The sequence below is a fragment of the Pecten maximus genome, chromosome 7 (assembly GCF_902652985.1).
Source record: "Pecten maximus chromosome 7, xPecMax1.1, whole genome shotgun sequence".
Classification (NCBI taxonomy): Eukaryota; Metazoa; Mollusca; class Bivalvia; order Pectinida; family Pectinidae; genus Pecten; species Pecten maximus.
The window spans coordinates 22,691,534-22,811,047 of NC_047021.1; the positions used below are offsets into that span (position 1 = coordinate 22,691,534).

Here is a 119,514-nt window from a genome sequence, read left to right on the forward strand (position 1 = left end):
CATCACCTGATACAGTGTAAACGTACAGTACTCTACGACTGACATACCGCAGATGGATTGTTTCATTTAACACCATAAACAAACAACTGTCCTCTCGGGTGTCCAGTCTGACAATGCTCGGGGTATATACACGAGACACGATTGATGCTCATCTGTCAATCTCCCAGGTCATGAAAAGATCAATTTGATAACTGAAAGATTATGTGAGTTGCAGAAAATATTTTCTTCAATCCATGTGTAAAAAAACCCCAAAAATTCTATTGAAAACAATCATTAAAAACAAACATTAAAAAGAACTGTGTGTTTTCGGGGTACACCCCGCCCCCTGACGGATAGGGTTTGTTTACCGGGACTATAACTACCAGGTGTCCGGCCTCGGGTAATTAATTAGATCCTATCGGAGAGATCCGCCACTCGCATGGCCACTGATACAAGGGTATCCAATTGGGGCGGGGTTCAACCTAACACACTTGAGCTCTCTATCCGGCGGTATGGTTGAGGGTTTATGGGACGATAAACTCCTTTTGTAAATTGTTTGTCCCCAGCGTGATCAACATGACCTACCTTGCTGATAGAAATAACATCCTATATCTTCCTACCAGTACAATACGACCTTCATTCCAACAGAAATAAATCTCTGTCCGTCAGTATTGGCCTCGTTATATATCCCATAGATAATTACGTATACATTCTCAATGACCTGTCCAGCTGACAGAACTGTCCCATTCCTTGTCCTAAATCCCGTACAAACTAGTACCGTTTATAATATAGAAAAAGGTAGTTTGATTCAGTTTGCGAATTTTGCCTTTTTTACACAAACGGAGACTTCGTGATATTTGTTCATTGACGATGGAACTCAAACGGTCAATGTGAATTTATAACTCCTTGAAATGTCCTTACCTGTACATGGATGGTAGCATGATAGTTTAGCTCATCGTATTGAAATGACGTCAGACAGCCAGTCCTAAGTGTTACCCATTTATGCTTGAACGTAAATCTAGGGACAAGTACGATGTTACCTCATACATACTTTGATTTGTCTCTGTCAGGGGACAGAACTAACTTTGATTTGTCTCTGTCAGGGGACAGAACTAATAACCTTCCACGTTTGAGCAAACGTCCAACACCTAAGGACAAATGGGGATATTGTCAAGTAAGGTTTGTTTCTTTGTGGATCTATCCCCCATTAACAGCCAGGGTGATTTTGAGCCGGGACTCGTTGTAGTAGTTGGTGACTACCTCACTGAACAACATACGGGAGGACCGTCCGTCGCATGCCAACAAGAACAATTAAGGTAAAGTGTCATGCCCAATAACACAACCAGGGCAGCACAGAACGGTTCTTTTCTTGGCTTCCTGAGAAACACAAACCGGCACGGGTAGGGATCGTCGAACCACGCACCTCGGATCTTTACCTGACATTACGTGGCCACAGGACCGGAGAGAAAGCAGAATATTTATTTCGGCTATTTTCATATCAGCAAGCAGAAGCTACAAAATAAAATCTTCAACTGTTCAGGGGGAAGAGCGTTCACAAAGGTCGCCTCATATGGCAAACACTTGGTAAAATCTATCATATTTTCCAACCCAGATCCGCAGAGGCAATGACACAAATTTATCTGGTACTCGAACAGACCGAAAGCGATTTTTATCTTTTAAAAGTAATAACCATTAGCAAATCAGTTTGTTGTAGCGGAATGATATCAGCGGTCTTGGCACACACCCGGTTTCTGTTATTGAGAGCGGAACTCTTGCCACGAGAACCTATTTATTAATCGAACTTAGCGGCGTACACAATCTAAATAATAAAAACGCCGACAGAACTGATGAGACAAAACATAGCAATAGGCAGAGTAAGGAACCGGTAACTAAAACAAGTAAATCTCGGACATCAGGTCTGATTCATCGGCTCATTCAGAACCTGTTGATGCCTCATGCAAATATTTCCTGGAATGAAGTGAAAATGATAATACATCAATTATATTTTAAAAATATAGTTATAGTTCAAACGGTCTTAGTGTGCAAGGAACGGTAACATCCGATTTGGAACTAGCGCCATCCGGCTATCGTGATGATATCGCGTTGACCAAAGCGACTGAAATCCAGACTACAGTCTCGGATGTAATATCTCCGTCAGTGTTACCAACTCCAGATTAACTTTAGAATCGACATGTTTCTTTTCTGTAAACTACGATATGATTACTAGTATGCAAATCTCTATCAATCATGACAGTCGCATGTAAGTATTGGGCACGTGCCGCATTCAAGTCATATTCGCTCATAAAATATAATATCACAAACCAGGAATCAATACTTTTACAAAATGAATTGCCAGAATCCAATGACGTCGTAGCGATATAGCAGAGAAAAATGAAGGAGCTCCTTCCTGTGTAAGACGTACGTGCCACTGCGTGGTAGTGACGTCAATGTGACTGTGTAACGGGAAGTTTTCAACACCACTGTCACCAAATTATCAATTCCTGTTCAGCGACTTCCTGTGCTTGAAATGTTTTGTAACATTTGCAGAAAAACTCCCTTTTTTCTCTTATCGATCGTCAGTGTAGCTGTATTGTGTTTGGTACTGATATACAATTTGACTATTGTCTATGGTAGTCTATGGAGGGTAAAATGGATTTTCTTAATGGATAATGGGCAGAAAACAGTAATTAGGGAACGTGTCCAGATCAACAGATTGTCTATCGTTCCTGATCTTAATTAGTCTGTTCTATCGATATCTGAATTACTTGGAAATAAGCTATAGTGTCTCTAAGCTCTTCTGGCCTTACAAACAAGTACTGGTTCTGCTCCATTCTACAGCAGCTCGTAAGAGGTCGGAAGTCGTTAAGGCCTACTTTTCACCTACTTCCGATTAAAAGACGCCAACCCCAAGTGTTGTGTCTAATTTTGACAAGTAAATGTTTTACTGGTATATCAAACATTACAAGCGTTTCCTTCCAACGATAAACCTTCCTAACAATCGTTCGTTCAACTACATTATCTATATATACAAGGCATGCTAATTTTTCACTTCAATCTGGAACAAAAATAGAAAGTGGTCACGCCACAATCTGTCGTCCCACGGTGGTAAACAATAGTTATCTATGAGGTCCAACCTCAGTTTCTGAACTACAGCGGGGCAGACAACTCTTCTTATCCGGAAGTCCTAATTGCTGGCCCAGTCAGCAGGAAGCTGTTTTGACGGAGAATTTCTGCACGCGCTGCAGTTTACATAAATAATAAACAATCGAATGCCACACTGTATCAATGGATAATGCGGTAGATCGGTAAACAAACCCATTGATAAAAACGCGTAAATAACATGGATTAATTACACAGCCTGTTATATATGTTTTGTGTAACTTCCTGTTGACATGTTGACTTATTGAATATCATATTTTCATTTCGAACGAGTCATTCATAAACACAACGATCAAATAACATTTACGCACCGTGCATATTTGTGAGAAGTAACAAAGCAACGTGTATGTCTATGTGTTCAGTGGCGGTATTCACTCTAACTTGTATGTCTATGTGTTCAGTGGCGGTATCTACTCTAACTTGTATGCCCCCCCCCCCCCCCCCCCCCCATCCTCCATCTAATGTCGTTAGTTAAATTACACATTCATAACTTATCGCTAAATCACTAATTCGTGGAAATCTTGCTGACCATATGTATATGTCTATTTTTGTCACTTGACCAATCACGTGGATTACAATCGTTTGACCAGTGCACTCCTTATCTCCGCTGTTTTGATGTGATCAGTTTCCGGTGGCTGAATCGTCAAGACAACGGCACGTTCTGTAACGACGACAGTCGATTGTAGGATTATTGATATCCGGGAGTTTATCCCTAATACAACTTAATCCTCTGTGTCAGTCTGACCCGTGGTACCTATTGACACCGACGGGTCATCGAGTTCCTGGGATGCTTGATTACTAGATAGCAATGGACAGTTTAAACTATATTCCATATTTACGAATCAACTACAGTAAATATCGCATTTACATTTTCAGAGTAAGATAATTTCAAATGTCAAATAATTTCTTCCTAAAAATTGATTTATTAATTATTATTTAAAGATATAACATGTATTATATTGTTGATTCTTTAACGTCGTTTGTAATACGAAGGAATCAATTCAGAACCCAAAGCATTTTACTACCATCTGGGTTTGCTACCGGGGCAGCTTTATAGTTGGTTGGTGTATCAGTCATATCGGGGGTTTGTTCTTAAAATAGTCAGTCTACTTTGATTGGTACGCTAACATACTAACACTGTGATTGGTTACGTGCCGTCTTTGACGTCACCGTGCATAGAGGTGGAAATGGAGAAATAATTGCTAACAAAATGTGATTGAAAATGTCCGAGAGATCCGAATGCCCTTGCAGGATTTTTGGATATTGTTCTGCTCTTCAACGCACGGTGCTGTTTTTCGGTTATGGTTGGAAATCGATAAAATCGGAGAGACCTTGTTAACAACCTGCACGTGAGAGAAATTCTGCAATACCACCTCTCCAACAGGTTCACAGTTATCCGCTCGTTAACGCATTCAACACCGAATTACTATAACTGCTATACTTACTAATAAATAGTGTTGGTGGTGGAAAGCTAATAACTGTATAAGAAATAAATATTAAGCCACTATGATGGGTGTAACTGTGAAGTCTTCGGATTAATTTCTCATCTTTCGTGTGTTACGAATAGGATGAAATTCAAATGGTTTCAGTCCAGTCTAGCATATCAGGCAGTGTGTTCTATCACAGTAAGATTTTATCCTGGCCATTTCATGCACAGGACGTATCTTGCAGAAATGGGAGTTTGCTAAGACCGCTGAAGAGGACGCTCTTGTCAGAAGTAAGAGTTTGGAATACTAAAGCGGAAATGAAACGATTGAAATCACGTTTGTTATTTACTGTGATGACAGCTATAGAGGACGTTTACTTCAGAACTAAACATTGTATATGGCCGTTACAGAAGACACTAGCTATGAGAGACTTCCATATATCGCGTAAACTCGAGTACAAAAAATATTGCAAGACTCTTTTGTTTAAGCAATGCAAACACTTTCATAAGATGGACACATAACGGAACCGGATATGTACACTTGACCAAACGCGCGCGCAGTTACACAAAATCTGCTGCATCAAGTCACGTAAGAAGGGTCTTTGAGAAGGTTAAAATCAAAAGACAATCGCCTTAGTCAAGGATTGACTTGACAATTTTGATTGTTTCGTCGTGGTCACGAAAGCAACACCGTCCGATTTTGCCACCAGATTCCCATGCCGATGTACTCGATTAGTTTTATTAAACAAACGGTGGTTTGGTTTTGACATCTTTAGAACGTCCACGGTGTCTGATTCACCGACATGACAGATGTCAGTCCCCGGACTTAGTACAACATGTCCTTTAAATCAAGTCTGTACCGCTCTCCTTACGTAATGGTATATACTCCGGGCCAATACTGATCGAGTGTCACATTCTATCACAAAATCTACATTTTCTGCGTGTTTTAAATGGCGGATGTTATCAACAATACATATTTACTCAAGTGCATAAAGTACACTTGACTTTACAGAGTGTAGAGAGAATGGACGTTTGTTTGACACGTACCACGTCGTCATGGTCTATTGGAGGAGAGAACGGTCTCCCTGATACCCCTCCCCGCCCAAATCCTCGTCATATCGTATACCAAACTCTCCTCCCTGATACCCCCTCCCCGCCCCAATCCTCGTCTCTCCCTGATACCCCCCTCCCCACCCCAATACTCGTCATATCGTATACCAAACTCTCCTCCCTGATACCCCCTCCCCGCCCCAATCCTCGTCATATCGTATACCAAACTCTCCTCCCTGATACCCCCTCCCCGCCCCAATCCTCGTCATATAGTATACCAAACTCTCCTCCCTGATACCCCCTCCCCACCCCAATCCTCGTCATATCGTATACCAAACTCTCCTCCCTGATACCCCCTCCCCACCCCAATCCTCGTCATATAGTATACCAAACTCTCCTCCCTGATACCCCCTCCCCCCCCCCAATCCTCGTCATATCGTATACCAAACTCTCCTCCCTGATACCCCCTCCCCACCCCAATCCTCGTCATATCGTATACCAAACTCTCCTCCCTGATACCCCCTCCCCGCCCCAATCCTCGTCATATCGTATACCAAACTCTCCTCCCTGATACCCCCTCCCCGCCCCAATCCTCGTCATATCGTATACCAAACTCTCCTCCCTGATACCCCCTCCCCGCCCCAATCCTCGTCATATCGTATACCAAACTCTCCTCCCTGATACCCCCTCCCCCACCCCAATACTCGTCTCTCCCTGATACCCCCTCCCCACCCCAATCCTCGTCTCTCCCTGATACCCCCTCCCCACCCCAATCCTCGTCTCTCCCTGATACCCCCTCCCCACCCCAATACTCGCCATATCGTATACCAAAATCTCCTCCCTGATACCCCCTCCCCGCCCCATCCTCGTCATATCGTATACCAAACTCTCCTCCCTCATACCCCCTCCCCACCCCAATCCTCGTCTCTCCCTGATACCCCCTCCCCACCCCAATCCTCGTCATATAGTATACCAAACTCTCCTCCCTGATACCCCCTCCCCGCCCCAATCCTCGTCATATAGTATACCAAACTCTCCTCCCTGATACCCCCTCCCCGCCCCAATACTCGTCTCTCCCTGATACCCCCTCCCCACCCCAATCCTCGTCTCTCCCTGATACCCCCTCCCCACCCCAATACTCGCCATATCGTATACCAAAATCTCCTCCCTGATACCCCCTCCCCGCCCCAATCCTCGTCATATCGTATACCAAACTCTCCTCCCTCATACCCCCTCCCCACCCCAATCCTCGTCTCTCCCTGATACCCCCTCCCCACCCCAATACTCGCCATATCGTATACCAAAATCTCCTCCCTGATACCCCCTCCCCGCCCCAATCCTCGTCATATCGTATACCAAACTCTCCTCTCTGATACTCTCTCCCCGCCCCTATCCTCGTCATATCGGAAACCAAACTCTCCTCCCAGATACCCCCTCCCCGCCCCAATACTCGTCATATCGTATACCAAACTCTCCTCCCTGATACCCCCTCCCTACCCCAATACTCGTCATATCGTATACCAAACTCTCCTCCCTGATACTCTCTCCCCGCCCCAATACTCGTCATATCGTATACCAAACTCTCCTCCCTGATACCCCCTCCCCACCCCAATACTCGTCATATCGTATACCAAACTCTCCTCCCTGATACCCCCTCCCCGCCCCAATCCTCGTCTCTCCCTGATACCCCCTCCCCACCCCAATCCTCGTCATATCGTATACCAAACTCTCCTCCCTGATACCCCCTCCCCACCCCAATACTCGTCATATCGTATACCAAACTCTCCTCCCTGATACCCCCTCCCCGCCCCAATCCTCGTCTCTCCCTGATACCCCATCCCCACCCCAATCCTCGTCATATCGTATACCAAACTCTCCTCCCTGATACCCCCTCCCGGCCCCAATACTCGTCTCTCCCTGATACCCCATCCCCACCCCAATCCTCGTCATATCGTATACCAAACTCTCCTCCCTGATACCCCCTCCCGGCCCCAATACTCGTCTCTCCCTGATACCCCCTCCCCACCCCAATCCTCGTCATATCGTATACCAAACTCTCCTCCCTGATACCCCCTCCCCGCCCCAATCCTCGTCTCTCCCTGATACCCCCTCCCCGCCCCAATCCTCGTCATATCGTATACCAAACTCTCCTCCCTGATACCCCCTCCCCGCCCCAATCCTCGTCATATCGTATACCAAACTCTCCTCCCTGATACCCCCTCCCCGCCCCAATCCTCGTCATATCGTATACCAAACTCTCCTCCCTGATACCCCATCCCCACCCCAATCCTCGTCATATAGTATACCAAACTCTCCTCCCGGATACCCCCTCCCCGCCCCAATCCTCGTCATATCGTATACCAAACTCTCCTCCCTGATACCCCCTCCCGGCCCCAATACTCGTAATATAGTATACCAAACTCTCCTCCCTGATACCACCTCCCCACCCCAATACTCGTCATATCATATACCAAACTCTCATCCCTGATACCCCTCCCCGCCCCAATCCTCGTCATATCGTATACCAAACTCTCCTCCCTGATACCCCCTCCCGGCCCCAATACTCGTAATATAGTATACCAAACTCTCATCCCTGATACCCCTCCCCGCCCTAATACTCGTCATATCGTATACCAAACTCTCCTCCCTGATACCCCCTCCCCGACCCAATCCTCGTCATATCGTATACCAAACTCTCCTCCCTGATACCCCCTCCCCGCCCCAATCCTCGTCATATAGTATACCAAACTCTCCTCCCTGATACCCCCTCCCCGCCCCAATCCTCGTCATATCGTATACCAAACTCTCCTCCCTGATACCCCCTCCCCGCCCCAATACTCGTCATATCGTATACCAAACTCTCCTCCCTGATACCCCCTCCCTACCCCAATCCTCGTCATATCGTATACCAAACTCTCCTCCCTGATACCCCCTCCCCGCCCCAATACTCGTCATATCGTATACCAAACTCTCCTCCCTGATACCCCCTCCCCACCCCAATCCTCGTCTCTCCCTGATACCCCCTCCCCGCCCCAATCCTCGTCATATCGTATACCAAACTCTCCTCCCTGATACCCCCTCCCCGCCCCAATCCTCGTCATATCGTATACCAAACTCACCTCCCTGATACCCCCTCCCCGCCCCAATACTCGTCATATCGTATACCAAACTCACCTCCCTGATACCCCCTCCCGGCCCCAATCCTCGTCATATAGTATACCAAACTCTCCTCCCTGATACCCCCTCCCCACCCCAATCCTCGTCATATCGTATACCAAACTCTCCTCCCTGATACCCCCTCCCCGCCCCAATACTCGTCATATCGTATACCAAACTCTCCTCCCTGATACCCCCTCCCCGCCCCAATCCTCGTCATATCGTATACCAAACTCTCCTCCCTGATACCACCTCCCCACCCCAATCCTCGTCATATCGTATACCAAACTCTCCTCCCTGATACCCCCTCCCCGCCCCAATCCTCGTCATATCGTATACCAAACTCTCCTCCCTGATACCCCCTCCCCACCCCAATCCTCGTCATATCGTATACCAAACTCTCCTCCCTGATACCCCCTCCCCGCCCCAATACTCGTCATATCGTATACCAAACTCTCCTCCCTGATACCCCCTCCCCGCCCCAATCCTCGTCATATCGTATACCAAACTCTCCTCCCTGATACCCCCTCCCCACCCCAATACTCGTCATATCGTATACCAAACTCTCCTCCCTGATACCCCCTCCCCACCCCAATCCTCGTCATATCGTATACCAAACTCTCCTCCCTGATACCCCCTCCCCACCCCAATACTCGTCATATCGTATACCAAACTCTCCTCCCTGATACCCCCTCCCCGCCCCAATCCTCGTCATATCGTATACCAAACTCTCCTCCCTGATATCCTCTCCCCACCCCAATCCTCGTCTCTCCCCGATACCCCTCCCCGCCCCAAAACTCGTCATATCGTATACCAAACTCTCAGAACGCCATCGTACGGGCTCGATTAATATATTTCATAAATTGACAAGCCAGCATATACTATACATGTACATGGTTTACAAGTTAACAAAAATCGTTTGTCAATCACATTGCTAATAACACGTATATATTACAAGAAAACGGGATAGTATCTTTTTAATGGATGTTTTCTATACATACAGTTAAATATAAGTTATTGTTTTCTACATAGACTAATACCTCATTAAGCTAACCATACGTCTGTTATCTTTGGTACACAAAGTAATTGTTTCACTGCATGATGACCTCAATTATTATTTTTTGGGAAATAGTTTTCATTTCAACAAAAGTCCTTCTTATGTAAACAGAACTTCTGTGTTAAAAGTCTACTTGGGTTAAGTTTTACTAGCTAGGGTTGACACACGACCATGCACCATTCTAACAGTATAACTGTTGGTACCAATGCACAGGGATCTGATAATTTGTTTACAGTCAACGTGTATTTGGACCTACTGTAACAAATTCTCAGGTCCCTGTTTACAGTCAACGTGTATTTAGATCTACTGTAACAAATTCTCAGGTCCCTGTTTACAGTCAACGTGTATTTAGACCTACTGTAACAAATTCTCAGGTCCCTGTTTACAGTCAACGTGTATTTGGACCTACTGTAACAAATTCTCAGGTCCCTGTTTACAGTCAACGTGTATTTGGACCTACTGTAACAAATTCTCAGGTCCCTGTTTACAGTCAACGTGTATTTGGACCTACTGTAACAAATTCTCGGGTCCCTGTTTACAGTCAACGTGTATTTGGACCTACTGTAACAAATTCTCAGGTCCCTGTTTACAGTCAACGTGTATTTGGACCTACTGTAACAAGTTCTCAGGTCCCTGTTTACAGTCAACATGTATTTGGACCTAATGTAACAAATTCTCAGGTCCCTGTTTACAGTCAACATGTATTTGGACCTACTGTAACAAATTCTCAGGTCCCTGTTTACAGTCAGCATGTATTTGGACCTACTGTAACAAATTCTCAGGTCCCTGTTTACAGTCAACATGTATTTAGACCTACTGTAACAAATTCTCAGGTCCCTGTTTACAGTCAACATGTATTTGGACCTACTGTAACAAATGTTCTGGTCCCTGTTTACAGTCAACATGTATTTGGACCTACTGTAACAAATTCTCAGGTCCCTGTTTACAGTCAACATGTATTTGGACCTACTGTAACAAATTCTCAGGTCCCTGTTTACAGTCAACGTGTAGTTGGACCTACTGTAACAAATTCTCAGGTCCCTGTTTACAGTCAACGTGTAGTTGGACCTACTGTAACAAATTCTCAGGTCCCTGTTTACAGTCAACGTGTATTTGGACCTACTGTAACAAATTCTCAGGTCCCTGTTTACAGTCAACATGTATTTGGACCTACTGTAACAAATTCTCGGGACCCTGTTTACAGTCAACATGTATTTGGACCTACTGTAACAAATTCTCAGGTCCCTGTTTACAGTCAACATGTATTTGGACCTAATGTAACAAATTCTCATGTCCCTGTTTACAGTCAACATGTATTTGGACCTACTGTAACAAATTCTCATGTCCCTGTTTACAGTCAACATGTATTTGGACCTAATGTAACAAATTCTCATGTCCCTGTTTACAGTCAACATGTATTTGGACCTACTGTAACAAATTCTCATGTCCCTGTTTACAGTCAACATGTATTTGGACCTACTGTAACAAATTCTCATGTCCCTGTTTACAGTCAACATGTATTTGGATCTACTGTAACAAATTCTCAGGTCCCTGTTTACAGTCAACATGTATTTGGACCTACTGTAACAAATTCTCAGGTCCCTGTTTACAGTCAACATGTATTTGGACCTACTGTAACAAATTCTCAGGACCCTGTTTACAGTCAACATGTATTTGGACCTACTGTAACAAATTCTCAGGACCCTGTTTACAGTCAACATGTATTTGGACCTACTGTAACAAATTCTCAGGACCCTGTTTACAGTCAACATGTATTTGGACCTACTGTAACAAATTCTCAGGACCCTGTTTACAGTCAACATGTATTTGGACCTACTGTAACAAATTCTCAGGTCCCTGTTTACAGTCAACATGTATTTGGACCTAATGTAACAAATTCTCAGGTCCCTGTTTACAGTCAGCATGTATTTGGACCTACTGTAACAAATTCTCAGGTCCCTGTTTACAGTCAACATGTATTTAGACCTACTGTAACAAATTCTCAGGTCCCTGTTTACAGTCAACATGTATTTGGACCTACTGTAACAAATGTTCTGGTCCCTGTTTACAGTCAACATGTATTTGGACCTACTGTAACAAATTCTCAGGTCCCTGTTTACAGTCAACATGTATTTGGACCTACTGTAACAAATTCTCAGGTCCCTGTTTACAGTCAACGTGTAGTTGGACCTACTGTAACAAATTCTCAGGTCCCTGTTTACAGTCAACGTGTAGTTGGACCTACTGTAACAAATTCTCAGGTCCCTGTTTACAGTCAACATGTATTTGGACCTACTGTAACAAATTCTCAGGTCCCTGTTTACAGTCAACATGTATTTGGACCTACTGTAACAAATTCTCGGGACCCTGTTTACAGTCAACATGTATTTGGACCTACTGTAACAAATTCTCAGGTCCCTGTTTACAGTCAACATGTATTTGGACCTAATGTAACAAATTCTCATGTCCCTGTTTACAGTCAACATGTATTTGGACCTACTGTAACAAATTCTCATGTCCCTGTTTACAGTCAACATGTATTTGGACCTAATGTAACAAATTCTCATGTCCCTGTTTACAGTCAACATGTATTTGGACCTAATGTAACAAATTCTCATGTCCCTGTTTACAGTCAACATGTATTTGGACCTACTGTAACAAATTCTCAGGTCCCTGTTTACAGTCAACATGTATTTGGACCTACTGTAACAAATTCTCAGGTCCCTGTTTACAGTCAACATGTATTTGGACCTACTGTAACAAATTCTCAGGACCCTGTTTACAGTCAACATGTATTTGGACCTACTGTAACAAATTCTCAGGACCCTGTTTACAGTCAACATGTATTTGGACCTACTGTAACAAATTCTCAGGACCCTGTTTACAGTCAACATGTATTTGGACCTACTGTAACAAATTCTCAGGACCCTGTTTACAGTCAACATGTATTTGGACCTACTGTAACAAATTCTCAGGTCCCTGTTTACAGTCAACATGTATTTGGACCTAATGTAACAAATTCTCGGGTCCCTGTTTACAGTCAACATGTATTTGGACCTACTGTAACAAATTCTCAGGTCCCTGTTTACAGTCAACATGTCTTTGGACCTACTGTAACAAATTCTCAGGTCCCTGTTTACAGTCAACATGTATTTGGACCTAATGTAACAAATTCTCTGGACCCTGTGAACTATTGGTGTGCCCCGACCACTATGATAAAGGAAAGCCTTTTCCGTTTTAGAGAATGAGGAAAAATAACGGCATGAATGTGAATATTATAAATAATAAATCGTCATAATAAATATATTTCCGTCCTTGCTTAGTGTTGAGGTCCAATGTTTTAAACATGACTGTAAAAGGAAGCATGACATTGAAATAACTACAAATGTACATATTTTTATCCAGTTTATATCGTTTCGTTAATATGCTTTGAAGAACTTCAACGCGATAGATTTTTTCATTAAATATTTGGTATGATTGATTTTTGTTGACACCAGGATAAAATATACACGATCCGGTAGATTATACTTCTATCCGGTTTGTGTTACCGTATAGTGGCCATCAGTTTGTGGGACGCTGTTTTATAATTATGTATTTAGTGACAGCACTTACTGTCGCTTTCTCACTCTTACTTTTTCCAAATGATATCACTTAGAAGTTTTGAATGAGTTATATAACTGATATCACTTGGACGACTAAGTGATATTTCGTCAACTTTTGAATACCAGTTGACATGTTATTACGGATAAATCGTTGTTTTATAAGTTTGCTTGTTGAATTGTTTCTCAATAAAACAAACTAATAGTTAACTACTTGCTGTGTATTATTTAGCCGAATCGTTTGTTCGAAGATGCCAGAAATATGTGAATTTGTTATTTCAATTCAGAATGTCAAAAATTTACTGAGCCAATTTGCGTTGTAAACTATATAAAGGAAGATAACTCGTATTCGCTCACGCGCGGATCCAAACTTGTGGACAGGTTAACAGCAAATCAGATGCTACATTCCACATGTAATTTGTAATGCCACTACGTGACTTGTAATAATTATGAACTTTTAAAATTAAGCATCTGATTGCTCTATAACGAGTTATTCTTTTCTTACTCGCCATATTTATTGAAAAACCACAAGTACCTGTGCAGTGGGGTTGTAATTTTGTGTTGGCAGGCGGCATTGACAACCCTCATATAAAACACCGATATATATAAATGTATATACATATATATAAACTTGTTTTACTCCTATTCAAATAAAGGACAGCGACAGATACTGGCCTTTCACATTACTTTCTCACCTGTCTAATTACAATATGATAATTATTAATTGTGCAGGAGTGGAAAATGCAAATGTAAGACCGGCATTAAACTCCGGACCTCCAAATTTCCTACAGAGGCATCTAACAAATCGAGCCACCACATCGCTTGTCTGGTAAAACAGACCCCCTAAAACAGACCTCCTAAAACAGACCCCCTAAAACAGACCTCCTAAAACAGACCCCCCCCCCCCCCCCCTAAAACAGACCCCCCTCCCTAAAACAGACCCCTAAAACAGACCCCCTAAAACAGACCCCTAGATAGATTTGGAACATGCGATTGTGATCACCTTTACTAGCAAGGTACCCGGTCACTGGTGACCACAAGGACGTAGTTGCATTAATTCCTACATCTTATGCATATAATAAATATATGTGGTCCGCGTATTGTGAATTCGTGCCCATTTCCAGTGTTGGTGACGGACACTGCCCAGCTCCCTCTTTCACCAAAGTCATCGCCCCGAAGACACACGAGACCATACGCATACATTTTAAAAACAAAACAACAAAACAAAAATGATATATTTGTGGACTTATCAAGTTTTCCCACACAAGCTCGTATTTCCCTGTAAATTGTCGATGTTGAACGTGAGCCACGATGTCGCTCTATTTTACCCTGGACATAGAGCAAGTTGAGCCATTCAGCTAGTATAATCATATCAGTGATTGTCACAACTCGGTCAAAAGGGCACAAAGACAATTTACACCATACAACAGGATAGTATTGACCACATGGACTCGGTACAAATACATGTTATAAGGGCCGTAGTTATAGGAATGTGGGCCAAGTCCCTGTGATATTGACATGGACGATTGCTCACGAAACATTTTGTTTTTAGTACCGTTGATCAACAATGTCAAGTATTTTGAAGCAAACTTATTAATGTCATACTGATTTGAAATAAACTCCCTGAAAGGTACGTTTGTTTAAATTGCTTACAGGACAACATAAGAGTAAAATGACAAGAAATATAAAAAAAGTTGTAGTCGTACAATGAAACATTTATCTGATAAATTGTTGAAAATTTCAGTCTTATTTCAAGGTTATTTTGTATTTTTCGAAAATCAAAGCAAACAATGAGTGATTGTCACATAAAAAAATGTTAAGTATTTTATCATTTCCTGCTGTTACAGCTCACATAGCCCTGTGGACGTTTGCGCAAAAGTGTAAGCGGACTTACCGGGTTTCGAACCCGGAACTACCGATATCTCTTCATATGCGCGCTATCCAGCCGCCGGCGATCGACCTTGAATACGTTACACCGGATATTGGTACTCAAAGATAGCGAACGAACGTCACGCAAGGATTTACAGTATTTAACGCATTTACGCCGTATGTAGCTATTGTCCCTTTCAAACCTAGTTATATGAGATTCTTAGACTGTCTGTATTAAACGCTTTCATAAAACATGAGTTAAAACGGACACATGCTGCCTAGTACAACAATCGCATAGAAGAATCATGATAATGGAGGGTTGGAACTTCCCTGGTGATAAAACTCATTTCGACGATTTGCTGTTGGCATATACATACATCGATAGCCAATTGTGAGGTCAGGACGATATGAAAAAGGTCGTTATAATCTTGTGTGGTGTACTTTTGTTTTCTTGTTAATGGACATGGCCGTACATCGAATAATCATATCCTCGTACACCTGGCCATTTTTTTTGTTCCGATGAATCATTCATAACGACAACAAGTCATCGGACATAAAAACAAGCTTATATACCAATAAACATAAAAAAAAACATGAAAAATGTTGTCAGGGACATGTTGATCATCCATTATCATGATTCATCATCAACTGCCACGTGATTGCGGTATCAGGCTGCACGTGTGCTTTATTTATGCACATACCTAGAAGTCCAATATAATGGGTCTAAGAATCACACGCATATATATATATATTTAATAGGTTTGAAAGGGACATTAGCTTCATACGAAATAAATTGCTGCAAATCTTTGCTATCTGTGTGTCGTTCGATCGCCAGCTCCTTAGCACCCATTTCCGGTAAACGGGCATATACAGTAATTATACAGTGTATACAATATATTGTAACTCTGTCCAACTTAAAACTAAAAAGGATCGTTCGATTTAAAATAAGCCGCATAATTGAAATGAATATATATCACTCATGCACATTTACAAATCTAACAAAAAAATCCGTTTCATGGTCTTAGCAAGAAATCTTATCTTAAACTATCATGGCTATTGACCGATTTCTCGTGAATTTATATTACAGTAGTATTATATAATGTGTGATATACACAGAGAATGACTAGTTGGCAATAATATAAAAGATCGAAACTAACAACAATTCAAGTGTGCAACTTTTCTGTTTTCTTCAAGTTCTTTCTTTTTAAATCGATCATATTTTTTTTTTGTAATTATCTTTTTATTCAGGATTTTCATCAATATACATAAAATACATTTATTCCTTTACACACTCACACACAAACATACACAAAAACCTAATCTATATATATCATTTGCTTGCTCTCACGTACATCGACAAAATATTGCATATAAAATTCCCACGCATATTGCATACTGCATACATTTACACACATCCAATCTTATATCCAGAGATATATTAACATAGTACGGTATACGGTATATAGATATATACTGTATACATAATACATACACAAGCAAAGCGAGAAAAGCAAAACATCATATTGACACTAATAAATTACATGTAAACAAAGATCATGTTCATACAGACAGCACATGCACACAGAACAGCACACACACACAAACTTTCAAAACATACTCATACATACATAATCAATTTGTACATGAAAACAAAGACGGTATATAAATATATACTGTATACATACAACAACAAAGAGAGAAAAGCAAACATCATATTCACACTTATAAATTACTTGTAAACATCATGTTCATACAAACAGCACATGCGCACACACCATCACACGTACACACACTCACACACATACACACACAACAAACTTTCAAACTCGCATACACACATAATTAATTTATACATGAAAACAAAGAAGAAAAAAGGCAGAGAAAAGAAGGGAAAGAGAGAGGAGAGGGGGAGGGAGATTCAAAAATAAAGATGTATATATTAAAATGAAATAATTTAATTCAAAAACTTCTTTACCGAAATTAAATAGATTCGACACTGCCAGAAGGAAAATATTCAGTTTAGTTCCAATAATGGCATCCATTTCTTCCAATTATTTTCAAAAGTCAATTTTTTGTGAACATTATTTCCATTGTTGATATATTTTTGAACAGTAAAATGATCCTTGATATCATTAACAAGAGCTGTTATATTTAAAGCTTTGTTGAAACATCTTGTTTTATAGATATAATATTTAATTATAATAATGATTTCATTATCAACAGGGTTGGCATATGAAGATAATAAACCAAATAAGAAAGATTCTTTGTTCATAGAAAAAGCAATAAACAATATATCAACTAAGTTTTCAAATTCCTGCAATAATTCTTGTACACATACACATTCCCAGAGCAAATGCGTTACTTTCTCTGGTTCACTATAACAGAAAGTGCATAAAGGACTAGCAATTATATGTGTTTTAAAAAGAAAAGTATTTGTGACTAGGATATAGTGAATAATTCTCAGTTGAAACCATTGTAACTTTGGACTGCGGAAGACATTAAAGGGAATTTTAAAGATTTTTTTCCATTTGTCTTCATTAAAGTAGAAATGTTGTTCCTGCCATTTCCTAACACCGGTTGGTACAGAAGCTGGTGTGATGAGACAATTATAAAAGTCTTTTGAGCCTTTATGGTTCTTATAGAAAATTTCTAAATGCATAGGTATAAATGGCTGAACTGGATTTTCAAATGGAGGCTCTAAAACATAATTATCCATAAAAGATCTAACTGCAGATATCAGTCCGTGGTATTGGAGAAAGTTAGTGTTGGCTCTGAATTTTTCTAGAAACTCATTAATTGTATAGAAACTTAGATTACCATGATTTTTAACCAAGTCAGAAATTGTATAAATTCCAACATTAAACCAGTTTTTGTAAAAGATGGTGCTATTTCCAACTTTTATATCTGTATTATACCATAATGGAGTTTTCAAAAAAGAGTCATGATCCAATGCCCTTTTCCTAAATAGTCTAGAATTTCTCAATTTTTTCCATATTCTGAAAACATCTTTCCAAAATTTATTAGAACACTTAGATTCACATACAGATATGTAAGCATTCCCACAGCACTGTAACTTTTTAAAATCTATCATAGTCTTTAGGAGGATAACCCATTTGCCTGAAGACTTAAACATCCTACGTACCCAACCTAACTTAAGTGAATCTATGAAAGCCTGGACATCTATCATTTTCAAGCCTCCATTTAAGTAGTTTTGGATAACAACATCTTTCTTTATTTTATGAGGCCTATCATTCCAAAGGTAGTCAAATATTATGGAATTTAATTGCACTATGAATCTCTCAGGTGGGTTAGGCAGAGTAATAAAAAGATAATTTAGCTGAGAGATTAATAGGGATTTTATAATATTAATTTTACCAATAGGAGTCAAATTCCGCTTTTTCCAAGAGGATATTAGAGATTTAAGTTTTACTATTTTTTTGTCAAAGTTCATCCTTGGCATTTCAGCTAGGTCAACAGAAAAGTCTATTCCTAGAAATGTGAACCTGCTTTTACCCCACTGTAAGTCTAATTGTGGCAAAAAAGTTTCCTGACTATATTTTTTGCTTCCAAACCAAATAACATGTGTTTTATCTGTGTTAATATTGAGCCCCGATATCTTAGAAAAATTGTCTAGCTCATTAATAGATTCCTTTAAAGATTTTTCTGAACCATCAAGCAACAATCCGGTATCATCAGCATATTGTAAATTAAGAATATCTGTATTATCTACCTGTATACCTCTAATATCTTTGTTATTTCTTAATCTAGCAGCAAGAACTTCAGCACAGAGAATAAATATATATGCAGCGATCGGGTCGCCTTGTCTGCATCCACGTTTGATGTTGACAGCAGAAGAAATATTGCCACCTTGATTTACATAAGAAAAAACTTCACAATGCAAAGTTTTGACCCACTTTTTGATGTCAGTTCCAAAATTAAAAAAATTTAAGACCTTCTCAATAAAATTCCATGAAACAGAATCAAATGCTTTTTCAAAATCTATTGATAGTAGCATTCCAGGAATATTTTCTTCTTCAGCATACTGCATCACATCATATAGAGTTCTGATATTCTCACCTATATAGCGATCAGATAGAAAACCGGTTTGATCACAATTAATTAACTTGTTTAAATATTTTCTTATTCTTTGGGAGATAATTCCAGAAGCTATTTTATATGAAATGTTTAAAAGAGAAATAGGTCTCCAATTTTTTATAAAATGTCGAGGTTTGTTACCCTTAGGAATACAGGTTATTATGCCTTGTCTCTGTGTTACTGAAAGTTGACCAATAGAGAAACCATAGTTGATAGACCTAACAACAAAGTCCTTTAGATCTTTCCAAAAGCATTTAAAAAATTCAGCAGTATATCCATCTGAACCAGGGCTTTTATTGTTTTTCATATGTTTTAGAAATATACCTGCCTCGTCTACTGTAATCATACCTTCTATACTATTGGCTTCATGTTCCTCTAATTTTGGAATATTACAACCATGTAGATAATTGTCCAGACTAACATGTTCAACTTCCTTAAATCTGTATAAATCCTCATAGAAATTGTGTACTTCATTTAAAATTTCTTTTTGGTCCGTTATAATATTATCATTTTTCTGTAGTTTTGGAATAATTTTTGAAGTAAAATTACGGTTCTCTAAACTGAAGAAGTATGCTGTTGGTTTTTCCCCTTCTTCTATCCATTTTGCCCTGGCCCTAACTATACTACCTTTGATCTTTTTTATCCGTATACTTTCTAACTCTTTTACTTTTGCTTCTAATTCCTCTCTATTGTGATCATAATTAGCTTCTAATGTTTCTATTTCTCTTATCAGTTCTTTTTCTCTAATGTTCTGCTGTTTTTTCCTGTATGAAGCATAAGATATAGTTTGCCCTCTGATTTCCATTAACAAAGTTTCTAAGAATAGCTGATCATCAATAATAAATTGAATTTCGCTATTGGAAATAGTTGGGGCAGCAGTTAAGTTATAAACCGGAAGAGAGTATTGCAATTTGACACTTTTTATAACATTTTCTACTAATTCCAAATATTCTTTTTCATACAGCAGAGAATTATTAAATTTCCAAAGACCCTTCCCTTTTTTAAAATCATTAAAATTTAGATAAATCGATCATATGACCTGGATCATGTGACTTCACAAACAGTTGCACATGAACAACAACAACATGGCGGACAGTAGGTTGCTTGTTTTGGTTGTGTTTGCCTTATTTTCATTGTCTGTTTGTACGAGGTACGAGCCAACATGGGAGTCACTCGATACCAGGCCGATTCCGGGCTGGTACGATGACGTAAAGCTAGGAATCTTCATCCACTGGGGAGTCTTCTCCGTACCGAGCTTTGCGTCGGAGTGGTTTTGGGACTACTGGCAAGGTGTGAAGCGAAAAGACGTGGTCGAATTTATGGAGAAGAATTTCAAGCCCGACTTCACATATGCTGACTTCGCTCATATGTTTACTACCGAGTTTTTTGAACCAAACGAATGGGCAGATATCTTCAAGGCATCCGGTGCAAGGTAAAATGTTAACGGTCACCCAAGCATGAACACCAAGTTTACACGAAGAATTTATTAATAATGTTCTAAAAATAGAACATCTACAAGTTTTACGTTTCAAAATCAATACGTTTGCTCATAAAAAACCGTCTATTTTAGAAATAATTTAAAGAGGAATTCCTTTGATCCGTATCAGCACGCCAAGTATGTTCTCAAATATGTGGGGTTTGTGTGTAACAAACATGTTACGTTTCTAAATACAAAATTTACATCTAATTGATGCAAAATGTGTATACCCGTATAACATTTGTAACAGAGCGCATGATTAACTAAATTTAAATCACTGCCTCCGCTAGGGATCGAACCCGGGACCTCTGGCTTACTAGTCTTACGCTCAACCGATCGAGCTAAAGAGAAGATCTCTCCAGCCGAGCAGTATATTGCGGCTAGTATTTACCAGGGTTACACATTTATGGAAGTAGGTCGAGCAGGTAAAGATAGACAAACCAGTAAAATATACACATCTAATATGAAGAACTGTTAAATTGGTGTGTTGGCTCGCGGGTCTTACTCTAGTCCGATGACTCTCTTGGTTTGTATGGCCTATAATATGCCGTTAGGAAAAAATACATGAACGTTCTGAGAAATTGAGCTAACAATAATTGACTCCCAAGATCCAAGATGACAAGCATAAGTCTAAGATGGCCATCTGTCCGCCAAATGCAATATGAACAACGGGTACTATTGTAAGTTGGTATCTTACATGATATCAGAATGATCACTCAAGTTGTTTCTCATAAATGGTGCTAACAACTTCAAGTCTAAGATGGTCATCTGTCCGCCATAATTTTTCGATTGGGTCCCACAATGCAGCATGCACAATTGCAGATCAAGAACCGTGCCACATGGCAATTATGGGGGAAATTTGCCATCTTTTTTTATTCTAGGAAATATATTTATCAATCTGTAATTGCTAAATTCTAAGAAATCTGCCAGTAAGACGCAAAAACGTCTCCAACGTCGAATGTTACCAAATTAAAAAGTTCCCGCTTGTATAACATAAACCGGAAGAGATCCTACCGCTCGGAACACCTCGGCCGATTCTCTTGAAAGGAAGATATGGAATCAGCCGAGTAGAAGAACGATAGCTTGTTACAAAGCGGTATATCTCGTGTTCGTGAAAAGACGGAATTCTCGGTTCGCGATCAGACAAAAATGAATACATCTGCATGAGTATTTTATTAATAGCAATCCCGTTTGAGTGATTCCTCTGTCATGTGAGGGTTTCTTGTTTATTATTTTATTTTATTTTTATTTCCATGTATGGAGCAGGTAATGTAGGTTCTTTTCTTTCCGTCATCAGTACTTTAAACTCGGTAATTAATGGCGATATCAACTCGTGCCTTTGGCTGCTGTGTTCCCATGTCTGTTGGGATGACAAGTCTACCCTTGAGACGCATACGCGTCTAATAATTGTCTATTCTCCACAAAACGTTTACGTTAAATCAGCTGCTTTTTGATAAATGTTTTTGAAAATGGGAAAACATTGAGATCACTTTTTTTCAAACATCTTAATAAATCGTTGATGTCAGTCTCGCTTCACCAACGAATGCTTTGGTACGTCCGTAGATAACATCGATCCTTCATTCCGTTGTATTAACATGTAATAGGTGGAGTAATGAAAATACCCGTGCTGGGCTTCGAACTAGCGAACTTTCGCTTTCAAGGCAAACATCTTTCAACCAGGGCTAAATGGAAATTCCCGCTAATCTGAACTAGTTAGGTGACCTTATACTCTCTACTTTACACTACTCCCTCCGTCACAGCCACAACCCATGTTCTTTTTCTCCAGCGTGATCAGTTGAAGTTAACATAACTTATTTCGCAATTGTTATGAAATAGATAAAGTTTACATTTAAAAAACCTTTCGTCAGAGGTTCGTGTATACTCATCACTCAAATGTAGTTCGTGTTTACTCATCAATTACAAAAAAACTGACGAATTTACAGCGAAAACAATCCAATGGAAATGTTAGATGTGTAGTCGACTCCACACCATCGAGGTCTGTAAATATACGTGTTATAGTGAAAGGTTTTGTTAAGGCACAGAAAATTGGAAAAACGGCATCTATTCATGAAATACACCACCAACCGTTCGCGGAGAATCGCTCCGATTCGAAACTTTGGTCAGAATGTTACGAAAAACTACGGTTTGTTCCAGTATAGATATGTCTTGATTATAGTATAGCATATGCTGGTAGCTATGAAAACTCTATATAATGAGTAGTTTCAGTCTTTTACCTCATTTTATGCTTTCAGCACTGGTGGCCGCCATTTTGAGTTAGTGATACTCACCATCTTTGAGTTATAATAGTGGTGTGTTTTCATAACTTAATTACGTACCTTACGGTTGGATTCTCATTCTCATTGAAGGTGGTATTAGTCAAAGGATGTAAACCATATTCACGCGGTTTCGTGCTGTATGGATTCAACTATATCAGCTCCAACACAACCGAAAACCAACACATATGTCAAACTTCTGGCATTAAACCAACGTTGGTCCAATGTTAGTTTCCCGATACTGCCAACGTAGAATCAACATAAATTGTTTATTCTGATGTTGGACCAACGATGGGCCAACATTAACTTTTTTGTTTTGACTTTGGACCAACGTCGGGCCAACGCATTAAAACTACCCATCTTCGTTGGACCAACGTTGTGCCGATGAGCAACATTACGTTGGCCCAACGTGATTTACCGACGTTGGCCCAACGTGACTACTATCATTGGCCCAACGTTGGCCCAACGTAAGCTTGCTATCTGGGTATGTTCGTCGCACGTTGGCACATGCTATGATACATGACCGCTGTCCTTGTTTTCAATGGACCATCTTTTTGTTCTCACTTCATTGAAAGCATCAGCCTTACCTAGTCTTTTAGTTTTACAAAACTGCCCCCTTTACCTCTTGACCGCATCCCGTTGTAGGCCTAAACATTTATCTCCCAGCAGACTTGAAAATTAAACCAGATGTAAACATTAACCACCAGCATTAAAACTATGTCGTTTATCTTTTTCAAAGATATTTTTGTTAAATATGTATATTAGAAGAAAACGAAGAAAACTGATATCATTTTACGAATTACACAATAAACTGACTCCGTCATATCGTACACAATTATTCTGGGTTAGACAACACACCGTATCCTCGCATAGATGACAGCCATTGAATCATTATTTATACCAGTAAACACAGAACGGAATACAACTAGAAATTGTTTCGGAACAATTTGACGGGCTTTTCACTATTTAACATAAATGACCTAAAGGCTTGGTATTTCCAAACATAAAAAAACTATTTTAGAACACTTGATAGGTCATTCACATTCTAGTTTTGATTAATCTGGCATCTGAGATATTACATTTCAACAAAGGAGTGGACGAAGGGAAATAACTCGTACAGCCTTGTACGAGTTATCTCCCCTCGTCCAACTAACGTTATATCTCAGATGCCGTTATATATCAGATGCCAAATTAATTCAAAATGGCGTTCCGCGTTAATGGTAAACGTTACCGAAACACCAAAAAACATGAAAATCATCAGAATAACATTTTGAATCATACTTAAATTTCTTTTTTTGGAAAAAGATTAAAAAATGAAGATTTTCTAAAAATAGACTTATTTGACCCCATAGCGAACGCTTTTATTTGACCTCTGACCCTAAAACTTTTAGTGAGTAAAAGCTAGAGCCAGCCTTTAACTACAAATAACATAATTACCTGACCCCTGTAAAATGAATACTTTTTTAATTATGGGCATTTTAAGCTTTTTAATAGATGACGTCATGGCGGCCATCTTGGATTTCAAATCAACTTAAAAAATAACATAACTTGGCCAGGACAATCCAAGGATTATTTCAGCTAAGATTGAGCTGAATGCCACTTGTGGAACTTGAGAAGAAGTTTAAATTGTAAAACTATTTTTAATATAGAATATATAGTGGAAATTCAAAATGGCGTATACCGGAAACCGTATGTGTCACAGAAAAACTGAAAACGTCAAATTTATCAGAATGACATTCTACATCATACTACTATTTTTTTTTGGAAAAAGATTGAAAAATGAAGATTTTCTAAAAATAGACTAATTTGACCCCATAGTGAACTCTTTTATTTGACCTCTGACCTTAAAACTTTTGGTGAGTAAAAGTTAGCGCTAGTCATAATCTACAAATCACATTATTACATAACCTTTGTAAACTGAATACTTTTAGAGTTATGGCCATTTTAAACTTTTCAATACATGACGTCATGACGGCCATCTTGAATTCCAAACCAACTTAAAAAATAACATAACTTGGCCAAAACAGTCCAAGAATTATTTCAGCTAAGATTGAGCTGAATGCCACTTGTTGAACTTGAGAAGAAGTTTGAAATGTAACACACTTTTCTATTGAAATATATAGGGGGAAATTCAAAATGGCGTACAACAGAAACCGTATGTGTCACAGAAAAACTGAAAACGTCAAATTCATTAGAATGACGTTCTGCATAATATTTCGAAAGAATTTTTGTAAAAAAAAGGAAAAATGAAGATTTTCTAAAAATAGACTAACTTGACCCTCAGGCGAGCTTTTTCATTTGACCTCTGACCTCAAAACAATGCATTATTAAAAGTTGGCCCCAAATAAGTCCTACAATAATATATCTTTGAAATTATTTTAACTGTTACCGTTTTGGAGCTATGGCCACTTAAGAAAAATGAGATATGACGTCATGGTGGCCATCTTGGATTTTTTGACGTACTTGGAAATGTTGCTGTTATCCCTTTGGCTTATACCATACAATATAATAGAAAGATCATTGGTATACCTCTTAAACTTTTAGGAGATGTATTGCTTACAAACTTAAATGTAGAAGAAGAATAATAATAACTAGAAATTGTTTCGGAACAATTTGACGGGCTTTTCACTATTTAGCATAAATGACCTAAAGGCTTGGTATTTCCAAACATAAAAAAACTATTTTAGAACACTTGATAGGTCATCCACATTCTAGTTTTGATTAATCTGGCATCTGAGATATTACATTTCAACAAAGGAGTGGACGAAGGGAAATAACTCGTACAGCCTTGTACGAGTTATCTCCCCTCGTCCAACAAACTTTATATCTCAGATGCCGTTATATATCAGATGCCAAATTAATTCAAAATGGCGTTCCGCGTTAATGGTAAACGTTACCGAAACACCAAAAAACATGAAAAATCATCAGAATAACATTTTGAATCATACTTAAATTTCTTTTTTTGGAAAAAGATTAAAAAATGAAGATTTTCTAAAAATAGACTTATTTGACCCCATAGCGAACGCTTTTATTTGACCTCTGACCCTAACACTTTTAGTCAGTAAAAGCTAGAGCCAGGCGTTATCTACAAATAACATAATTACATGACCCCTGTAAAATGAACACTTTATGAATTATGGGCATTTTAAGCTTTTTAATACATGACGTCATGGCGGCCATCTTGGATTTCAAATCAACATAAAAAAATAACATAACTTGGCCAGGACAATCCAAGGATTATTTCAGCTAAGATTGAGCTGAATGCCACTTGTGGAACTTGAGAAGAAGTTTAAAATGTAAAACTATTTTTAATATAGAATATATAGTGGAAATTCAAAATGGCGTATACCGGAAACCGTATGTGTCACAGAAAAACTGAAAACGTCAAATTTATCAGAATGACATTCTACATCATACTACTATTTTTTTTTGGAAAAAGATTGAAAAATGAAGATTTTCTAAAAATAGACTAATTTGACCCCATAGTGAACTCTTTTATTTGACCTCTGACCTTAAAACTTTTGGTGAGTAAAAGTTAGCGCTAGTCATAATCTACAAATCACATTATTACATAACCTTTGTAAACTGAATACTTTTAGAGTTATGGCCATTTTAAACTTTTCAATACATGACGTCATGACGGCCATCTTGAATTCCAAACCAACTTAAAAAATAACATAACTTGGCCAAAACAGTCCAAGAATTATTTCAGCTAAGATTGAGCTGAATGCCACTTGTTGAACTTGAGAAGAAGTTTGAAATGTAACACACTTTTCTATTGAAATATATAGGGGGAAATTCAAAATGGCGTACAACAGAAACCGTATGTGTCACAGAAAAACTGAAAACGTCAAATTCATTAGAATGACGTTCTGCATAATATTTCGAAAGAATTTTTGTAAAAAAAAGGAAAAATGAAGATTTTCTAAAAATAGACTAACTTGACCCTCAGGCGAGCTTTTTCATTTGACCTCTGACCTCAAAACAATGCATTATGAAAAGCTGGCCCCAAATAAGTCCTACAATAATATATGTTTGAAATTATTTTAACTGTTACCGTTTTGGAGCTATGGCCACTTAAGCAAAATGAGATATGACGTCATGGTGGCCATCTTGGATTTTTTGACGTACTTGGAAATGTTGCTGTTACCCCTTTGGCTTATACCATACAATATAATAGAAAGATCATTGGTATACCTCTTAAACTTTTAGGAGATGTATTGCTTACAAACTAAAATGTAGAATAATAATAATAATAATAATAATAATAATAATAAGAAACAGAACAAAAACAATAGGTCTTTTCACCTTTTGGTGAAAAGCCCTAATAATAATAATAATAATAAGAAACAGAACAAAAACAATAGGTCTTTTCACCTTTTGGTGAAAAGCCCTAATAACCACGGGCGTCGTCTGTATCTGGTTAGTATTTATAAAGAAAAATATATTAACCCCTAATCTACAATGGCGAGCCGAAGTGGAAAAAAGTCACTATATATGATATCCGTGATTCTTTGTGGATATCCATCAATCGAATTATGGATATTAGAACTAATTAACTAAATACATGTATAGTAAAAAGTGACTTTCCAGTTTGGCTTGTCATACCAGAGACATATAGCCTATACATTGTAACTGTTATATGTCTCTGGTCATACTGATCTACTATACAAATCCAATATGATTGCAACGAATCAGACTACACTATATATAGCTAGCTAGCAAATTAAAAAATGTCGTAACACCGAAACACTATAAGCCTCCATTTACATATCAAAATCATTTCAAACTTATAGGCCAAATATTCGACATAAGTGATTTAGCTATGATTGCGACCCACAAAAAGTCAAATGCGTGAATTATTTTTCATTTCGATCATATGACTATGTCATGTGACCTCATCTCTCTCAAACAACATGGCGGACCGTAAGTTGTTTGTGTTGGTTGTGTTGGCGTTGTTTTCATTGTCATTTTGTACAAAATACGAGCCAACATGGGAGTCGCTCGATACCAGGCCGATTCCGGGCTGGTACGATGACGTAAAATTAGGAATCTTCATACACTGGGGAGTCTTCTCGGTGCCGAGCTTTTCGTCGGAATGGTTTTGGTGGAATTGGAAAGGCATGGGTCTTCCTGGCGTGATCGACTTTATGGAAAAGAATTACAAGCCCGACTTCACCTATGCCGACTTCGCTCCAATGTTTACAACCGAGTTTTTTGAGCCAAACGAGTGGGCAGAGATATTTAAGGCATCTGGTGCAAGGTATAGAACTTTGCAGTAAGATTTACATAATTGCGAGTTGAGTAATAAGTGTAGGTGTTTAGAACTTTCATTAGTCAAAGATCGATTATGACATAATATAGGTTTTACATTTTGTCAAAATCGATCTTTGACAAATGAACGTGATTAACACGCATGACTGAGTCTGTTGGTATATTCATCCAACTTCTGACAAGTCATTTTTGAAATGCTCATAATAATTTTAATAGGAAGGAGTAATGAGAAATTCCATGCTGGCTGCGCTGGGGCTGGAAATAGTGACCCCTCGCTCTCAAGGCAAACATCCTACCACTAGGCTAAAGGGAAGTTCCTGCTAGGTTAAGTAAATTAGATGATCTATACTCTCCACTTGTACACTACTCCCTCCTTCACAAAAGTCTTCGCCCCCCCTAAGACAACACAACCCAGGTTATATAAGCTCCAAGGAAGCCTTAAGCTTTACCACCCCTAAAGCTTTCACTGGTCAACGGCACCAAATCTGTAATAGGATTGAGTAATGAAAAATACCCTGCCTATGCTGGGGCTCAAACTAGAGACCTCTCGTCTCAAGGCAAACATCTTACCACTTTACTAGTAAAAGGGAAATTTCCACAAGTCCAACAGGTCGTTTCATGCTAAGTCCTGTTCGATTATGGATATAAATATTGCTGACCTTGCACATTCTATAAAAAATATATATGGCCCAAGTATTGCATGTAGACAGGTCACTGAGGTGGGTACACCATTTCATCTTCATACAAATGTACATCAGATAATATCTAAATTATTCACCGTAGTTGAATACACATTTCTTCCTTATATATAGTCTCTTTGTTTGTTCCACATGCACTACACATATACATATGATTGTGAGTGGTATATCTAGATCTGTTTGTAATATATAAATATATATACTGTATTTGGTAAGACAACAAGCAAAATAATGAAGTGTTCTGTACTATTATCACTCGTGTCAATGTTTAAGTATATATTTTTACACTTTGTTATATTAGCATGTGTATGAATATAATATATATTGCCATGTGCTTTTAGTTATCCAACAGTTCTGCATGAGATTTACACTTGCTCTTATATAATGCAAGTTTTTTATCTATAGCCAATTATCTCCCCTTGGTTTTTGTTTACTAAATGTGTCGCGCACGAAATGTGTTAACGTTGTTTGGTCAAAAATGTCGCTCACACACTTTTTGTCCCCATGAGAATTCTAAAAAGTTGGCAAATATGTTATGTTTGCTGTAATAATTGCTCTTCAGAGCTAATGTTTCTGTTTCATATACCTGTATACGACTATAATGGGATTCACACACCTGAGTGGTAACTTGTAAATACATGATCAGGTATTGTCTTTGATTGCAAAGACTTTGAAAATGCAGGATATATAGCTAGTGTAACCTGGTACATGCACATTGTATTGAGACCCAGGGCTGAGTGACGTCAAGTGGCCAGATAGTTCCATGAATTATGAAGAATTTACCAGGTTTGAATACCCATGACAATTCCATCTCCTGTTACAGTGGTGATGAATATATATTAACACTTGCTTTAAGTAATTGTGTGCAATGCAAACTTGCATTGCATTTGTTCATGGGGTTCCTTATGTAATATACATATGCTTGTTGAATTTTAGATATGTTGTGCTGACCAGTAAACACCACGAGGGATTCACTAACTGGCCATCTAAATATTCCTTCAACTGGAATTCCAAAGCTACTGGACCAAACAGGGACCTTGTTGGTAAGCCTGGTGATATCTCAGGATCAAAGTACACCAAAGTATACTGGGTCCTTTTACTGTTTTACATGTATCAGTCATTACTGTTTGTGAATTTCTGTATTAATGTTCTATAACGTCAGTTTCTACTACAATAGGCATGAAATAATCATTAAAACTGTTGAATAACTTTCAGTTTATACCACAAATGGAATTAACTATAAATGTGTTGATTGGTCGGCACATGACAGTGACCTTTGACGGGACTGACTATAGTTCAATGCGTTTTGATTAGCTAACGTTTGAGGGTTGCTTCATGAGGTACTGGAAACGATAATGCACAAAAAGTAGTTTGTGGTTGTTTTTGTGATATTTTCAAAAACATATTAAGATTTCTATCAAGTTTAGTTATTGCTTTGAATATGATAAACATGTTTATTCTTTGTTATGATTTCTAATGAATTTTAATATTTCTGAAATTGTCAGTTTTGCATATTACTGGTTATTAGCTATAGCAGCATTTCACTTTAGGTCATATCAAAATGGCTTTTTTTATTGTGGTAGAAACAGGTCACACAAATTTCTTTCAGTCTTGTTAGTTATCTTTCCAAAGGTACAAAAAAACACTCACTAAAGCTCATGTTTTTCTGCAATTTAAAAAAAATAACTTACTCGAATGAAAGAAATACTATATACATCAACCACTCATTGTGTAACCTGTTTTTATTTCTCTGAATTTTGTCATCAATATAATCAGAACTAGTTCCTGGTATATGTTTACATTATAATTATACACATAACCAGAAACAACAGCTAACAATGGTTACTTACAAAAGACCACAGAGTCTTAAGGACATTCTAGTCAGAACTGATGTGGGAACTAACACCGCAATACCTGCCAGTCATGCTTGTCTCAAACCTTGTACACTTTGTCCCTTCATGCAAACATGCAAAGAAGTAACCAGCTGCTTAAACCGAAAGAAAATCACCGTTCGCGGTAGTATTAACTGTAGCAGCACTAACGTCGTGTACTTAATACAGTGCCGTAACTGTGGGATTCAATATGTTGGCCAAACATCTAACAGCATCAGGGACCGTTTTCACGGACACTTTGCTGATATCAGGCAAGAAAACAAATACAAACCAGTGTCACGGCATTTCACGAGTGTCAATCACAGCCAACAAGACATCAGCATTATAGGTTTAGCTAAAACGGAAGCGAACCTGAACATCAGACTACGCACCGAGGAATCGTACATAGCCATTATGGAAACAACAGAACCCTCGGGCCTTAACATACGTCATTAACTATATTAAGTTTCTCCACAAACTTGTATATACATCCGCTACGTAAACCAAACTCTATATGTTTTTGCGGGATGTAAACTGTACATAATATCTAGATTGTCATTATATGTAGAGACTATTATTTTCCTGTTATTTATGTTCATACTGACACGTAATACGTGGTCTACGGGACTTGGGTACACAATTAGCCTATATATATACTTACAAACTGTGTGTATCTATTCTTAGTTGCCTGTATATTCACTGTACTTTATCTACTCCAAAACAATTATATATTACATTACATCATGTTGATATTGCTTTGCAACATCGATATTAAGTTCCCGCCAAAATCACTGATTGTTTATCAATCACATGTACACGTATTTTGTATTATGACGTCATCATTTTCTGATGTGTACACTCGTATCTAAGACGTCACTTTTATGTATTGTTGTTCTGATGACGACTGTCTAACAGTCGAAACATGTAAACACCGTGTTGGACTCACTCTTGCTATACTTATTATAATTATCTGTCATCACGATTGACTGGAATCTGGACAGAACATTTACAGGGCGGTCCCTGTTTATTCAGTTCAGTTCCAAATCAGTTTCTGGATTAAAGCAGTAATTTTATGTTTACAGGTGAGCTAGCTGACGCTATCCGTAACAAAACCGACATCAAGTTTGGTTTGTACCACTCCATGTTTGAGTGGTTTAATCCTCTCTACCTCCAGGACAAGGCTAACAACTTCAGCACCAACCGATTTGTCCAGGTAAGCATCTACATAATTACTTCTTCAGGTCATAATTAACTACACGTGTACACAGGTCCATCAAAATTATACACTCTCATGTTAAATGTACAGTTCAAACAATTTCTCAAGTATCGTTGGAAATGTCATTTTAGTTATTTGTTAGTTACACTTGTAGTTAATGGTTTGCTGCCTTCATGACTCTGCTTATTGCTATAGGTTTTGACTTTCCTACTGAATTTATGAGAATGAAAGAATGGGTTATTTTCAAGAAAATGAATTATGTACTCGTGATATTCCATGTTGTAAATGTAGATATAGGTATACGAACATGTTACATTCAGTGACTCACCATCAGGTTTATTTGATGAACCATGATGAGAATATGAAAATAATTATGTGTAAATTTAGTACAATGTATAACATCAAAATTATGGGTAAATCTAATGTATAACGTAAGGATTATAGGTAAATTTAGTAGAGTATATAACATCATAATTATCTGGGTAAATTTAGTAGACTAGTGTATTACACAAGAATTATGGGTAAATTTAGTAGAGAGTATACAGTATATTACATCAGAATTATGAGTACATCTATATATTACAATGCTATATATCCATGTCTTTCGCTGCTGTACCCATTTATAACACTGCTGTATCAATGTCTTACAGTACTGTATCGATATCTTACAGTACTGTATCTATATCTTACAGTACTGTATCTATATCTCACACTGCTGTATCTATATCTTACACTGCTGTATCTATATCTCACCCTGCTGTTTCTATATCTTACACTGCTGTATCCATATCTTACACTGCTGTATCTATATCTCACACTACTGTATCTATATCTTACAGAACTGTATCTATATCTTACAGTACTGTATATATATCTTACACTGCTGTATCTATATCTTACACTGCTGTATCCATATCTTACACTGCTGTTTCTATATCTTACACTGCTGTATCTATATCTTACACTGCTGTATCTATATCTTACACTGCTGTATCCATATCTTACACTGCTGTTTCTATACACTGCTGTATCCATATCTCACACTGCTGTATCCATATCTCACACTGCTGTATCTATATCTTACACTGCTGTATCTATATCTTACACTGCTGTGTCTATATCTTACACTGCTGTATCTATATCTCACACTGCTGTATCCATATCTCACACTGCTGTATCTATATCTTACACTGACTGCTGTATCCATATCTTACACTGCTGTATCTATATCTTACACTGCTGTGTCAATATCTTACACTGCTGTATCTATATCTTACACTGCTGTATCCATATCTTACACTGCTGTATCCATATCTTACACTGCTGTATCCATATCTTACACTGCTGTATCTATATCTTACACTGCTGTATCTATATCTTACACTGCTGTATCTATATCTTACACTGCTGTATCTATATCTTACACTGACTGCTGTATCCATATCCATATTATCACTGACCTCAAAATGTTTTCTTAAATACATATTCTTTCTGAATTCTATTCAAGGTAGAGATTGTTTCCTTGTTTTAAGCATTAGATATTATTATTGCCCCGTTAGAACAAAAACCTGCCTGAGTTGTTCGAAATTGTGGAAAAGTACAAACCAGAAGTGGTGTGGTCTGACGGTGACTGGGAGGCACCTGATTCCTACTGGAGTTCCACACAATACCTCTCATGGCTCTACAATGAAAGGTAGAGTTGTCATGGCAACCTGGACACAGAAGAGTTCCAATATCATTGGAAAACTTCAGAAGTAATGGTTCGACCCTGAGTTCCTGATGTTTATAGCCCTGCTGTGTTGGTCTTTCCTTTGGTTTTTACTAAAGTAAAAAAAACATCCTTTTGTTGAAAAATTATAAAATCATTGTAATTGGTTATCAACAATACTCTATCATTATCTGGACAAATCTGTGCCACCAACAGTTCCATCTACAGTTACATCGACAGTTACACTGACACTAACTACATTTATACAGACATTTACACTGAGAGTTACACAGTTTGTCAACAAATTCACCTACAGAGGAGTAATAAAGAAACAATGATTGTAACTATTGCCATTTGAAGGAAAAAAATCCAACATTCCATTGGCTGGTCAAAAAGTAAAGGAAAAAGTCTTCAAAGATTCTGTAAAGAGGTACATACTGGCACAACACAAATTTTTAAAGGAGAAAAAGATTCAATCAATGAAAAGATTGTCTTTAAGGAATAAAAGAGAAATAGCTCTAATGAATCCCTAAATATCAACAGACCTTGAAAAGAAAGGACCCATGAGTGTTTAGCTTATGGAAAATTGTGCTCATACCACCATGTAAGTTTACAGAAAAAATGGCCCCTAGCTCCAGGGATTGAAGAAGGAAGGCCCATAGTATCTAAGATTGTTTCAAGGAGAAAGAATATGATTACATTGTAAAGAAAACAATCACATTCACCTATAGTATACAAGGGTTGTGGTCTGTATATACCTTCCCCTACACTAGCCTCATTAAGGGTTGTGGTCTGTACCTCCCCCTACACTAGCCTCATTAAGGGTTGTGGTCTGTACCTCCCCCTACACTAGCCTCATTAAGGGTTGTGGTCTGTACCTCCCCCTACACTAGCCTCATTAAGGGTTGTGGTCTGTACCTCCCCCTACACTAGCCTCATTAAGGGTTGTGGTCTGTACCTCCCCCTACACTAGCCTCATTAAGGGTTGTGGTCTGTACCTCCCCCTACACTGGCCTCATTAAGGGTTGTGGTCTGTACCTCCCCCTACACTGGCCTCATTAAGGGTTGTGGTCTGTACCTCCCCCTACACTAGCCTCATTAAGGGTTGTGGTCTGTACCTCCCCCTACACTAGCCTCATTAAGGGTTGTGGTCTGTACCTCCCCCTACACTAGCCTCATTGAGGGCTGTGGTCTGTACCTCCCCCTACACTAGCCTCATTAAGGGTTGTGGTCTGTATATACCTTCCCCTACACTAGCCTCATTAAGGGTTGTGGTCTGTATATACCTCCCCCTACACTAGCCTCATTAAGGGTTGTGGTCTGTATATATCTCCCCCTACACTAGCCTCATTAAAGGTTGTAGTCTGTACCTCCCCCTACACTAGCCTCATTAAGGGTTGTGGTCTGTATCTCCCCCTACACTAGCCTCATTAAAGGTTGTGGTCTGTACCTCCCCCTACACTAGCCTCATTAAGGGTTGTGGTCTGTACCTCCCCCTACACTAGCCTCATTAAGGGTTGTGGTCTGTACCTCCCCCTACACTAGCCTCATTAAGGGTTGTGGTCTGTATCTCCCCCTACGGTCTTTATAAACCTTCCTTACGGTATCTCGTTTGGCAGGTTAAGATTTTATTACATTTGAATTCATAACAGAATTAAAATAGATTGCTGCTATGTCCAGTTGGTACTGCCACAATACTTTTCATAGAAAACTTGACAGAAACTTCAAACTTCTCAATCAATTTTTGCGAATGCACCCAGAGCAAAAAATTGCTTAAATATACACTGAAAGTGTTTTGAATATGTTTAATAAAGATGTCGCCACGCACAATCTCCAGTTTGAGGAAAGTCCTCAAACTGGAGATCTCCAGTTTGTCAACATTTGATCCTTGACAGGTATGTTATTGTGTACCTGCATGGGCTAAGAAATCTACTTTCCTTCCCAAATGGGAGTTGGCTTCAGAATAACAAGCCAGTTACTGGTATAGTATTTTCACACTGATTTCAGCACAACTGTTTACAGTGAACTATACCCCTTAGGAATGTATTGCTACACATTATCGTACTGTTTGTGGTATGATAACATGTGATCATATCTATGTGATGTAATAACATGCTATCATGTTCCAGTGATATCCTATAACATGTTTCAGCGATATGGTAACACATGTTGTCAACTTTGCAGAGTAAGACCCTGCCGGAGCTGTTTGAGATAGTTAAGACCTACAAACCTGAAGTGGTGTGGTCCGATGGAGACGCAGCACCATACACCTACTGGCAGTCCACCAACTTCCTCAGTTGGCTTTACAATGATAGGTACAGCACACTAGCTGTCTTCCTTACTAACGTTTAGATAGGCTGGGCCAGACTTGTGTCAGATAGGCTGGGCCAAACGTGTATGTAACAGGTTGTGTCAGATATTGGCTGGACTAGACCTGTGTCAGACAGACTCGACCAGATGCATTCGTTATACATAATTATACAACCCTCTCTTCCTACAACTACATTGCTTCAACCAATTTTTTCTGGAGAAATCATCATTAGATTGCTAACATTTGGAAGGGAGCTAACTCCATACATTTTCCTTTCTGACATTTGTATAAAAGATCTGCACAGCTGGGCTTTTAAATCAGTGATCCGGGAAACCAGAGTTGAACCATTACCTTTCAAAGATTCTGTTTTTTCACAGTTTTCTTTGGTTTTCTAATTGTTCTGAATCAAAAATACCCCAAAAAGAGTGATTACTTATCAATAAACAGGACCAGTCAACATAAATATAGATATATGACTTAACTAGAGACAAAAACTTGTAGTTAAAGATCTGGTTCATATAGATTAGCAGGGTTCAGAGTGGACTGAAATATTATAATTATAAAAAAGGGAAAAATATAACATAATTAATTCTCTACATTCAGAAGCTTCAAAAATTTCAATTGAAACAAAAAGAACATTTCTTCAAACAGCAGAGTGGAGATCGAGTGTTATGACTGAAAGGTGTTTCAAATATGTCACACACATTTTCTCGATAAAAAAATGGGAAGTTCTTAACAAAGTCTACATAGGTATATCTGAATGTATTTCTTCAGCAAAACCCTACAATTTGTTTGTGTATACTTTGTGACATTGATGTGTGTACTATAATGAGATGTGTTTCTGTTACAGTCCAGTTAAGGACAGTGTGGTTGTGAATGATCGGTGGGGAATCAACACAGCGTGTCGTCATGGTGGTTTTTATACGTGTGGAGACAGATACAATCCAGGTAATGTTACCATGGTGGTTTTTATACGTGTGGAGACAGATACAATCCAGGTAATGTTACCATGGTGGTTTTTATACGTGTGGAGACAGATACAATCCAGGTAATGTTACCATGGTGGTTTTTATACATTTGGAGACAGATACAACCCAGGTAGTGTTACCATGGTGGTTTTTGTGTTGCTTGGGAAAAGCAGGTGACATATATACATGTAAAAGTATCACACTGTTTACTTGCAATGACTCCCGTAATCACTCGGCTTTCTGCAGATGCAACCTGTCCACTTCCGTGGAATTCTTGTTATACTTGTGGAGGTTGATACACTGACCCAGGTAATGCTAATAAAAAACATGGTAGTTTTTGTTGATACACTGATCCAGGTAATGCTTACATGATAGTTTTTGTTGATACACTGGACCAGGTAATGCTAACATGGTAGTTTTTGTTGATACACTGACCCAGGTAATGCTTACATGGCAGTTTTTGTTGATATATACACTGACCCAGGTAATGCTTACATGGCAGTTTTTGATGATACACTGATCCAGGTAATGCTAACATGGTAGTTTTTCAGCTAACCATTGATCATCAGACGAGGAACTATTAAAATCTCACAACATCTTTCCATTGTTTGACCATTTCAAATCCATTGTCCATTCACAAACAATTCTAGTTACTACTGTTTCTAAAGAAGTATTGGAAGGATATATCTCAAACTTCATATGTAGGTTCTGTTTGATTCGAATTTGTCAATTTAGAGACTAATCAGCAAAACAAAATGGCCAACAGGCAGCCATCTTGGATTTTGACAGTTGGAGATTGTTTCCTGAGAGATACAGGAAGGATATTTTTGAAACTTAATGTGTAGGTTTCTTTGGTCCCAAGTTGTGCCAGTTCAATTTTGAGTCTGATGGGGAAAACAAAATGGCGGACAGATGGCACTCTTGGATTGTTGAAGTTTTTAGCCCACCATCATCAGATACTGGGCTATTCAAATCGCCTTGCGTCCGTGGTCTGTCCGTCTGTAAACAATTCTTGTTATCGCTATTTCTGAGAAAGTACTAAGAGGATCTTTCTCAAATTTATATGCAGGTTCCCCTTGGTCTGTAGTTATATTAATTATGCATATTGCATTTTGGGACCGATCTGAAAACAACATGGCCGACAGGCAGCCATCTTGGATTTTGACAATTGAAGTTTGTTATCGCTATTTCTTAGAAAGCACTAATGGGATCTTTCTCAAATTTCATATGTATGTTCCTCTTGGTGCCTAGTTATGCATATTGCATTTTGAGACCAATCAGAAAACAACATGGCCGACAGGCAGCCATCTTTTATTTTGACAATTGAAGTTTGTTATCGCTATTTCTCAGAAAGTACTGAAGGGATCTTTCTCAAATTTCATATGTAGGCTCCACTTGGTGTCTAGTTGTGCATATTGCATTTTGAGACTAATCCGAAAACAACATGGCCGACAGGCAGCCATCTCGTACTGAAGGGATCTTTCTCAAATATCATATGTAGGTTCCCCTTGGTGCCTAGTTATGCATATTGCATTTTGAGACCAATCGGAAAACAACATGGCTGACAGGAAGCCATCTTGGATTTTGACAATTTAAGTTTGTTATCGCTATTTCTCAGAAAGTACTGAAGGGATCTTTCTCAAATTTCATATGTAGGTTCCCCTTGGTGCCTAGCTATGCATATTGCATTTTGAGACCAATCGGAAAACAACATGGCCGACAGGCAGCCATCTTGATTTTGAATTTTTGAATTTGGATTTCATATATAGGTTCCCCTTGTTTGCAAAGTACTAGAGGGATGTTTCTCAATTTACACTGATTAGTAAGAGGAAGGGAAAAATAGAGAAAAGATCAATCTGACATTGAACCTATAAAGATCGTTCAATGGTGGGCGCCAAGATCCCTCTGGGATCTCTTGTTCTCAGATTTCATACGAGGGTATGTATATGAAGGTTCCACTTGTTTTCAATGATTTCGGGAAAAGGAGGAAAGATGAGAAAAGGAGAGTAGAGAGACTCAATAAAGATCATTCAATGGTGAACACTGAGGTCCCTCTGGGATCTCCAGTATATGTAAAGGAATAGTTTAATGCTATTACCAAAATCATACTGGTCTCCTTTGTTCTAACTGACAAGTCTTCTCATCACAGAGGTTTTTTTCCAAGGAAGAAATGTATGTATCCTGTATCAGTTTTTTCACCTATACCTTTAGGTGTCCTGCAGAAACACAAGTGGGAAAATGCCATGACAATTGACAAGTATTCTTGGGGTTTCCGTCGAAATGCAAAGCTCGAAGACTATCTGACTATGGAGGAACTCCTCAAGACTTTTGTGGGAACAGTCAGGTAAATATGCATACAGTCATAAACATGTTTACAGGTAAATTTAGATGAACTGGTCAAGGTAAATTAATATGAACTGGTCAAGGTAAATTCAGATGAACTGATCAAGGTAAATTTATATGAACAGGTCAAGGTGGAATTATATGAATTGGTCAAGGTAAATTGATATGAATTTGTCAGGATGTTGTCAGACATAACATTAACCAACAGTCAGAACCTTTCCATATAACACCAACCTAGCAGTGTTCTGGGGTCAGGCTGTTGTGGGTTGGTTTATGTAGGGACAATACAAACGTAAAATTTCTGCCTATTTCAGCTGTGGCGGTAACATGCTGATGAACGTTGGCCCAACCAAAGATGGAAGGATTATTCCAATCTTTGAGGAGCGTCTGCGACAGATGGGTTCATGGTTAAATGTGAATGGGGAGGGAATCTATGGCACTCGTCCCTGGTCACACCAAAACGACACCGTCACGCCAGATGTGTGGTAAGTAAAATGATTATCAATTTAATATCAATAAGCGTTGTCATGAAAATAACTTGTCTCTAACCATGAAATGCAGTCATAATTCACCTCAATATATTTCAGTTCTTTCATTGTGATTTATTAACGACTTTGAAAAAAAAATCTAATCACATACTTATTTTGATTAACATCTAGCTACTGCTGTAATAGGGTATGAGTTGGACATGTGGTGACTTTCAGAGTTACTTCCCCTGACTACTGCTGTAATAGGGTATGAGTTGAACATGTGGTGACTTTCAGAGTTACTTCCCCTGACTACTGCTGTAATCGAGTGTGAGTTGAACATGTGGTGACTTTCAGAGTTAATTCCCCTGACTACTGCTGTAATCGAGTGTGAGTTGAACATGTGGTGACTTTCAGAGTTACTTCCCCTGACTACTGCTGTAATAGGGTATGAGTTGAACATGTGGTGACTTTCAGAGTTACTTCCCCTAGGTATACCATGAAGAAGTTTCCTAATGTCACTGCCGTCTATGCTGTGACTCTGCAGTGGCCAGACACAGGTGTCCTCAAGCTTGGTGCCCCAGTGACCACTTCAGCGACCAATGTCAGTCTGCTGGGATACTCTGGTAACCTGAAGTACACTAGCAGTGGGCCTGCAGGAATGACCATAGTGATACCACCTATACCCATCAACAAGATGCCCTGCGACTGGGCATGGACATTCAAAATAACTGGACTCTCCAACTAGGTGACTGATTTACGAGGAAAGTAGGAATGATTGAACTAAACACTGGATAAAAGTCACCAACAATGACAGTACCTCAATGAACTGTTCTCATAAGGGCAAGATTTATTTTGGTATTTAACCATAGCAGCAAGAATTATTTTCCTAGATTCTTGCAACAGCAGTGGATAAAAGATATGTGCCATAAATATTCAGAATTTATTAAATATTTCACTATTTATAAAGTTTTGAAAGTGTGCAATTACAATATTCATTGTACTAGCTTATAAATACATTGTAAAATTTTTGAAAAAAAAAATCTTTTAAATCCTAAAAATATACACATTTTGTTTGAAATCATAGAAAATACATCACATTCCAAACTTTAACAAACTGTAACTATACTACATTTTCTAAATGTTCATTAACTCGATAGAAAATGTAATACCTGTCGAGACAAAACAAATTGTATATCCCAGAAAGGATTTTATATACCACTGGGTTTTTTCCTCCTGTCCCAGACAGCTGGTGTATCTATGTATATCTAATGTGTATCTGGGTGTATCTTTGTATATCTTGTATATTTGATCAGTTTTACTTATTATTTGTTGATGACGTTTTGAGAAATGAGTGCCTTGGTGACGAAACTGTCCGTTTTTGGGAATAGTTCAATAGTAAGTTAATCACCATCTATATAAAGATCGAAAACAAAAGAAATGCTGAAATTTGGACTTGACATAAGCCCAGTGTTGTGATGTTAACGTATGGATGTAGGTTTTTGTATTGGACGCACACTTAGACTTTTCTCAATATTTTAGTCATGTTTGAAATGGAAGTCTTCCAAACCCTGGGACCAATATTACTGTATACCGGTAGTTGTTAAATTTTGTAGTGTTAAGATGCAATGTTTTTTTCTGTTGTGCCAGCTTGAACTAACTTTATTTCATGGATGTGAAATCTCAATAAACATCAAAGTTCCGCAATAAACATGTTGAGACTAGTGTATATTTACAGAGATTATATTTCACGGTACAAATACTCGTATTTTTTTCATGCTATATTTAGTGTCATGAATATAATGAAAATGGTCCCATACTAATCTAAAACCAAATACGTATACAATTTAAATGTCTCGTAGATTTATATGAATATCAAAAACATTTTTATTAATCAGCTTTTGCCGTGACTAAAATATTTCTATGTAGATGTTTAATATTGTGCTCAATTTTTGTACAATTTCTTCAACAATTCTGTGCACTAGAATTTGTGTATTAGAGTTAGAGATTAAATTTTATTTTATTTTTGATATATTTCATAGAAATAATTCTATTTTTGTAGCCGTTGTGATTTGTGATGCCTTACTCTCTGTATGTTTGGTTGTGTGACAGCCTGCTGTACAATATATATATCTGTTTACCTTGGAGGTTACCTATTTCAACACAATGACAACCACATCACATTGTTACTTTATGGTGTTATGTCATATTAATGGCAAGGATGTACCGATGTATTAACCTTTAATTTTTCTTAGGAAATAATTTAAAGAAAGTTCTCTAAGATCTTTTTCTGAAATCCAATAATGCTTTCCCAAGGAAAATTTTAATTGTAAGTTAAGAAATGTCCTTACATTAAGGAACATAGATAAAATTGGGCCAAGTCTCAGACAAGGAGATGTTTAGTGTTACTGCCTGGTTTATTGAAATTGTTGAATTAGAGACTGGTATAGTGATGATGTATGATTTACGTAAAGAAATCCTGTCATGTGATATTTGTTGTGTACTTAATAACTTTAACTGGTGTTGGTTTCGCTACATTAGGTAATAACAACTTAATTACTTAATGTTTTCTCTCCTGTCTCAAACTTTTGACATCTTCACAATATTTTGTTTTGATTATCTCCACATTTTATCCTATGTTTCCTTAACCCTTTCAACTTTTTGAAACTTAGTGGACTCTGCCATTCATTTATCACCGAGACTCCAACATGATCAGTAGGGATGAATGGGTTACCTCATCTCAAAAATTACAATGCATAGATTCAATTCATGGTATTTGGCATAACTTACAAGGTGAGAGTTACCTCAGTTCTCTCCCAGAATGCATTGTTGTTCCTTACATAAATCAATATATATTAGTTAGCGAGAGATCGGTTTGTCACATTTATCTAAATGACAGTTCCACATCTCAAAGGGTGATGTATATATTAAGTCTATAAACGACTTCTTATAATGAACCCTAGTACCTGGACTGGTAATGTTACCATGTAGCCTGATAGGGTGAGGGAAGCAGCTTGGTTAGTCACTTGAGGTTAAATTAAAACAACTTTTCAACAAAACAAGTCTGAAGTTTTGTAAACTATATATGACATTCAAATTATGGAATTCAAATGAACAGACTTGTGATATCTCTGGTTAATTATCTATCCTGTAATTTCCATGAAGGAAATAACTCTCTGATTTGAATACATGTACTTTACACCAAGTAAACATGTTAATGTGTCAACATTTTCTAATGACATTTAATTAACTGTGAAACTAGAACATTTAGACATTGGTATGGAAGACTGCTTTCATCAACTACTCATACTCATGATGAGAAGATTTGATGTATTGACCAGTTCTCAAGGACCACAACACTAGTAGGTAATTTAATGATAATGGTTGGTAGTTTATAACAAGAGTAAATGGCTGTGTAAAGTCACACCCCTGTAACCTTCTCACTGGTGTAGTTAGTCTTTTATCAATATAAAGTGATTAATACAGGACCCTAGGGCCTCTTGTTTAAAAATGCATATCATATCTTGTTTCCATAGGTATATAATTGTAGTTGATATTAAGGTCATCTGACCCTAAGGGGTCCGTGCATAAACTTTTCACATTTCAAATTTCTTCTCACGTTCTACCAGTGGGACTGAGCTCTTACCTTGCCTGAAATGATCCTGAGACGGTCCTGACCAAATGTTGTGATTTTCCAGGTTGGTCCGAAATTCAAGATGGCCAACATCTTGAAAAACACATTTTAGACTTCTCCAGTTTCGCTGGTTCCATTGAGCTGGAAATTGGTGGGGATGTTAAGGAAGGGGAGCAAACAAAGTGTTGTTAATTTTCGGGCTCATTAAAACTTTGACATGTCAGCCATTTTGCAACATGATTATGTAATCATTGTTTTCCTGAACAGTACCTATTTTAAACTTGTTGTTAAGATTCACAAGTGGGATTCAGCTCTAATTGAAATGATCCTGAGATAGTCCTGGACATGTGTTATTTTTCAGGTCGGTCTGAAATCCAAGACGGCCACCATGGCCAACAGTTCCACTCACTATACTTTTTACTGAGTATATATACTTCAAGGGTACAGGGGGATTTAGAGTCTGATGACTGTTAAGCCCCTTGGGCCTCTTGTTAATATTTTACATTCCTAGACTTTATATTAATATATATATAATCATTCCTAGTTACATGTGTTCATGATTCATTTACTGCTGAAGTCATTTCTACATGGTGTAAATTCTTGCATTTTCTCTTCATATTGTCAGCCACAGGGACCTGTCACAAATTCTCCACCCATGGTCCATATGTGTTGTATGTCAGCCACAGGGACCTGTCACATTATTTGTATCATTACATAATACATATGGATCCTGAATTGATAATTTGTGGTAGGTCCCTATGTTGTAAACAATCACTGAAGTGCCTATTACCTAAGGACCACATTTTTAGTGGAATATCAGATTTTGGTACATATATATACCAGTGTGTATTTTCTTTATCCACCTGGTGATTTTTACTTTTACTATTTAACACTTTTGTGTATAATTACACATAGCCATCACTCTCCTGAATCTGAATCTGATGTATGTTTTCTCCATGTCACATCATTGATGATGTATCTACAATCTTTGTATCCTGAATATTTTTACAAAGTGTGATATCCTCATGCAATACTTTGTTTCAGTTTACATATAATGCACAATAAAACGTTTTAATTTTCGTTTTTCTCTTCTCTTTATTTTTATGATATGGCCACACCACATTAAAGTTGTACTTAGTTACTATAAATACTGTGGAAGTCACCTGCTTTAGATATCAGGAATGTTTCGTGTGCTTATCATACTGTCTGTACCAGATATTTTAATGTAACAACCGTCACCAACCATCAATGTCCGTCCTGGTCACCCTACCCCCATTCTGACCTGCTAGAGTTACTCCCCTTCGTTTCACTCCGTCAGTACATGTGCCCCAACTCCCCTAATGTGTTTATTTCCGTTGGGTTCCACATCTCTCGCCAGGTAAGGTTCGTCTAGGGAATTGGAGAAAAAATGACAAAAATTTTACTAGTGGGGTGACACCTGAAGGATGTCACAGAAAGAATGAAGTGAACTAAAGGGTTATAACTCTGATTCAGAGTGGTTTTCATCAAAACCACTCAATATCTAAATTTGGACCAATAAGAAGACTCTGTGTTGATCCCAATGCAAAGAAAGCAGTCGCCTAATACATCAACATACCAAATTTAAAAGAAATCAAACAATATCTAAATTTCAATCAATCAGAGGCCAGAAATTGGCAGCCATATTGCTAAACTGTTGAAGTGAGTTTACAAAAGAAACCAGTGTCCCATGATGTACATACATATCAAATTTTATAAAAATCGGACAATATCTTAAATTGGACCATGTACCAATGTACCACGGACAGTATCTAAAATTGGACCAATCAGAGGTCAGTAAATGGCAGTAATCTTGATAAAAAGGTTAGTGGGTGACAAGAGTAAATAGTGAACCATTTTGTACCTGTATCCTTTTTAAATTTTGTTAAAATCCGACTATCTAACTTTGGACCAATCAGAGGCCAGTTGAAGGTGGCCATTTTCTTTAAATGTGAATATGAGGTTAAAGAGTGACCACTGTCCATAGATGTGCTGACATACCAAATTTCATCAAAGTCTGACAACATCTAAATTAAGACCAATCAGAGGCCAAGAAATGGGGACCATTTTGTTAAAATGTGAAATGATGTTACGAGAGGGACCGGTGTCCCATGATGTAGCTTTATATCAAATATTGTTGAAATTGGACAATATCTTAATTTGGACCAATCAGAGGCCAAGAAATGGCGACCATTTCGTTAAAATGTGAATGATGTTGCAGAAGGGACCGGTGTCCCATGATGTATCTAAATATAAATTGTTGTTAAAATTGGAAAATATCTAAATTTGGACCAATCAGAGGCCAGAAAATGGTGGCCATTTTGTTAAAAAAGTTAATGGAAGGTTACAAGAGTAACTGGTGTCCCATGAAGTACCTACATACCAAATTTCATTGCAATCGAACAATGTCTAAATTTGGACCAATTTCCTCGAAAAAAATGGGAATTCACTCAATCACTTGGGAATTCACTCAATCACTTGTAAATCTTTGGGATTTGATGGGAATTGGCTCACCCCAAAATTTTTAATCTTGAAGGAAAAGGTGATTTATTCACACTTGTATATATGAGGAAAATTCTTTTTTTTTTGTATTCCCTACTGGATTACAAAGGAGAGAGGGAAAATTGTTTGTTTTTTTGCTTTAGCCATTTACTTAGAACAATATGTCGAGACATGTGTACACTACCCATAGAATTCAAAGTCAGTATCAGTGTCTGTGTCAGTTGTTCATGTCAAGCAAATAGGGAAATGTCTAGGTATTACAATTGTTTTGCTGATTTGAAAATTTTTCAACTTCTTATAATTATTGTTTTGAATCACTATAATATAAAGGTCATGATTGATCGTCATAATTTCTTAAACTATCTATGATCAATTATTGATCGATCATGAATAGAAAAATATATCTACAAAAACATTAAAATGAAGAATTATTCAATAATCACTACATTATGATTTATAATTAATCTAATATCATGCCAAGATAAACAATCCCAGATGACAAATTAAGAAATTAGCAAGTTTTAAAATGTTTTAAGTTAATTTCAGCAATAATTTATGCAGATAAAGATTAATTATAACCAAGTATAATAAATCATGTTATTCTTTTTAAATTATTTTTCTCAATATCTTATTAGGTTTCAGTGTACATTAGTTCGGCTGGTTTCTGAAAATTAAGTGGCATCTCATACTCTTACATATATATTAAATGTAAATAGATGTAAATATTTGCCTATGGCGGTATGGACCTAAAAATAGAAACATATAAACTATTTACACTTGTTCATGTGTTTCTGTATTTAAACTGTATGCAGATGACATCTCGAAGAAGACTATTTTGTAGAATTGTAACCATAAATCCTGGTCATTGTTTGAATTTGTCAAATATTTTTCAATAATACCTTTAACAGCAATAAGTTGAAATAAGTTCAAATTCAAAAGATAAAAAAAAATCAACTGAACATGATTGTACATGTTTATCCACCCCAAATTAAATTGAATTTAAATAGATGTAAATATTTGCCTATGGCGGTATGGCGCAAATCAAACATAGTATTAATAAATAAAATGTGTTTTATCTTGTATTTTCTTTCTTGTCGGTAATTCCAGCCTCTTGTCGGTAGATCTATTTTTTCTTGTCGGCTCAATATTACTTGTCGCCAACATTACATTAGACAACAAAACAATCCAAAATAAAATATATAAACAAATCAAACATTGTGATAATAAATATATTAAAAAGCAACTATTTTGTATTGTATTTCATTTTCTTTCCTATCGGCTTCTTGTCGGTAATTCCAGCCTCTTGTCGGTAAATCATTCTCGAAACGTTGCTACTCGACATAAACAAATATCAGCTGATCATGATCAAGATATCAAAACATCAACATGCATCAACTAACGAAACAGTAATTTCTTTAAACAAACAAACAATAAAGGAAATATATACATATTTAAACGTCGCCTGTCTCTAAAACGTTAATTAATGATCACGTATGACATTTACAGAACTGCAGAAGGCATACCCGAAGCTTTTATCGAAAATAATTTGAACGCTGGTCTGGGTTGACGACGCATTCTGAGCCTGTCAAGCAACACATTTGGTCATAGTAGAACATTCTATCACTGCCAATGTCACCTTTGATATGAAAGAATATTAAAAAGTCATGGCCCTGACGGTAAAATGTAATACAACTCACTTTGTCTGTAGCTTCAGTTGAAAGAGTAAGCGGCGTGAAGTCCCCGGTGTTATTCTATCCGGAACTCCTCGGGGAATCATTTCAGAAACAATACCCGATGAGTTCAGTGTTTGTATATAGTTATATATGGGTGTGAGGAGATTACACATTACAGTCTAAGGGAGATAATAAAACTCCAGTATGTATCGGAGTTATTCCCCCTTTTGTAAATCTCTTGTGATAAAAGATTATAATTGTTAGAATACAGAAAGAATTGGAACAGTAAAGACGTGTTTATTTTCATTGCCTAACTATAATATCTGGAATGTAAATCAGCGAGTCCCCAACCAACCTCACAGTTCACTACATCAGGATGGCGTTTTTCTTATGCGGTCAAGCTGACCAAACCAGTTGTGTCAATAGTTTATAATATAATTTTAGGCATGGCCTATGTGAGAGCGCAGCAATCCCGGTGCCCATGGAATTCGAAAAACAAGCACACATACGTAATCTAGTGTAGAATAGTAAATCCCACGTTACAAAATGAATATATTGCCAACAGATCTATACACTGGTTTGTAATAAAGTATATATCAACAAGAATTATGATTTAAATAACTTACTACAAAAACTAATCGTAGAATAAGTCTTAAAATAGACTGATTAAGCGATGACAAGGTGACGGGACCCCCTCGCAGACGAGCAGCAGACGACAACAAAAAAATTCGGAAGTCCTCTTTATTTCATGTGCTATATTTGGTAAACTTGTATGCAACTCGAACGGACCGGAGCTGCACTCGTAAAACACCGGAAATATTTTCGTTGAAAATTATACCGTTACGTTTTGAATATAAAAAATTAAGAACTTGTTCGTGATAAATTTTATTAACAAATTCTAACTAGTGTGAAGTCAAACATTTGCATATTTTTAAAATCTTGATATTTTGTAATCTCCCGAGAATGTGACTTTGAATACAGTCTTGCGCAACACTGGATCTTGTCGTGACTTCCTGTTTCCGGTTACTGAGAAAGTTTTTGAACTCTTAAGTATATTGGGGGGAAAGGGGGGGGGGGGGGGGGGGGGGGGGGTTCCGAGACATCCCTACCATTAAGTTCGCTACGCGAACGGGCTTCGCCCGTTCGAGCTCATCTTCGCTAGCCAAGGCTTCTGATTACGTTACACTCCACGAACCCTTGGCGGATATAGTCGTGTTCAAACCGTCGCGCCCTGGAATCCCAGGGCAACCAATCAAATCGCATTTTACATTCAGGCTTGGTTTCGCATTAAACAAAAACTGCGGCACCCAGTACAGAGCTACATTGTCGACTATGACATTGCATTTTACCTATATACAGAGACGTACAATCATTGGGGAAACATTCACAGTGTTTGATCAATTTATTTAAGTCATTGATCACACATCTCAATTGCCCCCCCACTTTTTACAGTGGGGGGGGGGGGGCAAACATATCTTTTTGCCCCCCCCACTTTTTGACATCCAAAATCTAAAAAAGGGGAAAAAACACGAATTTATATATTCATTTCGATAAATATCTGTATATTTTCGAACCGATAATGTTTTCATGAAGGCAACGATAAAAACTTTATCTTGTACATCCGGAACATTCCGACTTTTATACTAGTATATCAATCCTCAGACCTGTGTGTCGGTCGTCTGCACTAGCCTGGTAAGTCAATATTTATATCTTAATACGAAATTTTGCTTAACTTCACATAGATTCAATAAGTTGATGATAATTTGTGAAGTTAATTGAGTTCATAATGAGAACAAGACAGAAACGCAACATGAATAAGAATGCGCGGTTTTAACGTGAATCGAGTGATACTATTTACCAACAGGTACGAGGAAATACAAAAAAAAATCGGCTCGCGCCTACGGCGCTCGCTTTATCACTCAATTACTGCCCCCCTTTCGATTGCAGATCCACAGGGGTGCTTTGCCACCCTGGTACCCGCTTGGCGGCCCCCAGACCTCTCGCAAAAAGGGGAAAAAAAATCGACTCGCGCCTACGGCGCTCGCATGATCACTTAATTACTGGACCCCCCCCCCCCCCCCCTTTCGAAAACTCCTGGATCCGCGCCTGATCCCGAATTATTGGAAATGTGCTATATTTCATTTTCCGCGGAGGGCTTAGTCCCCCTTGAACCCCCAATCAGGGCGCTGCCCTGGACCCGCTGGGCGGCCCCTCAGACCCCTCGTTAAAAAACAAAACAAAAAACTCGGCTCGCGCCTACGGCGCGAGCATTATTACTAAATTACTGGACCCCCCGCCCTTTCGAAAATCCTGGCCGGGCCTGGTGATTCATGTTTTGTCATGAATAATATATCCTGATTTGCGTAAATAACTTATTTTGTACTAGATCTACATAAATTATCAAAATTATCATGGGATGTTGAAATGGTAATTATTGGCTAATTTTGCGGAGATGGCATACGATTTGTTTAGTGCGTAAAATTTAAGGTTAAAAAAAATTTTGCCCCCCCACTTTTTGACGACTTCCTACGCCACTGGGAAAATACCCCTGTCGAGTGGAAAAATACTGAGAAGGTCGAAAAATAGGCCATTTTCAAAAAAATCTTGTGACCGTTCTGTTAAAGATATCGAAAAACGAAACAGACAGTTTTCTTCAGGAAACATTGTGCATTGTATTTTTTTCTGGATTTTTTTTTCGAATTTTGAGGGCGGTTTAAACAGAACCTCTTAGTCAAAATGACGATTTCGGCATGTTTGACCCAAAATATCTCATAAATAACAATTTCCACAGGGATACCAGATACATCCAGACCTAGATCGAGCCGAGTTTTACAATCGTTCAAAAGACAATCAAAATTGTATGTGCCAGTTTTACCGTCCTCAAATCGCTATTATATCCGGCAAAAACGGTGCATTCTCTCGTACCGTAAGGAACGATAACCAGTTATCACCCCTTACTACACTCCATTCTTTATAAAAAGAGCAGTGTATTTAAGTTTAAAGAAAAAAAAAAACAATTACTTAAGCCTTTTGTAGGTTATCTATTCTCGAATAGATAATTTTTTAATTCATAGTGTACCATAATTAATGGAAGGCTATGACCCTTTGTTACCCAAGGGTTCCACGTACATATCGTTTTTTTTTCTGAAATACAGAGATGCGACGATCGTTTTCAAGATTGAACATCAGCAGTCGGTTCCCAGATGGGGACAGGGAGGTGGTCACCCAAACTCCCGTTATATACCACAGATACAGAGGAAACAAGACTGAATATCCTAGTCACGTGCCTGTTATAGGTGGTGTAGTCGAGCTTATAAAACTGTGGGACTAACATAGGTCAATAAAACCCGAGTACTAGGTAACAATAGTATATGAGGTATCGGATAACTAAAACTCTCTCAGAGATCTCAATATAGTGTAGTACGACATTTGTGTCCGTGTCCCGGTCAGAAGAGGAATTTTACTGTATGAATGAGAAATAAAAATATAAACCTGATCTCCTTTTCAAGTTTTTACCGAAACGATATGGCATATATTTTGTGTAAGTTTGACGTTTTAATACCATTTTATTTTCAACAAGAACAGTTAACTTCGACGATACAAACAATTAAATTCATAATGTAAGAAAAGCTACTCAAAATGGGCATTTACATAGACCGAGAACAGACAGGTCGACAAGATAAATCTCGTGTGTTACCACGGGATGCTATGTAGGCGATCCAAGAATTCGACAGATACTAAAGATGAAATATAAACTAGCTTATCTTAAAAAGCCATCCTTTGATTCCCCAACCTTTCACATGTGTGCCACACTGGGGTATCCCTCCCGAATCGACACACGTACACACATGCGCGCGCACGGGAGATAATCACCCCTAGAGACACAGCATGCAGTGAGATCGAGCCCGACGGCAGACAGAGGAAATCGGTGGTAGGATTACAATATAACACCCTCCCACGGGGAGTGTACACAATGGTCCCGACCCACACTTCTCCACCCAGTCACTCTATTGCCGTACAACCTCATTCGGTTTACTTAGGATCTGGAGATTCGGACCGAACACTCGACAATGGTAAGTATAACAAAGTGTACATTATGGTCAGTACGTGGTTGTGTGTGCTCGCCCTGTATCGGTTATCTTGGAAGTATCCTTTATATTGTCCATTCCTGTCCATCTTCTGGTTTACGTAGTTCTGATTTGTAACAACTTCCAACATGGACAATGTCTTGATGACGTCACGAAACAACATCTCCAGCCTCAGCATCTCATCCGTTGCATCATGGATCGTAAGATGTATGTGTGTGAAATACACGCTCGTTTCTGTTTTGTTTTCAGTAGAGATACGAAGTTGGAATATTCTTTGTAAAAATGATCATGTGTGATTAAGTCTTAACAACATTCTAAATTAACGGTTTGGTAACAATGAAATCTAATCCTGAAGGGAAATTTGTCAAAGTGGACATGAGACAGCTGAGAACATCCAGAGAGATCGCACATGGCCAGTATTATAACGACGACCAGACGTTGTTACTTTGATGGTGGTCATATCGCGATAAAAGGGAATTATGTGTGAATACTGGTGCGTTTAAACTTAAAATACTTGTTACTATGGCAACTCTACTAAATACGTTAAAGCTAGTTATAGGCTGATACAACGTACGACTATATAGCTTTTAAAAACCTGGACACCTGTCCAATTAATCCATCCGACGTTTGGACACATGTGAGGCTATAATCCCTCTGAGAGTTCTTTAGACCTGTTTGACATTTCTTTACAATTATTGCGACCGAATTAAGACTAAGTAGGATACACAATGACACCTCATCTAGCGGTACGAGAGTAATTTATGTATGAAGTAATTTTGTTTTCCCCTCAATAATGTACGTATATAATATCTGTGTTGTCTTCATTGAATACAAATATGTTTGAACAGCGTTATTTATTATTTTGATTTGTTTTCAATTAATCAATTTCAAGTGCGGCTATCGACTATGTTGTAACCGGAAGTTCCCCGTGAGACAAATACATGTAGGAAGGTGTGAAGTGTACAATTCCCAAACCACTGTCCATATATAAATTTTTTTATATATCTATAGAACGCCGATGTGGCGCAGCGGTATAAGCTGCGGGTATTTCTGGCTAGGCGACTGGGTGCCGTACGTAGATCGTGAGTTCGAGGCCCGGTCAGGGCACGAGTCAAAAAGTTGTCTTCCTTTGTCATTTGTGTTGCTAAGTTATATATATATATATTAGAGCAACTATACAACCATGGTTTGGGAATCTATGCCAAGTTCCTGTGATTCGGAGCTTTAAAGTGTCATTTTCGATTTTGTCATATGCAAATATCTTCGTGTTTTAAAATTTAAATACATTGAAAATGTAAATGTCCTTCTGAATACTTCACTTAATCGTACAACATTCCTTTTTTCAGAGAAATCACTGTGATCTGACAAGCCGTGATTAAAATGTTGATGGGACTAAGCCATATTGTCTGGCGAGTCGTGTAAGTTGTTCAAACGTTACATCGTCCAGTTGTCTGTTACTAACTTCCTGTGTGAGCATGCAATCTGAAATCAGTTACGTTATCATGAACATGTAAGTACTTGCGAACCATCCCACCTATTTTAAGGGGACTAAATGGTTAAATTTAATTAATTTTCTTTATGCACTTGTTTTCCGGAATTCGTTGCGATACTTAAAAGGTTTGACGGCAGATACGCCTCAGAAACTAGTGACATCGAGAGTTAAGATATATGTGCGTTATAGAAGTACTGATTTGTGTTTGTAGACCAGTGCGCAATAAATACTAATTTACGTGTATATTGTTTGTCAGATGTTGATATGTAATTAGGGGGACACGACACGATCAGGAAATAATTAACCAAAAGTCATGAAAACTGACATGAATGATTTTTGTGCCACCATTTGCTTCGTTACAAAAAATACTCTGCCTTTCCATGGTAACTTTTTGAAGAAAACATGCAATTTGCCACGTTCGTCTGTAAAAGTTTTTTTTTGTACAAAAGGTGAGTCCTATTTTAGCTGAGAAACTTAATCTACAAGTAATAATTTTGTAGGGTGAGGGGGCACATTTATTTCACCAAAATATGGAAATTCGAACTTTTCTCCCCCAAAAAAAACTACAATATATATTTCGTCATGAACGAAATCGTATAACATTTCTTGTAGTGACAGGTTATGATAAATATTAGATTAGGGAAGAATAAAAACATTACCTTACAATGAACAAATAATATAGCACATTATTTTCACGTTATTTTTATAACATAAAGAGGAGTTATCTCCCCTTTATATTTCGTCGTTTTCCGAGTGTCATAGAGAAGATACTTTCGATGTCTGTTGATGTGGACATGTTTATAAAAGCAGACTTTTTGTTTCAGACGACTGACGACAATGAAGGGGCCCATGGTAGTCCGTATGGCCAAGTTTATGATTTTCCTGGGCACGTCCATGCTTCTGTTCGTGTTTTATCAGGTACATAGATATTCTGGACAACTGAATTTCACAGGAATCGACAAAGCTCCACGTGCCGGAAGTAGCAGTCATGGTAACGACTTCCCAAAGTTTATCGTGGACACACCCCACTGTAAACTCCCTAATCTGGACGCGTTTGATTCCTCTGTTGTTAAATATCTCCGTCAGGGAGCACTGATAGAATGCAACAAATATTTGCCATTAACTTATGAAAACGGAACTCGATTAGAAGTTAATTGGACGGCCGTTATTAATTCAAAGGATCGGGACTATTTCGACCATTGCAAGTACCAACCAATAAATCGTCCTCCATTTGTAGAGGACAATAACTACTACAGGTTTATGGAGGAGAGTATCGCCTTTAACACGTCACAACTAATGCGTTATGACTTCGTAAGAGTGAAGTGTTATAACAAAGCTGGTGGTTTGATGTACACAAACTTCCATCAGTTTGTACGGCGGAAACCAAAGCTGGACAGGAAGTGTAAGAAGGCGTTTTTGAAACACCGACAAGAAACGGGCGTCAAGGAGTTCCTTAACGTAGCCATGATAGGCGTAGACTCCGTTTCCAGATTGAACTTCATGCGTTACATGCGGAGGACCAAGGACTACCTAGAGAACACTCTGGGGGCTATAGAGATGAAAGGCTACAACAAAGTGGCTGACAATACGTTTGTCAACATCGTTCCCATGACTCTTGGGAAGTTCCTGGAGGAAGTTCCTTGGAACGAGACACTAAATACCATCCCGTTCGACAAATATGACTTTATATGGAAGCAGTTCTCGAACCGTGGATTCCGTACTCTGTATGCTGAGGATCAACCGGCAATCGCCATCTTTGATTATCTTAAAGAAGGATTTCACCAACAGCCTACAGATTATTTCAACCGCCATTTTAGTCTCGCAATGACGAAACAGAAACGGTTGTGGTACAACGAAGGCAAATGTATAGGGACAAAGCTGGAGACACAAATCATACTCGATTATTTAAAAGATTTTATGTTAATGTATAAAATCCGTCCACATTTCGCGTTTGCTTTCATCACTGGCTTGACACATAACGTATTGGAACACTCCGCGGTAGCAGACATTCCCTATCTCACGTTACTCACAAATTTACACGAGGCAGGAGCTCTCAACAAAACAGCTGTGATATTCTATAGTGATCATGGAATAAGGTTCGGAAAAATCCGAGAAACGTATGTCGGCAAACTGGAGGAAAGATTGCCATTTATGTATGTGATACTACCTAAATGGTTTTTAGACAAATATCCAAACATAGCAAAAAATCTGAAGACTAATTCAAATCGCCTAACGACACCTTTTGACATTTACGAGACGCTACGTGATGTGCTACATTTCACAGGGGAGGCCAGACAGGTTCCCCAAGATCAAAGAGGAGTTAGTCTCTTTGACGAGGTGCCTTTCTTACGCTCGTGCCAAACGGCGGGAATTCTTCCCCATTGGTGCACGTGCCCAATTCATCAAACACTGCCCACTTCTCTCTCCCAGGTACAGAACATCGCCGTTAATATCGTTCAGTCTATTAACAAACAACTGGACGGATATTCCGATATATGTGCCTATTTGAACCTTGACCTAGTGCTCAACGCCACTAAACTTATTCCGTCCGACAAGGTGTTGCGTTTTGAGCAGAGTAAAAATGACGTCATAAATCGTTACGTCAAATACGGTGAACGCGCGAAAGCGTACGTGGATTTCCAACTGACTGTACGTGCTCGTCCCGGGGGTGGATTGTTTGAGGCTACTGTTCGGTACGACGAGAGGCGTGACGAGTACCAGATGCTTAGTGACGTCAGCAGGATTAACTTATACGGGGACCAATCGAAATGTATTGAAAAACACAAGTTAAAAAAGTATTGTTATTGTACAAAACCTTAATAAATTATTGTTAACTAATGAAGGTAGCTCAGTTGTTTTCGTGTTGTTATCTGTAGAAGAAGGCCGTGGACCTACTCGGTTACTTGAATGTTATAACAATGTACCCTTGTACCTTATCAAGCACTGTCAGAGGTGCAGTTGATTTGCATAAGGGTTTCGAAAGAAGTTGAAACTTTTACGAACATATTTCTGACAGACCCGAGAAGTCTCGGCTAGGAATAGTACTATAAAGTTTTCTTGAAATTCTTTTAATACTGTTTGTTTTAATTTACGAAAATGACCGTGTGTGTTATCTGATGGACTTCAACAGGACAACACTTTGTCAGGACATGATCTATGAAGGTCCATGGAAATCCCTCAGCAGAACTGAAATACAAAATAGGTTTTCAAAGTGACCATCCCGAAGACCATTACGGTCGAACACCTGCTGACCAGTAAACAGTCAATACCTCTGGTATATCACGTCACTTCCGTTTATTATATTGTAACTTGACCAATATCCGGAGTTTTAATGAATGACGGTCCCTAGCTCTTTCACGTTTGATCATTATGTACATGTATATCACTGTCTTAAAGCAAACATAAAAATGGATATCGTTATCTTTCGAACCTATGAATCAATATCGTTTACAAATATGATGAACCAATATTCTCTTCTTGGTATCCACAAGATTACGATCAAGCTACCCACATGAGCGTCCACTTTTGGATTAGGTATTCATTGGGAATTTAAACAATATCTCACTAAAATGTATCTCACCGTAAATATTCAAGTCCGTTTTACCAAATGTGGATTCATCTTAGGTTAGCCATCATTTACTCGATGTGAATCCACCTTTAGGTAAACCACTATTCAGTAAATGAGAACCCATCTGTAGATTAGTTTTTCGCTAAAATGGCTATCCATCCTACGAACTATCATTTCCTGAACGAAATCCATTTTAGGTCAGGTATAATTTATTAAATGGGAATCCATCAAAGGTGTTATATCATTTACTAAATAGGAAAACCACTTTAGGATTAGCCACCATTCACTAATCGGAAATCCATATTTAAGTTGATATCTAACATTCACTAAACGAGAACAACAATCATTCACTAAATGGACATCCTCCTTAATTACGATTAGCTATCGTTCACTAAACGATAATACATCTTTAGGTTAAGATATAACCATATGATTCAATATATTGGAATCCATCTTGGGGATAGTCACCTTTTATTTACAGGTAAATGAGAATCCATCTGTAGTTAAACATCAACAGGAAACAAAAGGAAAGCCACGTTTAGGTTAACCACCATTCACTCAATAGTATCCATTGTTTTACATTAGCCATCGTTCACTAAATTAGGATCAACTTTTAAGTCGGCCATCGCCTCATTCGGAACCATCTTTGAAGTCATCAGTCATTCACGAAGTGGAGAAAACAGTCATTTGCCAAACGGAATTTTTATTAAGCCATCATTCATTAAATCGGGGTCGATTTTTAAGTTGGCTACCATTCAATAAATGGGAATTAAGTTAGCTACCATTCACTAAATGGGAATTAAGTTAGCTACCATTCACTAAATGGGAATTAAGTTAGCTACCATTCACTAAATGGGAATTAGGTTAGCTATCCTTCACTAAATGGGAATCCATTTTTAGGTACTAAGTAAGCTGTCATTCACATTTCACCACACGGGAATCCGTCTCTAAGTTAACTTCCATTCATTGAATGGGAATCCATCTAGGGTAGCCATCATCCATTAAATTTAAATCAACCTTATGTCATCCCTCATTCACTAGATAGGCATCGATAGTAAGCCAGTTATTCACCAAGTGGGAATCTATCTTTAGGTTAGCTGTTATTTATTAGCTGTTATTTACTAAAAGAGAATCTATCTTTTGGTTAGCTGTTATTTACTAAGTGGGAATCTATCTTTAGGTTAGTTGTTATTTACTAAGTGGGAATCTATCTTTAGGTTAGCTGTTATTTACTAAGTGGGAATCTATCTTTAGGTTAGCTGTTATTTACTAAGTGGGAATCTATCATTGAGTTAGCTGTTATTTACTAAGTGGGAATCTATCTTTAGGTTAGCTGTTATTTACTAAAAGGGAATCTATCTTTAGGTTAGCTGTTATTTACTAAATGGGAATCTATCTTTAGGTTAGCTGTTATTTACTAAGTGGGAATCTATCTTTAGGTTAGCTGTTATTTACTAAATGGGAATCTATCTTTAGGTTAGCTGTTATTTACTAAATGGGAATCTATCTTTAGGTTAGCTGTTATTTACTTAGTGGGAATCTATCTTTAGGTTAGCTGTTATTTACTAAATGGGAATCTATCTTTAGGTTAGCTGTTATTTACTAAAAGGGAATCTATCTTTAGGTTAGCTGTTATTTACTAAAAGGGAATCTATCTTTAGGTTAGCTGTTATTTACTAAGTGGGAATCTATCTTTAGGTTAGCTGTTATTTACTAAGTGGGAATCTATCTTTAGGTTAGCTGTTATTTACTAAGTGGGAATCTATCTTTAGGTTAGCTGTTATTTACAAAAAGGGAATCTATCTTTAGGTTAGCTGTTATTTACTACATGGGAATCTATCTTTAGGTTAGCTGTTATTTACGAAATGGGAATCTATCTTTTGGTTAGCTGTTATTTACTAAGTGGGAATCTATCTTTAGGTTAGCTGTTATTTACAAAAAGGGAATCTATCTTTAGGTTAGCTGTTATTTACTACATGGGAATCTATCTTTAGGTTAGCTGTTATTTACTAAAAGGGAATCTATCTTTAGGTTAGCTGTTATTTACTAAGTGGGAATCTATCTTTAGGTTAGCTGTTATTTACAAAAAGGGAATCTATCTATTAAGGTTAGCTGTTATTTACTAAATGGGAATCTATCTTTAGGTTAGCTGTTATTTACTAAGTGGGAATCTATCTTTAGGTTAGCTGTTATTTACTAAATGGGAATCTATCTTTAAGTTACCTGTTATTTACTAAGTGGGAATCTATCTTTAGGTTAGCTGTTATTTACTAAGTGGGAATCTATCTTTAGGTAAGCTGTTATTTACTAAATGGGAATCTATCTTTAGGTTAGCTGTTATTTACTAAATGGGAATCTATCTTTAGGTTACCTGTTATTTACTAAATGGGAATCTATCTTTAGGTTAGCTGTTATTTACTAAATGGGAATCTATCTTTAGATTAGCTGTTATTTACTAAATGGGAATCTATCTTTAGATTAGCTGTTATTTACTAAATGGGAATCTATCTTTAGATTAGCTGTTATTTACTAAATGGGAATCTATCTTTAGGTTAGCTGTTATTTACTAAATGGAAATCTATCTTTAGATTAGCTGTTATTTACTTAGTGGGAATCTATCTTTAGGTTAGCTGTTATTTACTAAATGGGAATCTATCTTTAGATTAGCTGTTATTTACTAAGTGGGAATCTATCTTTAGGTTAGCTGTTATTTACTAAATGGGAATCTATCTTTAGGTTAGCTGTTATTTACTAAGTGGGAATCTATCTTTAGGTTAGCTGTTATTTACTAAATGGGAATCTATCTTTAGGTTAGCTGTTATTTACTAAGTGGGAATCTATCTTTAGGTTAGCTGTTATTTACTAAAAGGGAATCTATCTTTAGGTTAGCTGTTATTTACTAAATGGGAATCTATCTTTAGGTTAGCTGTTATTTACTAAATGGGAATCTATCTTTAGGTTAGCTGTTATTTACTAAGTGGGAATCTATCTTTAGGTTAGCTGTTATTTACTAAGTGGGAATCTATCTTTAGGTTACCTGTTATTTACTAAATGGGAATCTATCTTTAGGTTAGCTGTTATTTACTAAATGGGAATCTATCTTTAGATTAGCTGTTATTTACTAGATGGGAATCTATCTTTAGATTAGCTGTTATTTACTAAAAGGGAAGGTAAGCTGTTATTTACTAAATGGGAATCTATCTTTAGGTTAGCTGTTATTTACTAAGGGGGAAGCTATCTTTAGGTTAGCTGTTATTTACTAAATGGGAATCTATCTTTAGGTTAGCCATCACTCACTAAATCAATAGATGGGAATCCGTCATTTAGTAACAAACATTCATTAAATGGGAAAATATGATTCAGCCAAGGTCATTTTTCCATCTTGTTATATCACGAGAAATTAAGACTGCAGTTCTAATTGTCCTTCCTCTGTCCGTAAACAATCATTGTTTCGCTATTTCTTGAGAAGCACCAGATAGATCTTTCTCAATTTTGTTAGTAGGTTCTCCTTGACCCCTTGCTGTGCACGATTAATTTTGGAACTAGTCGGAAAAACAAAATGGCCGACAAGTGACCATTTTGAATATTGACAGTTGAAGTTTGCTCCCGATTTTTCTTTGAATGTTCATGATTTTCTCAATACTTGTTATAATGTTAGGTTTCCCTTGTTGTGCATATTGAATTTTGAGACGGGTGTGAAAACAAACAAGAGGCTCATGACAGTCACCTGATTTGTACATTTTGACACTGCCTATCAGCCCCTGGTGGGGCAAATAATCACACACCAGCAAACTGCCTTCCAAAACTGCTAATTCCAATACAAATGAAACAAATTACATGTATAGTCAAAAATGTTATTTCCTTATATAAACTATAGTAAAGATTTTCTCTTCCCCGGGGACAAACATGAGACCCCAGGGTCATGATATCACAGCACCTTAAGACCCTTCCATCTTTGAAGAGTATTTGATTCTACCTTATTTGGTCCTTGAGAAGATAGTTGACCGTTTTTGGTCCCTGGGTGTCAGTCAGGGGCAAAATGTGCATACAAACAAACTGTCATCCCATGCTGATAATGCTAACTAAGTTAGAATTAATTCCAATAGAGATGAAACGAATGATAAGAGGCCCAGAAGGCCTGTATCGCTCACCTGGATTTCATGAGATATGAAACAAGAATGATGATTAAGTATATTTGTCACTGGTATTGCCATGTCAATATATCATAGGCATTTTATATGGGTATGTGAGGTTTATACGCCAAAAATGTATTAATCCATGAAATGCAATTGACTTTTGGCGGAACCCCTTAGGGACGCTACCATACAAATGTGGGTGATATCCATTGCAAAGTTTTAGAAAAGAAGTTGTTTAAACCAATTGACCCCACCCTCTGCAACCCGGGGGTCAGTTCCTTCTTTTATAAAATTTTAAATCCCTACCCAAAAGGATGCTACCAGTCAACTATGAGCTGTTTCAGAGAAGTTGTTCATATCAATTTAGCCAAATTGACCCCTTTTGGCCCCACCCCTCAGCCCCCTGGGAGGCCAACCCCAAAATTTGTACAATTTTGAATCCCCACCCCATGACCATGCTACCATACAAATGTGAGTTATATCCATTGCTTAGTTTCAGAGAAGAAGTTGTTTACATCAATTCTGCCAAAATGCCTCTTTTGGTCACGCCTCTTAGCTCCCCGGATGTCAGCCCCGTCATTTGTACAATTATGAATCCCTACCCCAGGGGGGTGCTACCAGGCAAATATGAGCGATATCCATTGCTTAGTTTCAGAGGAGAAGTTGTTCATATCAATTTAGCCAAATTGACCCCCTCTTGGCCCCGCCCCTCAGGCCCCGGAGGGGTCAGCGTCAACATTTGTACAATTTTGAATCCCCGCCTAATAGTGATGCTACCAGACAAATATGAGCGATATACATTGCTAGGTTTCAGAGAAGTCGCTTATATCAATATAGCCCAATTGACCACATTTGGCCCCACCCCTCAGGCCCCTGGGGGGTCAGCCCCACCATTTGTACAATTTTGAATCCCCACCCCATAGTGATGCTACCAGGCAAATATGAGCGATATTCATTGCTTGGTTTCAGAGAAGTCGTTAATATCAATATAGCTATATTGACCCATTTTGACCCCGCCCCTCAGACCGCGGGGCCGCTTCCCTGCAGGTAGGGCGTAAGAATTGTACCTGCTGCCCCCATTGCATGATCGTAAGAGGCAACTAAATTTGGGATCTTATCTACTCTCTCCTTTCTTAACAGCTATCTTCTTCCTAATGTCTCCCTTGACAGTGCCTCACTTTTGGCCTTTGGTTGAGCGTTCGCCCCTGTGAGGAAGGCTTTGGGTTCTGTCCCCTGGCCGAGACATACCAGAGTCTTTAAAAATGGTAGTTACTACTCCTACTTAGCGCTCGGCATATTTGGAGTGGAACGACTGGTTCGCCCGTTGTTAGTATAATGTGACCGGGTGAGGTGTCCTGCTGGGTGTCTTCGGCGGTATGCTTCAGTGAGGTAGCACTACAAATCGGCAAAAGTTCCGGCCTATCACAAGGAGACTTAACACGAACATACCGCAGCCTCCCAAAACACACATATGCACTCACCACACGCATGCATGTTGCAAGCAAGGGAGGCCGTCCTTAAATGACCTTAGCTGTTAATAGGACGTTAAACAAAATAAACCAAACCATACCGCGGGGTCGCGGTGGCCGAGTGGTTAAGGTGTCCAGACACTTTAACACTAGTCCTCCACCTCTGGGTTGCGAGTTTGAAACCTACGTGGGGCAGTTGCCAGGTACTGACTGAAGGCCGGTGGTTTTTCTCTGGGTACTCTGGCTTTCCTCCACCTCCAAAACCTGGCACGTCCTTAAATGACCCAACAAAAACAAAAAACAAAACAAGCCCCTCAGACCCCTGGGACAGGGGACCATATAATTCCCTATTTTGCTTTACCTTTACCTATGTCATTTCATTGAATAGGTTCAGCGGTTTTGCAATAGGCGAAAATGTGAATTGCGGCAAAAGGCGATCGCAATAAGTCATCTGTTGACTTAAAAAGCCGACAAGCATCATTTAATACTAATTTAGTTACCAATATTTCTCAAAATGTTCATCATAAGTCTTTCCCAAATTTCATATGTAGGTCCACCTTGGTCACTGGTTATGCATGTACAATTTTGAGACTGGACAGAAAACAAGACAGCTGACACTTGCCAGGCAGGTTTGTTGTCACTATTTTTATAAAGTTCCTGATAATCATTCTCAAATTTTATATGTAGGTTCCTCTGTATTAGTTTGTTTTTGATTCTCAGCTTTCTTGATGGATCTTTTCTTTTGTTTTGTATTTTCCCCCTGGTTTTCAAATGATTCACATCTTTTCGAAAAGAATTACATGAGAAAAGTAGAAGAAATGTCAGTCTTATAGAAATCCAAGATCCCTCTGGGACCTCTCGTTCTCTTTTACCGAGATTTGCAAGACAAGTATTTTTCATGAACACATATTCAAGTATCATTGAATGAGAACAATTCTTTACAGTTGAGGGATCCACCATAATCTCTTGTAATATTCAAGGTAAAGAGAGTTTCCTATGCTTTTTATTACACATTATATTGATATATTAATTAAAATGGATGATGTTTTTGTGAGGAAACATCATAGATCCTTTGAGATTTAAGGTAGCATCACTAAGAAATGACAGTGGTAACATATAATACTTGAAGTTAATTTATTCTTCATAAATTTGATGACATGATAAATGAATTTTACTTTTGACACAAAGATGATGAAAACTATACAATGAGTTTGGTCATTGAAGCCATCGTCATCCTCAATATCGTTTTTTAAACGGTATGACAATGGCTCAACAGGTCATGGTAACTTGGCACCTATGAGTCTACAAATTCATCAGCTGCCCCAACCCAAAATACTATGGTTCTTCAGGGCAGCTTCATACATGTAAACTAGCAGGTCACAAGTTAGCAGTGTTCCTTGAAAAGAAGCAATGGTAATATACATAGCAAAAGACAAGAACAACGATGCATCTAATTGATCAAATCTAGCCAATATTCAAACTTCTCTACACTGATGCTAAATTTTATCCATACTTTTTTGCAAAAGATTCTAACCTAAGTCACTTCCGCATGTGATGAATGTCTGAACTCTTGAAAATCACTTGAACATGATCTTAAAACCAGTTTCAAATGAAAGGATTTATCAATAACTTTTCATTAAAAACCTTGTAGATGAGGCAATAACAAAATGGAAGAAAATTTTAACAACTTGGAATGTCCTTCAGTTGACAAATGTCAAAATTGCAGTAATTTCCTTCCTAAAAGATTTGGAGGAGATCTAAATTAAAGTCTTTTTTTTTCCCAATCCCTAATGCTACCACAATTCTCCATCCCGATCTTTGGCTGGTACTTCTATCACTCGTGGTTTGTCAATTATCCTAGCTGTACGATTGCCCTTTTCTACGATTCCTATAATCCAGGACTGGTATCCTTCCTGTTTCTCGATGTCCTTACAGAATGCTGCAGCCTGCTCTCTTGGTAATGCCATCAATAGACCACCTGTAATATCATAAAGCAAAATAGTCAGGATTTATTTTGATTTAATACATAAATATCAATCAGGCATGAGAGAAAAAAATTCTGAAAAAGTCTGAAATGCATTTAAGCCCTGAAGCTGGAGTGCGAGTTTGAGACGGAGGTGTCCTCCCCCTTGTCACGTTTTACAGTTTTAGTTAATATAAAAATTCAAGGCATGAAATTATAACATTAACAAGACAAAATTATGAAATAATATTATTGATCAAAACGAGTACATGTACATCACAAAACACAGCTTAATTGTCACACACAGTGCACTTTTTTCAAATTATCAGTTTAAGGTTTAATAACCTCTGTTGGCTTAATTAATTTTTTTTTACAAATTCGGCAATATGCTCTTCTGGGAGCCTCGATTAGGTAGATGCACGGCGACAACAAATTCCCAAAACCGTACTTCTTTTTCCAACCAACTCCATTTCCATGCATTTTTCACGCCTTCGTCAACTGATTTTGTAGTTCTCCTTTGTATAATGTCTTTCCGATGAGTCATTGTAATATTTATTTATAAATAGCATATGTTCCAGGCCACAGGTCATATTTATTCTTTTGTTCAAAATCGCTTGCTTGTGTGTAACTGTGTTATTGAAGCACATCTGATGATGGTTGACTAAAAATTGAATCATACTTTCCAAAAAAAATTGTTTCACAATTACTTTAAAACCCATATTTGATTAACATATACTGTAAGACCTACCAGATGTTTCTGCAGAGAGACCTTGTAGTAGACCGAACATATTTCCACAGGCTTTGCTAATAGCAGCCATTTTAGCAATGATGGGCAAATTGTGTATGACAAAGCTGACTTCATTCTTCTGTACTTTTGCAAGGTTCTTTGCATGACCAAGCAGACCAAATCCTGTTACATCTGTAGCACCATGGGCATTATATTTGGCCATCAAACGTGCAGCTGCAAAACAGAAGTGTTTGTAAGTTAAAAGATGTAGTCAGAATATATCACTAAGTTCCTAGGTCTTATAATAGGTCCTAGTTGTGCCTATCGGTATTAATAAAGGTTCTACGGAACAGAAGGCATTCCTTAAACAGAGGACTCTATATTGAACATGACAATTACGCTAATCATAGACTTTCACACTAAATGTAAGTTTTCATGTACCTGAATGGTTGAGTCTGGCCACACTAAATGTAGGTTTACATGTACACCTGAATGGTTCAGTCTAGCCACACTAAATGTAGGTTTACATGTACACCTGAATGGTTCAGTCTAGCCACACTAAATGTAGGTTTACATGTACCTGAGAGATCAAATCTGGCCATACTTAATTAATGTAGGTTTACATACATCTGTATGGCCAAGTCTGACCATAGTATGTATAAGTTTACTTGTACCTGTACGGTTAAGTCTGGCCATACTGAACATAGCCCGTTGATAAGCCTTTCTCACATCATCCTCCGTCACCACCAGTTTGACACGGTTCCACCTCTCTGGCTGGTCCAGCCACTGATAAGCATTTACGGCCACCTGTGTTCCTAGTGGTTTGGTTAGCACTAAGACATCACCCACTAAAGCATTGTCTGGCCTGTCACATTAAGGTCATAAAAGGTCAACTGTACATATTTGTTTTAAGGTACGACCAGATTCAACTCACAATATATCTATGTATCTATATATTGATCTCCGAGCAAAAGCAAGCAATGAGCAGTTTATTCTTTAAACTATTATAGTCTTTTAAACTTTTAACAGGTGTTTTATGATCCGTTATATCCTGACATTTTTATCTTTTAGAGAAAAGGAGAAAGTGAGACTGATTTTTAGTAATTTTATGGAAAAATTAATTTCTAATAATAAAGAAATCGATCATTTCAGTGAAACAATTAGTTAACAATTAGTGAAATTCAGCATTACACTGATAGGTTGTTTTACACTTCTCTGAAATAATTGTCTCAATCAAACTCAAACCAAATTTTGACTTTTATCACAGCTGGTTCTCTATTAAGTTATTATAACCATTCCTAATTTACACAGTCCATGATTTAACTATACAGACGTGATGAACTCGTTGGGTTGGCAGACAGAGGTTGCTACCCCACCAATGGTACACCATGGGTTCAGCACTGTTTGGCCACCAGTTACTCCACTACCAGCCTCCTCTGCTAAATCCTACAATTTTAATGTCAATTGATGTGGCATGAACACTAGTTACTTATTTTATCGAAAGCAAGAATAAACATGTAATTTCCCTCTGATGTAAAAATGCCTGGTTTTGAAACCTTGGCGAAGTAAAAGCATTCAAGTATGAACATAATGAAGTAATCTTTGTCCCATTACAAGACAATGATGTTTGTAACAGGCACTTAAAATTCCTTTTTGGAAACTGTCTCGCGTGTACCTACAATGTACCACAAACAGAGAAGATGATTTGACATTATAATTATTAATAAGAGATTTAGAGGGTCTGCATTACTCACCTCCATATTTCAGAAATCATGGCAAAACAATAAAGTTGTTTTCCTGGGTATTTTGGGTCCAATTGACCAAATTGGGAAAATTTTTGTGTAAATTATGTTTAAAAATTACATGCTAATAATTGTTTCGTGAGTGTTATGCTAAATAGTTTTATAATGTAGTATAAGTTCCAGCTTTAGATCATGACGCACGCCAATTTTTTACCCTTGACTTTCCTATCTGTTTTGTGTAATATTTGCCATTATATTTTCTGTTTTTTTTTTTAAAGGTTCCTATGGACACAATTTGGAATTGGTATTTGGGTTGTTTTGTAAACCCAGTTAAACAGGACGAAAAAAAAATGAAATCTCCTTTTTTGTACCCTCCAGTGATATAACAGATACTTTCACAGTATTTCTAGAACATACTACATTTTCACAGATTATAGTTGCAGACACTGCAAAGCAATCAAGGTTCCTATTACACTTCTTCTGGTCATATGACTATGTAGATCTCAATGTCGTATGGACCACTTACCAGGTACATCATCAACAAATCAACTAACATCACTACAACACACTATTATATAGTTTGCTTTGTGATAAGTCAGATCATTTCCAACATTTTGATACTGTAACAAATATATGCAACATCATTGGTGCACAACTGTTCATATAACTGTAGTAACATGGAGTAATGCCCCTTTGAACATCAGGCATCACAAATCAATTTTTAATTTGTTAAGAAAATTAATATACATATAATGACCATACAATTCAATAAATGGAACGTTTCAAGTGCAAGTATGGGCTACAACATAATACTTGTCATAAGCTTGTCACATGGTTTTGCTTGAACAAGTTACAACAGGCCAGTTTCACAATCGTTGTTGCGCCTAAAAATAGCCAGTGTATAAAAGTCAAAACAAGGCTCGAGTTGTAACACTTACTTCCTGTTTATGTCACAACAGCATAAACATTGCAAGTAACCAAACATGCTGGTGGCTCTCGTGGCATTATGGTCACTGTTGTGTGTCAAACGATGTTACATACAGACTTAAATATGTCCACAAAGGAGACAATGGCAAACCGATCTACGACAGTTACCTCCATGTAATTTCCATATTTAGCAACCAGGACACGAAAACTTGGAGAAGGTGAAATGAAGGAATAATAGGAAATTTAATAACCCTGGTAATAAATCACCTCAAAGAACTTGTATCAGTATTACAATGTCTGACAGACCATTGTAAAAAAATGCTTGTTGAATATAGAAAAAACTCAATCGTTAAATGTACGTGTCAATTAGTCACCTTTTAGAAGTCAAGTTGTGGTTACAGTCCAGCATTTCAGATTAGACACTGCTGGCGATCAGTTGTGATCGATTAACAAGTCACAAAGTTAAATTAAAATGTCACTTCACATACTCGTATATATTGTACAAGATAGCGAAGGAGGTACTTAACCTATTATAACTCATCTACGACACTGTGAAACTACCTTTGCACATGCATATATGTGTGCTCCCAGGCACCGGTAAAAAACACATGCAATGGTATCGCCTGGCTGATGTGGTAACATTTAGTACAATAAACACACTGTAATAAGTACTTAAATTTACAAATAGTCATGATTGACTTGTCTATGTCAATACAATTTGATTCAAGACTTGTCTGTGCCTGCGACTCAGATGTAGTCATTATCGGACCAGAAATGATTTATCCACCTCTCGCCTTGTTCAGAATACAACAGCAGCAGGGGAGATAATAACAGTGATTGAGAAAAGGATATTTTATTCCTAAGCTTTATGTTCACATTTGCCTTTACACTCTATATTTTTACCCAACCAACCTTAAATCCTCTCATCATCATTGGAATGACAACATCACGCTCTTTTTCTGTCATTTTGTTGCTGACCGCTAGTAACATCAGCATGTTGTCACAGTCTGTAACTCCCATTGCATACAAATCACTCAGTACATTAGCACAAGCAATCTTGCCCTGTAAAATAATATTTTTCTTGGTCAATACATATATGTTATAATCTTATAATTCTGTTCAGGTAGTTGGATATTAATGACAAGCTTACTGCTTCAATTCATGTTATTAATTCTATCCCATCCACTGAAAGGCCAAAAGGCTGTTTAGTCTGAAATAGTGGCTGGTATAAAACCCTTTAAAAGTAATTAATAATTTCATTTATAACTTATACATTGTATTGCCAAATATAATTGTAGGCATATAGATCAAAAGTTTAACACAGAATATGTCTTTGTGTCATAGTTTCTAAAATACTGTATTTATCGTCAAATAAGCCCCATTTCATTTTCCTAATGCAATATTTCAGTATAAAAGTTTGGTGAAAGCATATTTGTGAACCACTTTTAGCTTATAATTACTATCATAAATTAAAACTGACGATTCAGCAAAATTCAAGGGGGCTCATTTGTGGTCGGAGGTTTATTTGCAGATAAATTGGAGTATCATATGCAGTTTCTCTAACATGCATAGATCAAATATCTGCATGAAAGCCTTCAAACTCAAGGGTGTAAACTTTGTAAAGGGGCTGGGCAATCCAGTTGTGACATTTTTTTTCTAGTTAACATGTTTATAAAATCAGAGAGTTACAGTTAGTGTAATCACCTGCATATATGGGTCATCAACAAGAGGATAAAAGAAATCTGTTGTCTGGACAAGAGAAAGTCCTCCATGTCGCAGTGGTGTGACAGAGGCATCCATCCCAATGCCTGGAATAAACAAATTCAACACACATTTCAGGCCACTGAGTAAAGTAACAGAGTGAAAACATGAATCCTTTCATATCACTAATTTCTAATGATTAAAGAGCACTTGGTTCACAGTACTAATGAGGTCTGTAGTGTTATACAAATCAGTTCTTCCCTTTTCAAGCATTTTGCATATTTGCCATGTGTGAATGGTGTTAAAGTTATCATTGAAATGAAGTGGTTACTTTTTTTTGGAAAGTGGGTGGGTCGGGGGGGTTCCTGGGTATTTTGGGGAAAATCAAGTTAACTGAATTGAGAAAATTTTGATGTAAATTACATGAAACGTTTACCTTAACTGAATTGAGAAAATTTTGATGTAAATTACATTAAAAGTTTACCTTTTGATAATTGTTTCATGAGTGCCACACATAACAGTTTTATAATGCTCTGTAAATTCTAGCTGTACACATACAGGATGGCACACACCAATTTTGCCATTTAATTTTTCTCAGTTTTTTTCAGAAGTTTTAATCTATGGATACAATTGGGATTTTTTAATTTCTTTTTGGCAAATATAAAATGCATTGGAAATGTGGTCGTTTTGCATACCGTTTTGCAAGTTAAATAGACTGGGCTAACAAAAAAGGAAAATCATTTGATTACGATTATAGTGTGTTGCCGACTATATTTTGGGTATTCGTGTTATATTGGAAATCAGAAAAGGCATAATACAGGACTAAGAGCAGTCTTTTCCAAATTTGCCTTTATCTTTATGATCAACAATAAATATGATCTTCCGACTTTATACTAAATCGCTGAAATTAATGTCTTTTCTTGTCTTATCGTAAGTGGAATAGTAATACCCTAAATGGGCTTTATTAATTAAATATATAGAACTCAAAATAACGTCTGTGTTAAAAAAAATCAGTATAAAACTACTAGATCTAGTTCCTATACTTAAATAAAATATATTAAACTTATGAATGACAGGTTGTTATTTTCCCACTATCATCCATATTTAAATTATTACATCATCAATGAAAGTGATATTTTCTAATTATTTCATTGCAAATATAATTTATTTTGAATTTAGTCTTTATTTAATCTCAACGTAATATTTCCCGCGCTTTACAGCCGGGTTTATCATCAGTTTCCGGAGTCACGTGTCATAGTTTACACTCGGCCACACCAATAACAGACGCCATTTTGAATTTTAGAGACTCGATAGGGGAAGTACATTTTGTCATAGTAGTGGCATTTAAATTCCGCGTTTACGCTTACAATTGGGCTATTTATAAAAAGAATGCATAATTCTAATATGTTAAGTAAAATCAGCACTTAGATAGGGCAATGAATTAAAACACAGCATGTTTACGTTTGTCGGAAACGAAACAACCTGTTGTCCGTTTCGTTTCCGAATAATTATTTTATTCTATTAAAAATTAAATATACCTATTCGTGGGGCGGCCGCAAGATATTGAAATTGCGACTGGTCCGCGACCTGGGCATTGCTGTCCTGTTGTAGTCCCTCGAGAAGCCGCTCTAGGGCTTCTTGAGGGACTTTACACCCTCATCCCTTTAGGTCAGCAAATTTTGTAAGTCGGAAACTAGGATCCAGTTCATGTGCCGCAGGATCGAACGGTCGCCGCAAAGCCACGTTCTCGGGATATTCCATCGTGTCACGAATGTTTAACCTGCAAATAATAAATATGAATCATTTAACATACATGCAACAATATCAATATTGCAATATCGATTGTAAATTAGCGATAATTAACAATTTCCATTGCACCGGATTATACCTAAATTCGAGAATAATGGCTACCTCCCCACGCGGTATGGTATGACGTCAGAAATCCCCGTATGTATGTTATATTACTGAGAGGATAACAGGTACCCGGATGCACATAGGGAGGAATCATTGTTTATGATACCAACATGTGATTGTATTGTCTATATCATACGAGCTGTAAAATATCCAAAACTACATAATTTATCAGTATTATAATATGTAAGAACTGTATCAGTTTCATATGAATCAGTGGAGTATTTAAAATTTTACTAACAGGGGAGACGCAACCACAGCATTAGTTAATTTCTGGTTAATTCTAGTCTTTCGCGTCAAGTCCCTATGTTTATTACATAATGTGTAATTTTATATTTGCATCTACATTGATCAACTTCAAACAATACAAAAGTACACAGTTTATATACCTATAGCTGGCTCTATGGCTATACACGCCGTTCAGTTATAAGGATCAAAAGAACATCTTCATAAATGCCCAGTTAATGTATATATTTAGGCCCATTACATAAAACACTCTAGTACGTTATATGCGACTGATTTATTTCAAAGCATGGAACATATATATCGACAATGTGATATCATATCTATGGAACATAATATATATCGACAATGTGATATCCATATCTATGGAACATATATATCGACAATGTGATGTCATATCTATGGAACATATATATCGACAATGTGATATCATATCTATGGAACATATATATCGACAATATGATATCCATATCTATGGAACATATATATCGACAATGTGATATCCATATCTATGGAACATATATATATATATATCGACAATGTGATATCCATATCTATGGAACATATATATATCGACAATGTGATATCCATATCTATGGAACATATATATCGACAATGTGATATCATATCTATGGAACATATATATCGACAATGTGATATCCATATCTATGGAACATATATATCGACAATGTGATATCATATCTATGGAACATATATATCGACAATGTGATATCATATCTATGGAACATATATATATCGACAATGTGATATCCATATATATGGAACATATATATCGACAATGTGATATCCATATCTATGAAACATATATATATATTTACCATTGTATGGCCGTGCCACTATATAACCCTACCAATTCAGTTGCGAGTTCACCAGCTTATGAACTGCCAACTGAAATTTGAATTTGAAAATTAAAAAAAAAAAAAATCGCACGACAAATAAAAAATCGCAGATGGTAAATATAAGCATTGAACGGCTTTCAGTTGGCATTCATAGTCAATATGAATGCCAACTGAAAGCCGTTCAATGCTTAAATATCGACAATGTGATATCCATATCTATGGAACATATATATCGACAATGTGATATCCATATCTATGGAACATATACATCGACAATGTGATATCCATATCTATGGAACATATATATTACGACAATGTGATATCCATATATATGGAACATATATATCGACAATGTGATATCCTTATCTATGGAACATATATATATATACCATTGTATGGCACTGCAACTATATAACCCTACCAATTCAGTTGCGAGTTCACCAGCTTATGAACTGCCAACTGAAATTTGAATTTGAAAATTTCAAAAAAAAAAATCGCACGACAAATATAAAATCGCAGATGGTAAATATAAGCATTGAACGGCGCGCTTCATGTTGAATTTGCCTCTGTCCAGTTGGCATTCATATTGACTATGAATGCCAACTGAAAGCCGTTCAATGCTTAAATATCGACAATGTGATATCCATATCTATGGAACATATATATCGACAATGTGATATCATATCTATGGAACATATATATCGACAATGTGATATCCATATCTATGGAACATATATATCGACAATGTGATATCCATATCTATGGAACATATATATCGACAATGTGATATCCATATCTATGGAACATATATATATATATATCGACAATGTGATATCATATCTATGGAACATATATATATATATCGACAATGTGATATCCATATCTATGGAACATATATATCGACAATGTGATATCCATATCTATGGAACATATATATCGACAATGTGATATCATATCTATGGAACATATATATATATATATATATATATATCGACAATGTGATATCCATATCTATGGAACATATATATCGACAATGTGATATCCATATCTATGGAACATATATATCGTCAATGTGATATCCATATCTATGGAACATATATATATCGACAATGTGATATCCATATCTATGGAACATATATATCGACAATGTGATATCCATATCTATGGAACATATATATATCGACAATGTGATATCCATATCTATGGAACATATATATCGACAATGTGATATCCATATCTATGGAACATATATATCGACAATGTGATATCCATATCTATGGAACATATATATATCGACAATGTGATATCCATATCTATGGAACATATATATCGACAATGTGATATCCATATCTATGGAACATATATATCGACAATGTGATATCCATATCTATGGAACATATATATCGACAATGTGATATCCATATCTATGGAACATATATATCGACAATGTGATATCCATATCTATGGAACATATATATCGACAATGTGATATCATATCTATGGAACATATATATCGACAATGTGATATCATATCTATGGAACATATATATCGACAATGTGATATCCATATCTATGGAACATATATATCGACAATGTGATATCCATATCTATGGAACATATATATCGACAATGTGATATCCATATCTATGGAACATATATATCGACAATGTGATATCCATATCTATGGAACATATATATCGACAATGTGATATCCATATCTATGGAACATATATATCGACAATGTGATATCCATATCTATGGAACATATATATCGACAATGTGATATCCATATCTATGGAACATATATATCGACAATGTGATATCCATATCTATGGAACATATATATCGACAATGTGATATCCATATCTATGGAACATATATATATCGACAATGTGATATCATATCTATGGAACATATATATCGACAATGTGATATCATATCTATGGAACATATATATCGACAATGTGATATCCATATCTATGGAACATATATATCGACAATGTGATATCCATATCTATGGAACATATATATCGACAATGTGATATCCATATCTATGGAACATATATATCGACAATGTGATATCCATATCTATGGAACATATATATCGACAATGTGATATCCATATCTATGGAACATATATATATCGACAATGTGATATCATATCTATGGAACATATATATCGACAATGTGATATCATATCTATGGAACATATATATCGACAATGTGATATCATATCTATGGAACATATATATCGACAATGTGATATCCATATCTATGGAACATATATATCGACAATGTGATATCCATATCTATGGAACATATATATCGACAATGTGATATCCATATCTATGGAACATATATATATCGACAATGTGATATCCATATCTATGGAACATATATATCGACAATGTGATATCATATCTATGGAACATATATATATCGACAATGTGATATCCATATCTATGGAACATATATATATCGACAATGTGATATCCATATCTATGGAACATATATATCGACAATGTGATATCCATATCTATGGAACATATATATCGACAATGTGATATCCATATCTATGGAACATATATATCGACAATGTGATATCCATATCTATGGAACATATATATCGACAATGTGATATCCATATCTATGGAACATATATATCGACAATGTGATATCCATATCTATGGAACATATATATCGACAATGTGATATCCATATCTATGGAACATATATATCGACAATGTGATATCCATATCTATGGAACATATATATCGACAATGTGATATCCATATCTATGGAACATATATATCGACAATGTGATATCATATCTATGGAACATATATATCGACAATGTGATATCCATATCTATGGAACATATATATATATCGACAATGTGATATCATATCTATGGAACATATATATCGACAACGTGATATCATATCTATGGAACATATATATCGACAATGTGATATCATATCTATGGAACATATATATCGACAATGTGATATCCATATCTATGGAACATATATATATATCGACAATGTGATATCCATATCTATGGAACATATATATCGACAATGTGATATCCATATCTATGGAACATATATATCGACAATGTGATATCCATATCTAGCGAACATATATATATATATCGACAATGTGATATCCATATCTATGGAACATATATATATCGACAATGTGATATCGATATCTATGGAACATATATAAATATCGACAATGTGATATCCATATCTATGGAACATATATATATATCGACAATGTGATATCGATATCTATGGAACATATATATATATCGACAATGTGATATCGATATCTATGGAACATATATATATCGACAATGTGATATCATATCTATGGAACATATATATCGACAATGTGATATCCATATCTATGGAACATATATATCGACAATGTGATATCCATATCTATGGAACATATATGTCGACAATGTGATATCCATATCTATGGAACATATATATCGACAATGTGATATCCATATCTATGGAACATATATATCGACAATGTGATATCCATATCTATGCACAGACATGATAGTACAGGCAGTTGGATTCAGAAAAGTGTTTAGCTTCCCTCTGTCTGATATATATAAGTTGGATATTATATTATACTCAAAAAGACACAAATAAAATATGGTTAACAAACATGTTAACATATGAAGTCCGTCAAATATGTATTTAATAATAATTACATTTTTCAGTATCCATTAGTGCATCTTCGCAGGCTAATGTTTCTGATTACGTTCGTGGAGTGTAGTACGTAATGAGAAACCTTGGCTAGCGGAGATGCCATTAGTGATGATATACTTTGTTCTTGAATATGGAAGGAATGCTTCATTTTGCAATATTTTTTCTTTAAACAAGTTAATACATTTATAGAAAATATATTGAAATTATTGAATATGTTGTCAACTCTATTAGCTGTCCAAAATATCAAGACTATAGCATATAGAATAAAATGCTTTATATAGATATGTGTACAATGATGCTATTTTTTATTGTGAACATTGTATATTATTATTGTTTATTTATTATTACTACATAATTCTCATGAACATAATTGTCCTGTGTATACCAAAGCAAGTATGTTGTTACATTGTAATACTCGTTTTTGTTAACTCTAATCGAAATGCGCAATTTCAATGTACTTACATGTACCTTTTTATGTAAAAATAATGGTTTAGGAATATGTGAATCACTGTATTTACCATATGTACAAAGATAATGTTTGAGAATTTGTTAATCACTGCATTGTATAAAATTTAATGTAAAATTTAGGATAATGAATGAATATCTTACTATGGTTAGATGACATGGATCACTACAGTAGAAGAGGACAAAAAATATCCCAAACGATTAATTAATATGCTCAGAAAAAATCAATCGTAACAGTATCAAGTTGGAGTGAACTTCAGAACATTTAGTATGAGCAGTAAATTCTATTGGCTTAGAAATAAGTTAGATAATCATTTTAAAAGATAAAGATTTGTTCTTCATGTTCAAAGCAACAGTCCAAAATACCAACGTACATGTACCATATATATAGGAAGCTAGTAAATGCGTCAGGGACGTTTTTCATTTCAACAATTTTTTATTGACATTTGATGGTATTAGTCAAAAGGATTAAATAACAGGCCAAGCCTATATAAATTCTCTCCGTCAGGGACGTGCTTAAAAAAAAACTTTATTTATTTACCAATAATTGTGAAATAAGTTATATGAACCTATATTAATCACGTTTGTTGGCCCGGATGGATCCGCGCGAAAGGTTTTAGTGTGGGAGGAAATAAGAGTACCTGGAAAACCCCCACGTGCGGTCGGGCAGGTGACCTCATACCTTGCACAACGGATCGGGGAATGGAACTCCGACCGCCTGGTTGAAAGACATCACTACTTTGCCACCCGGCCACTCTAATGACATAGAATATACGAGTCCATGCACCCCCTTACCCTTCGTCCTGGAATTTGCATGATTTGAGGATCTGACGTGGAATGTTGAATTTCACCATTGGATTTTTTTTTTCAAATGCACGTGCAAAGACTTACGGTCTATCATGCCCACGTCAGAAAAAGGATCTTATTCTATTAAACACCCAAGGTGTTTAATCACTTTTGAATTTTGAATTATAGTGTTAACGTCTTTTAAATAAGGTATTAAATTAGAATCATTACACATAATATGCGTGGAATTTTGAACGACCTCGACCGAGTTTTTCAATTAAGTGAATCGATACTGCTATCGGTTAAAATGACGCTGTTCATGAAAAATGATAAAATCCGACATCAATCTGACGTCAATGAACGCATATTCACGATAATTGGGGCGAATCCTTTCGAATCATCTGATTTACTGAATGGAATTCAGGTTACAATGTCATTTCTGGAACGGGAAAACACCCAGTCATGATTTCAACGGATCTTACTTGTTTTACAGAAAATGCATGTTATATATCATAAAAACAATGAAAAATATAGATTGGGGAGGGGGGCTGTATGTCATATAATACATGTAAGTGAACTGTATGTTATATAGTAAGTGTACTGTATGTTATAGTAAGTGTACTGTATGTTATATAGTAAGTGTACTGTATGTTATATAGTAAGTGTACTGTATGTTATAGTAAGTGTACTGTATGTTATATAGTAAGTGTACTGTATGTTATATAGTAAGTGTACTGTATGTTATGTAGTAAGTGTACTGTATGCTATAGTAAGTGTACTGTATGTTATATAGTAAGTGTACTGTATGTTATATAGTAAGTGTACTGTATGTGTATGTTATAGTGTACTGTAATGTTAGAGTAAGGTACTGTATGTTATAATAGTAAGTGTAGCTGTATGTTATATAGTAAGGTACTGTATGTTATATATAAGTGTACTGTTGGTTATAGTAAGTGACCGTTGTTATATAGTAAGTGGTACTGTATGTTTATATTAAGGGTACTGTATGTTATATATGTAAGTGTAACTGTATTGTATATAGTAAGTGTAATGTATGTTATATAATAATGTAAGCTGTATGTTTAGTGTACTGTTTGTTTATAGTAAGTGTACGTATTTTATATAATAAGTGTAACTGTATGTTATATAGTAGTGTACTGTATGTTATGGTAGTAAGTGTACTGTATGTTAATAGTAAGTGTACGGTATGTTTATGTAGTGATGTGCTGGTATTTATATAGTAATGTACTGTATGTTATATAGAAGTGTTACTGTAGTTATAGTAAGTGTACTGTAGTTAGTAGTACTTGTACTGTATGTATATATAAGTGTATGTTGTATTAGTAAGTGTCTTAGTTTATAGGTACTGTATGTTATATAGTAAGTGTACTGTATGTTATGTAAGTGTACTGTATGTTATATAGTAAGTGTACTGTATGTTATATAGTAAGTGTACTGTATGTTAAAGTGTACTGTATGTTATATAGTAAGTGTACTGTATGTTATAGTGTACTGTATGTTATATAGTAAGTGTACTGTATGTTATATAGTAAGTGTACTGTATGTTATATAGTAAGTGTACTGTATGTTATATAGTAAGTGTACTGTATGTTATATAGTAAGTGTACTGTATGTTATATAGTAAGTGTACTGTATGTTATGTAGTAAGTGTACTGTATGTTATATAATAAGTGTACTGTATGTTATATAGTAAGTGTACTGTATGTTATAGTAAGTGTACTGTATGTTATATAGTAAGTGTACTGTATGTTATATAGTAAGTGTACTGTATGTTATATAGTAAGTGTACTGTATGTTATATAGTAAGTGTACTGTATGTTATATAGTAAGTGTACTGTATGTTATATAGTAAGTGTACTGTATGTTATAGTGTACTGTATGTTATATAGTAAGTGTACTGTATGTTATGTAGTAAGTGTACTGTATGTATATAATAAGTGTACTGTATGTTATTAGTAACTGTATGTTATATAGTAAGTGTACTGTATGTTATAGTGTACTGTATGTTATAGTGTACTGTATGTTATATAGTAAGTGTACTGTATGTTATATAATAAGTGTACTGTATGTTATATAGTAAGTGTACTGTATGTTATATAGTAAGTGTACTGTATGTTATATAGTAAGTGTACTGTATGTTATAGTGTACTGTATGTATTAGTAAGTGTACTGTATGTATGTCTGTTATATAGTAATGTGTACTGTATGTTATATAGTAAGTGTAGTGTATAGTGTATGTATGATATAGTAAGTGTACTGTATGTTATAGTGTACTGTATGGTATATAGTAAGTGTACTGTATGTTATATAGTAAGTGTACTGTATGTTATATAGTAAGTGTACTGTATGTTATGTAGTAAGTGTACTGTATGTTATATAGTAAGTGTACTGTATGTTATATAGTAAGTGTACTGTATGTTATATAGTAAGTGTACTGTATGTTATATAGTAAGTGTACTGTATGTTATGTAGTAAGTGTACTGTATGTTATATAGTAAGTGTACTGTATGTTATATAGTAAGTGTACTGTATGTTATATAGTAAGTGTACTGTATGTTATATAGTAAGTGTACTGTATGTTATATAGTAAGTGTACTGTATGTTATATAGTAAGTGTACTGTATGTTATATAGTAAGTGTACTGTATGTTATATAGTAAGTGTACTGTATGTTATATAGTAAGTGTACTGTATGTTATATAGTAAGTGTACTGTATGTTATATAGTAAGTGTACTGTATGTTATATAGTAAGTGTACTGTATGTTATATAGTAAGTGTACTGTATGTTATATAGTAAGTGTACTGTATGTTATGTAGTGATGTGTACTGTATGTTATATAGTAAGTGTACTGTATGTTATAGTGTACTGTATGTTATATAGTAAGTGTACTGTATGTTATATAGTAAGTGTACTGTATGCTATATAGTAAATGTACTGTATGTTATATAGTAAGTGTACTGTATGTTATATAGTAAGTGTACTGTATGTTATGTAGTAAGTGTACCATATGTTATGTAGTAAATGTTCTGTATGTTATGTAGTAAGTGTACCGTATGTTATGTAGTAAATGTTCTGTATGTTATATAGTAAGGGCACTGTATGTTATAGTAAGTGTACTGTATGTTATATAGTAAGTGTACTGTATTTTATATAATAAGTGTACTGTATGTTATATAGTAAGTGTACTGTATTTTATATAGTAAGTGTACTGTATGTTATATAATAAGTGTACTGTATGTGATATAGTAAGTGTACTGTATGTTATGTAGTAAGTGTACTGTATGTTATATAGTAAGTGTACCCTATGTTATATAGTAAGTGTACTGTATGTTATATAGTAAGTGTACTGTATGGTATATAGTAAGTGTACTTTATGTTATGTAGTTAGTGTACTGTATGTTATATAGTAAGTGTACTGTATGGTATATAGTAAGTGTACTTTATGTTATGTAGTTAGTGTACTGTATGTTATATAATAAGTGTACTGTATGTTATATAGTAAGTGTACTGTATGGTATATAATAAGTGTACTGTATGTTATATAGTAAGTGTACTGTATGTTATATAGTAAGTGTACTGTATGTTATATAGTAAGTGTACTGTATGTTATATAGTAAGTGTACCGTATGTTATAGTAAGTGTACCGTATGTTATATAGTAAGTGTACTGTATGTTATATAGTAAGTGTACTGTATGTTATGTAGTAAGTGTACTGTATGTTATATAGTAAGTGTACCCTATGTTATATAGTAAGTGTACTGTATGTTATATAGTAAGTGTACCCTATGTTATATAGTAAGTGTACTGTATGTTATATAATAAGTGTACTGTATGTTATATAGTAAGTGTACTGTATGTTATATAGTAAGTGTACTGTATGGTATATAGTAAGTGTACCGTATGTTATATAGTAAGTGTACTGTATGTTATGTAGTAAGTGTACTGTATGTTATGTAGTAAGTGTACTGTATGTTATATGTATATTATAGTAAGGGTACTATTTAACAGTTTAAGCTATATCCGGTAGGATGCACAGGTTACAATGACATCCATCTAAGGAGGATAACGGTAAGGGAGGGGCGACTATGAGTTATCTGATGATTTACGTTTTTTCTGTTCGTGACGCATATACTAGCCATCTGCTTAATTGATACTTGACTCAAATTATGTATATTTGTCGAAGAAATAACAAACACAAAAACAAATAAATAAGCATGAAATTCCAACACGTGAAGCGTACCCTAATTGAAAAAAACCGTAGTCACTAAAATTTGCCCTGACATCAGCCTGATAACGATGTCTTTTATTACGTAATTTTATTTGCGCGTGCGTAATTATACCGTATTACCAGTCGACGTGCAGGCGATCAACTAACACAATCTGTAAACATTATCTGAAGGGAGAACCCTGGAGCTAGACGGATTGTAGCCATGGTCTTATTTCTTTAATTTTTATGTAAAAGTTCTCTTCTAAGCGTGATATAATTAGTATACATAATACCTAACGACCAGACATACATTGGTTACACTACTCTAATAAAGCCTTACCAAACGAAATTTACAACCGAGTTGTCCGAACTTATTCAGCTCACTGGTGGCCAAGGCTGGTTGACTATCGTCAAGGTAACGACCGAGTCGGAAATAACTTGAAAAAGAATGGTGTCGGCAGGGTTGGTTTGGGGGAGGGGGGATGATGTCGGCGGGGTTGGTTTGGGGGAGAAATGTTATGTCGGCGGGGTTGGTTTGGGGGAGAAATGTTATGTCGGCAGGGTTGGTTTGGGGGAGAAATGTGATGTCGACGGGGTTGGTTTGGGGGAGAAATGTGATGTCGGCAGGGTTGGTTTGGGGGAGAAATGTGATGTCGACGGGGTTGGTTTGGGGGAGAAATGTGATGTCGACGGGGTTGGTTTGGGGGAGAAATGTTATGTCGGCGGGGTTGGTATGGGGGAGAAATGTGATGTCGAAGGGGTTGGTATGGGGGAGAAATGTGATGTCGACGGGGTTGGTATGGGGGAGAAATGTTATGTCGACGGGGTTGGTATGGGGGAGAAATGTTATGTCGAAGGGGTTGGTATGGGGGAGAAATGTTATGTCGAAGGGGTTGGTATGGGGGAGAAATGTGATGTCGACGGGGTTGGTATGGGGGAGAAATGTGATGTCGACGGGGTTGGTTTGGGGGAGAAATGTTATGTCGGCGGGGTTGGTTTGGGGGAGAAATGTGATGTCGACGGGGTTGGTTTGGGGGAGAAATGTTATGTCGGCGGGGTTGGTATGGAGGAGAAATGTTATGTCGGCGGGGTTGGTTTGGGGGAGAAATGTTATGTCGGCGGGGTTGGTTTGGGGGAGAAATGTTATGTCGGCGGGGTTGGTTTGGGGGAGAAATGTTATGTCGGCGGGGTTGGTTTGGGGGAGAAATGTTATGTCGGCGGGGTTGGTTTGGGGGAGAAATGTTATGTCGGCGGGGTTGGTTTGGGTGAGAAATGTTATGTCGGCGGGGTTGGTATGGGGGAGAAATGTTATGTCGGCGGGGTTGGTATGGGGGAGAAATGTTATGTCGGCGGGGTTGGTATGGGGGAGAAATGTGATGTCGACGGGGTTGGTATGGGGGAGAAATGTTATGTCGGCGGGGTTGGTATGGGGGAGAAATGTTATGTCGACGGGGTTGGTATGGGGGAGAAATGTTATGTCGGCGGGGTTGGTATGGGGGAGAAATGTTATGTCGGCGGGGTTGGTATGGGGGAGAAATGTTATGTCGGCGGGGTTGGTATGGGGGAGAAATGTGATGTCGACGGGGTTGGTATGGGGGAGAAATGTTATGTCGGCGGGGTTGGTATGGGGGAGAAATGTTATGTCGGCGGGGTTGGTTTGGGGGAGAAATGTTATGTCGGCGGGGTTGGTTTGGGGGAGAAATGTTATGTCGGCAGGGTTGGTTTGGGGGAGAAATGTTATGTCGACGGGGTTGGTATGGGGGAGAAATGTTATGTCGGCGGGGTTGGTATGGGGGAGAAATGTTATGTCGGCGGGGTTGGTTTGGGGGAGAAATGTTATGTCGGGCGGGGTTGGTTTGGGGGAGAAATGTTATGTCGGCAGGGTTGGTTTGGGGGAGAAATGTTATGTCGGCGGGGTTGGTTTGGGGGAGAAATGTTATGTCGGCAGGGTTGGTTTGGGGGAGAAATGTTATGTCGGCGGGGTTGGTATGGGGGAGAAATGTGATGTCGACGGGGTTGGTTTGGGGGAGAAATGTTATGTCGGCGGGGTTGGTATGGGGGAGAAATGTTATGTCGGCGGGGTTGGTATGGGGGAGAAATGTTATGTCGGCGGGGTTGGTATGGGGGAGAAATGTGATGTCGACGGGGTTGGTATGGGGGAGAAATGTTATGTCGGCGGGGTTGGTATGGGGGAGAAATGTTATGTCGACGGGGTTGGTATGGGGGAGAAATGTTATGTCGGCGGGGTTGGTATGGGGGAGAAATGTTATGTCGGCGGGGTTGGTATGGGGGAGAAATGTTATGTCGGCGGGGTTGGTATGGGGGAGAAATGTGATGTCGACGGGGTTGGTATGGGGGAGAAATGTTATGTCGGCGGGGTTGGTTTGGGGGAGAAATGTTATGTCGGCGGGGTTGGTTTGGGGGAGAAATGTTATGTCGGCAGGGTTGGTTTGGGGGAGAAATGTTATGTCGGCGGGGTTGGTTTGGGGGAGAAATGTTATGTCGGCGGGGTTGGTTTGGGGGAGAAATGTTATGTCGGCGGGGTTGGTATGGGGGAGAAATGTGATGTCGACGGGGTTGGTTTGGGGGAGAAATGTTATGTCGGCGGGGTTGGTATGGGGGAGAAATGTGATGTCGGCGGGGTTGGTTTGGGGGAGAAATGTTATGTCGACGGGGTTGGTATGGGGGAGAAATGTGATGTCGGCGGGGTTGGTTTGGGGGAGAAATGTTATGTCGGCAGGGTTGGTTTGGGGGAGAAATGTTATGTCGACGGGGTTGGTATGGGGGAGAAATGTGATGTCGGCGGGGTTGGTTTGGGGGAGAAATGTTATGTCGACGGGGTTGGTATGGGGGAGAAATGTGATGTCGACGGGGTTGGTATGGGGGAGAAAAGTGATGCCGGCGGGGTTGGTTTGGGGGAGAAATGTTATGTCGACGGGGTTGGTATGGGGGAGAAATGTGATGTCGACGGGGTTGGTATGGGGGAGAAATGTTATGTCGACGGGGTTGGTTTGGGGGAGAAATGTTATGTCGGCGGGGTTGGTATGGGGGAGAAATGTTATGTCGACGGGGTTGGTATGGGTGAGAAATGTGATGTCGACGGGGTTGGTATGGGGGAGAAATGTGATGTCGACGGGGTTGGTATGGGGGAGAAAAGTGATGCCGGCGGGGTTGGTATGGGGGAGAAATGTTATGTCGGCGGGGTTGGTATGGAGGAGAAATGTTATGTCGGCGGGGTTGGTTTGGGGGAGAAATGTTATGTCGGCGGGGTTGGTATGGGGGGAGAAATGTGATGTCGACGGGGTTGGTTTGGGGGAGAAATGTTATGTCGGCGGGGTTGGTATGGGTGAGAAATGTGATGTCGACGGGGTTGGTATGGGGGAGAAATGTGATGTCGACGGGGTTGGTATGGGGGAGAAAAGTGATGCCGGCGGGGTTGGTTTGGGGGAGAAATGTTATGTCGACGGGGTTGGTATGGGGGAGAAATGTGATGTCGACGGGGTTGGTATGGGGGAGAAATGTTATGTCGACGGGGTTGGTTTGGGGGAGAAATGTTATGTCGGCGGGGTTGGTATGGGGGAGAAATGTTATGTCGACGGGGTTGGTATGGGTGAGAAATGTGATGTCGACGGGGTTGGTATGGGGGAGAAATGTGATGTCGACGGGGTTGGTATGGGGGAGAAAAGTGATGCCGGCGGGGTTGGTATGGGGGAGAAATGTTATGTCGGCGGGGTTGGTATGGAGGAGAAATGTTATGTCGGCGGGGTTGGTATGGAGGAGAAATGTTATGTCGGCGGGGTTGGTTTGGGGGAGAAATGTTATGTCGGCGGGGTTGGTATGGGGGAGAAATGTTATGTCGACGGGGTTGGTATGGGGGAGAAATGTTATGTCGGCGGGGTTGGTATGGGGGAGAAATGTTATGTCGGCGGGGTTGGTATGGGGGAGAAATGTTATGTCGGCGGGGTTGGTATGGGGGAGAAATGTGATGTCGACGGGGTTGGTATGGGGGAGAAATGTTATGTCGGCGGGGTTGGTATGGGGGAGAAATGTTATGTCGGCGGGGTTGGTTTGGGGGAGAAATGTTATGTCGGCGGGGTTGGTTTGGGGGAGAAATGTTATGTCGGCAGGGTTGGTTTGGGGGAGAAATGTTATGTCGACGGGGTTGGTATGGGGGAGAAATGTTATGTCGGCGGGGTTGGTATGGGGGAGAAATGTTATGTCGGCGGGGTTGGTTTGGGGGAGAAATGTTATGTCGGCGGGGTTGGTTTGGGGGAGAAATGTTATGTCGGCAGGGTTGGTTTGGGGGAGAAATGTTATGTCGGCGGGGTTGGTTTGGGGGAGAAATGTTATGTCGGCGGGGTTGGTTTGGGGGAGAAATGTTATGTCGGCGGGGTTGGTATGGGGGAGAAATGTGATGTCGACGGGGTTGGTTTGGGGGAGAAATGTTATGTCGGCGGGGTTGGTATGGGGGAGAAATGTGATGTCGGCGGGGTTGGTTTGGGGGAGAAATGTTATGTCGACGGGGTTGGTATGGGGGAGAAATGTGATGTCGGCGGGGTTGGTTTGGGGGAGAAATGTTATGTCGGCGGGGTTGGTTTGGGGGAGAAATGTTATGTCGACGGGGTTGGTATGGGGGAGAAATGTGATGTCGGCGGGGTTGGTTTGGGGGAGAAATGTTATGTCGACGGGGTTGGTATGGGGGAGAAATGTGATGTCGACGGGGTTGGTATGGGGGAGAAAAGTGATGCCGGCGGGGTTGGTTTGGGGGAGAAATGTTATGTCGACGGGGTTGGTATGGGGGAGAAATGTGATGTCGACGGGGTTGGTATGGGGGAGAAATGTTATGTCGACGGGGTTGGTTTGGGGGGAGAAATGTTATGTCGGCGGGGTTGGTATGGGGGAGAAATGTTATGTCGACGGGGTTGGTATGGGTGAGAAATGTGATGTCGACGGGGTTGGTATGGGGGAGAAATGTGATGTCGACGGGGTTGGTATGGGGGAGAAAAGTGATGCCGGCGGGGTTGGTATGGGGGAGAAATGTTATGTCGGCGGGGTTGGTATGGAGGAGAAATGTTATGTCGGCGGGGTTGGTTTGGGGGAGAAATGTTATGTCGGCGGGGTTGGTATGGGGGGAGAAATGTGATGTCGACGGGGTTGGTTTGGGGGAGAAATGTTATGTCGGCGGGGTTGGTATGGGGGAGAAATGTGATGTCGACGGGGTTGGTATGGGGGAGAAATGTGATGTCGACGGGGTTGGTATGGGGGAGAAAAGTGATGCCGGCGGGGTTGGTTTGGGGGAGAAATGTTATGTCGACGGGGTTGGTATGGGGGAGAAATGTGATGTCGACGGGGTTGGTATGGGGGAGAAATGTTATGTCGACGGGGTTGGTTTGGGGGAGAAATGTTATGTCGGCGGGGTTGGTATGGGGGAGAAATGTTATGTCGACGGGGTTGGTATGGGTGAGAAATGTGATGTCGACGGGGTTGGTATGGGGGAGAAATGTGATGTCGACGGGGTTGGTATGGGGGAGAAAAGTGATGCCGGCGGGGTTGGTATGGGGGAGAAATGTTATGTCGGCGGGGTTGGTATGGAGGAGAAATGTTATGTCGGCGGGGTTGGTATGGAGGAGAAATGTTATGTCGGCGGGGTTGGTTTGGGGGAGAAATGTTATGTCGGCGGGGTTGGTATGGGGGAGAAATGTGATGTCGACGGGGTTGGTTTGCGGGAGAAATGTTATGTCGGCGGGGTTGGTTTGGGGGAGAAATGTGATGTCGACGGGGTTGGTTTGGGGGAGAAATGTGATGTCGGCGGGGTTGGTATGGAGGAGAAATGTTATGTCGGCGGGGTTGGTATGGAGGAGAAATGTTATGTCGGCGGGGTTGGTTTGGGGGAGAAATGTTATGTCGGCGGGGTTGGTATGGGGGAGAAATGTGATGTCGACGGGGTTGGTTTGCGGGAGAAATGTTATGTCGGCGGGGTTGGTATGGGGGAGAAAAGTGATGCCGGCGGGGTTGGTATGAGGGAGAAATGCTATGTCGACGGGATTGGTTTGGGGGAGAAATGTTATGTCGACGGGGTTGGTTTGGGGGAGAAATGTGATGTCGGCGGGGTTGGTATGAGGGAGAAATGTTATGTCGACGGGGTTGGTATGGGGGAGAAATGTTATGTCGACGGGGTTGGTTTGGGGGAGAAATGTGATGCCGGCGGGGTTGGTATGGGGGAGAAATGTGCTGTCGACGGGGTTGGTTTGGGGGAGAAATGTTATGTCGGCGGGGTTGGTATGGGGGAGAAAAGTTATGTCGACGGGGTTGGTATGGGGGAGAAATGTTATGTCGGCGGGGTTGGTATGGGGGAGAAAAGTGATGCCGGCGGGGTTGGTATGGGGGAGAAATGTTATGTCGGCGGGGTTGGTTTGGGGAGAAATGTGATGTAGGCCTGGTTGGTTTGGGGGAGAAATGTTATGTCGGCGGGGTTGGTTTGGGGGAGAAATGTGATGTCGACGGGGTTGGTTTGGAGAGGGAACGTGGTGTCGACGGGGTAGGTTTGGAGAGGGAATTTGGTGTCGACTGGGTAGGATTGGAGAGGAAATGTGGCGTCGACGGGGTAGGTTTTGAGAGGGAATGTGGTGTCGACGGGGTAGGTTATTAGAGGGAATGTGGTGTCGACGGGGTAGGTTTGGAGAGGGAATGTGGTGGCGATGGGGTAGGTTTGGAGAGGGAATGTGGTGTCGACGGGGTAGATTTGGAAAGGGAATGTGGTGTCGACGGGGTTGGTTTAGAGAAGGAATGTGGTGTCGACGGGATAGGTTTAGAGAAGGAATATTATGTCGGCGGGGTTGGTTTGGAGAGGGAACGTGGTGTCGACGGGGTAGGTTTGGAGGGGAACGTGGTGTCGACGGGGTTGGTTTGGAGAGGGAATGAGGAGCCGACGGGGTAGGTTTGGAGAGGGAATGTTGTGTCGACGGGGTCGGTTTGGAGAGGGAAGGTGGTGTCGACGGGGTTGGTTTAGAGAGGGAACGTGGTGTCGACGGGGTAGGTTTGGAGAGGGAACGTGGTGTCGACGGGGTAGGTTTGGAGAGGGAATGTGGTGTCGACGGGGTTGGTTTAGAGAGGGAATGTTGTGTCGACGGGGTAGGTTTGGAGAGGGAATGTGGTATCGACGGGGTTGGTTTGGAGAGGGAATGTTGTGTCGACGGGGTAGGTTTGGAGAGGGAACGTGGTGTCGACGGGGTTGGTTTGGAGAGGGAATGTTGTGTCGACGGGGTAGGTTTGGAGAGGGAATGTGGTATCGACGGGGTTGGTTTGGAGAGGGAATGTTGTGTCGACGGAGAAGGTTTGGAGAGGGAATGTTGTGTCGACGGGGTAGGTTTGGAGAGGGAACGTGGTGTCGACGGGGTAGGTTTGGAGAGGGAATGTGGTGTCGACGGGGTTGGTTTAGAGAGGGAACGTGGTGTCGACGGGGTAGGTTTGGAGAGGGAACGTGGTGTCGACGGGGTAGGTTTGGAGAGGGAATGTGGTGTCGACGGGGTTGGTTTGGAGAGGGAATGTTGTGTCGACGGGGTAGGTTTGGAGAGGGAATGTGGTATCGACGGGGTTGGTTTGGAGAGGGAATGTGGTGTCGACGGGGTAGGTTTGGAGAGGGAACGTGGTGTCGACGGGGTTGGTTTGGAGAGGGAATGTGGTGTTGACGAGGTAGGTTTGGAGAGGGAATGTGGTGTCGACGGGGTTGGTTTGGAGAGGTAATGTTGTGTCGACGGGGTAGGTTTGGAGAGGGAATGTGGTATCGACAGGGTTGGTTTGGAGAGGGAATGTGGTGTTGACGGGGTAGGTTTGGAGAGGGAATGTGGTATCGACGGGGTAGGTTTGGAGGGAATGTTGTGTCGACGGGGTAGGTTTGGAGAGGGAATGTGGTATCGACGGGGTTGGTTTGGAGAGGGAATGTGGTGTTGACGAGGTAGGTTTGGAGAGGGAATGTGGTGTTGACGAGGTAGGTTTGGAGAGGGAACGTGGTATAATGCTAAACGACGCTTGTGTGTGTTTGTTTTAAAGAGTGTAGTAAGAACTAAAGTGTTGTTTCAACATAAAGAGTACAACAGGGTCGTAGTACCATATCGGTCTTCTGATGTGTAACCGGAAATTAATTACTTTTGTAGGTTTATCATGATCTTGAAACAGGTGATAAAATGTAGTCACACAGAATATCAGTGATATGTTAATATTGTATGTACCTATCTGTGGCTCCACCTAGCGTCTCGTCCTCTCTGGATGTAACCGAAATTCCGTGGTCCATGTCCACCAAACTGTCCTTTAACGAGGCACAGCCTTTGGTGGTATTGGTCGCAGATGAAGTACAGCCCTTCTCGATCTTAGTCAGGACAGATCTTCAGTGTCATATGACTCGATATCGCTGCCTTTCACTATCACACTGTCGACTGACCTAGTGCCAACTGATAGCATATCTGCTGAAAACTCAAGTCATACATGATGTCACATAGACCTGGGTTTGGACGGTCGTCAAATAACTTTGATCCTTGTCACTAGCGGATCCAAGGGGGTGGTTCCTGGGGGTGGTGGGTGGGTGTAAGGACCCCTCCTTTTTCGGATGAGGAATTTTTTTTTATAGCCTTAAAAAATGCTCAGATAACTTAGAACGTCATGTAGAACATAGCGGGTAGTGACTGTTGATCCTGGATGAAGATGTTGACATTTAAAATTTGACATGTTTTAATCAGCATCCAGGTTATATCCAGGTCACGATAATCAATCTATGTCAAGGATCCGATCTGAAGTGAGAAACACGACTCTTTACCCTGGATGATACACAGCAACCCTTACAATAATTATGTGGTGTTTAATTTAATGTATCTTTAATATCCAATGCGTTAAATGGCCTACTTTCAGTTCCATTCCTGGACATATCCAGTGAAGTGTAAAGATTTTTTGTTTAATATGCATTTGTCCAGTTGGTATTCATATGCCTATAAATGTCAACTACAGTACGGTATTGGTTAACATCCTTTTATTTAAAATTTTTTGAAATATTTTAACCTCATACAAAGTTATCTAAATCCATCATCACGGTCCAACAATTGTATCATGTATGCCCTTTTTAAATGAAAATGAGCCTGTATGCAATTTTATAAAGTCAATTATGACATCAACGATCTGATTCAGTACTAGTACTCATAGGTCTATGTGGAACTACGAAGCTCAGTGATGAAATCAACACCCATCATAGTTCTCTCCCAAAAGCTCTGCGGTGAGTATCAGAAATATTTTTCATGTATTATGAAAACATCAGTACTGCTACTGTTTAACTGTACTTTATCTTTAAGAATGTCTGACAAAACAAGTTCAACTAAAAGACATGAAAACAAATAATAATAATAATACAGTATTTATTACATTTCTCAATATTTGATACAAGACTTTTTATGTACAAATAAAATGTGATGATGTTTACAAACTGTAGTTATACAGAGTATGTTAAACAGTTGTACATAGGGCTCAATTAAACCTAGGAATCATATTTTTGGAAATAAAACTGGATTACTTGGTTCACAATGATTAATAAATGGTCCATATATACAGATGAGTTTATATGACACTTGACTCTCGCCTCATTTTTAATAGCTATTGTACATCAATATTTATATATTACTTTTTCTAACAAGTAAACAGATGATGGTTTAATAGAACTATGAACACAACAGATGAAACTTCATAAAGTATTTGTTTACAATATAACAAACATTTAAAACAACCACCAACTGAATAAATGAGGACATAAACAAAAGGACACAATGGGACACTGCAAGAGTTCACCTTCAACAAGACTAGATACAATACAGGCAAGTTCCTATACCCTCAGAGACACACACGGCTCAATAATAGTGACTCAGTATAATCTTGTAATATTTCATTTGTAAGACATATATATATCATTGGGAAACAAAATAAGATATTTTAGAAATTATTATTCAAACTCCATGACAGAATTGAAATTATCAAAATATCAATATAAAACTTTTAATTCATCAACATTAAACCTAGGTTTTCTACTTTTGATGTTAATTTATAACAAAAGTAGTTATTGAATAGAAAAATAATGTGATATTGTGAATAATTCAAGACACCAGAACACATTCAACAATTCTTAATCTGCAGACATAACAATTCTCAATCAGGAGACATACAAAAAAATCATTTCAAATGCAAATTTAATCCCATGTTGTTATCTGTGTATTGCAAAATATTTGGGCAATTAAACAAGGTAAATGACATATCATTGTGCTGCTATTGTACTATATACATATACCCTTTAACTGTTTTGATCATGTTTTAATAACAACACTATAAAGTTAACATTGGGGCTACATTATCATTATACAGTGGAACTTCGTTAACTTGAACTCGACAGGACCACAAGAAACTTCGAGTTATCCGAGTGTTCGAATTAAGCGAGCTGTTATTTATGGTAAAAAGTTTGGTCAATATTTGTCAACATTATATCATCATTATAACTCCACTCGGTCGCTCATCAGTTTAGTGTAAAGACTGGTCAATACATGTACATGTTTATGTAATATTTTGTTTTGTTACTTGTAGTTTTGTGTAGTTTTGCCGATATACAGTCATCATAAAGTTTCTTTCACTTAGTCACTTCAATAACGATCTGATGTAAAGTTTGCAAAAGGAATAACGATAAAACGGAATTCAACACTAGGACAGAATAACAATTTATTAATGTCATATCAAATAACCGTTTAAATTTAACACAGATTATATGTAAAATGTAACAGAACCATTACCTTATATTTGACAATAAAATACTGTTTGATAGGCCTACTTACGTTTTACCGATAACCATGCCATTTCTATGTGTATTAGCACAGGAAGTTGGGCTGCGTATGTGCGTATAAACTGTTACTGTTGCTGAGTTTGCATGTTATCTGATTTAACAGACAGCGCTGACCGTTACAGTCGTGATCTGAACACCTCGGCAATAATTACGCTATCGTTTCAGCTGTTTAAAGATTTAATAGGCACCGGTGACTGTTTAATTTCTACGCCTGTAAAAACATAAGTCGAGTACCGGTGTCAAGAGATTAGTTCCGCTTGAGCGAGCGAGTAGATGAGTTGTTGACTATCGTGTGTACTATTATCGGCCACCGCCTTAGGAAATTACCTGATGTAAGTAAAGCAGTACTTTTTATCACCAAGAGTTGTTGTTATAAGATTCCACTGACAATTTCTTTAATGAATTTATGAAACACTTATAATAGCATGTAATAATCGGTAGGTTTGTAGTGCCGAAATCTTCAGTATTACAAACGGAATTTCGCCGTTAAAAAATGTCGGCGTTTACCACCAATCGTTGTTGGACACAAAAATGATACTCTGAGTTATTCGATCATTTCAAGTAGGATTTTTATTGTTGGGACAAAATTTTCACTTCGTATTATAGGAGTTTTTCGAGTTCGAGTTTTCCAAGATTTCTTTACTAAGATAAGAGAGAATTCGGCAGGGACTGACAAAGTACTTCGAGCTTAGCGGGGTATTCGAGTTTTCCGAGTTCGAGTTAACGAAGTTCCACTGTATCTATATGTTTTTCAACTATTATACATTACAAATATACAAGTAGTTGAAAGAAAATTTTAATATCACAAGCTGAGAGTTCTATAATTTACCAATATTTTAGCCCATATAGAGTATAGTACATCATTATAAATTAACAGCAGAAACTATGGAATTACATATGTACTTGTTTAAAAATCATTTCCTGAGCGAACTCTTCTGACCACTCTCAATCGCTTACAACACAAATATTACAATTTAAATCAGATCAAATTCCAGTATGCCCTGAAGGGAATTGTATTTAACAGACACTCCATCAACCTTCAATAATTTACTACACTTCATCAGTACCCTCCCCAATAGTAGTGTTTGTGAGACATACATGACACATATAGGGTAAAGTGTTCTGATGGTTGAACTGCAAAGGTTTACCAAGTATCACAAACGGACGGACTGGGTCAACATTTGTGCTCTATCATGTTTGTATTGGGGAATATCTAACAGAATGCAGTTAATGCACCTGACCTGACAATAAGCAATCTATTATCACAGCAGATCTGATACAATTCTGCCCGAAACACAGATACATATACAACAGAAACATCTTAAAACTGTCATTACTTAACTTTTGTTGCATTCCGGGAATTTACTTAATTTCAATACAAAATCAATGTATAGGTATTTATATTACAATGTTTGTTTCAACCAACCAGATATATGGCCTTAATTAGATAACAAAGAGACAACCTTACATCAAACTCTCCTCCTCATAACATTACATACTACACACTTTCATCACCATAAACCTCACATTTGATACTGCCACAAAATTAACATCTAAACATCATCCTAAACTTTACATCCAACACTTCTAAAACATCTAACAGCCATTTCATTACCACAAATCACACACAGAGGGGAATTCTATATTACACCAAACTTATAGCACAGTACATGAATTCATTTTTATCAAGAAAATCTCAGGTTTTTTCCCCAATCAGTCTTCCATTCGACTGTATTTCCAGCAATGGATCAATATAAAGACTTAACTTTCCAATTGTTTAAAATGGATATAAAAATATAACAAATTCTGACAGCTGGTGTTTGCACTATTCAGCAAGCTCTGCAATTTCCTCATTGTCCGAGTCTCCCGAAAGTGGATTTGGTTCGCCTGTCACACTGCACCGATGTAGGATGGCCTTCTCATATGCCTTCTGAACAGCCTTGCGCACATTGGGTTTCCTGTTTTCAAGCAGCTTGGCTTTGTCAAGGCCGGAGTCCACCCCTAGAGGTTCCAGCTTGTTGCGCGGAAGCCACTGCCTAGAAATGATACAGGATTATGAAAATACTGTAATGAAAATCATACACTTCATATAGAAACTACAGTGTATGTCAATGTAAGGTATGGAGATTAAAGTTCTGTCTCTAAAACATAATGACAGTCAGTTCACTGAATTTTTTAATCTGATAATGGTTGGTAACCGCAACATCCTACCAAACCATGGGACCGTTGTGATGATTAATTTTACTGAAATAATATGATCTAAACACAGTATTAGCATGACACTCGGCTCAATATGCATGCATAGTAAGACTTTGTAAGGTAGCAAGTATCTTAAGTTAATGTGGAATTGATGTTAAAACTGACCATGTGCGCTTGGTGTCAAAGAAGAGAATGAGATAGACTGGCTCGTCGTATTTACGCTGAAGGAGCAGAACATCCTCAGGAGGAACAGGGATAGGAACACCATTGTGAAAATACCCGGTCTTTGGCATTTTTGGATTGATGATCTTTAAGAAAAACAAAATTTGATCAGGAAATACAACATTTGCAAATACCCAAATACTGAACAAAATAAATCAGATGAATATATTCTTATACATTTTAACTAATGCCTACAGCTACACACAGGTTAATGACACATACCAGTGCTGGATACCATGGGTAGCCTCTACATTTGGCCCAAACAAGGTCTAATGGTTCTAAAGGAATCAATTCATCGGAGTCCACACTCGTACTGCGGTGAGCTCGTGCTGAAAGAAAATTAACAGTTTATTCTCTTTATTAATAATTCAAACAAAATCATTTATCATGCTTCCATAAGGAATATGAAAATGAAATGTATTATACAAATGTTGAATTTCACAATGGGAATTACACTTTCACAATCTACTTTTGGTATTACTTTCATACTAACATAGATTGTCCTGAACTTTCACCAGCAAACTTCCAATCTGAAATTAATATCTTCATTGGTCTAATTTTCTTCTTACTAAGATAGAGATTTGGTTGTCAACATAGGTGTTAAAAGACAATAATACAATATTTTCATAGAACTGAAGTAATGTAACTCAACTCAAAAACACATGGCCAAACTTCAAACTAAGAAAATGGCCAAAAAACAGTCAACAAAAACATACAAACACCACAAACCATACTGAAAGCCAACCAACAAGATCATAACAAGAACATTTCTAAAACAACAGCATTGGTTCATATCTACCTACTATCTGTTTCTTTAAGCCAGTGATACGCTTCCCTGGACCTTTAATATCATCCTTGTGGATCAGCTTTCCTGAACAGCCAGCAGCACAAGAGGCTTTAGGCTCTATACAACACTTGGCTCGTCCAACTGAGTCACAAGATCTCAAGTGCCTGACAGATTTGGACGGATGTTTGTTGACAGGAGCATCTGTCTGGTGAAGCCGTGTTAGTTCACCAACGACTAATTTCTTAGCCAAACTACGGGTAGCTACTCTGCTGCCACAAGTTTGCTTCTCATTTTGTTTTGATACAAAATGTTTACTTTTTGTCTGATTTGTTTCCTTTCTTTTCACAATGTCAAAACCACGACTTTTACATTTCTTCATTTTTGAATCACACAGAGACCTACTGCCATTTAACTTATCAACTTGAGCATTAGCACTATCATCCAACCCATCCGACAGGCAGAGCTCATGAACGTTTGCATCTTCAATAAGCAAAGCATGCAGAGCACTAGTAGAAGCATTATTTGTCTGTACGTTGCGAGAAGCTGTAGGAGGATTACATGCAGGAAAACTTGGGATACCAATCGGCATGCATAGCCTTGCATCAGTAACTGAAAGTCCATCACCAAATACACAAATTATTTTAGCAATAGACAGGGAAAACAGATTAAACCTTAAGCCTTCCACATCACAAGCATCTGTCATGTATATTAAAACATATAAGCTATGAATGGATTACTAAAATGAAATATTGAAATCATTTGGTTCAAGACACATTGAGTAATAATATATCAGCAGTATTTCCAATGTCCTGCAAAAAAGCAGCATTATACTCAAACTATATAAAAATTTGGATTTTTTCTGATAAACAAACAATAAAACTTATGCATCTATAGCATTGATCACAAGTCATTTCATAACAAATCCATTCATATATGAGGTATTGATTGGAATGTGCACAAAAGGAGCAGTGATTTCCCCAGAATATGTCAACAAACAGCCAGCAAAAATGTGGGAAAATCTGTGAATGGAATAAGTTAAATGGCTCTGTATCTGTCCAAAAGGACATCTCCACTTTCCCATAATAAAAATTCAAAATTCAAATGTGGCAAAGTGTCGTCCACCTGTCTACAGCCGTCTACGTGAACCTGGGGAAAACACTGTAAAGAGAAGGAGACACAATCAGGTAACCCTCTCATCCCCAGTGGACTGGGCCTTTTATGATCTGGGCACAACCCACAGTAGGATGTGGGGGTGAGAGGGTTGACCAAAAATACAATTTGTTGTGCCAATAAAGGAAATATTTTTGAGGGAAACATTGTGTACAAATTACATAGGTGTAGCTGTGAGGACTTGACACAGCTTGTAATGGATGTGCTGTGCATTGGCCCGTAGCTCTCTTGTACAGAAAAGGTTACACATAACACTAGATCAGGGACCGAGGTGAGTATTAGTGGGGTAGACAGGAGCACAAGGCAAAGCTAGGGGAGGACAGAGAGGTTTAAAGCAGATATAGCCTATATCATTTGCAGTAGAGGGGTGAAACACACAATTATTGACATTTCCTGTAACCCAAACTAGACAAACTAGCCATATTTCCCCCCCCCCCCCCCCCCCCCCCCCGATTTCACTGTGATAACTTTTACAATGTATCTACAATTCATTCTTGAATCAATTCAACTGATATGGATTTTTTTTCAAGTTTTCAACAAACACGAAAAGGTACTTTTTATCAATTATACCAATTCCACCAAAGAGGGTATCTAATAACAGCTGAAAACATTACTGCTATACCCTATGTATATATAACAGTTTTATTTAATTCCTGATAACTTCATGATAGGAATCTTGCACCAACTGTAATGGAATATTCACTGGTTCATTGTAATTTGACAAAATTCTCTCTAGCACTTTTTATAACCTCCAAACAAATATCCAAAATGGCTACATCTTATTCCTCCAGTCATTCTCAAAATATTATATATACAAATGAAACTTGAGAAAGATCAATTTAGAACTTTCTGAGAAATAGTGATGACATTCTTCACTTGTCAAAATTTAAGATGGTTATATAACCTGACAGCCATTTTACATCTGAACAGGTTCAAAACAATCTATCATTATGCCTAATAATTAACAAGAAAAACTTGCATATAGGTATGTGAAACATGGAAATTAAGATTAAAACCACACAAATAAATCTAAGATAGCTGGCTCATTAATTGTTAAAGTGGATTACAGTAGAAATGTGATTTAATGATGACTGGCTGAAATTATAACTAAATTGGATGCAGGATAAGTAATTTGGTATGGTCTACTTTAGAACAACAATCACAAGTAAACAAGACTGATATCATAAGTGTTGGAACAATACAAGACTTGATAGTGTTCATACATTTGAGTCAATATTTTTAATATTAGGATTGCGTTATATCCAACTCAAGTCAAGATGAAGTCCAGATACAAGTACAAAGGCTGGCATTTATCTGTTAGAACTTAAATCCACATAAAATCTAATGATAACCCATAAACAAATGAAATGGACAAAATGCCAGCAATGTATATTTACAACAAAAATTACACAGCAAATAAACTTTGTCTAGTAAGCTTACCTTTATCAACTTGGACTACTACATCCACACAACAGTATTACAATAACTGTTAATACAACTATACATCAGGTATACAGCACTTTAAGAAGCGGTTAGTAACTTATATTAATGGTGAAATTATTCCTGTCAACAACCGTTCTTAATAAACAACTAAAAACAAGAGACATCTCAATTCACTGGAAGCTTGAGATTGGGTGAGAGTATCTGGAGTGTAATAGTCAATCAATCACTACCTCTGTCTCCATATTGATGTATAACTTATCCAGACTATCAAGTTTTGGTGTTTTATCCAAATGCCAAAGTGTTATTCCATAATCTATCTAGATTCCCCCCCCTTCTGATCCTTATTTTTCTTAAACTTGTGATTCTATGATTTTTTTTAGAGTAAAATTATAAATCTTTCATCATACATTTTTTTTATGATGAAGTTGACATTTGCTTAACAATTGAACAATACTTAAAGTATGTAATATCTGGAAATTTGTAGTTCTAGTGTGTACAAATTGAAATTCAGAGTTGAGAGGGCAGGCCTTGTCCATACCTTTTTTCCTTGTAGTGCCATTGGAGCCCAGGGACCCGGAGTACTCGCTCTCTGTACCGTCTTCAGAAAGCTTTGGCATTCCGTTTGAATTTAACTCTACACACGAACAGCACACAGCAAGGCATGAAAGAAGCAGGCACCAAGCATAAGTTTAACATGCCACAAATATGTTTATCATGAATGAAGCAAGCTAACTGTCATATTTTAGCACAAATCATATTAACATTGCTATTTCACAAAAAAAAAAAAAAAAAAAAACAACAGTGAAAATGTGCAAAAGAAGCAAAGAATTGTTTGCAACTAAAATGATTTACATCATATCTTGGAACACCAAAGGAAACATTTACTAACATGGGTATTAATGGGGAAAATATGCACAAGTACATTTAAGTCAAAAGCCATCTTTAACAACATAATACAAAATGTGGTGGCAGAAAACGAATCAAAATCAGCAATGAGCAGTCATGGGTCAAAAAGCAGTACACACACAAAAAGTTACGGGTTTCCCAAAACCAAATATAATAGAAGTTGGAACTTGTGACAAAATAAGACACATGCCATATTAAATATTAAATGTGCAAACACAGATATATACTTAAACATCTATATTATGGTGAGTATGTCTGTTTACTGTAGGTTTCATTGTTAGGTGACCGCTTACCTGATCGACTATTGCTGCTGGAGGTTCCGCTTGATGTCTCTGATATGGAATCATCACTTGTACTGATCATAGAGGTACTGTCAGATTCTGAGGAACTTCTCAGGTTATCAGGGCCCCTATACACCATGAAACTGTCCCGTTTTGTCAGGTCTGGTGGTTCAGCAAACTGTGACAATGGTTCCGTCAGAGATGAGGTACGTTTGGGAGGTGATGGTCTGCCCTCTCTATCCGGTGAGGTTATTGCACTATGGGATCTTTTCCTGGCCGCTGGACTGCTGGGACCTCGGCTTCTTGTAGATGGACTCATGGGTTCAAGAACGGGAGGCTGCGGTGAGTCTGATTGTTCAATGACTTTCTGTCTAGGGGGTCTGCCAGCTTTTCCCTGCTTCTTGGGCGGCGTACAGGGACTACTGGGGTTGGATACATCCTGCTTGCTCCGGAACACCTTCTTACTAAATAACACAGCTGTTCTTCTATTCACCCCACTGGTTGTTGGTTGGGATGAATTGCTATCCTCATTTTTTGATGAAACTGATGATTCTGTGGTACGAGAGCTGTCAGATGAACGTCTCTTGTCTACAATGAGACCGCCAATTATCATTTAGTTTTTGATGAAGAAATTGGTTTTATGTTATGTCCTTCCTAACAAATGACAATTTAAATCATTGCTTGCATTCAAATAGAAATTTCTATCTTAACATGTAACACAAAATTGATAACATGCTACTTTTTTGTACCTAGTAAAGTACAATCATGAATGAAGAATCCAATATATTGAGGTAAGTATTAAAGAAGTGATACATATATAATTAATGCGATAATCATCGAGATACAAGAAAAGTGTTACAGATACTACAGAAATACACGATATCAATAAATTTACCATCTGAATGACACACCTAATTCCTTTCCTAAGTGTTTGGGCAGCACCACCGATTCAGACTCGGACTCACTCTTGCTGCGGCTTGTGAGTCTGCCACGCCCTCTACCTCTCCCCCGACCACGCCCTCTACCAGAAGGTGTGTCTTTAGACAAGGTTTTACCCACTGACTTGTCGATAGAAGGGGATTTTGTACTACGGACGGGTGTCTCTTCTTTTGTGTCTTCAGCCATCGAGTCATCATTTTGTTCAGATACTGCAAAAGATAATTGATAAATTCAAAATTATTATATCTTTTCTAACAGCAAAATATCAAATCGAATGCAGAACCAGCATGCATGGAAATGTGTTAATAATTTTCATTTGTATAACAGACAGGCAATCCATGGAGACGTAATGATCTTCATGGTCTCAGTACAGCCAATAGTGTTGGTATGAAAACAAATTACTGACACCTTCTGATTCTCATATATATCTCTCAGTACTACACTAGTAACCCAGAAATCATTTTCTATAGTACATTAAACTACTAAATAGCACATAAAACTACTGACACTTTAATACATCCCAAATTTACTTTTTTTTCTGTAATGCCGTGATATAAAATGTGCTATTCACATGTCTTTTATTAAATAATAGATTGCATATTTGAGCATATGATCCTTTCATTGATAACATTTTTTACTTCACAATATGTTTGATAATTTCATAATTGAGCACAGCTTGACATAGTAAAACACCAATAGCATTATCACAACTCAAAATCGACTCAAATGATCCATAGAAATGCCACACAAAATATTTACAACTCAAAATTGGCTCCGACGTTTAATGTCAATTCCACATAATCTGATCAATCTTTTTTAATCTTACTGGATATTAATCAATCAAAAAAGAACCTAAATTAAACCTTTCTGTGCATACACGTAAAATGAATGAAACTTACATGTGCCAATGCTGTCATCCAGATCACTCGCCTGTAAACCTTCCTTTTGAATAGCAAGTTTCTTTCTTACTTTGACAATATCTTTCTTTATTCTTTTTGCCAGACTGGATTGTCCTGAGAAAATCAAAGCACACAGGTTCAGAAATTCTTCTTTAAAACACAAGGTGAATAAGAGCACAAATATGAAATCAAACAAAGCAAGCAGTTTTTGTCCAATCTCATACACCCATGTGACAGTGTGTTTTGTAGGTGTCACATCTAACAGAAAGCACAATAGTGTTACATTTTCAAATCAAGATTGAAGATGTTGTGAAAATATTATAAAATTCTTCTGTTATGATCTTCATTCTTTCCAACATATGTTTGATATCAAACATGACATCATTATTTTGTTACAGTATCAGTTTTATTCAAAATTGTTAAGAAATGTTATGAAACATCATGTGAACCTTTTGTGTTGTTAGCCATGTCCATTTTGTCTAAAAGGATGCGTAACTGTTCATCCAGAGGAAAGCTGTCTCTCTTCTCTTGGAAACTGTCAACTGTAGAAAAAAAACCAAAATGTTGACTTAAGAAATGTACTGTTCATTGCAGAAGTCACCAATATAATCTGACCATTAAATTTGGAATAAATATGCCAGGAACCATATCATTATAAAATTATATTACAGTGACCACTACTTGTATTGTAAATACAATGAAGATCTGTGCTTTGTGGGCAAAATACTTACAGTCCTCCAAAATGACTGGTTCCTTCTCCTGGGGAGGTTTCTCAAGATGTAGACCTGTGTCAGGGTCATAACCAACTCTCTCAGCCATTCTTCTGGATGCTCGAATCACCATTCCACCCTTTAAAAGTTTTGATAATTTAATTTAGACAAATATTTTACAAACTGTCATTTTCTATCAATTCATGATTGAAATACAGATGTATTCAGCTATTGAATGTATCAGATATATCCATTGTAGTCTACTTTATGCTAACAGAAGCGTGATAGTATTGGATGCAATAATATAGCTATGATGATAAAATCAGAACATATTTATTTTCATCAAATTTTGACATCAATATGAAAAGGGAATATTGAACTGCATATCTACTTTCTTTGATTGCCAAGCAAAGTGTAGACAGCAACAAGGTAAAATCAACTAGTCTCAGCTCTTTGGGGGATTTTATAGCTGTTCTATATGGGTTAGTTACTTCATGGCAAAATTCACTGTGGTCAATGAGATTATTTTGAATGCCTTCACGAACTAGTCACTACTGTCAATACAGTTCATACTTTTATTAATCACTGTTATATGTATAACTCCATTACTTAAGTAAATTCAAACAACCAGATGTGAGATGACTAAATAACATGTGTGCCCTACATTTCCAAAACAGACCATCTATCTATGTTGTTTAATTGTATTTTTTCTAAAAGTAGAAAACAGATGTAAATCTTTTACTGTTTTCTGCTAAAATAACTAAGTCTTCACAGTAAACATTTTCAAGGAGTGTTGTTTTGTACCTGATCTCTCAATCGAGTGGCCGACCTGTAGAACATCGTATCTTTGGCATTATACATGAGGCAGTTATTGATGATGTTTTCAAAATCATGCTCGAACTCATCCATTGTTTTGTACTTATGACTTTCAACTTTCTTCCTCATTGTCAAGAAATCCATTGGTGTTTGGATGTACTCCAAGTAGTCTGGCACCTTCAAAGTCAACATTCTCATTATCTATGCATTGTTGTTCACTAGACTTCCAATGACTTTTCCTACATCTTTAATAATAATTGTACTATCTATACATTTTCATGTTATATTTTTTTCTCACTTTTTAAAAGTAAATGGAACTTAAGGAGATTGTTTTTAATGTCAAGAGTGAAAGTTAAAACAATCTGTACAATCTTAAGAACATCAAAACTTTTGAATTTAAAGTAATAAAAACTTGAAATCTAAAATTATCACAAATTGAAACCTTATCTACACGTACGGGTACACATGTGCCATATCAGCATGTGTTTGCTTACTAGAATTCCGCATGGTGGGCTATTTTTTTCACCAATCCTGATAGTACAGATGGTGACTTACCTCTTCCAAAGACACAGGTTCTGCAAATATACTGGCAGTATCTCGGTCCTGCAGCTGGTCCAGCGTGTGTCGAAGAAGGACTGCAAAAGGTTGCAGCTGTAGCTCCAGAGCCAGCTGGTGAACTTTGACCTGGATAACAAGACAAAAACAAAACAATGAAATGAAAACTTGATATAACTGGAGCACAAAAATAAGTGTTATCTTATCTGATTTCTATTGCAACAAGGGCCTTTAAATAGTACTGAAACGAAAAAGATTATAACTCTACCAGATACTTCAGGTACAATGTATATACCATCATGGTATAGATTGAATTACTTTCTTATATCACAAAAGTATAATTCCTGGCCAGGACCACATTTTCTTTTAATTAACTGATGATTCCACAGTTGCTAGCACTATCAACACTGACCTTATGGTAATTCTTGTTCTAAAAAGTTTTTACGACACAATTTAGTTGCAATTTATTTGATATGCTTCACAGTTTTATGTAACTTGGCCAGATGAAGAAGTAAGATCTAGAGCATAAAACACATAAAATGTTAAGCCAAGTGATGGCATGTGGTCAACTTACATGTATGAATACACATGTTAAGCATCCTGACATGCAAACACATGTGCATTAACTCATATCACGTAGTTATCTAGTCCACATTTGTTTCACAGGTGATGGGAAAGATTTAAAAGTGTTTTTAATGTCTATAGAGTAGATAGATTAATAGTGCGTTTACATTTTCTAAACAGCTAAGGTCATGTGAAGACATTGCCCAAGGTTAATGAATAATATTGGAAGCTATTGATAGGATGATAATATACCTGTTCCCGCTTAAGTTTCTCCCTCTTTCTGATAAGCTCCACCAGCAAACGAGCCTTCTCCAGGTCTTGTCTCAGTCGCTGCCAGTACTTCAGCTGCTCCTTCAGTGCATTGCTCTGCTTGTCATTTTTCACCTTGAAATTGAACTATGCCAATTATAAGATGTAAAGGAATCATTAGTTATCAAACATACAATAACAAACATACAAAATCAATTGGTTTCTTTCTACAGTATTTAGTTTTGAAAGACCCTTTGAAAACCTGTTACAGATATTTTACCTTTAGTTTATTATGTGAATGCATTTTGAAAGGCAACATATCTTAGATGTTGGTGAACTTCTATCATCAGTGAATAAAAGAAACACTTTCCAATGGCACACTGAATGTAACTCAATGGCACCCATTTGAACACACATATAGCTATTCACCCAATCAAGCTAATTTTATCTAAAATGCCAAACACGCTGACTTCAGGACTTAAGGCATCTGTTAAAGCTTCTGACTGGTGAATGTCATATCAGGTAAAATCGGCCTTACCTGCTCTTTGTTCCTGGTCATATGATTGGACTGCAGCCTACGTAGAAGGGGTACTCCATTCCGTGACTGTCTTTTCAAAGTCCAATAGCTCAATAATCGAGACAAAAACAACTGCTTCTTAGGGAAGACAAATAACTGACCTATTTTGGTCAACCTGAAAGAACAAAGCCAGGCCAAGCTGTTATCATACAGGTTAATGAGCAAACATCAAAATAACCAATAAACAAGATACAATATAATTCCGGTTAAAAATCTAAATGAAAACAATCTCATTATCTGCTCACTTTGTTGATAAATGTATCAATCCAAAACTGCATACCTAACTGCAAGAAAACATAGCCTTAATTTGAATCTGATAGATTACTCTTTGGTCAAGCAAAAATGTCACATTTTGAACGACATATGGCACACTGACAACTTAAACTGTTAAAATGTCGTTAAAAATAATCAATGGTTCACTTATAATTAGTTGATCTCTGTCAATATCTTTAACAGCAAATAGAAATATGCCAAAATGTTACTGCTCACACATGAATGTTGGGATGGGTATAGTAAAGTATGAATTGGTCCAATGCCATGTATCACACATGATCAGTCATTGTTATAAATATACCACATAAATGAATCAAAATAGACTAAATACACATAAAGAATCCATGTCTGAATATCGTAATGCAATGATTTACGTTGGTTAAGTAATTCATTTCGATATTACTCCACATTCCACCCACCTTGTGACCACAGCATGCTCTATGGCTTGTTTTTATAACATTTAATTTGATCCCCATATATAGCTTTAATGATGTGTCAATAATATTGTGAGAAAGTGATAAACAAAATGAGTTAAAAACATTTAGCCCTGTTTGCCTAGTTATTTCTTAACTATATTTTATTTTGTGTACATATTTATACATAAGTATATGTACCAATCAAAGAAATACCCAGTAGAAAATTGATACAGCAGTTTTCTCTATGTATTTCCGTATGAGTATATCCCTGTATTTAATTATACCTAGAATTATTTCATCAATACAATTAAATAACATAATTTGAATTTATTTGAAGCTGTGGATAAATTAGAGATGGAAGAAAGAGGAGCTGTTACCATGATAATAATCCACCTAGGCTATGTATGTAACTGGACACTGTCAACTATCAGTGATATGCATCAGATTGAGATAGACCTGGATTTTTTTACAGGCTTCAAATTCGTAAACTTGGTCATAGAGATAGCTATAGAAGTTTATAACTATAGTTCTGCTTTATAAAAATATAACTTAAATATATAATCCTTCATTGTGGTATAATCATATGGATAAAACTTTAATGAACTTACTGTAATTTTGCATACATAAAAACATATATTGGATTATGAAAGTTAATTTCAACTAACTATATGTCAAATGTATCATAGTAAATGTTATGACATATATGTATATGAACCAGTATTTCATGCCAATTTTCAGATTCCTTCATGAGGTCAGAGGTCAATAAAAAAGAAAAAAAAACTAATAACTCTTCTTTGGTCAGGTTAATTCTGCAATCACATTCAACTGGCAAACAAGTTTTAATCATACATATTAAAATGTTTTGTTTCAGCTCTACTTACTTTGTATTAAAATATTTCTAATGACATACCAAATTTAATTTATATTGTAAGATATTGAGAATAAATCAGATGATGAAAATAAAGTAGTCAGTAGTCAGAAGTCCCTAGACAATTCATTGCAATACCAGTATTTTAAGTTCAGAAGTTCAAACTCAAACATGAATTCAGGATGAATGATAGAAAGGTTAGTAAAAGTGATCTTTAAAACTTAGAGTAGTGTGTCATCAAGAAAGACAGATTTGAGATTAAATCAAGTGCAGTCAACAAGATGAAAATCAGAATTACATGGGTTTGGATATTACTGTGTGGATCTTGACCTTTGACCTGGAGTAAAATGGAGAAAAAAAAAATTATTTTCTCAATAGAAAATTCAACAAAATTGAATAATTTTTTTTATTATCTTTTTCCTAGAAAATTACACAAATTTGGAGATATTGTCATACCATATTACCAACATACCTTAAGGTTTGACTGCATCCCTTTTAAAATACAAATAATATGGCTTGTCATGCCATGTTGTAGTTATGATTTTATTTAACATATATATTTATTCTTTACTTCAAATCACTTGTCAAGAATGGGCTAAACTCACTAATCTGCAAAGGTTTCAATTTACTCCTGGCTATATACAACACAAAACATGCACATCTCAGGGATCTATCAACACCAACACAAGTAAAGAACTTGCACGCAATGCTGCAACATTGTATAAGAAGAGACAGCAATTCATGGTAAAGAGCCATTTAAAGTAACTAAGTAAGGAGATTGGTGGACTTTGTTGATAAATCCCTGTTACCACATTACAATAAATAAAAGTGTACAATGCATCTGTAGCATTATCTTCAATATCTTTTACTGCAATACTTTTCAGACTCTCTTACCTTTGCTGAGGTATAATTGGAATTGATACAACAGGCATTGCATTTCGTTTCTCAGCTAAAATTTTTCTTGCTTTCCTCATTTTAATACGGGATTTTTCCTTTGCCTTCTTTGCCGAGGCTGACTTGTCCTCTTCAGAACTGTCTGCAATCATGGGCATACAGTCTGAATCAGCTGGAGTGTGCACATCACAGTAGGCAGTTTTCCTTACTGTCAATGTTGGACTTCCACTAGCACTAGGTTCTTTCACTGGTTCAATTTTCATGTACAACCCTGCCTGTTGTGCACATGTAACATGAAAGGCTGTATAGCAGTTTGTTTTATGACACTGTATGCAGGCACCCGTACCACGCTGTTTGCATATGTAACAAGAAAGTTTCCATCGTGCTGGAGGTATATGGTCCATGCTGTCTACAGGTTCAAGGAAAACAGTATTTGCAAAACCTACTTCTGGAATCCAAAGGGCACACACTACATGAGCCCACCTTCCATCATCAGTCTGTTTGAAAGCACCACCTTTATTTGGACAGAGACAACAATCCACTGCCCTTGAGGGTGATTGAAGGCAACGTCTACATAACCACTGTCCTTCTGGAATGTACGGAACACCATAACACTCCTGATGGACTGCCAGATTGCACATATCACAAAATAAAATAACATTACTGTTTTGGCATTCACCATCCATACAAATAGTACACACAGCATCTTCATCAATAGGAGGACCAAGATCCTTTCCCGATGTCTGACTTTGGAAAAATGCTTCTTTTTCAAACCTGTCCATAAGCATTTCAAAATCCTCCTGTTTAACTGAACCTATACCTTCATTTTTCCTTTTTTCATTGACCAATGTGAGCCAAGAATGATCCTGTAAAATAATAAAAAAATAAATAAATGCATAAATAGTCTTCATTGTAAAATATTTACCCCTCTGAGTATTCCAAAGTCTGATTGGGGAAAGGTTTAAGCATAAAGGTGCAAGGAGTAATGTGCCTTTTAGGTGGGTTTTTTTCTAAGAGAATATTGCTCATATATTCCAAATGTCCATACCATAACTAATAGTGAATTTGATAATGATTAATTGGAAATGAGTTCTTACTATGTCCAAATAAGTTTAAACTTTAATCCTTTGTAAAATAAATTTTCATTTATTTTTCACTGGAAAAATCATCTGAACTCATTCATAAAATATGCTACTTTTATAGATATTGTATGAATATTTTTTATAAGCAATTATTTTGTTTTACAAAACAGTACCCATACTTACTTCTTCATCCATGTCATATTCAACTTCATTGTCTAATTCTTCTACCGACTTTTCTATATATCTGTAGTAAGAATTTGGTCTTGGTTGAATGTGGGAAGGCTTTATGAAATCTTCAATAACCTTATACTGGGCTTCAGGTAACTTAGAAGTTGAATTAGTATGACTAGGAGCATTGGGTTCTTTTCTTGTTTTTGAACCATCACTTGATTTCACATGTTTCACAGGACTTTTCTCTGCCTTTTCCTCTTTTTCTGTATTGTGGTGATTGTCAATTTCATCTTGAGAAATTATTTCTAATGGTTCATATATATTAATTCTATGAATTCTTCCTTCCAAGTCAACTTCCACAAGCCTTTGAGCCTCAGCATAAGTTAAAGTTTCTCTTCTTAATGTTTGAGTGAATTCTGGTGGAGTTGGAGAGCGTCTGTTTTGTCTATGATGCCATTTTTGTTTTTTCTTGCTGGGAGGTTTCTTTGCTGGAGAAGCATTATTTTCTGGATTATCATGATCATAATTGTACATGTGAAACTGTATACCACAATAACTCTTGTACACCTTTCCACAAGATTTAACAGGACATTCATAAGGAGGCTTGGTTGCCTTCAAGTTCTGGCAAAAGGTCTTCACGTCAAAATCGTACACCATTTTGACTTCTTCCTTCCCATAACATGAGTTACCTGTAAAGAAAAATAACAAAATTTCTAATTTACCAAGTCTGTTTGTCGCAAATCTACCTCAGGAATTAGATTAATGATATAATATGTTTTTCTTGTGCCATAGAATAATCTCAAAAAATCTAGTCCCATAAGGTGTCAATATCTGGTTTACGGTAAGTATAATTTAAAATTTCTCAAAAACAGATTTTTGTAATCATCATTTAACAGTCAGTGTGCCATATGAGACTGATGGGCTATAGTGATGGAGACAGACACCAATGAAAGAAAACAAAGCACAGAAAGACAGAGCACGGGTTTCAAAAAGAGAAAGTAAATGTTCAAAGGATGCACATCGATCAATAAAACCTGGCTGAAGACATTCAGGCATTATTATGTAGTATAACCCAAGAGACCATAATGCTTAACATAGTTTCAGGATAACCATTTTGTTGAAGTACTTGCCTCACACTCATATTTTTATTATGTTCAAATTGTAACATGTAAAATAATTAATATATATCAAGACATTATTTAAACTATTTTTCATTCCCTCATGCTTTAATTATTATTTCATGATAAGAGAACACTGTTTGAAACATATTTTTATTTATTTTGCAAGTTTGTAGTGCATTTCAAGAAATATCACATAAACTGAGATTTCCAGACTTATATATACGTGTATTTGTGTTATTGTTTTTCCTTCTTTAAATAGATCATTGCCACTTTTTAAAGTATACAGAAACTGATCATGACTTTAATAGTCTCTCACTTAACTTGTTAATAACAGTTCAAAATGACAGGCTGAGGAATTAAGTTAACTGCTATTCAAATCAATTCTGTTTAAAAATTGTATGTGTACTAGTGTAGTATTCTGTTTTTACTTAGGAATTAAATGAATTTTCAGCAAATATCAAGTGTTCTGTTTACAAAATTATAATTGCAATGGCAACATTAAATGAACACTTTATTGTTTCATCTAACAGATGATAGAATATAGAATAAGAAAAAGACAGGAAGACATGTATTGACATATCAAATAGAAACTCATTCTTCTAGTTTGTCTGACAAAAGAAAAAGAAAACAGCATCTCATCTGTCATGTTTCAGTCAAAGGAAAGACCTTTTTTTCATTTTCTGGACTTTTAAAACACTTTCTAGGAACAATGAAGAAGCTTGTTAACTGCAAATGTTGTTACCCTAAGGCATGTAGCATGATTTTAATCTATAATTCAACATGTATTTACGTGTGTGTTAATGTGTACCTCAATATACTGGCGTCAAAAGTCTATACATAGGAAAGCAAGCTTTGTAGAGATGACCGATATTATAAGATCAACCAACCATGCCTATTTTTAGAAACAAAACATGTCTTCCTCGATTTCCGATTCCGGTGTGCTTCAAACACTTACACCGTCGGCATAAAAATCTAGATTTAAACATTTAACGATACAACATCGTATACAGACACAGCGTATTATATAAATAATGCAATACTTAGACGGTGCGTGTATTACAAGGAAATAGTTCAACCCGGAACCTGTCTTAACACGATCTAAACAAAACAGTGGCTGCAGCGATCGCTAACCAGGACAATGAAAGCCTAGGCGTCCCTAAAATTACAGGCTATTTTACACACATAATCAAAGTTTTGAGAGTAAACATAATGTTGGTACGAATCCTCGATTTATCAAAACTCATCTCCTCATTATTTTTGGCGAAGAGACGCATTAAAATCATTGAATTATTGGAATTTGTAACGGACAAATCCTACTCACCAGGCGTCTTCCATGATATTGGTACCACTGCGCATAATTCTGCGCATGAACAGCCGGTAGGATCTATTTCCGGTTTTGTGGCGGGAATCGATCCACAGCTCGTAGTGCTGGGCGGACCAAGGTCATGTTGGCCTACAAAATTCACTTCGTGCTGCCAACGCCAGACAGAAATGAACGCAGCCAGCTAGTAAACCGGGCTGTGTACATGGATAATGTTCTTGGTAAATTAACGTGTTGTATCGAGACAATATTCACGGTGTCCTTCCCTTTGCACTCTGTGACTGAAGCAAATATGCAATGGCGCATTTACCCTATTCGATAAAATCGTTTAAAAGCAACGTCTCCTTTACAAGGAAAATAAATGTAAAACCAGCAACAAGGCAGCGAGTGCATTTTCTCTCACGCGAGAGAGGCTGACTAGAAAACTAAATCTATAGAAGACCTGTTCTAGCCAGAGTTCGTTCCGCCACAAGTAGCCTACCGAGCACGCGTTCATGAGACAGCCGGTCCACCACTTGTACAACGACCATGAGTAAAATGTAATGGAAGCTAGGTAGCTATAGACTAGTTTGAACTTATTTTAGGATAAATACGACAGTTGCATCTGGATTTTCTCTATATGCATCAACGTCCGCGATGTATCCGACCGACATCATAGGGACTTGGCAATGATTCCCAACCCACGATCCATGTTATATGAATTATAGTACCCGACATTAGTAACACGCCCACTGAGAAAAATATTAACTTGCGCAAGTCTACATCTTTCATATTATTTATTTGTAGCATAACGTAGTCGATATTAGTCCATGCCTCTAACACGCAAGCTCCACCAAGCAAAGATAATTTTACTAGACATAAAAAATGAATTTACCAATTTAAAATCCTGTTACGTCAGCAGTGTCCGGGCCCAAAGAAAACAGTCGAGCGGAGAGTCGACAAATGCATACCAATCCACACGCTCCTATGTAGCTCTCGTTCAAGTTCAAGTCCTGCCTCGAGAGAACGTGAATGGGTTACAGAAGTGAAATGAACAGGTTAGCGATCAAGCCAATGGGGCTTCTTGTACTGATTTTGAGATACTTTTAGATATTATTAGATAGATACTTCCAGACATTTCACATATAATTTTGGTTTCTTCTAGTATACAAGCTATTTGCAGAGGGTATAGGGCAGCGCCCTGGTAGGGGGTTCCAGGGAGGCGAAGCACCCCGGCGGAAAATGAATATGCAAATTTGCAATCGTTCGGGATCGTTTTCTATAAAGTAAGTTGCACGAATTCATCGATGCATTCAAAGTTATATCTGACGTGACTTTCATGTGCGAGAACTATATCAAAAGTTTGTAACTTGCTCGTGTAGAGAAAGTTATTGACTTTTTGTTAATACACCTTATTTATAAAGTCAACATGGACTAAAACAAAAATAAAAGACATAGAGGATATCTAACAGTGTCTTCAGTAATACCAAATATATTTCACGAGTTGGGCTAATATTTTGATATTTTTCACGAGTGCGCAACATTCACGAGTTGGGCTAATATTTTGATATTTTTCACGAGTGCGCAACATTCACGAGTGGGGCTAATATTTTGATATTTTTCACGAGTGCGCAGCACTCGTGAAAAATATCAAAATATTAGCCACACGAGTGAAATATATTTGGTATTATACTGAAGACACTGTTAGATATTCTGTTTATTACATTTATTATCAACGAAAACCCTACCCCGTATGCTAATTAGGCCTACAGCGATAATTTGTAAACAAAAAAGTAGTTTCCCCTGTCCAGGTGCTGACATATATGTCGGGCTTTCTGATTGGTCAATTATTTTTGTATTTTCTAATCATTAATTTGATTGGTCAAATCAGCAAAAGTGATTTTTTTTCACTAGAAATAGAATGAATAATTTTTGATATTTCACTGGTAAAAATGTAATAAAAGGTCTTATATTGTTTTCGCTAACGGATCAGAAATCGAAGATCGCAGTGTGTTGCGCATGCATGACCGTTTATATATTATTAATCTTCAACATATTAATTTTTCGATTTGATTAAAACATTTTTTATTTGCATCAATATATACAAAAGGATTGGGCAAAGGCTTTCACACTTATATGAAGCCGTTTCCCAATTATATACGTGTATATGTTTTTAGATCTATCCACAAATGACAATCACAACATTGGATCATCGCGAGCATACATTAGAGAAAATTAATTTCATTACTTTCTATGAAATAAAGATATGATCAGCATCCATTTTCATGAGATATTCTCGAGAAATATGACAAAACCATCTTTCACAGGCCACGATTTTCGAAGGGGTGGGGGTGTCCAGTAATTTAGTGATTCTTTTTGGCGAGGGGTCTGTAAAACGGAAGCTAATTGGCTGAATTAGTTGTACACGTCCTAAGAACCACAGATCGTGTATTTTATTTAGTACATGTATCGAAGTCAGCATTCAATGTTAAGAACCACGTAAAATGCGTATTATGTTATAGTCGACACTCCACGTGTCGTGTGTATTATAGTGAAAAACGAAAACCTATGTTAAGAACCACGTATTGTGTTTATTGTTATTATAAAGTCAACAATCCATGCTAAGACCATGTAACTATGTGTATTATTATTATCATTATAAAGTCGAAAATATGAAGAACCGTGTATTATGTGTTTTATATTAAAAACAAAAATCCATGTCAAGAACAATGTATTGTTTTATATAAAAAACGAAAATCCATGTGAAGAACCATGTATTATGTGAATTAACTCCACACTTCATGTTAGGCATGTATTGTGGGATAGGTTGTTAAACTCAACAGTCAATGTTTTAGACAGTATACTAAGTCATTATGAGCTAAAAGCCACACCAAAGCATAATTATTATTCAACATATTGAGACCTCGATTTGTCGGCATGTGTAGATGCTGTTTTGTAAAAGTTCAATGGTGGTTAATACCAGGCTTGTGATTAGTTTGTTTCCGTGTTGATGAATGCCACGGCATTTATATACGTTAATACATGTACATGACTGAAGCGATATTTGTCAGTTTCTGAAATTAACGTTATCATTTCTGCTCCATTCAAATGGTACACAAGCAGTATGTCCAAATATAACCCCGTCTGGCTGATAAAGGGAGACGGTTCGTGGTCACTGATATTTTCTGCATATTTCCCAGACAGAAAGTTCAGACACACCTGGTCCAATCATAAACCAATGGGAACTGATATCAAGTCACATGGATACCTCAAAGGTCAAGGTCATCGCCATTTTAAATTGTCAGGCAAGTTCAAACGCACATAGACTAAACATCCATCAAACTATGTTTATACCACGCGTCAGCTCTCGGGTCTCGCGGGAACATCGTGGACGTTAGTCGGAAAGGCAAACCCGTGTTTATGTACAGTCATTGTCAATTTCCATCAAAGTCGTTTGTGGACAAAATGAATTATTTGTGCGTATAACAAGGCCTAGTTTATGTTGGAAGATAAGATAATATTTGTGAAGCACGGTTATTGTAACGACATGTTGGCTCTACATACATGCAAGGTACACGATATTGAATACTCCTCTGATTGTCGTTAGGGGCATGCGCTCCAGACGTCGTTCGAGAGCTACACTACCTTATGTATGCTTGAGTTATATACAAATCAGTGTTAAGGAACATATTATACCACTCAGAATTTGATATTTCACCCAGCGTCTCTTTTGCGTCTGTGACCGATAAGAATCCTTTGTTTTGTCATCTTCAACAGCATTTGAATCAATCTCTTTTGAAATGCTTTCATTTTCCTTGCTGTGGATAACGACATAAACACTTTCGCGATACTCACAAGTCTTCTTACATATAAAATGTAATTAACCACAGTCGTCCTATAGATACAACATACTTCACAAAAGTCGTCCTATAGATACAACGTACTTCACCCCAGTCGTCCTATAGATACAATGTAATTAACCCAAGTCGTCCTATAGATACAATGTAATTCACCCCAGTCGTCCTATAGATATTTCACTTCAGGTTTTCCTACTTCATCCCAGGCGCCCTACAACATATCTTATAGATACAACGTACTTCACCCAAGTCGTCCTGTAGATACAACGTACTTCACCTCAGTCGTCCTTTAGATACAATTTACTTCACCCCAATAGATCTATTGATACAACCTATTTCACACTAGTCGTTGTTTAGATACAACGTACTTCACCTCAGTCGTCCTTTAGATACAACTTGCTTTATCCCAGTCGTTATTTAGATACAACGTACTTCACCCCAGTCGTCCTAAAAATGAAATGTACTTCACCCAAGTCGTCCTTAGGTACAATGTACTTCACCCCAGTCGTCCTATAGATACAATGTACAGTGTATTGTACCCCAGTTACACCACTCTTCCTATAAATACAATGTAATTCACCAAGACGTCCTATAGATACAACGTACTTCACCAAGTCGTCCTTTAGATACAATGTACTTCACCCCAGTCGTTGTTTAGATACAATGTACAATGTACTTCACCCCAATCGTTGTTTAGATACAATGTACTTCACCCCAGTCGTTGTTTAGATACAATGTACAATGTACTTCACCCCGGTCGTTGTTTTGATACAATGTACTTCACCCCAGTCGTTGTTTAGATACAATGTACAATGTACTTCACCCCAGTCGTCCTTTAGATACAATGTACAATGTACTTCACCCCAGTCGTTGTTTAGATACAATGTACAATGTACTTCACCCCAGTCGTCCTTTAGATACAATGTACTTCCCCTTAGTCGACCTATAGATACAATGTACAATGTACTTCCCCTCAGTCGACCTATAGATACAATATACAACGTACTTCACCCCAGTCGTCCTATAGATACAACGTACTTCACCCAAGTCATCCTATATATACAATCTACTCCACACCAATGGTCATATATATACAACGTACTTCACCCAAGTCGTCCTATAGATACAACGTACTTCACCCAAGTCGTCCTATAGATACAACCCACTTCAACGTAGTCGTCTTATAGATACAATGTAATTCACCCCAGCTGTCGTAGGACAACGTACATCACCCCAGTTGCCTATATATACAATCTACGCCACACCAATGGTCTTGTAGTTGCAATGTACTTCACCGAGTCGTCCTATAGATACAATTTACTTCACCAAGTCGTCCTATAGATACAATGTATTCACCAAGTCGTCCTATAGATACAATATACTTCACCGAGTCGTCCTATAGATACAATTTACTTTACCGAGTCGTTCTATAGATACAATGTACTTCACCCCAAGCGTCCTATATATACAGTTTACTTTACCAAGTCGTCCTATAGATACAATTTACTTCACCGAGTCGTCCTATAGATACAATTTACTTCACCGAGTCGTCCTATAGATACAATTTACTTTACCGAGTCGTTCTATAGATACAATGTACTTCACCCCAAGCGTCCTATATATACAGTTTACTTTACCAAGTCGTCCTATAGATACAATGTACTTCACCCCAGTCGTTCTATCGATACAATGTACTTCACCAAGTCGTCCTATATATACAATGTAATTAACCCAAGTCGTCCTATAGATACAATGTACTTCACTCCAATCGGTCTATTGATACAATGTACTTCACCCCAGTCGTCCTTAAGATACAATGTACTTCACTCCAATCGGTCTATTGATACAATGTACTTCACCCCAGTAGTTGTTTAGATAAAATGTACAATGAACTTCACCCCAGTCGTCCTATAGATACAACGTACTTCATCCCAGTCGTCCTATGTATACAATCTACGCCACACCAATGGTCATATATATACAACATACTTGACCCCAGCCGTCCTATAGATACAATGTACTTCACCAAGTCATCCTATAGATACAACGTACTTCACCAAGTCGTCCTATAGATACAATATAATTCACCCCAATCGATCAATTGATACAACCTATTTCACACCAGTCGTTCTTTAGATACAATGTACAATGTACTTCACCCCAGTCGTTCTTTAGATACAATGTACAATGTACTTCACCCCAGTCGTTATTTAGATACAATATACTTCACACCAGTCGTTGTTTAGATACAATGTACAATATACTTCACCCCAGTCGTTCTTTAGATACAATGTACAATACCTCAGTGGACCTATAGATACAACTTGCTTTATCCCAGTCGTTATTTAGATACAACGTACTTCACCCCAGTCGTCCTATAAATGAAATGTACTTCACCCAAGTCGTCCTTAGGTACAATGTACTTCACCCCAGTCGTCCTATAGATACAATGTAATTCACCAAGTCGTCCTATAGATACAATGTAATTCACCAAGTCGTCCTATAGATACAACGTACTTCACCCCAGTCGTCATATAGATACAATGTAATTCACCCAAGTCGTCCTATAGATACTTCACTTCACGTTTTCCTACTTCATCCCAGGCGCCATACAACATCCCTTAGCTCAGTCAACCGTTAGAACGCGAAGAAAATGAAGTTGCTGGAGCGATGACCAAGAGTTTTTGGTAACCATGACACTGACCTTGGCATTTGCGCCTTAAAACGCGAGCTAGGTATTATCATTTCCGACTTGATGTCAATGAAGCCGATATAGCGACGACATGATTCTGTATAGATGATAAGTAGGTTGAGGTATTGTCTTATTTGATCAATATATGAAGTTCTATCTATATTTTACAATCTAACTGGGCTTGTTTCCCTATATTTATTAACATTTGTCTCTAGATTAAAGTGTACATGTCTGAAGTTTTATAATGGCGAACACCAACGAACCCAGATATTCCCTATTGTATCAGTTTTTTTAACATTGTGTGTTTTATATGGACATTATGGATCACTGACTTCAACTGTTACCTATAGCCTCTCGTTCCATTTTAGACTAGCATTATTTCAGGTCAACGTTATGTGTTTTATTTGGACAGTTTGGGTAACTGTTTTTCATGCGTTACCTTTATTTTAGGCTAGCATTATTTCTGGTCGACGTTATGTGTTTTATTTGGAGAGTTTGGGTAACTGGCTTTCATGTGTTACCCATAGCCTCTCGTTCCATTTTAGGCTAGCATTATTTCAGGTCAACGTTATGTGTTTTATATGGACATTTTGGGTAACTGGTTTTCATGTGTTACCTATATTTTAGGCTAGCATTATTTCTGATCGACGTTATGTGTTTTATTTGGACAGTTTGGGTGACTGGTTTTCATGTGTTACCTATATTTTAGGCTAGCATTATTTCTGGTCGACGTTAAGTGTTTTATTTGGACAGTTTGGGTAACTGGCTTTCATGTGTTACCCATTACCTCTCGTTCAATTTTAGGCTATCATTATTTCATGTCAACGTTATATGTTATATGGACATTCTGGGTAACTGGTTTTCACGTGTTACCTTTATTTTAGGCTAGCATTATTTCTGGTCGATGTTATGTGTTTTATTTGGACAGATTGGGTAACTGGTTTTCATGTGTTACCTATATCCTCTCCTACCATTTTAGGCTAGCATTACTTCAGGTCGATGTTATGTGTTTTATATGGACAGTTTGGGTGACTGGTTTTCATGGGTTACCTATATTTTAGACTAGCATTACTTCAGGTCGATGTTATGTGTTTTCTATGGACATTAAGGGTAACTGTTTTTTATGTGTTACCTATAGCCTCTCGTTCCACTTTAGACTAGCATTTCTTATTATGGCTATACTATCTGTCTGTCTTACCGAGTGCATTAAACCCTGACCAGTAACACGGGTACATGTTTACAATGTAATGATGTAATTAATCTGTATACAAGCATAATAAACCGCTGGTACCGACCCAAGTGTATGTGATTATGATGAACAGACAGACTGAACTACTTACTGCATGTATTTAACATTCATATAGTTGAAATCAAATTGTTTTGAGCACTTCGAAGAAGTAACTCTTCTGCATTCGGGGGTCGCACTCTACCAAATTTTAGATAATTTTTATATATAATTCTCTTATAAAATACAGGCTATGTCAGTATAGTGTGTACGCATGGAACGTGTACCTAATAACTCTCGCGCGCTGTGACGTCATCACCTTGTATTTTGCCATGTGCATGCTGGCAGTAATGGAGTCAGCAACAAGGCGCGTTGTAGTACGAGAATATCGGAGAAACTGATTGTTTACGGAAGTGGAATGCTGGCTTTCGTCACTAACAACCTGTAGGGGGTCTTGTTGTTCATGCAAATGCGAATTAAACAATGTAATAAACTTGTCTTCAATAGTTTTATACAGCCGGTGACACCTTTTTGAGAAGAACAATTTATCAGGAGAGGACGTCACCGGGGATTACT

The 119,514-nt window shown here is 37.6% G+C and overlaps 4 protein-coding genes across 14 annotated transcripts; 2 read left to right on the forward strand and 2 right to left on the reverse strand.

Annotated features, from left to right (window-relative positions):
• The first annotated feature begins 20,471 nt into the window (after positions 1-20,471).
• Positions 20,472-44,710, forward strand: LOC117331934 (alpha-L-fucosidase-like). Of its 3 annotated transcripts, none has more exons than XM_033890933.1 (8): positions 20,472-20,822; positions 30,049-30,155; positions 32,066-32,196; positions 33,759-33,892; positions 37,069-37,166; positions 39,398-39,530; positions 39,844-40,014; positions 40,489-44,710. In XM_033890933.1, the coding sequence occupies exons 1-8, from the start codon at positions 20,476-20,478 to the stop codon at positions 40,742-40,744; spliced, it is 1,377 nt and encodes a 458-aa protein (XP_033746824.1). In that variant the 5' UTR covers positions 20,472-20,475; the 3' UTR covers positions 40,745-44,710. The 3 variants fall into 3 exon arrangements, with proteins under 3 accessions (XP_033746824.1, XP_033746825.1, XP_033746823.1); XM_033890934.1 differs by lacking the exons at positions 20,472-20,822; positions 33,759-33,892 and adding exons at positions 28,033-28,403; positions 36,092-36,222; XM_033890932.1 differs by lacking the exon at positions 20,472-20,822 and adding an exon at positions 28,034-28,403.
• A 7,001-nt stretch (positions 44,711-51,711) lies between these two features.
• LOC117331935 lies at positions 51,712-56,254 on the forward strand. Its single transcript, XM_033890935.1, has 3 exons — positions 51,712-51,896; positions 53,258-53,329; positions 54,228-56,254. Exons 2-3 carry the CDS (start codon positions 53,292-53,294, stop codon positions 56,221-56,223), a joined length of 2,034 nt encoding a protein of 677 aa, XP_033746826.1. The 5' UTR covers positions 51,712-51,896; positions 53,258-53,291; the 3' UTR covers positions 56,224-56,254.
• A 7,439-nt stretch (positions 56,255-63,693) lies between these two features.
• LOC117331936 (inactive selenide, water dikinase-like protein) lies at positions 63,694-90,203 on the reverse strand. 2 transcript variants are annotated; one of them, XM_033890936.1, is made up of 8 exons: positions 90,090-90,203; positions 71,175-71,416; positions 69,640-69,743; positions 68,848-68,997; positions 66,600-66,712; positions 65,941-66,131; positions 65,288-65,500; positions 63,694-64,554 (listed from the first exon to the last, which is right to left on the reverse strand). In XM_033890936.1, exons 3-8 carry the CDS (start codon positions 69,733-69,735, stop codon positions 64,370-64,372), a joined length of 948 nt encoding a protein of 315 aa, XP_033746827.1. In that variant the 5' UTR covers positions 69,736-69,743; positions 71,175-71,416; positions 90,090-90,203; the 3' UTR covers positions 63,694-64,369. The 2 variants fall into 2 exon arrangements, with proteins under 2 accessions (XP_033746827.1, XP_033746828.1); XM_033890937.1 differs by lacking the exon at positions 90,090-90,203 and adding an exon at positions 71,525-71,602 and having other exon boundaries at positions 64,356-64,554.
• Positions 90,204-91,239: 1,036 nt separating this feature from the next.
• On the reverse strand, positions 91,240-111,211 carry LOC117331937 (peregrin-like). Of its 8 annotated transcripts, none has more exons than XM_033890939.1 (18): positions 111,186-111,211; positions 108,756-109,432; positions 107,491-108,356; positions 106,895-106,933; positions 105,001-105,154; positions 104,466-104,597; positions 103,650-103,778; positions 103,083-103,271; positions 102,300-102,417; positions 102,018-102,110; positions 101,569-101,682; positions 100,642-100,878; positions 99,743-100,318; positions 99,082-99,177; positions 95,943-96,539; positions 95,366-95,472; positions 95,087-95,229; positions 91,240-94,758 (listed from the first exon to the last, which is right to left on the reverse strand). In XM_033890939.1, the coding sequence occupies exons 2-18, from the start codon at positions 109,398-109,400 to the stop codon at positions 94,548-94,550; spliced, it is 4,446 nt and encodes a 1,481-aa protein (XP_033746830.1). In that variant the 5' UTR covers positions 109,401-109,432; positions 111,186-111,211; the 3' UTR covers positions 91,240-94,547. The 8 variants fall into 8 exon arrangements, 7 of the variants coding, with proteins under 7 accessions (XP_033746830.1, XP_033746829.1, XP_033746832.1 ...); XM_033890938.1 differs by having other exon boundaries at positions 104,466-104,609; XM_033890941.1 differs by lacking the exon at positions 106,895-106,933.
• Positions 111,212-119,514: the final 8,303 nt, after the last annotated feature.

Coding starts and splice junctions, on each gene's coding strand:
- LOC117331934 (XM_033890933.1), top strand. CDS start 20,476: ATGGCGGACAGTAGGTTGCTTGTTTTGGTTGTGTTTGCCTTATTTTCA. Junction 20,823..30,048: donor TTCAAGGCATCCGGTGCAAG/GTAAAATGTTAA, acceptor GTTGAATTTTAG/ATATGTTGTGCTGACCAGTA. Junction 33,893..37,068: donor TCATGGCTCTACAATGAAAG/GTAGAGTTGTCA, acceptor TTTCTGTTACAG/TCCAGTTAAGGACAGTGTGG.
- LOC117331935 (XM_033890935.1), top strand. CDS start 53,292: ATGTTGATGGGACTAAGCCATATTGTCTGGCGAGTCGT. Junction 53,330..54,227: donor CATATTGTCTGGCGAGTCGT/GTAAGTTGTTCA, acceptor TTTTTGTTTCAG/ACGACTGACGACAATGAAGG.
- LOC117331936 (XM_033890936.1), bottom strand. CDS start 69,735: ATGGATGCCTCTGTCACACCACTGCGACATGGAGGACTTTCTCTTGTC. Junction 66,713..68,847: donor TGATGATGAGAGGATTTAAG/GTTGGTTGGGTA, acceptor TTAAAATTGTAG/GATTTAGCAGAGGAGGCTGG. Junction 64,555..65,287: donor TCTCTCTGCAGAAACATCTG/GTAGGTCTTACA, acceptor ATGATATTACAG/GTGGTCTATTGATGGCATTA.
- LOC117331937 (XM_033890938.1), bottom strand. CDS start 109,400: ATGGTGTACGATTTTGACGTGAAGACCTTTTGCCAGAACTTGAAGGCA. Junction 95,230..95,365: donor ACCCATGGTATCCAGCACTG/GTATGTGTCATT, acceptor TTTTTCTTAAAG/ATCATCAATCCAAAAATGCC. Junction 94,759..95,086: donor TTTGACACCAAGCGCACATG/GTCAGTTTTAAC, acceptor TATCATTTCTAG/GCAGTGGCTTCCGCGCAACA.